This window comes from Garra rufa, chromosome 22, assembly GCF_049309525.1.
Source record: "Garra rufa chromosome 22, GarRuf1.0, whole genome shotgun sequence".
Lineage (NCBI taxonomy): Eukaryota > Metazoa > Chordata > Actinopteri > Cypriniformes > Cyprinidae > Garra > Garra rufa.
The window spans coordinates 551,683-695,861 of NC_133382.1; the positions used below are offsets into that span (position 1 = coordinate 551,683).

Sequence of the window (144,179 nt, forward strand, 5' to 3'; positions counted from 1 at the left end):
TGGGAACGTTATTTTATGGTGACAAAAATTAACATATAAAGAACGTTGTCCTAACGTTAGTATTTGGTTCTCAAAAAAATTACCAAACGGTAACCAAAACCTAAAGTAAGGGGAACATTCTGTGTTTGCTGGAAATGTGTAATAGAAGAAACCTACTCATCTACCAAAGCAAATACTGTGGTAATACCATGGTACTTTCATATTCAGCATTATACTCCAAAGTACAGTAGGAAAGAACGCGAAAATCACGGTATGAAGACAGATGTGTAGTACATACTCGTGTCATCCTCTGCTGTAGCATCTTTTAAGGCTTCACTTGTCTCCTGGCTTCCTTCTTTCTCCTTCTCTTCTTCTTTTCCTCTAGTTTTGTCCTCCTCACTGACTCCCAGAGACTCGACCCGCTCCACTAAAGAGGACTGCGCCTCCTCTACCGCCTGCATCACTGACAACCTGCAGAAAACAGCTAGTCAAACTCGTGTTTATGTGTTAATACATCAGTTCCTGACTAGTCTGGCGCCTGCACACAGACACGGTTCTCTGAGCATCATTCAGAAACATTCACTGATTATTTACATTGTGCAGAATGAAGGAGCGGATGCAGACTTACAGTTGTTTTCCCACTACTGTTGTAAACAGCCGCTCTGAATATTAAAACGCATCAATGTGCTATTATTTCTGCAGGAGTTCTCATGCTCATTGAGCGCTGTTGTTTATTTCGGCGCCTTGACGTCATGCGTCTCATGTCCCGGATGTGCAGCTCCGCCCACAGCGCCCCCGCGCGCTCGAATGACCGACAGACAATGAAGAGGCGCTGAGTGGGAGACTGGCGCTTTCCATGGATGATTAAAGGGGTCATCGGGTGCAAAACTAACTTTTACAAGTAGTTTGAACATTAAGGTGTGTTGGCAGTTTGTGAACACAACCACCCTACTATGATAAAAATACACCCAGTGGTATTTTGTTCATCTTTAAAAGTAATATCCCCTTTTTAAAATCAGTTCCTGTGATTGACATGAGCGCCTTACCTTAGCCCCGCCTTCACCGAGCTGAAACAGTCCCAATACGATCCTCACTGTGTGACTCAGGTGCAGAGGAAGACTCTAATTGAGCGATTGAGGTGTTCTGTTGTTGGATGTAATAATGAACACAGCAGCCGTCATTTACTCCTGACATCTGAGCCGCTGAAGACGCAGAGGAAAACGCTACTTTCATTTTTAAATTGAAAGCGCTGATCGCTATCTACATATGCATCTATGTTCGTGCGAATCATTCGTGATGCAGCTTCACCCACAGCAGAAGTGAGGATAAGGGTTTTTTATGCATCATTGCAAACAGGCTTTCTTAATAATGTGCTTGTTGGCAAGTTTCGCCAATAAATGCGGCTAAATGCAGCTAAAGTAAACATTACGGCTCATAATCCCTCAGTAGAGAGGGGCGGGGCGAGCAAAGCTCATTTGCATTTAAAGGACCCATGCGATAAAATGAGCTGAGATTTTGCAGAGCTGATTTTGACAAGGTAAAAGGGTGTTTTTTACACTACTATTGAGAATTTTTAACCAAAGTATATTAGAGACTTTTCATTAAGACCCTAAAGAATCATATGAACTTGTGGAAAATGGGCATCCCATGACTCCTTTAAAGAAAAAAGTGTTTTGTTGGTTTCACAACTTTTAAATCGAAATGTTTTTTTATTTTTAGAAAAATGTTTATTTCATATACCGGTATATGATGGTAATTAATGACATTCCCTCAGAACACAGGAAAGTTTTAGGTAATGGTCTAGATGAAAAACCAAATTGGAAGTTATAAATATAAAAGAAAAAATGTAAAAAATTATTATCTTAAAGATCTGCCAAATTTCCAGTGTTCCTTCAGCCATTGGTTTTTGGAGATCACAATTTCAAGATGTCCAATAGAAAGAGATCTTTAAGATTTTTGTGTCACAACTAAAATTAGAGCGGTATCATTTAAGATTGTTCATCGTATTTATCATGTGTTTTCTGAAAAATATAGTACTGTACATTTATTTTATGATTGTATTTTTACAAAATTATTTTGGTGTTTTATTTTTTTTATTAAAGTACTATTATTTGCAACTCAAAGAAAATTATCTTTTATTTTTTTATTAAAAATTATGTATTAGTTGGCTTCGAAATTTGGTATATTGTGAATTTACGTACTTGAAAGTTCTTTATTTACAAATATAAATGGGCAGTAAAAAAAACAATTTTACTCATTTTAAAATGAAAATAGGTCAGTATCTGTATACATTAATAAAACAATGTGAAAAAAACCAGTAAATTATTTAACATTTATTTTAAAGCCTTAAATCTATTCTTTGAATAATAATTTGTAATTATTTGTACATTTTGCTTTCCCTATTTTATTTATATATTTTTGTATTGTTTTTTTTTTTCAATATTGTATTTGGTTTGCCTTTGTATGTTCTAAAAACAGCATTTAAAATGAAAATAAGAAAATCCTGGTGCTTACTGTGCCAGAACTCTGAGGTATTTTCTGTGAGCTCAAAATGTCCAGGTTTTTTAATGTAAAATAAATGAATAAATAAATAAACAATAATAAATAAATACATAAATTGCATATGAAGTGTAATTAATTTTCATAGATGTCAAAACATACTATACTGACTATTCTTACTTCTCAAATAAAATGTGGCATGGGAGCACTTCTTAATAGTCTTAATAGTAAATGCATATGTTATTCTCATTTGTTTTTATTTATTTATTTTTGCTTGAAGAGGACCAAAATATAAAGTACACAACAATAAGAAAAATCTTAAGAAAAAAAAAAACAAGAATTCCAAATAGCAGCAAAAATAAGCAAAATAAACATAGACTAGAAAAAAAACTGAAATAAAATACAATACAATAGGCATAAGCACCCCCCCCCCCCCTCAATTTTTTTTAGATGTCAAAACATACTATACTGACTATTCTTATTTATCAGATAAAAAGTAGTATATGCATATTTTTTCTCATTTGTTTTTATTTATTTATGTATTTTTGCTTGAGAGAACACTAACAAAACAAGAGAACATACAAAATACCAAGTAAACAACAATAAGAAAAAACTTTTTAAAAATTCCAAGAATTCCAAATAGCAGGTTTATTATTTGTGAGTCGCTTTTGAGTCGCGATTGCGCATAAGACTTTTATTTTGGCGGGTGTTTCTCATGATTCCGGCGGCAGAGCGGAAGCAGCTTGACGCGGAGCCGCACATCAACAGAACTAGTACAAATCTGCGATGAGTTTTGAGTGGCCCTGGCAGTATAACTTTCCTCCATTTTTTACGTAAGTAGATCTGTTTTATCATCGATGTCAGTGGCTGCAGATGAACAGCGAGGTTGTGTCCGCAGTATTGTGTGTATAGTGTGAAATATAGACTTGTGTGGCGAATAAAGCTGCTGTTTGCATTGAGCTACGGAAGTAATCAGATCATCTGACACTTCATCCTCAGTCTTCAGTCAGAAAATAGATTCAGTTAACTAGAATTACGCTTACAGTTCTTACAGTTACAGTGTGTCAGATAGTATTTAACTGTAGTTTGGCATTAAATTCAACCGCGAGTGAAGGGAAGCTAGTGCGATCAGAACAACAACAATAACAATAATAATGATAATAATTGGTCAAAAAGTAAATATTCGCATTTATAAAGGCTGAAATAAAAAAATGTCCACTGGAACACCTAGAAATATTAGGACATTCAGCGATTTCAAAACAAAAAACTGTAAGAAGTGTTTTTAAAAGTCTAATTTCTAATGTATTTCTAGAGTTAGATTTGATAAACATGCATTAAAGCAGAAGTTCACTTTCAGAACAGAAATGTACAGATAATGTACTCAACCCCTGGTCATCCAAGATGTTCATGTCTCTCTTTCTTCAGTCGTAAAGAAATTATGTTTTTTGAGGAAAACATTTCAGGATTTCTCTCCATATAGTGGACTTCTATGGTGCCCTGAGTTTGAACTTCCAAAATGCAGCTTCAAAGGACTCTAAACGATCCCAGCCGAGGAAGAAGAGTCTTATCTAGCGAAACGATTTATATACTTTTTGAGAGAGGGCTGGCTCAAACTGCGGCATCGGCATCTCGCAGCGGCACTTCCGGCGGCATGTCGAGATGCCGCTGTATTTCTCCGGCAGGTGCCGCTACAGCGGCATCTCGCAGCGGCATCGGCATCTCACAGCGGCATCTAGCAGCGGCATCTCACGCCGGCATGTCCAGCAGGCGTACTTTCTTCTTATTAAAAAAAATATACATTTCAACAAAATAACATAATATACCACAGGACTGTCATTTCTTAAGTATTTATCATATAATGTGTTTATACTGATGCTGGATCAGAACGTGCGTGTGCGTGGCGCTGTGTGTGTGGCTGGCTGGCTGTGGCTGTGTGGCTATAGGCTATCTCCAGCAATAAGTATGTGTCAATATCACAGTTATGTTTCAGTGCCAACGAAGTTAGAAGATCACATTCCTTAATAAAATATATGATTTGTATTACATACAATGTCAAGCCGTTTTGAAATTTGAAATTACATCTTGAGATGAGTGTGCATTAATTGCATTACAGAGATTAAACTATCAGTTGATACATCTGCTTAAAATGAGAAGTAACTGTTGCATTACCCTTGAAGATTAGCTTTTATGGAAAATAGTGCATGTTTCAGGAAAGATCATTTGACACCAGTTACCACAGAATATGACCCAGATGGACTACACTACACTCCCAGAAAAAAAGGAACAAAACTATACCTTTTAGGGTACAAGTAGCTGTCACTGGGGTGTTACCAAGGGTACAATTTTTTGGGTACATAATTGTACAATAAGGACCCATTGTGTACCTTTAAAGGTACCTTTATATGTTTTGTTGACCAGGAACAAAATTGAACCTCTGCAGTACCTTTTTTTTTTTTTTTTTTTATTACTGTGTATCTATGGATGTCATATTTCATTCTTTATCAGATATTGTTTCTATGGCCTCTTTTACAGAACACATTTTCATATTTAACATTACTGAGTGCAAGATGTCATTTTTATGTTATCGCTTTTGGGCTTTTAATGAGTTAATGGCTATCCTGGTAAAAAAGAATGTATCAAGAATGTTGGTACACAAACTAACCCTGCTGAAAAAAAACATCTAAAACCAGCCTAGGCTGTTTGGCTGTTTTTGCCAGCCTGGTTTTAGCTGGTCATGCTGAGATTTATTTTATCAGTAAATTCCACATTACAGTATTTCAATGATACCACTGTGTCTGTACTGTTCTCAGTCTACAGTAAAAATAAAAATAAAAAATGAAACCTGTATCACATATTTTGTACAGCTATGATTGTACTTGCAAAAACACATTGAAACTATGGGTAACTCGTGTATGGGTGATCTAAAGTAATGTTCCTATACGATATTTCATTATAAATTCGTTTTTTGAAACAATGCTTCTGCTAATGCAAGGCTTCTTTAAAGATATGAATGCAATATGCAAAGTTTTGAACACTGGACAGCCTGTGTTACAAATAATGACTGTTTTGAGTTTTGTATCTAGAGTTTTGAAAAATGATATTACAGTTCTGTTATTAGTGCAAAAACGATTGTAAAAAAACTGTATTACTAACAATTCCAATTACAGAGCTCTCTAATTCAATTCGTAGTAGTAACAATTCCAGTTAGGGAGCTCTACAAATTAATTTCTACCATTCATATGTCTCCATTGTCTTCCATTCATTTTTAATTACAGAGCTCTACAATTTAATTATTACTAGTAACAATTCCAATTAGAGAGCTCTCTAAATCAATTTTTACTAGTAATAATTCCAATTGCAGAGCTCTCTAATTCAGTTTTTACTAGTTACAATTCCAATTTGAGAGCTCTCTAATTTAATTATTACTAATAAAAATGCAGTTACACAGCTCTACAATTCAATTTTTACCAGTAAAAAACACATTAAAGATATGTTTAATTGCAGAGCTCTGTAATTGAATTAAAGAGCTGTCTAATTAAGTTCTTACTAGTGACAATTGAATTCGAGAGCTCTCTAATAGGAATTCTTACTAGTAAAAACTGAATTAAAGAGCTATTGGAATTATTACTAGTAAACATTGATTTAAAGAGCTCTCTAATTGTAATTGTTACTAGTAGGAATTCAATTGTAGAGCTCTTTAACTGAAATTCTTACTAGTAGAAATTATGTTGTTAAGCTCTGTAATTAAAAATAAATGGAAGTCAATGGAGACATATGACTAGTAAAAATACATTTGTAGAACTCCCTAATGGGAATTGTTACTAGTAAGAATTAAATTAGAGAGCACTGTAATTGGAATTGTTACTAGTAAGAATTTAATTAGAGAGCTCTTTAATTGTAATTGTAAATAGTAAAATATAATTTAAAGAGCTCTTTGTTTGGAATTGTTACTAGTAGGAATTTAATTATAGAGCTCTCTAAATGAATTGTTACTAAATGCAATTACAACGAGTGACATTAAGTATATTTTAGGCTATAAGAGCTGCGATATCTGTTTTGTGCAGCATAACAAACTAATTTCTGTATTAACATTTTATATTCATAAGTAGTAACATTTCAAAGCAGTATTTGAAATAGACAAATACATTAAAAACACTGCATTTTTTTATTTATTATCGTTTGTGATCTACTAACTTTGTTGGCACTGAAACGAACTGAAAATGAAAAATTAATACACACTTACTGCTGGATCCTATACACACACACACACACATGCTCTGATCCAGCATCAGTATTACACATTATATGATAAATACTTAAGAAATGACAGTCCTGTAGTATATTATGTTATTTTGTTGAAATGTATTTTTTTTTTTTTAATAAGAAGAAAGTACGCCTGCTGGACATGCCGGCGTGAGATGCCGCTGCTAGATGCCGATGCCGCTGCTATGCCGCTGCTAGATGCCGCTGCGAGATGCCGATGCCGCTGCTATGCCGCTGCTAGATGCCGCTGCGAGATGCCGATGCCGCTGCTATGCCGCTGCTAGATGCCGCTGCGAGATGCCGATGCCGCTGCTATGCCGCTGCTAGATGCCGCTGCGAGATGCCGATGCCGCTGCTATGCCGCTGCTAGATGCCGCTGCGAGATGCCGATGCCGCTCTGGCATCTCGAGATGCCGCTGTAGCGGCACCTGCCGGAGAAAAACAGCGGCATCTCGACATGCCGCCGGAAGTGCCGCTGCGAGATGCCGATGCCGCAGTTTGAGCCAGCCCTTACTGTACTTTTTTAACCTCAAATGCTTGTCTTGTCTAGCTCTGAGTGTACTCTGTGTAGAGAATAAAAAGTATATAAATTGTAAATGTTTTTAGAAAACAACCAATCGTTTCACTAGATAAGGCTCTTCTTCCTCGGCTGGGATCGTTTAGAGTCCTTTGAAGCTGCATTTTGGAAGTTCAAACTCAGGGCACCATAGAAGTCCACTATATGGAGAGAAATCCTGAAATGTTTTCCTCAAAAAACATCATTTCTTTACGACTGAAGAAAGAAAGACATGAACATCTTGGATGACAAGGGGGTGAGTACATTATCTGTACATTTCTGTTCTGAAAGTGAACTACTCCTTTAATAATTTTATTGCAATATAATGGTTGCATAATTGTGCAGAAGGTCATTTTGTTGTGGTTTATCTGCATCAGTGTGAATGTCAGTCTTGTTCATTGGGCCTGAATTGTTAATAATGTTGTCTGATGTTTTAACTGTGTTTTGCAGATTGCAGCCAAACGTGGACACGAGACAGAAGCAGCTGGCGGCATGGTGTTCTCTGGTCCTGTCCTACTGCCGCCAGCGGAAGCTCTACACTCTGGACGTCCTGGAGGCGCAGGAGAGCCCCGTGTTCAACAACAAGAAAATCGAGAGTATCCTTTCACAGCCTTCATCTTTTTCTATTTGATAATTGGACACACTGTGGTGAAATCATGTTTTGTCCTGAATGTGTTTCCCGTAACTCCTGTTGCTCAGGAAAACTTTCAGTTGAAGCCATACAAGTAGTTTTTGAAGAACTGAGAAAAAAAGGTGGGGTGATGCACACATTGACAGAAGAGACTGTTTCCCAGAATGGAAGATGAATGTTGAGATTAATCTGATCTTTGCTTTGCCACAGGAAACCTGGAATGGTTGGATAAAAATAAATCACGATGTCTTATAATGTGGAGGAGACCAGAGGAGTGGGGAAAACTCATTTATCAATGGGTGAGAATGTACTCAAGCCTGTTTATTTATTTATTTATTTATTTATTGACTATCATTTAGAAGGTTGGAGTCAGTAGGTTTTTTAATGTTTGTGAAATATTATGAAACGTAATGCATCTCAAACTGCTGTTTTCTGTGCGAATAACTGTTCAACTGTAATTGATTTCTGTGATCAAAGCTGATTTTTCAAGCTTTTGGACAGCAAGATTTGTAATGTTTTTAAAGAAGTCTAATAAAGAAGTAAAATTTAGAAATATTTTTACTATTTAAAATAACTGTTTTCTATTTGAATATATTTTCAAATGTAATTTATTTCGGTGATCAAAGCTGAATTTTCAGCATCATTTCTTCAGTCTTTCGTATCACCTTCAGAAATCATTATAGTTTGCTGATTTGCTGCTCAACGAATTCAATTTCTGATTATTATCACAGTTGTGCTTCACAATATTTTTGTGGAAACCAAGATGCATTTTATTTTTCAGGATTCACAGATGAATAGAAAGTTCAAAAGTAAATAAAGAGTATTTATTTGAAACAGAAATCTTTTGTAACATTAGACATGTTTTTACTGTCACTTTTGACCAATTTAATGCGTCCTTGATGAAAAAGTTTTCATCCCCCTAACCCTAAGATGCCAAATGTTTGAATATATTAACACACACGCATATCATGTACAATCATAATTAAAGAAAGTCTAATGCTAGTGAGCAGTTGGGGGAAGGTGTTGTTTTAAATCCACTGTCTGCTTCTCTCATTCCGACCTGTAGGTTTCCAAAAACGGCATGGTCAACTCAGTGTTTACACTTTATGAACTCGCTAATGGAGACGACACAGAAAAAGAAGGTATGACAATATTTCATATTTCCATTGGACTTTGTACTGAATCAGTAAAACATTGTATGACTTGTCTGGTTGCAATTTACTGCGTACCTTGCCCAGCTCTCAGATAAATAAAAATGTGCTGAAAATGTGCTTTCTTCATCAGATTTGTATAAATGTGTCACTCCATCACTGTCTCCCCAGTGGATGTGAATGGGTGCCGTCAGAATGAGAGTCCAAACAGCTGATAAAAACATCACAATAATCCACAGCACTCCAGTCCATCAGTTAACATCTGGAGAAGACAAAAACTGAAACAAATCCATCATTAAGACATTTTTAACTCAAATACAAGTCCATAATCCATAATAACGCTTCCTCCAGTGAAAAAGTCCATCTCCTGTTGTCTTATACATCAAAATTCAGCCTTGATCTGCAGATTTCTCTCCTGATTCAGACCACAGCACTCCAGTCCATCAGTTCACATCTGGACAAGACAAAAGCTGAAACAAATCCAGCATTAAGACGTTTTAACTCAAATATAGTCCATAATCCATAATGATGCTTCCTCCAGTGAAAAAGTCACATCAAAATCCAGCCACATATTTATTTAGAGCTGTTTTGGCTTGTAAACAGTGTTTGGTCTGTGCAGATTTCTCTCCTAATTCAGACCAGACCACTTTTTCACTGGAGGAAGCGTTATATTGGATTATGGACTATATTTGAGTTAAAACGTCTTAATGCTGGATTTGTTTCATCTTTTGTCTTGTCCAGATGTGAACTGATGGACTGGAGTGCTGTGGATTATTGTGATGTTTTTATCAGCTGTTTGGACTCTCATTCTGACGGCACCCATTCACATCCACTGGTGAGACAGTGAGGGAGTGGCACATTCCTATAAATCTGATGAAGAAACAGACTCAGGGTAATGCTGTATGTCCTGAGTTTGAGCGGTGGCTCTAATGAAGTGTGTGTTTCAGAGTTTCATGGACTGGAGGACTGGATGTTGCTGCGTTCGCTGCAGGCGCTGCAGGCTGATGGGAAGGCAGAAATCATCACTGTGGATGATGGGAAAGGTGTCAAGTTCTTTTGAATCAGGCTTTCTGGAGTCAGACTTTGTGGAGGTGTTGGGTTTCTGTCAGCCCAGCGTCGTCTTTAGTCTCAGTCTCTTGGGATCTTTGTGGATCTATAGTACACTCCACTATTGAATCGAGTCATTATTATGAGCCCAAACTAAATTAAAGGGTCTTCCTTGTTGGAACAAGTTTAAATTGGTGGTTTTACACCTGATGTTTGAGCCGACTAAAGAAACCACATCTTTGTTCCTAAGCGTTATGCATACAGAGCGAAATGTCAGACCAAACTAAGGAATATCAGTATGTTAATGTAGACCCAGACTAAATCCTTCTTTGTGTACATACGTTTTTATTCCGCTCCTTTTATTGCTGTAAATCCTGACGGACTCTCGCTCTACTTGAATATCGTTCTGTGTAGAACCACAAAAGCAAAAACACATTTTTTGCGAGTCCTGCGATGCTTCCTGGCTAAGATGAAATGTTCTGGAGTAAATGTCTGGTTCCTGATGGCAGTGGAGCTCATATCAACATTTTGCTGAGGTCTGGTAGCATTCACTCCTTTCCCCGACTCTCACTGTATCTGATCACCTTTTATACCGATGTCTTACTGTACAAATAAACCAGGGAGACGTTTTCAGTTCTCTCCTGCAAACCCCTTCAAATGCTTTGCGTTTGGATTGACTGAAAACTCTTGTCTTGTCCTACATATTTGATTTTCATATTCTAATCTCATGCAAGTCATCTGCTTTATGCTTGTAAGAAGAGGTGACATACTGCAAGTTCAACATTTTTATTCTTATTATACTAATATATATATACACTGCCGCTCAAAAGTTTGCGATCAGTACAAATTTTAATGTTTTATTAAAAAACAAAGTCTCTTATGCTCATCAAAGTTCCATTTATTTGATCAAAAATACAGAAAAAAGTAATATTATGAAATATTTTTGCAATTCAAAATAACAGTTTTTTTTATATACTTTGAAATAAATTTTATTTCTGTGATGCAAAGCTGAATTTTCATCAGCTATTACTCCAGTCTTCAGTGTCACATGATCCTTCAGAAATCATTCTAATATACTGATTTACTACTTTTATTATCACTGTTGGAAACCGTTTCTGCTTCATTTTTTTTTTGGAACCTATGATACTTTTTTTCATGAATAAAACATTAAAAAGAACAGCATTCATTCAAAATAGAAATCTTTTCTAACCATGTAAGTCTTTACTATCACTTTTTATCAATTTAACACATCCTTGCTGAATAAAAGTATGAATTTATTTCAAAGAGAGAAAGAAAGAAAAAAATGACCCCAAACTTTGAACAAGATGTTTATTGTTGTGGCACTGAAGACTGCAGTAATGATGCTGAAAATTCATCTTTCAGCATCACAGGAATAAATTATATTTTAAAGTGTATTAAAATAGAAAACCACTATTTTAAATTGCATTAACATTTCTGTATTTTTAATCAAATAAACAGCCTTGATTAGCAGAAAAGTCTCCTTTGAAAAGCATTAAAAATCTTAGTGATCCAAACTTTTCAGCGGCAGTGTATATATATTTTTTTATTACAGTTCATATTTATTTTAGGTAATAAAATAGTTTTTATGGGTTACATTTTAGTTGATTATAGCCCTGTACAGTACACATTATAAATGTTTTTTTTTTTTGTTATTATTAGTAGTATTATTTAAATTAATGTTTTTAAGAATGTTGAAGTTTTTATTTTAAATAAATAAAAAAATCGTCATACTAATAATATTTCTTAAACCCTGAGCTTCATAAAGTGTAACTTTTGGATTTTGTATGATCTTGTTTTCACATGTGAGGGTCAGTAATATCGACAGGTGGCGCTCAGGTGCATTTCAGAGAGTCACGTGACAGCGCCCTCTGCTGAGCATCTATTTACTAAATTATGCAACACAGCTTGATTAATCATCCCTGAGGGCCGGTTTATTGTTGACCACACATGATGGAACACACAAACAGAGATGATAGACTACTTATGCTTATCTTTCTTAAAATAAATAGCACTCAGATTGATATCTGATCTAATGCAATAACAATAATGCATGTTTAAATGTGTCTTCAGTAGTTTAGCAGCTATAATGGAGTGCAGAGTACAGTAGATTATCAGGAGTACAGTAGAGAGGCTCAGATGTTCAGTGAATGGATCTCCTGTGGGATGAATGGAGCTTTGTGCTGTTAGCTGTGAGTTTGTGGCACACGAGAGGAAGCGGCGTGAGCTTGTGCTGCAGAACGTGAGCTGGACTCGATGTTCTGGACTCTTTCTGGTCTAGACGGGCTTGCATTCAATAACCCAGTCCAGTGTGTTTAGGCCAGATTACTCTCAGATTCAGGCGCTCGTAGAGAATATTTCCACTGTATTGCTATTGCTGTTTGGTTATGGATTAAATAGATTGGATGATGGTTAGATTAGATTAGATATGGAGCTCTGTGACATTTTAGTGTTTTACTTTGGCTCATTTTGTCAATCAGTGGTCATGAAATTATGAAATGTTTTGAAGCGGATCAAAACAGGTATTGTTTTGGTTTTAGGACATCTTTGATAAAAGGTATTGATCTACTTCAAATGTTGACTAGTGTAGACTCTCTTAGAGTGTTTTCTCCTTTCTGATGTGAACCAAATCATTCCAGACAAAAACATGACCCTTTTTAAATATATTTTTAGTAATATTTTTGGAAGCGTCGTTGATGGACCAATTTTTTATTAATTTCCTGAATCCAACATGAGAAAAGTCTAAAATAACCCACCCAGACGTTGTGGGAATGCGGTTATGGCCTTCAGCTCATTTCATAATGCCAGTTTGTTGTTTGTGAAAGATAATTAGATTTCCTGTGTATGAATAACGATGAAAGTCAAGGACAACTTTCACAGTAATTGAATAAAATCTCAAAACTTTTCCTAACTGGTTTATGATTGTCATTGTCAGTTGTTCTCAGGAAACATCAGATGGGTCGGGGTAAGTTGTCACATGTTTTACTATAGCTATACATAATATAAAGACATATGCATTAAAACTAGAGGAGTGGTGGTTGAACAAATGTTGATTTTGGATTAAAAAACCTGAGTTTCTCAAATCATAAATGTGACCATGTGCCACAAAACCAGTCATAAGGGTCCATATTTGTTTTTTGGAATTGAGATTTAAACATCATCTAAATAAATGAGTTTTCCATTGATGTATGGTTTGTTAGGATAGGACAATATCAAAACTATTTGAAAATCTAAAAATTTAGAAAATCCCCTTTTAAAGTTGTCCAAATGAAGTTCTTGGCAATGCATATTACTAATTAAAACATAGGTTTTTAAATATTTACGGTAGGAATATTTGGCCATAGATATTTATAATATTTGGCGACTATTTGAAAATCTGGAATCTGAGGGTGCAAAAAAAAATCTAATTTTAATACTGAGAAAACTACCTTTAAAGTTGTTCAAATGAAGTTTTAATGCATATTAGTAATCAAAAATTAAGTTTTCAGTATTAACATGAGTTGTTTCACATGAATGTTTTATTTACCACAAGCTTTTGAAGCTTGTTAATTCAATTTGAGTAACAGTTTTAAAATGCGAGTTATGTGCTGAATTGAGCATCATCTCTTAAAAATAAAGGTGCTTCACGATGACATTGAAGAACCTTTCTTGTTTAAAAAGTTCCATAAAGAACCTTTAACATCTGAAGAACCTTTCTGTTTCACAAAAGGTTCTTTGTGGCAAAATGTTCTTCAGATTATAAAAAGGTAAGAAACAGATGGTTCTTTAAAGAGCCTTTGACTGAATGGTTCTTTGTGAAACCAAAAATGGTTCTTCTATGACATCAGTGTTAAAAAACCTTTTAAAGCACCTTTATTTTTAAGTGTTTTTGTTTTGCACTTTGAATATCTGAAAATTTGCCTTCAATTGTTTTTAAATTATGTACCCGTCATATTTAATACAAACAGCAGTATCATTTATGTTGTATAAAGTATAAAACGTTTATTGTAACAAAAAAAAAAGTTTCATGATCTTAATAGCCTAATGATTTTTTTAAAAAATAAAATAAAAATCGATCATTTTGACCCATACAATGTATTGTTGGCTATTGCTACAAATACAAACTCGTGCTACTTAACACTGGTTTTGTGCTCCAGAGTCACATATTATCTCAGTAGCGGCCTCTTTGAAAAAATGACGTTGTGTATGAAGTAACAAATGTTTCTGTTTATAGACACATTGTAACTCGCCGATAATCAGCATATGGCACATGATGAACAGAATGACTTGTTTTTAAATTTGTTACAATTTAAAAGCAAAAACATACTGTTTTTTAAGGACTGCAACATTTTTCAGTCCAATGATGTTTTTATTGAGCGAATATGATTCAGATCAACATCGAACAGTTCCCGAGTCGCTCTATCACCAACACACAAGGTGTTCTGATGGATGGCACAGATAGCACTCCATAGTATGTAGGCACTGACGAACACAACCCTGCAGTGAAACCCTACGCCGCGGGACTCAGGTGAAGGAGGCGGAGCCAGGCGCGCACTCGCACTGAAGAGCTGTGGTGCAGGCGCGCCTCTGCAGAACACACAACAGCCGTGCACGCGCGAGGAGCGAATGTCATGAGCTGATGTTTCAATTCTGGAGTAACATTGAATAAGGTAAATATACGACCACGAGCGCGTTTCCTGAGGTTCTACTACTTGCTTTAATAGATAAAGAAATATAATGTAGTTGAGATCTTTTTTAATCTTATTTTATGCTATCCTTATAATCTGTCATGTTCGTAAAGGAAAACAGTAAAATGCGCGCTCTTGTGTTTTTGTGTCTTCGGTCCAGTTTGTGATGCTCTGAGCTCCTGATCATGTCTCACGCTGAAGTCGAGTTCGCTGGTCGTGGTTTTCCAGCGTTACCTGTTGATTTAGAGGAGGACTGTCTGTCTCGAGTGCCGATGCTGAGGACTCATTCTCTGAGCGCTCGGAGGAACTCATATGTGTTGCACAAACTCAGTGTGGACATCGACCCGCAGATATACAGCCAGACTCTCTCCAAAGCGCTGTCCTGGTCCACTGAGAACATACTGCTGTCAGAGAGAAGAGCTGCTGAAGACAAAACAGACCCTCCGTCTCCTAGATCTCCATCTCCAGTCTCCAGCCCAGAGTCCTCCACTCCCAGCACCAGCTCGGCTCCTGCGGAGGACTGGACCGGCTCCGTCCAAACGCCTCTGTCCCCCGGAGCCCAGGGCGCCAGCTCGGACTCAGACAATGAGGGCTCCAAAGTTGAGAGCGTGGCCCAACGGCGGGCGTTTTTGAGCAGACTGGAACAGGATGAGAAAGAGGACATCGAGACCAAAGCGGTGGCCACCTCGCCGGATGGAAGATACCTGAAGTTCAACATCGAAATCGGGAGAGGATCCTTCAAGACGGTCTACAAGGGTCTGGACACGGAGACCACGGTGGAGGTGGCCTGGTGTGAGCTACAGGTAGGAGTCCTTAAACCTTATGTCTTTGTTTATGTGGAAGAGTCCAGGTTTAGACATGGGTTTACCTTTTATGTTGGTGTTTATGAGGTAAATGCACTCATAATGAAGTTTTAAGCCTTTCCAGATGTTCCAGATGTGTGGTGCATGTGTTTGCCTTCTGAACGGATGCTTGGAAAAGTTTCAGCTTGCTTGGTTTTTGAAGTACTCCAATGTTTTTTTTTTTGTTGTTTTTTTAAATCAGAAATCAATAAATAAGCCATGAACCAACTCAACCTGCTCCAAGATGAATTGCAACATTATAACATTTGATTTGAAATGAACAGTAATTTAAATTCAGATGCAATATTTTATTGTATGACTGAAATAACTACTCATCATTTAATAAAGCATCGCAAATGCCATGATCAAAAAATTAAATCAAAGTTGTCCTAAGACAAGAACGGGTATTGTTTTGGTTTTAGGACATCTTTGATAAAAGGTATTGATCTACTTCAAATGTTGACTAGTGTAGACTCTCTTAGAGTGTTTTCTCCTTTCTGATGCGAACCAAATCATTTCAGACAAAAACATGACAAGCTTAATCCTTTTTAAATATATTTTTAGTTATATTTTGGAAGCGTCGTTGATGGACCAAATTTTTTTAATAATTGTGTCCTGAATCCAACATGAGTAAAGTCTAAAATAACCCACCCAGAAAACCCATTCAGGAAACACTTGACAGTAATGTTTCATTTGTTAACATTAACATAAACTTAGAATGACAATAGTGTTAATTTCATTCATTAATACATTATTAAAATCAAATGTTGCATCTGTTAATATTTAACTTGAGCTAACATAAACTAACAATAAACTGTTGTGTTTTATTATCTAAGATAGCACATGTTAATAAAGTGACTGGCATTAACTAATAGGACCTTATTGTTACATTTTCTCTTTTGCTGTGAGTTTTCCTTTTATAGTAACAGATCGATGGATTCTTAACTGGGAGTTTTTGAGAAAGTACGTTGAATTTTGGCTTGTACAGAAGTAGATATCACTAAATGATCTCAGAGCTTGAGAGATTTATTGTTTAAAATCATCTTGATTGAGAATCTGAATGAGAAGTGCAGATGTGTTGTGTCAGGATCAGTCAGATGTGTGTTGGTGAGATCAGGTGTATGTCTGTCCTGCTGAACCAGAGCACCGCTGCTCTAATCTGTGTGCAAACATAAAAATGTCAAAGATATAATGACATCATGTACCTGTGTGCAGTGTTGTCCAGGTGTGTCTGTTTGTGCTGTAGGGTTTGACCTTGATCAGCTCTGTGTGGAGCCGCCACATACTCTCTCTCTCTCTCTCACTCTCTCACTCTCTCTCTCTCTCTCTCTCTCTCTCTCTCTCTCTCACTCTCTCTCTCTCTCACTCTCTCTCTCTCTCTCTCTCTCACTCTCTCTCTCTCTCTCTCTCTCACTCTCTCTCTCTCTCTCTCTCTCTCTCTCTCTCTCTCTCTCTCTCTCACTCTCTCTCACACGCTGACTTTCCACACTTCAGTCTGTTATTACGTGTGTCCCTCCTCATGTCTGTTCAGTAAGTGAGGCGTACAGCAGGGGTTTCTCTCACGTACAGGAAGTGATTAACCCCTTTTCACAGTCATTAGGGTTTGCTAGGGTCTCGTTGAGTTTTATTTCAATATCAACTTTGTTTCAGATGTTTCCCTAAAGTACCTTAAAGGAGTGGTTCACTTTCAGAACAGAAATGTACAGATAATGTACTCACCTCCTTGTCATCCAAGATATTCATGTCTTTCTTCCTTCAGTCGTAAGGAAATTGTTTTTTCAGGAAAACCTTTCAGGATTTTTGTCATGTTAATTCAATGTGTTACATACTGTTTCTTTAAAACAATTTTCACTTAGAAATTGCTAGTAAATTTCACAAATAATGATAAAATAAATCCTACATCAAATTGGTTTTAAGTTAGTTTTCAGTGCATTTTTTAAAAGATATGTATACACCAGTCAAAAGTTTTTGAACAGTAAGATTTGTGATTTTTTTTTAAAGAAGTCTTTTCTGCTCACCAAGAAGAAACAGTAAAATTTTATAATATTTTTACTATTTAAAACAGCTGTTTTCTATTTGAATATCTTTTAAAATGTAATTTATTCCTGTTATCAAAGCTGCATTTTCAGCATCATTACTGCAGTCTTCAGTGTCACATGATCCTTCAGAAATCATTCTAATATACTGATTTACTGCTCAAGATTTTTTTTTTTAATTATTATGATCAATATTTGATACAGTTGAGTAATTTTTATTTGTATTTTTATTTTTTGGAGGGACAGAAATTAAAAATATCAATACTTTTTATTTAGCAAGGTGGCTTTAAATTGATCAAAAGTGATGATAAAGACATTTGTAACGTTACAAAAGATTTCTGTTTCAGATAAATGCTGTTCTTCTTCAAAAAAACTTTCTATTCATCAAAGAAACTTGAAAAAAATCTACTCAGCCATTTTCAACATAATAATAATATTTTTTTTGAGCGGCAAATCAGAAAATTAGAATGATTTCTGAAGGATCATGTGACTGGAGCTTTTTTTTAAAGGTAGACTTTTTTGGAAATGTTAAGCTGAATGAAGTGATATTATGATGTTCTTATGTACTTTTTGAAGCTTGAAAGTTGTGGTTCCATCCATTGAACTTTTAACAGTTGGACAAAAACAGTGAGAGAATATTAAATAAGACCAATGGGTTTGAGACAACATGAGGAGTTGTTGTGACCCGTCCCTTTAGCGGTTTGCATCCATTTAATACTCCGATGGCCTTTTCAAAACATGTTTTGTTTTGATAGGACTGATAAGAGCGGAACAAGCCTGAGTTGGCAAATTTGTGGCGTGGCCTCTGTTTCTCAGCAGAGTAAACACAGGATCAGATCAGATGTTCACGTGAGGACGATTCTTTCCACCTGTTGCTTTAGCATCATGCTGTTCTCCTGATGGGGCTTTCTCAGATTGATGAACAGGTGTGAATCAGGACAGGCTCATATGCAGGTGTCCTCAGTCAAAACACAGCTCATGCCTGAAGGTCACATTCCTGCAGTCATCTGAGGAAACCAGCCTTAATTACTGGAATATCAGCTTCAACTAAAGGGATGAAAGCCAGCTTTGGGCTAGACATCGGAGCACAGAACTGCTCTTTAAAGGGTTAGTTCAGTCAAAAATGAAAAATTATTTACTCGACCTATTGCATGTCATTCCAAACTTGTATTCAGTTCAGTTCACATTGTTGCACAGCTGCTTTACAGAAAAGGAAAGTTTCTACATTACATTTAAGAGTGGTTTATCAGTGCTGACTATGTCAAGATGATATTAATGACATATAATCATCTTTTTTATACTACAGCAAAAGTAAATAAAACTCAAATACAACCTAAAAGCATTAAAATAATCCATATCTCATGCTAGTTTTCTTTGAGTAAACAACTTAAAATTAATTTTTTACCTTTTTTTTTGTTTTTCTTTGTTATTAATTTTTATTTTTTACATTTATTTATTTATTTATTTATTTATTTATTTTTCAACTTAAGGGGAGACACTGCAAATAAAAACACTGTTTTTTCATGCACCTGTTAAGTTTGAGATTTTGGGCTTTTTGGTTTTTCACAAAGTGTTTTTTCAGACTAGTGGAAAGAAAAGACCCAAAAGACACTGTTAAGTCTTTCTTTTATAGCACTTTATCTATTTGTGTCAATAGATTTCAATTACAATCCATATTTTTAAAAGCCAAGAGTGTTTTCTTCTACACTGAGCCATAAATCTCCACTTCAGCAGCACTTACACACACTTTACATTTGTGTTCCTGTCTGTATATTGAAGGTTTTTACAGAGGGATTTATTCAGATAGAATTTGCTTGATTTTGTACATTTTATTCCCCCCAAAAATAGTAAAAATATATTGTTTTCTAAATGATAGAGTGACAAAATAAGACCCAAAATCTCCTCTGTAAAAACATTTGACTCTAATATGTCAAAAAAATTAAGAATTTTGAAACTGACTTCATCCAGTGTTTAGATTCTTGTACTAGAAATGTATGTTAACTAGTGCATATTTGCATATTTATGTCTCATTTGCATATTTAAATGTAACATTTTAGAAAACTTGTAATAAAAAAAAGTTTGCAATTATCAAAGTAATCAATCAACGGAGTAAGCAAGATGATAACTATTAGTTTGTTTTTGTTTTTTTACCCTATTCACCAAATGAAAATGAGAAATATTGCCTTGGCAACTAGTTTAAAATGTTACATTTTTTAAAAAACACTTCAGTTAATGTTTATTTTATTCCAAGCAATGAAAATGTTTTTGTTTTGTTTGAAGATAATAACCCTGCATAGCAACTAAAGTGATCAGAGTGAGCTTGAGGCCAAAGATTGAACCGCAACATGTTTGTGAAGACGTGCAATGCTCTCTCATGAATATGTGAATGCATTCTCAGTTAATTGTGAGCAACTGTTGCTTTTGAAGAGCAGGTTAATGTGCATCAGTGCTGGTGTGAGTGACTGGAGTCCCTCTGCAGGCCGTAATCATCTCTGGTGGGCTTTAGTGTAGCGCTGCTGTCGCTGGCGTCTGCTTGGTCACCGTGATCATCTGGAGACGACCGCCGGCAGCTGCCGCGCTGACCTTTACTAATCTGGCCTCGTGCAAACCTCCGATAGCTGTCCAGATCGCTGCTCCTCATGCGCTGTCCTCCACACCCAAAACAGCCCTGGCTTTCACTGCCGCTCAAGAGCGTTCTTCTTTATTGTTTAGCACTGATCAGAGTTTATGAGCTGCTTGAGGATTTCTAAGATCTTACAAAAACCCAAACCTAATCTAGGTTTGTATTTTGAAGAAAATGTGAGTAGTGTTACATACTCACTGCAAAAAAGAAGTGGACTTGATTGCTTGAAAAATGCTTTTCTGACTTTCTGACCTTGATGTACATTTCATTTCCGAACTGCAGTGATTCTTATAACAAACAGCATATTAAAACATTGGCAGATTCACGTTCATGAGTTCTGGATAAAGCTGAACATGCTTTTAGCTCTGCTCGGCAGATATTTTATTCCTGAACTGCTGCGATTCGTACAAATACCAGTGTAATATAATGTTGCCAGATTCACATTCTGGCACTTTCATTAAACTGACTGCCACTTGCTTGACATTTCATTTCTGAACTGCTGTTATTTGTGCGACAGCCAGTGTAATAAAACAACCAGATTTATAAAATACTTTATAAAATTTAATGCACTTTTAACGCCACTCAACAGACATTTCATTTCCAAACTGCTATGATATTTACAACATCCTACACTCTTAGAAATAAAGCTTCTGTTTTGGCATTAGGGATGCACCGTAATGAAAATTCTTGGCTGAAGCCGAATAAAATTAAACACTGAGCCAAAGGCTGATTACAGAACACGGATTTTCGTGTTTTTCCCTCCATGTATTTTGACAATTTTTTTCACCATTGCATAAATTAAATAGCCAAAATGTGCTTTTTATAGTTTTGTCTTGCTTTTCAGAGACAATTAATAAATTACAAAACAACAGTTTAAAAATGTAAAATTGTATAACCTACCAACAAAGCACAACTGAACTTAAAATGAATAAGTTAGTAAAATAATATTCTTTGGCCATTTTTAAGAGCCCCTTCTTGAATCAGGCATAAATGCAGCCTTGCTGAGCAAAGGAGAATGTTAGAATAAATGTATTAATAGAGCTGTTGGAATGATTGTTAGCATTATTTGCATTACTTTGACAGAAAAACAGTAAAATGACAATACTAACATTTCTGAATGTTGTCTTTTATTTTGTGGTAAACCCTGCAAAAATCTTTATTTTTAAGAGTGCAGTATTAACATGTTGCCAGATTGACATGCAAACTGAACACACTTTTATCGCCACTCATGGATGTTTCACTTTAAAAGTGTTGCGAAATGTGCATGAAACATCGTAATGCAGCTTTGCAGAAATATGCCACAGGTGTTTTTCCAGTGACGCTGAGTTAGGAGGACTACAGTCACTCACTGTATGAAGATCACCATATGAACACATCAGATGTGCACACATGACTTCAGCTGAAGTGGAAGCTGCATGACAGAGGAACAGAGTGACCCTGCAACAGCGTTCCTGTCAGAGCTTTGCCGAACAGGACAGACTATAGAGCGAACACATGGAGAATGACGTCAGTGAATGATGATCAGTGGCATTGCCAGCAGTGCCTAGTGGGACAGACGAGAAGAACATGTTCTTATTTTATTCCAAGCAAACAGAATATTCTCTTTGTGTGGTTTCTGAGCATCAGCAGAGAGAGGAGTGTAATTCTTGCAGTCTAGAGTGTGTGTCATCGCATCTTTCTCCTGTCTGGACGTCTGGACATTTCCAGTCAGCCGTCTCGTGTTGGGTTACCAGCGTTTGGACCTCAGCCGCTCACTTTCTGTGGGTCGAGGAAACGAATGCGAATGGAAAGAGAGAGAGAGAGAGAGAGAGAGAGAGAGAGAGAGAGAGAGAGAGAGAGAGAGAGAGAGAGAGAGAGAGAGAGAGAGAGAGAGAGAGAGAGAGAGAGAGAGAGAGAGAGAGAGAGAGAGAGAGAGAGAGAGAGAGAGAGAGAGAGAGAGTGTGTTTCTCATAATGCATGTGCATGTTTAATGAGCTCATGAAACCAGATCCTGAGATGCTTCATCAAACTCAACACAAATGCTGTCAGTATAGCTCAACTTGTATTGATCCTGGATCATTCCTTTAATGCTGTTTCTGGTTGCAGATCATGCTTAAGCGACCTTTTGTGATCCTTTATAAGAGTTAAAGAAATGCTTTCTCGATCAGTAATGTGTCGGTGTGCATGCGGTCATGTTCTCAGAGAGTTTGCAGCTTTAAATTGACGTTATCTAAAATGCCTTCATCAGTTGTCCATCTGCTGGATGATTGTGCTTGTGAATCTACTGCAGTGTCTATGTGTTACAAACAAACTGTTGAGTTTTCTCTAACCAGGAGAATCTGGCGCTAGTTAGAGAAGTGAAGTAGAAATGCAGTTAACCATAATGTGATGACAGGATTTATGAGTTGACATCTCTATTGAGACCTGATTTTGAAACACTTATGGGATGATTCTCATACATTGTGGTAGTATTTCTTCTACACTCTTAAAAATAAAGCTGCTTTAAAAGGTTCTTCACAGTGATGCAATAGAAGAACCATTCAGTCAAAGGTTCTTTAAAGAACCATCTCTTTCTTACCTTTTTATAATCTGAAGAACCTTCTTTTCCCATGAAGAACCTTCTGTGAAACAGATGTTAAAGGTTTAATTTATGCTTTTCAACATGGAAACGTAAATTGTAAACAATAAGAATGACTTGATGAATTATTTTTTTTAATTCTTAAAAGTAATTTCTATTTATGCAAATATTGAGACAGACATATACAAACACACACAGACGTTTAAGTTTGTGGTCAGTAAGATTTTTTAATGTTTTTTTAAATAAGTCTCTTCTGCTCATCAAGGCTGCATTTATTTGATAAAAAAAAAAAAACAGTAATATTGTGAAATATTATTATAATTTAGAATAACTGTTTTCTATTTGAATATCTATGAAAACGTAATTTGTTTCTGTGATCAGAACTGAATTTTAGCATTATTACATCAGTCTTCAGTGTCACATGATCTTTCAGAAATCATTCTAATATACTGATTTGCTGCTCAACAAACATTTATGATTATTATTAATGTTGGAAACAGTTGTGCTGCACAATATTTTTGTGGAAACTGTCATACATTTAAGTAAAAAACAACAGCATTTATTTGAAATACGCAAAAGAAAAAAGGAAAATAACTACTGACCCCTAACTTTTGAATAGTAGTGTATTTTTTTATTTTATATATTATTTAAATATTATTTATTAAGCATATTTTTATTATTATTATTATTTATTATTTTTATTTTTTACAAACAGTAAGATATGTATTAGGAAATGATGTAACTATAACCCAGGTAGCAATATGACTGGAGGCTTTGATCATTTTTAAAATGTATTTCAGGTCACATTATGACTTGTTCTGTCTTGTAGTTCTAGAACAGCTCTTAACATGTTCATCTTGACATCCATGTGAGCTCATGTCAAACACTATGTACTTTTTTGTGACTGATAAGAGGCTGCTGTTTATCTGACTTTCTCTTCTTGAGTTTTATGTCAGCAGGGTAAGAATTGGGCTCTTTCAGAAAAACTGCCAGCATCTTATCAGCATCTGCCTGCTGGACTCATATATATTCATTTGAGTGCAGAGAGAGTCTGCAGTGATGTTAAAGCGCCCGCACCCGTCACGTACGGCTCACGCGCTCATATGTAGAGATGATAGGTTCTGTGGCAGCTCATAGTGAGATTACAGATGATTCCAGTCAAATGCCACAAATAGTGCAAACGTGTGTGAGAACTGAACATTTCTGCACTGTTGATGCAGTGAGGTTATGCAACAAGTATATTCTACACGCAACACGTTTCTTACTGATGCTGAATGCAATGAAGCATTATTAACCCTTGTGCAACCTTATGGACCTTTTTGTCCATTTCAGTTTTGTTTTTTTGTTATAAGTGTGCCTGTGTTAATGCCAACTGCATACATTTTGGCTCAGGTGTTTATTTTTATTGAAATTTTAATATTTCACCCTCATTAACAAAAAATAAATTTTAAAATACTCATTAAACATTAAAGACAAAAATTTAAAGCCATTTTTTTAACCCAGGGCCATTTGACTATAAAATGATGCAATATGTGCTAATAGGCATTAATTCTATCAGCAAGGTTTCAAATTTGACATTTTTACCATTTTTTACCAGATTGTGCCATTTATTCAAATTTGGCATATACATTTTTTTTTTAAATCTAACACTATATAACAAATATAAAAGCCTCAAGATTAATGTTGTTGTTCTTCACTGACACACCCAAGAATCTAATAAGCAAAGAAAAAAATCCTCTTAGCATTTAGTATATGGAAATGAACTACTGTTTTTCATTTTTTCATAAAGAAACACCTGTGGCATTATGCAAACAAACCAGCATTTAGAGGGTTACAATTCTGAAAATGAATGAATGTTTGATGTCTATGGATAGAACAGATGCTGGTTAAGAAATCAACATCAGTGAAAGTGTTAATAAAATTATTATGAGTTTTGGGCATTTTTGTCCATTTTGCACCTATGTGTAACCTTTTTATTGCACACAAGGGTCAAAGATATAGTTGAAGTTCTACTGAATGCACTGACAAGCATTTATGATAAACTAAAATATACTCTAATGTCATTCCTGTTGAGACGTGTGTGTCTTGTATTTGCATTTATTTGAAATTGCACAATAATAATTAAAAGTGGCAATTTATTACATATTAGTTTTAATATCAAATAACACACTACAGTTAAATATATCATTAATACTTTAAGTGTACTTCAGTATATTAGTCAGCACATCAAAATAAGTGCACCTTATATGTTCTTTTGTTTAAATCATAAACGTGTACTTTATAGTAAAACCTTTAGTTTGATGTTATTATAAAGTTAACTTTTTTTAAGTGCACTTAAGAAACATTCATTAGTATTATGTGACCCTGGAGCACAAAACCAGTCTTAAGTAGGACGGCTATATTTGTAGCAATAGCCAACAATACATTGTATGGGTCAAAAAAAAACTTTTTTTTAATGCCAAAAATCATTAGGATATTAAGTAAAGATCATAGAGATTTCCTACCATAAATATATCAAAACTTAATTTTTGATTAGTAATATGCATTGCCAAGAACTTCATTTGGACAACTTTAAAGGCAATTTTCTCAATATTTAGATTTTTTTGCCCCCTCAGATTCCAGATTTTCAAATAGTTGTATCTCAGCCAAATATTGATCAATCCTAACAAACAATGCATCAATGGAAAGCTTTTTTATTCAACTTTTAGATCTCAAATTCAAAAAACGGACTCTTATGACTGGTTTTGTGGTCCAGGGTCACATATTGCACGCAAGTACAGTTGTTGTTGTTTTTTTGTTGTTTTTTTTTTAATACACTTTTAAGATCTAAAGTACACTGCAAGTGCACTTCTTTTTCACAAAGGAACCAAAAAGTGTTTGACCTACATCTGCTCAGCTGGTCATCATCGTCGTAACTATAAACCCGTATTGACGTTTTCGTTTGTATCTAGGATTTGCTGAATGTACAGGACTCTACACTTTCTGACGTCAGCCCAAAAATGATGACAGATATCTTGTGTTGTCTGTATTCTTTGTTAGAATCTGAGTTGTAAATGTTGTGAGTTTTACATCTTCAGTAGCACAGATATCTCATATATACGCTGTAGAACGGCCGACATCCGAAGACCTGACGCTGAGGTGGTTTGATAAAACAATTGATGTTTGTTGCCTCACATTTCCATCAGAATGACTCAGTCGGATTCGATCGGGAGGATGGAGAAAGTGCTCTAATGGAGGGAATGCTGTGATTTTTCCCTCACAGCAGATGTCAGTCAGAAAGGGAAAGAAGTGAGAGTATCAGAGCGTAACCTTCAGACAGAGAACAAAGAGCCAAGAGTTTCCAAACTCTGGCCGAACGCTGCCAGCCACCTAACTATCACTTCATTGTGCTTTTATGTCCTTCTCTCAGCTGGAGGAAAACATTGAGTCATTCTGACTAATGAAAACACCCTTACCCAGAAAATCAATAAATCTGAATGGAAATGGACCAAACAGATTGGCAAAAAAGCTGCAGTTTTTCCAGACCGCATAATATAGGCAAATAGCATGAATAAAAAAAAAACTGCTCTTATTCTGTATTTCCCCCTCGGGAAGAAATTTGTTCATTTTGGCAGTGTTTCTCGCTTGAAGCATTTTCACCGGTGGTCTCTCAGACTGTATGTCAGCGCTACACTGTAAAACAGAATGAAAGAACTGTTCACAATAAGTATTTAATCGGACTTATTGGGTTATGCCAAATAAATCTTTGAGTTAAGAGTTGCGTTTTACAAGAAAGGGCTATTTCAGTCTTTTAGCTTCAGAATTTCACATTTAATTCAGTGTTACTTGCTGTATCTTTGTAATTAAAGCAATAGTACACCCATAAATGACAATTTGCCATCAGTGTACCCCCCTCAGGTCATCCAAGATTAGGATGAGTTTGTTTCTTCATCAGATTTGTATAAATGTGTCACTCCATCACTGTCTCACCAATGGATGTGAATGGGTGCCGTCAGAATGAGAGTCCAAACAGCTGATAAAAACATCACAATAATCCATCAGTCCATCAGTTAACATCTTGACAAGACAAAAGCTCAAACAAATCCAGCATTAAGACGTTTTTAACTAAAATAACATTGAGTCCATAATCCATAATAACGCTTCCTCCAGTGAAAAAGTGCTGTGGTCTGAATCAGAAGAGAAATCTGCAGATCAAGGCTGAATTTTGATGTATAAGACAACAGGAGATGGACTTTTTCACTGGATGAAGCGTTATTATGGATTATGGACTTGTATTTGAGTTAAAAACATCTTAATGATGGATTTGTTTCAGTTTTTGTCTTCTCAAGATGTGAACTGATGGACTGGAGTGCTGTGGATTATTGTGATGTTTTTATCAGCTGTTTGGACTCTCATTCTGACGGCACCCATTCACATATATTGGTAAGGCAGTGATCATGTTTTGGAAAGATTTTTCCTCTAACTGTGGAATTTATTAGCAATGTCTGAGTTCTACACCATTGTTTATGATTTCACCAACAGGCAGAAGCAGTTAAACAAATGGAAATGCCTGTTTGACGTTCAAACTGTCGTTTGATTAAAATAGATTCCATATCAATGATTGAGAGAAGGCCGATTACCTGCATTAACAGTCTGTAACCTCATCTCAGCGATTGCAGCAGTTGTATTAATAGCTGTATATGGTTTAATGACAGTGAGAGAGATTGTCCCGTAATGATAAGGGGGTCGTTCACAAGAGCAGGTCAGGAGGTAAAACACAATCCCCAGCTGTGAAAACTCAGCCCATAACCCTAGACACATGAATCTGCGTTCATGACGTGTGTTACCTTTTGCTGCTCTGGCCTTTTTGAAATCACCTGCTATATTTAATGGCAAGTATTGACCCCAGGCTTGAGTGCATTGTGAGTTCTTGTGAACAGCATGTGAGCGCATGTTCTGAGGAGATTGGCTGAATGTGCAGTCCTGACCTTTTTTCCCAGCCTGGAGAAAGGAAATGTCAGAACAAACCATCCCACTTAAAGCAGACTCTGCTCAAGAACAAGCCTGTTGTATGTTGTGAAAGCTCCTCTGGAGCAGGTAACTGAGCCCCGGCGGGACGTCCTGTACTCGCTTTCAGGCTGGGGGACGTCAAACCCGCCGCTGTCCTGTTTCCGTCCGTCATCCTCATTCTGCTCCAGTCTCCTGTTCGTGAGCATTATTTGTTTGAAATCTTAGACGCTGCTGGAATGTGTTTCGAGGTCTGATGTGATATTTTGATTATTGGTCTGACTAATAATCCACTCCAGATGTTTCCTGATCATCTTTGGCTTTGACTCAGTGCTTTGTTTGCAACACTGAGACACATATACACACATACATATGAAATGAGCTCCAAACGTCTGAGATCTCTTGGGAAAATGCTTTCATTTGGCATCCAAGTTACTACAATATTGTTCATTACAAATAATATCATCAGGATAGGAATCTGAGTGAAGGGTTTACCTTCAAATTGTGTTAAACTCCATGTCATGATTTAAAATTATTATAAAGATTATACTGAATGATCAGCATTTCAGCTCACCAACGGATGTGAATGGGTGCCGTCAGAATGAGAGTCCAAACAGCTGATGAAAACATCACAATAATCCACACCACTCCAGTCCATCAGTTCACATCTGCACAAGACAAAAGCTCAAACAAATCCAGCATTAAGACGTTTTTCACTAAAATACATAAAAAGTCCATAATCCATAATAACGCTTCCTCCAGTGAAAAATGTCCATCTCCTGTTGTCTCTCACATTAAAATCCAGCTGTTTTGGCTTGTAAACGGTGCTTGATCTGTGCAGATTTCTCTTTTGATTCAGACCAGACCAATTTTTCATTGGAGGAAGCGTTACTATGGATTATGGACTCTTCAGTGTCACATGAGCCTTCAGAAATCATTCTAATATGCTGTTTTTTTTTAAATTTAAATATGCAAATGAGGCATTTAATGAAATATGCGCTAATTTGCATACATTTCTAGTGCAAAAATCTAAACACTGGATGAAGTCAGTTTCAAAATTATTTTTTTTAAACAAGGAAGCATTATTATGAATTATGAACTTGTGTTTTAGTGAAAAACATCTTAATGGATGGATTTGTTTCATCTTTTGTCTTCTCAAGATGTGAACTGATGGACTGGAGTGGTGTGGATTACTTGTGGATTATTGTGATGTTTTTATCAGCTGTTTGGACTCTCATTCTGACGGCACCCATTCACATCCATTGGTGAGACAGTGATGGAGTGACACATTTATACAAATCTGATGAAGAAACAAACTCATCCTAATCTTGGATGACCTGAGGGGGGTACACTGACAGCAAATTGTAATTTTTGCGTATACTATTCCTTTAATTACAAAGATACAGCAAGTAACACTGAATTAAATGTGAAATTCTGAAGCTGAAAGACGGAAATAGCCCTTTTTTGTAAAACGCAACTCTTAACTCAAAGATTTAGTTGTCATAACCTACTTATTGTGAGCAGTTCATTCATTCTGTTTTACAGTGTAGTGTTATTAAATAAAAAATACCTATTTGTATCTAATATTTGTGTTATTAGAGCTTAATCTGAAGTGAGTGGAGTCTCCAGTGAGATGAAGAGGTGTGTGGTCTGCAAAATCTGTAATTAGATGGAGTGTGGAAACAGATTTCTCAACTGGACTGCCATTGAAAGATTTGTTATGACACAGTTAATTAGAGTTGCACAGTTTGTTCAGTAAATCATGTTGCAGATAATTGAATAAACACTGCCATTATGACAACAGTATGATAATAAAAATCAAGGCTATCTTCAGCAGCGCTTCACAGTAGAGTTTGTTTTGCCATATGAGGTAACAGAGAATGGACTCCATAACTGGAACTGTCTGGAGGGAAATCAAGCTCAAAAAAATGACACAAAAGCGCCATAAAAGTGGTCTATAGGACAGCAAAACAAACTACAGCTAAAAAATGAATTTCAAGTTTAAACTGCAGTTTATGTTTCAGTGACTCAATCATGATTGTAACTTTGTTGTATTTTCAGTTTCTGAGTTTGTTTTTCTTTATAATTCATCTGAATGTCAAGCTTTCCTTGATGTACCCATGCAGAAACAGTGGCATACGAATGCTTATATCCATATTGTGTTAACCTCTATTCCGGTCATCTTCCTCTCGGTCTGTTCTTTCAGAGCCGTCGCTATCAGTTTCTCCTGCCGCTGTTTTTGAAATAGTAACACTATCAGCTCGTGTCTGAGAGCACAACGCCGCTCATTTGCCAATGAGTTTCCAGAACAAGATACAGTCATCAGAACTGCTGACAGGAGCTGTGGAACCAAATAGATGTTGCTCTTCTGACCATTATTTAATATTGTTGCTAGTGCTTAGTATCTCAATGCAAAAAATTAAAACCACTGGCCACAAGTTTAGAAATGTTAGTGTTTTTTTTTTCTGCTTACCAAAGCTGCAATAAAAACTGTAATATTCTGAAATATTATTACAAATTAAAATAACTGTTTTCTGTTTGAATATATTTTAAAACATAATTTATTTTTTGTGATCAAAGCTGAATTTTCAGCATCATTACTCCAGTCTTCAGTGTCACATGATCCTACAGAAATCATTCTAATATACCGATTTCAAATTGCATTAATCAGAAATCATTCTATTATACCGATATATTTTAAACTGCAATACTATATTACTGTTATTCTGAACTTTTGACCCATGTGTATATTGTTTTTATACTGAAGTTAATAGTTTCATTGCTGTACCATCATTTTTTAATTAGTTTACGCTTGTAATAGAGTAGTTGATTGGCTCTAATTGTAGAGTCTCGTGCCTTTGTTACTTCTCCCTACTTTAGCTTTGAATCAAAGTTTATAGTGTTGTGTTTCATCCAGCATCCAGTTGATTTGGTTCATGGCTTGGAAGTCTTTGTTGAGGAATGTTTGGAAATCCCTATAGAGAAAATGATTGGGGAAAACTACTTCCGGAATCAAGGTCACTGAAGTGTGTGGTCAGTGCTGTGCTCTTGTGAGGGTATAACCTTCATTTGAAGCCTCATGTGTCCCCTCCACACACAAAGATAAAAGGGGAACATTTTGTGCAGCCTAGATCCGCTGGATGAATACAGTCTAAATGCACTGAAACTTAACCCAACTGAAGGAGAAATAAACTCTATGATAGCTATAATAGGATGAGTATCAGGAAAACACACCTAGATCATGTTGCATCCTGAAATCAATAGGAAAACAATATGTATGCACTTAGATAATAATGCCTAACTAACAAACAATAACAATAACAGTAAGTGTGTGTGTACTGGTCTGTCATCACATTCATTTTCCTTGAAGATATTTTTTACATTTCCTACCACAAATATATAAAAACTTCCTTTTTCAATAGTAATGTGCATTGCTAAGAACTTCATTTGAACAATTTCAAAGATGATAGATTTTTGCACCCTCAGATTCCAGATTTTCAATAGTTGTATCTCGGCCAAATATTGTCCTATCCTGACAAACCACACATCAATGAAACGCTTATTTATTCAGCTTTTATTTATCCATGCGCTTAGTATTATTTCTAGCAATAGCCAAAAATACATTGTATGGGTCAAAATTATAGATTTTTCTTTGATGCCAAAAATCATTAGGATATTAAGATCATGCTCCATGAAGATATTTTGTAAATTTCCTACCGTAAATATATTAAAACGTGATTTCTGATTAGTAATATGCATTGCTAACTTCATTTGCACAACTTTATAGGTGATTTTCGCAATATTTTGATTATTTTGCAGCCTCAGATTTCCGATTTTCAAATAGTTGTATCCTAACAAACCATACATCAATAAAAAGCATATTTATTCAGCTTTCAGATTATATATAAATCTCAATTTGACCCTTATGACTGGTTTTGTGGTCCAGGGTCAGATAAAAAGTCACAATTACCATTTTTAAATAATTTAATATAATTATTTTTTTAAGACCAAACTAACTAAAGAAATGAGCTTCCACATCAAAGAAGGCGGAGCTCCAGAGCCACACCTACTTATTATGCAGTCGCATGGACCAATGAGAATTCAGAAGTGTTTACCAGCTGGAGCTGAAGTTTTTTGTAAAAGTTTCAAACTTTCAAAACAAACTCCAAATGAACATGGCTCTGGCCCAAGTTTGTTCAAAATGATGCTGCTCTTATTCAGCTTTCATTTATTCATGCACTAAGATAATAATGCAAAACTAACAAACAATACCGTTAACAGTAGTTGTGTATGTGTGTGCGTGCGTGCATGTGTGTGTGTGTGTGTGTGCGCGCGCAGCAGGGACGCAGTGAGATCGATATGAATGGAGGCTCAAACATGACTCAGCCTGTTGTTGCTGATATCCAAGCTGTCTTGAAGAACAAAGATAATGTTAACACACAATGAAGTACAAACACAGCTCCTGTCTCTCTTGCACAAAAGGTTATTCATTATCGCAGATCGAGATGACTTTTATAGTAAGCCGTGAGGCAGATGAGAAGTTGGGAAATATTTAACCTGTGATTGCGTTTTCTTTCACACCTGAGGCTGTGCTGCTGATAGTTCGCTGTTAGATATTCCTCATGGAAAAAGCTTCCTCCTCTATCTGCTCTATTGATTTTTACCAGATTAGAATGTTTTTCTGCCTGTAAGAAGTATCTGATCATATGATCATTGCAGCTCTCTGGTCCAGTCACCTCAGGTGTGTTTATATGCACTTGATACAATAGAAAACAGAATTCTGAGTTAAAATCTAGCAATTCAGTTTTTTTTTTTATCTTTCATGGAATAAAATTAAAACAAGTTAAATGTGATTTCTTGCAATTCTGACTTTTTTCTTGTAATTGCGAGTTTATACCTCAAAATTCTGCATTTATATCACACAATTTTAGTTTATATGTTGAAAAAAACCAGTCTTAAGTAGCACAGTTATATTTGTAGCAATAGCCAAAAATACATTGTATGGGTCAAAATTTAACTTTCTTTAATGCCAAAAATCATTAGGATATTAAGTAAAGATCAATATATGTAATATGCATTGCTAAGAACTTCATTTGGACAACTTTAAAGGTGATTTTCTCAATATTTCGATTTTTTTCCACCCTCAGATTCCAGATTATCAAATAGTTGTATCTCAGCCAAATATACTGACCCTTCCTAATAAACCATACATCAATGGAAACTTATTTATTCGCCTTTTAGATTATGTATAAATCTCAATTCCAAAAAATTGACTCTTATGACTGGTTTTGTGGTCCAGCATCACAACTGAGAGATAAAAAGTCACATTTACATATTTTAATTAATTTAATGTTATTATTTGTTAATCTTTTGGTGAAAACATGCATCTATATGTTTGACCTTGGCAGAACAAACTAAAGCAATGAGCTTCCACATCGAAGAAGGCGGAGCTCCAGAGCCACACCTACTTATTATGCAATCACATGGACCAATGAGAATTCAGAAGTGTTTACCAGCTGGAGCTGAAGTTTTCTGTAAAGGTTTGCTTGGGCTAGCTGTTTCAGACTTTCAATACAAACTCCAAATGAACATGACTCTGGCCCAAGTTTGTTGCTGCTCTAGTCTGTTTTTTTTCTGTTATTTTTCTCATAGTAGGCCAAAAATATAGAATCGTGGTGGTTGTTCCTGCATGGCTTGTGGTTGTTCTAATGAAGGTGCTGAGAGCTGGTTCCTCTCTGTGTGGGGCTCTATAACATCAGCGCTGCTTATGTAAGAGCATGTGGATCTGGGCCAAGAGCGTTTCAGCCTGGCTTTAATCAGACCCCAGCATGAGTTTCATTGAGTGTCGGACGAGCGCGGCTCCCAAAAGCGCGTGAGCGATGTCAGATCTGCCAGCTATGCGCTGCTGAATGCTTTCAGAGAGACACGACTACAAAAGCACCCTGACATCAGCGGATCCAGACATTTAGACATTTGATAAATGACCTTGCGAGGGCGTTCTATGTAATGATGGGTGTGCAAAAGATCTAGATAACAAGAGTTTTAGTGACGTCACACTCGTTTTTCATTAAGGCCACACAGCGGGTGAATAGGGTAAAAAATTAACTAATAGTTATCATGTTACTTATCCAGTTGATTGATTACTTTGATAATTGTAAAAAAAGTTTGTATTACAAGTTTTCTAAAATGTTACATTTAAATATGCAAATGAGCCATTATTTAATGAAATACGTGCTAATTTGCATACATTTCTAGTACAAAAATCTAAACACTGGATAAACACAAAATTCTTGTTTAATTATCAATAATTTTGACATATTAGAGTCAAATGTTTTTACAGAGGAAATTTTTGGTATCTCATTTCGTCACGACATAATTCAGAAAAAAACTGAACAGACAGGAAACACTATATTTTTGGACAGTTTTTGGGGGAATAAAATGTATAAAATCAAGCAAATTCTATATGAACAAATCTCTCTGTAAAAACCTTCAGGATATAGACAGGAATACAAGGGTAAAGTTTGGTGTAAGTGCTGCTGAAGTGGAGATTTATGACTCGGTGTAGGAGAAAAAAACTCTTGGCCTTTAAAAATCTGTATTGTAATTGAAATCTATTGACACAAATAGATAAAGTGCTATAAAAGAAAGACTTAACAGTGTCTTTTTGGTGTTTTCTTTCCACTGGTCTGAAAAAACACTTTATGAAAAAGCCCAAAATCCCAAACTTCCCTTAAAATGACAGCACTTCTATGATGAACATGTGCAAATTTTAATTCAGAAACATGTTTATTTAGGGGTTCGCAGTGTTTGTTATAAAAAGTGATGTAATGAATGTCCTGCAACATGTCAGAGCAAAGAACACCTGAACTCGTGGCAGTTTGAGGACGCCTGGGAAAGATTTCCCAACGGTGGTATTTATTATTTAGTATTTACATAACACTATTTAGTCTCATGTAAATACCTTTCAACAAATTTATAATGTTCAGTCCAACTCCAAATGTCAGGAAAATAAAGCGTGGTGTCCACTCAGTTGATTTTGTGCCATGTATTTCACGCAGGTTTAGTGTTGGATCGGTGTGAATGGAGCCTGGAGTGCTTTATATTCCTCTTCGTTATGATCTCTTTCCTTTCTACCAGCTCCAGACCTTCATCGTTTCTTCGTCTTCATCCAACTCTGTTTACTTCTCTGCTGGGATGAAAGAGCATCTGTTGATGTTTCCAATTTTTTTGGAACCAATGTTGTAATTTAAGTAAATGCCAAATGCCCTTCAGGTTTGAATATTTCTAAACTTTCATAATGAGAACTTCAGCAGGAGATTTTACGTAACTTGAGGTTTGTATGTCAAGGGACTCAAAAGAGTGCCGTTCATTGTCCGGTGTCATTTACTAACCTGATGCAATATGCATGTGTTTATGTCTGATGTGTTTATTCCATTGGCTGCTGGAGGCATGATGATGTTCAACTCATGTGTTTAATATCAGCTTGAGTCAGCGAGTTAGCTCATTAATTCATGCTGTTTCAAATCTGATTATTGCTTTCAGTGACTCAAACTATCATTAAGATTTTGTATTTTTCTGACGATCATCTGAGTCTGGTTTTAGTGGCTCGCCTACAATGCAAAAAATACCTTCTGACTTAGATTTTTTGTCTTGTTTCCAGCCCAAATATCTACAAATTCTTAAATCAAGAAGGATTTTCTAGATGAGTAAAAATGATTGTCTTGTTTTCAGAAAAAAACAAGTCAAAATGAAGTGAGTTTTTGCTCAGAACAAGCTAAATAATCTAATTTCAGACAGAAAACAAGATTATTTTTCTTACCGCATTGGCAGATTATTTAGCTTGTTTCAAGCAAAAATGCACTTCATTTTGACTTGTTTTTTTTCTGAAAACAAGACAATCATTTTTACTCATCTAGAAAATCCTTCTTGATTTAAGAATTTTTGGCTGGAAACGAGACAAAAAGTCTAAGTAAGGAAAGCATTTTTTTGGCTTTCCTTTTGTGAATGTCATCTAATAAGAGAGATTTTGGGATTTGAAGTTTGAAAAATGACAGTAATTTCCTTGCATACCGTCTCTAACTGTTTTTCTGATGTTAGATTGGATTTGTCACTGGCTTAGAGGACTCTGAAATGAATGGATGTGGTTTGGCATGGGTTCAGGAGTCTGGTCTGGGCGGTTTAGAGTTAACTAGCGCTGAAGCGTCTGGCCCGAACCGCTCTCGACCCCCAGCGGTGTGCTCACTCTGATTGAACACACATGTGTTCCTGTACATTCCTTCTTCCAAACATTCAGCCGTACAATAACACAATGAGGCAATGGATAAGAAAATGCTGTCCAAAAACTTGCATAACATATCTTTCTATAACAAACAGAAATAAAAACACCCAGGGAATGTGTAAAAACATTACACTTCAGCACATGATCTGCATGAATGCCAAAGGATTGGAAAAATGAAAATTTGATGAAAATGTGCTCATTTGTCATTCAAGATTAGGATGAGTCTGTTTCTTCATCAGATTTGTAGAAATGTGTCATTCCATCACTTGCTCACCTCTGGAGTGAATGGGTGCCATCAGAATGAGAGTCCAGACAGCTGATAAAAACATCACAATAATCCATAGTGGATGTGAATGGGTGCCGTCAGAATGAGAGTCCAGACAGCTGATAAAAACATCACAATAATCCATAGTGGATGTGAATGGGTGCCGCCAGAATGAGAGTCCAAACAGCTGATAAAAACATCACAATAATCCATAGTGGATGTGAATGGGTGCCGCCAGAATGAGAGTCCAGACAGCTGATAAAAACATCACAATAATCCATAGTGGATGTGAATGGGTGCCGTCAGAATGAGAGTCCAGACAGCTGATAAAAACATCACAATAATCCATAGTGGATGTGAATGGGTGCCGCCAGAATGAGAGTCCAAACAGCTGATAAAAACATCACAATAATCCATAGTGGATGTGAATGGGTGCCGTCAGAATGAGAGTCCAGACAGCTGATAAAAACATCACAATAATCCATAGTGGATGTGAATGGGTGCCGTCAGAATGAGAGTCCAAACAGTTGATAAAAACATCACAAGTAATAATCCACAAGTAATCCACACCACTCCAGTCCATCAGTTAACATCTGGAGAAGACAAAAGAATCTAATCCAGCATTAAGGCGGCACCCATTTACTGCAGATGATCCATTTCATTTTTTGTTGAACTGTTCCTGTAAGAATAAATATTTTATTTTCTAACTTTTTAAAACTTTCTAAAAAAATGAAGAATGTTTTGTATTCCCCAAAATACTTTTTAATATCGTTGTTAAGAATGTTCTATTCACTTTTTTAAATATTTTTTAAGCCAAACATATGAATTAAAATTCTTGACATGTACACTTACTAAAAATAAAGGTTCCAAAAGGGTGTTTTTGCAGTGTTGCCGTAGAATAAGCAATTTGGTTCCCCAAAGAACCTTTCAGTGAACAGTTCTTGAAAGAACCATTTCGAAGAACATTTGAAAAGTCTAAAGAACCACTTTTGACTATAAAGAACCTTCTCTGCATTTTAAACGTTCCACAAATGTTCAAGGTTCTTCATGAAAAAAAAAAAAATTAAAGAGTGTATGCACTTTTTCAAATAAGACTAATTCTTGTCTTTAAGAAAAAGATGTTTTTAAGAAAATATTTGAGAACTTAAAGAATTACACTTAGGAACATTCTTAAACTTATAAACTTGATAAACTGCAAATTGTAAAGTGAAAGAGACATGAAAATGAAGAATTCAAACTTACATTTCTATAATTCATGCACAAAAACATTTTGTAATGTGATTTTGATGCACATTTTCCATGTTAATGAACTGTCTGATTTTAAAATGGCTTTCAAAGGATGAATTTTGAGATTTTAAATTTTCAACTGATATATCATGTCTAATTTCTAAAGTGTGATAGAGAAAAAGGCAACAAGGAAGTCTGTGACAAAGATCAGAACTCCTATTATGAAGTAGATTTTTGAGGTGCACTCTTGTCTAATTAATTTTAAATATCTTTTTAGGAGCCTTTGACCTTTCCAACGATATATAGTTTGTCATGATAGATTAGGATTTATTTGTTGTTAGCTGTATATACGTATACGCTGTAGATTTTGTCCCACACAAACGTCAAGCACAAAAGCGCTACCATATGGCTGATATCCTGACAAGCCTTTAGGTTCCTTTCCTTCAATCATGAGAAGCCTGTGGAGGTTGTTATGTGTCATTTTGTAATTACCAGCTCTCTGTGCCGCCGGCTGTCCTGAACTCGAGCCGCTGTGTTCCTCTAGGCCGCCGTAATCCTCCAGGATTTCTTCTGTTTAGCCCACCATGTTTCAATCATGCAGTTCTAATGTGTTTTAACAGCGCCGGTCATAGGATGTTCAACTTAACCCTTTACTAGACCTCTACCCCTTCACTAAATCACTCAAATATAGTCCTGAAGCTGTTCAAATAAAGCAGTGAGCCTGTGTGGTTCACCACTGATTGAATTAAACCCTGTTAACCGTGGTATAATCACTGTAACACACAACACAGCCTGTAATTGCTTGATATATAAAATGCTGCAACAGTGAATACACCAATAAAAACACATGTTTTGAAGAGTTATATTTATTTAAGTGATTGAGTAATTATCTTTATTAATGAGTCATTGAATTATTCACTAGACCATTTCATTCAAAGCACAGATTCCAAAAAGTGTGAACTATATTGTATAAATGTAATCCACAAAAATATTTTTTGTTAGTGGAGCAAAAATTGACAAAGTAACCTGCAATATTGTGTCTAACACGTAAGTTACTCCATCATAGCTTCTTGTTTGTGTACTGATGGTTGAACTTGTCCAGTGCAAAAATTCATGATATTAAGTAGTATTTGATAAGTAGTTATTGAGTAATATGGGTCTTTTTGCATGCTTCAGTTAATGTGCACATACTACTCTTTTCACCTACTTTATAGTCAGAAAGTATGTATATTCAGATGTACCCAAAAATCTAATTCGTGAGTGAGTCATTAAATGATTCATTAAACTGATTCATTCAGAACATTCCTTGCACTACTGTGCATTACTCAGAGATGTTCCATGCTCCAATGAACTCTTTTCATTAGTAGAGCAAAGAAATGACAAAGTACCTGGCAATATTGCGTCTAAGATGCAAGTTACTCAATCTTGACCTCTTGTTTATTTACCAATGGTTGAACTCACAGCTTGTCAGATGGAAAATTTCATAAAACAGAGAGTACTTTGACAATTTTCTTTTGTCATTTTTAGTAGTTAAAAATGTATAAAAATGTTCAGAATCTTGCCAGAAATAGTAAGTAATCTGAGAACTTTTACATGCTGGTTTATAAATACTGTGAATGTGCACATACTTCTCTATGCATATCTAGATAAAGCCAAGTATTTGTCATTGAATGATTCACTCAACTGATTCTTTCAAAACACTGATTCATTGAAAGAACAGAAATGCCACTACAGTGCATTTTTTGAAGATTTGTTTCTCTGGCTTTATTTGACATTATTGTCATTATCTGAGCAAAAAATGACAAAGTATAAAGTGGTATTTAATAAGTAAGTACTAAAAGTAATCTGGGTACTTTTTGCATGCTGTTTTAGAAAATACTGTGAATGTGCACATTGTATTCTTTTCACAAATTACTGTATGCATACTCAGATACAGCCAAATATCTGTCTTTTTGAGTGAGCCATTGAATGATTCACCACACTGATTCCTTGAAGGAACTATTTTCGTTAGTAGAGCAAAAAACAAACTAAAAAGGTTACTCAATCTTAACCTCTTGTTTATGTACCAATGGTAGAAACTGTGGCTTGTCAAATAGAACATTTCAAATTATAGAGAGTCTTTTAACAGAAACCTTTTTGAAAAAAATCCTTCATGACAATTTTTTGTTGAAAATGTTTGTAAATGTTCAGAATCTCTTGAGAAATAGTAAGTAATCGGAGTACTTTTGCATGCTGGTTTACACAAATACTGTGAATGTCAACATAGTGTTCTTTTCACAAAGTATGCATATTTAGATGCAGCCAGTTATCTGAGTCACTGAATGATTCATTTATCTGATTCTTTCTAAACACCAATTCCTTGAATCAATGGTAACACCACTACGGTGTGTTATTTGAAGATTGTTTCTCTGGCTTCAGTTGAAATTATTTTCATTATCAGAGCAAAATTGATCAATGGTATGTCTAAAATGTGAGTTGCTCAATTGAACTTCTTGTTTATGCACCAATGGTTGTCTAAAATTTCGTATTATAGAGAGTACTTTGACAAAAAAAAACTTTTTATAATTAAAATATTTAATTTAAAATTATAATTATAATATAAAATAATATAATTATAATAAAATATTTCCCTCATGACATTTTTAGCGGTAATCAATTTAACCTTTTGTTAAAAATGTTCAGAATCTCTTCAGAAATAGTAAGTAATCTGAAACTCTTTTGCATGCTGGTTTATAAATACTGTGAATGTGCACAAAGTATGCATATCCAGCCAAGTATCTGTCTTTTTGAGTGAGTCATTGAATGATTCGCTGAACTGATTCATTCAAAACACTGATTGCTTGAAGGAACAGAAACACCACTACTGTGTGTTATTTGAATACTTCATGTGTCTGACTTCATTTGAAATTATTTTCATTATCAGAGCAAATGTGGTCAAACTAACTGGCAATGTTGTGTCTCAAATGTGAGTTGCTCAATCCTAACCTCTTGTTTGTGTAGCGGTGGTTGAACTTACAGCTCGACAAACACAGTATTTTAGTGTGAAACTCCTGTTTTAGTGTTGCTTACACAGGGAAAGAGTCTCTGCTTTTAGAAGGCGCTGGAAAGTCAAATGCATCTTTATGATATTTACATCCTGGAAAAGCTTCTGGTTACTAAATGCGTGTCGGTGCGCTTCATATAGGCTCCGCTGGTCACAGTGAGACCCAGTGGACAGCCTGCTCCTCCATCAGTTTGTTTTCTCAGCACAGATATAGTCCTGCAGAGTGTATTTGAGGAGATAATGACATTAGCTGTGCTCAAATCATCCTGTGTGTGTGAATATGAGAAGGTCTCGGTTGCATCACTAATATGGGGACAGTAGCTCAGTGTTGATTATACACATACTGGAGTCTGAAAGGCAATCTTGTGTTGACTGCAAATGCAAAAGTGATGTTTGGAGTCTGTATGTGTGATCATGTATGGCTGTGGTTTTACAGTAGTAGGTGGGTTGGTTGGGGTTAGTACTGTATCTCCGGTAGACTGACACATATAGCGTGAGTGAGTTGACTGAGAGCCTCAAAGAGTGCGCAAGACCAACAAAGCTTGTCAATCCGTGGCTGTCACAAAGCCTTGGGGCTGTATTGAGGGAAACTGCAGTTATGTTGGGTTGGGACACAAACGTGTTTGAACATGAATAATTCATTTTCCCAAGAGGGTGGAGTTGCTTCTTTAATCTATTTGTTTAACCCCCGCACAGGGAAGAACACAAGTCTGTCCTCTAGAGTTTCAGATGAGGTCTCAACAATGTTTTAAATTATGCTCAGATTTTTACAGTCTGCAAATAAACGTTTTTAATATGAACACGTTTCTTCTCAAATGATGTGCTATTTTAGTATAATATGATGCTGTTATAGTTTATATATACAGTACTACAGACCAAAAGTTTGGACACACCGTCTCATTCAGGTCTGTACTGTAGATATGAAGTCAACTGAAAAAACTTGTGAAAAAATATCTTTCAGGTGGTCAAATAGCAAATAGTGGAGCTCTGCAGTGAATTTTACATAAAAAAAGCAGTTTTTGTATAAAAACTAGTGGTGGGCCGTTATCGGCGTTAACGTGAGACTCTTATCGGGCGATAAAAAAATATCGCCGTTAATCTATTCTCAAAGTTGGGTTGGGAGCTGGGTCTAAACTACGTAAGCTATGATGACTTTCACCTTGATATTTTAGCGCGGATGACGTATACCTAGTCGAATTGCACTGTAGGGGGTGAGAACGAGTCTCCAACTTCTGTGAAATTACCACATCAAATGAGACGCGCAAACATGGATGCAGTTATGAAGCCGCTTCAGGGCAGGTGCGTTGCTAGACCCTTTTTACTGGGGCACGTGAGTTATAATTTACTTTGATAATCCCGAAATAAAGACATTAAACTATATGCAACAACTGAATTGACGCTTCTAAAAGCAACGCAGTTTAATGGAAGACTATGCACGCAGAAATCCATGTCTGTGCGCGTCTGTGTATTTAACGGCAACACGCATGTCGTGCAGCCTTTTGCGCAGAAGTACTTGGTTACACAAGTTTGTATAGGTAATTATGTTGTAAATGCAATTGTCAAGCAGTTTGTGATGCATTTTGGAAACAGGAGATGAGCGCCTGGACTAATGCGCCACCTGGCCCGTTCTCGAAGACTTACTTTTAGTCATTATTTGGGTAAAAACTTTAATAAACAGAAAAATATACAGAACAGACCAAAAGTTTGGACACAACTTCTCATTCATTTGAATGAGAATTTGGTCTGTACTATATATATATATATATATATATATATATATATATATATATATATATATATATATATATATTGTTTTCAGTTTTCTTAGTTAAATGTTTTGCATGGTAGCCCATTTCCACCACTGAATAAAAACAAAAAAAAATAGTTTTTGCGACTTATCTCACAATTATTTTTTTCTCAGAATTGTGAGATATAAACTTACAATTGCTTTATAATTCGCAATTGTGCATTTATATTTCACAGTTCTGAGAAAAAAAAGACAGAATTGTGAGATAAAAAGTCGCAATTATTTTTGAAAAAATTTTTATTCTGTGGTGGAAACGGGGCTACCATAGTTTTGTAATATTGTTGTGTTTTTGTCATAAATATCTTTACAGTTTTTATTCAGTTTTATTTTAGTTTTATTGTTAATGTGAAAAAAAGAGAGGATTTTTCTTGGCAACTAACTGAATTTTTTTTAAGAATAAATGTTTTATTTCAATATTTTGTTTAATGTGTGACTAAAATACACGTGTTATATAATGTTTTTTTTTTTTTTTAATTTGAGATTTATACATCAGCTAAAAAATCTGAATAAATAAGCTTTCCCTGGATGTCTGGTTTGTTAGGATAGGACAATATTTGGCCGAGATACAACTATCTGCAATCTGAGGGTGCAAAAAAATCTAAATATTGAGAAAATCGCTTTTAAAGTTGTCCAAATGAAGTTCTTAGCAATGCATATTACTAATCAAAAATTAAGTTTTGATATATTTACGGTAGGAAATTTACAAAATATCTTCATGGAACGTGACCTTAATATCCTAATGATTTTTGGCATAAAAGAAAAATGAATAATCTTGACCCATACAATATATTTTTGGCTATTGCTACAAATATACCTGCGCTACTTAAGGCTGGACAAAAACAAAAAAGAAATTTACATTAAAAAATGATGAAATAATTTTGTTTAAATATTATAAATATCGTCCATCAAATCAAGTCATGTGACAAAGCAAGGTTAGTTCAGGTTGTAAAATATCTCCTAAAAACTGACAAAATAATTACAAGATGGCATTTTTAGAGCAATTCAGTTTATTCTTTTGTTGAAAATGGTATAAAGGTTTCTCAAAACCAAACTGAACTGACATGAATACCTAGAGCAGATTTCTAAGAACTCATCATGTTTTAAACTAGGTTTATGAAGGAGTAGTTCTCTTCTTTATCTGTGTCACTCTCCATGTTGTGTCCATTGAGAAACATCTTTAGGCACAGCGTTAAATGCGGCGCTCGGCCTCGTTCTGTCCCTCTCCGTCACTCCAGACGTAAACACACACTAGTTTTCCCAGAACTCATTGAATGTGGGATTCATGGTTGTGGAGCCGCTGTCTCTGAGGAGTTTCCACCCTCCTCACACGTCCGAGAGGCCCTCGCTGCTAAATCAAGCCTTTCATTCCCACCAGAGGACAGAAATGGCCTTGTTGCCAGCTAATTGCTCGTCTGTAGTCCGCTCGCCAAAGCTTTTCCAAACCCTATGTTTAGAATGGGATGTAGTTATGAGACAGCGGAAAAATATGATTAGGTTAGGGCGTTTCATGTGCAGTAAATGGTCAAATTCTTGCGGTTGCTGCTGTTATGCAGGTTCTTATCTGTTTTAATGGTTTTTGAGGACTAATTGCGGGCTGTTGTCTGCCAGAGTAAGCAGTGAATCATGCTGGATGAGGGCGGATGGACGTCAACATTTACCACATTTAAAACACAAACGTAAGGCAAGACGCTACAGGTGAACATGGAGAAAGATCCAGATGATTAATTACATTAAGACATTAAGACAAGCATTTGTTTGTTTTTTTAATGTTATGATTAAATATGCAAATGAGGCATTAACTAATTAAATAAACACTCATTTGCATACATTTCCAGAACAGAAATGTGAACCTTGGACAAAGCCACAGAGTTTATGCAGAGACATATCTGTTGTTCACTGCAAAAAATGCTATTCTTACTTGGGTTTTTTGTCTTGTTTCCAGCCAAAACATCTACAAATTCTTAAATTAAGCAGGATTTTCTAGACAAGAAAAAATTATTGTCTTGTTTTCAGAAGAAAGTCAAAATTTAGTGCGTTTTTGCTTGAAACAAGAAAAATAATCTGCCAATTGGGTAAGCAAAACAAAATCTAATTTCAAACAGAAAACAAGATTAATTTTCTCACCTAATTGGCAGATTATTTCGCTTGTTTCAAGCAGAAATGCACTAAATTTGGACTTTTTTTTAAAAACAAGACAATAATTTTTACTCATCTAAAAAATCTTTCTTGATTTAAGAATTGCTTGATATTTCGGCTGGAAACAAGACAAAAAACTAAGTAAGCAAAGCATTTTTTGCAGTGTTATTTCTTCATAAATAAAAAAAAAACAGCTAGAAAACAAATTCCCACCTTGTTTTTTGGAATAAAATGTATATAAATGATAAATCATCCACATGTTATATGAACAAACCTCTTTATAGAAACCTTCAGAATGTAGATAGGAATGGTTTGGTGTACATGCACTGCAAAAAATGCTTTTCTAGCTTAGATTTTCTGTCTTGTTTCCAGCCAAAATATCTAAAAATTCTTAAATCAAGAAGGATTTTCTAGACAAGTAAAAAATAAATAAATTTTGATTTCAAAAAGTAAAAATTAAGTGATTAAAAAATAATCAAGACAATAATTTTTACTCGTCTAGAAAATCCTTCCTGATTTAAGAATTTTTAGATATTTTGACTGGAAACAAGACAGAAAATCTAAGCTAGAAAAGCATTTTTTGCAGTGTGTAATTACTGCTGAAGTGAAGATTTCAGTCTATTATATTGTAATTGAAGATGCAAACAGATCGCTTAAATGTGTATTTTGGATGTTTTCTTTCCGTTATGTGTTTGACAGGTGACACGTTATGTAAGCATAATAACCCAGAATAGCCCTAAATCTCCAAAATGACCAGTGTCTGTACAAGCAATGTTTTTATGTAGGAGCTCATTGTAGGTCATTGAAGCCTCTCAGTCATCCTTATTTCCAGCTTTCCGCATGTTGCGCATTCAGAATCTTCAAAGTCTTTCTTGTCTGCGTTTTTCCTCTTCAGACTCGCAAACTGACCAAAGTGGAGCGGCAGCGCTTCAGCGAAGAGGTTGATATGCTCAAGGGTCTTCAGCATCCGAACATTGTGCGCTTCTATGACTCCTGGAAGTCCACTGTGAAAGGACACAAGTGCATCCTGCTGGTCACTGAACTCATGACGTCCGGCACGCTCAAGACGTGAGTCTGACCCTCATCGCTGAATCCGTCATCATATAATCGCCCTCATGCCATTCCAAACCTGTATGAGTTGCTTTCTTCTTTTGTTTTGGGTCCCATTGACTTCAAGAGTAGTTTTAGCCAAAAACTTTTGGGGTTACAGTCAAAAGGACTAAAATTGTTAAAGAATTACTCCACTTCTAGAATACACATTTTTATGATAATTCACTCACCCCCTTGCCATCCAAGGTACTCATGTCTTTCTTTCTTTCTGTCGCAAAGAAATTAGGTTTTTGAGGATTTTTCTCCATATAGTGGACTTCTATGGATTGAAGGTTAAAAATGCAGTTTCAAAGGGCTCTAAACGATCTCAGCTGAGAAATAAGGGTCTTATCTAGCAAAAAGACCTGTCATTGTCTTAAATAAATGAATATTTATCAACTTTAACCACAAATGCTCATCTCGTCTAGCTCTGTGATGCACTTGCGTATTCTTTGTACTCCTGCTTATAACAGTTAGGGTATGTCGAAAATCTCATTTTCTCCTCCAACTTCAAAAATCGTCCTACATCGCTGCAGAAGTACCGACCCAGTGTCTACAAAGTGAAGATCAAATGCCCTTTACAAAAAAAGTAAAACAGTGATGTAGGATGATTTTGAAGTTGAAAATGAGACGGGAGTTTTTCGACATACCCTGTCTTCAACTGGAGGACACAGAGCTAGACAAGCATTTGAGGTAAAAAGGTATATAAATTGCAATTTTTTATTAGAAAATAACTGATCGTTTTGCTAAATAAGACCCTTATTCCTTGGCTGGGATCGTTTAGAGTCCTTTGAATCTGTATTTAAACTGCATTTTTAATCTTCAGTCATTTGAGCACCACTATATGGAGAAAAATCCTGGAATGTTAACCTCAAAAACCTAATTTATTTGCGACTGAAGAAAGAAAGACGTGACCATCTTGGATGACGAGGGGGTGAGTAGTTTGTAGGACATTTTTATTCTGGAAGTGGAGTGATCCTTTAAGTTAAGATTCGTTAGAATATCTTCATTCACATTTACACTCATGCAAGTTTGTAACAAGATGAAGGGTGAGTAAATATTGACACAATTTGGATTTTTTGGTGGAAATGATTTTAAACGTTGATATATCTCCCGATTTCTTAGCTATCTAAAGCGTTTTAAAGAGATGAAGCCGAAGCTCCTGCAGCGGTGGAGTCGTCAGATCCTCAAAGGGCTTCACTTCCTGCACACGCGCGCTCCTCCCATCATCCACAGGGACTTGAAGTGTGACAATATCTTCATCACGGGCCCCACGGGGAGCGTCAAGATCGGGGACCTTGGACTGGCCACGCTCAAGAGAGCCAGCTTTGCCAAGAGCGTAATCGGTGAGCCATTGCACACTCCTGGAACGTTTCATGCTGTAATGATTTATCTTCTGAGATCTTCAACCTGCATTTCAAGATTCAAATTAAACATTACATTTTACTTGTATTTGAAGTTTTCACCTTTAGAATTTTGGAAACCAGGGGTCCTTGAGGTCATGTCCCCATCCTGAAATAAAGTGTATATTGAAAGCATACTGACATATTGAAACTGTGGCACGTCCAAAAACACAGCATTACTGTGGTAACTTTTATTTTAATGGTATTGTCAAATGTCTTGTGTTTAACAGGAACGCCGGAGTTCATGGCTCCAGAAATGTATGAGGAGAAGTACGACGAGGCGGTGGACGTGTATGCGTTTGGCATGTGTATTTTGGAGATGACCACGTCAGAATATCCGTACTCAGAGTGCCAAAACGCAGCACAGATTTACAGAAAAGTCACCAGCGTGAGTTTCAATATGTCAATATGATTTTTAAAATGGTTTTATTTAGCAAGGAAGCATGAAATTGATCAAAAGTGAGAGTAATGACATTTATAACGTTTCAAAAAAGGTGCATTTAAGTCATTGCTTCATTATGTATGAAAACTATAATCATTTCTATTATTTTAAATGAATGAAAGTTAATTGGAACAAAATAAATAAAAAAGATTTTATTTTATCTAGTTGCTAAACAATTGTTATTCATATTTAGATACATAAATTCATTGTATTTAGTACTAAAATAACTCAAACTGAAATAAAAAATAATCAAAAATATTTAGGCATTTTAAATAATAAAAATGACAAGTTCAAATTAAAAATAAATAAAAGCAAAAACTAACTTAAAATATATTGCTGCAAACTATAAAAAAATATCTTAAAATGCTAAAATAACATAATAAAATACTAAAATATGAATCATTTATATAAAAAAAACTAAACCAAAAAGGTGCATTTAAGTCATTACATGTATGAGATCTATAATCGTTTTTATTATTTAAAATAAATAAAAGTTAACTGGAACAAAATAAATAAAAAAGATTTAATTTTAGCTAGTTGCTAATATATAGGCATTTTTAATAATAAAAATGGCAAAATAAAATGAAAATATAAAAGCAAAAACTTAATATATTACTACAAACTATAAAAATATCTTAAAATGCTAAAATAACATACTCAAGTACGAAAAACGTTCTATTCACCTGTGAATCCTGAAAAATAAACTGTATCACAGTTTCCACAAAAAATGTGCAGCACAACTGTTTTTAACTGTGATAATAATCAGAAATGTTTCTTGAGCAGCAAATCAGCATATTAGAATGATTTCTGGAGGATTTTATAACACTAATGATGCTGAGAATTCAGCTTTGATCACAGAAATCCTTTAGAGTTTAACAGATATTCACAATTCTAATAATATTTGAATTGTTGTACTGTATTTTTGATTTAATAACTGCAGCCTTGGTGAGCACACAAGACTCTTTCGAAAACCAAATCTGCAAGATTGCATCAAAAAAGGTCCTATTGTTGTGCATATGTTTTAAGTAAGCGTATGCTGGTCCATATGTCCTAACTGAAGTTCAGCCCAGCGTGGAAAGTGCCGTAAACATCTTCTTTCCATCCTTCTCTCGTTCTGTTCCTGCATGTGCTCATTTCCTCTTGCTGTGAGTGGTCTTTGAGCGGAGCTCAAAGGTTTGGGTTTGATTAGAGTTCCTATGCTGTTTGTAAAGAGTCCAGGCAGGGCTTGTTTTGATTCTGGGTCACATGTTGACAGAGGGATGCGGTATGTTCACTTATTTGTGCTTTATTGCATTTGGAAACTTCACTCTAAATGACATCAGCATGTGTTTACAGCATCTTCTTCAGATCTCCTCGATGTAAACCAATCAATCAATAGAAAGCTACTTTGAATAGGTTCTTTATACGTGAAAGAGCCTTCCTAGTATATCTGTTCAAAGGAAACACATTAAAGTACAAGATGGAGTATTTTTACCCACAGCAGCAGCAGTTCTGGTTGTTCAACATGAAGAGTGTTTTGGTTCTGCAGGTTTATGATGTTTTCAGACTAATAGCTGAAGTGGACTCAGAGTTTAGGTGGATGACGCCAGTGCTCTGGGTTTATGGGTTTGTTAAATGACGTGTCTGAATGAAGGAAACAAAGGCGGCTCTGAAAAGGTTGCTGAGTGTTAATGACAAAGCCAAGCGGCGCGAGTGTGAACGGGACGGCGCTCGTCCAAAACTCCCATCGACTCTGTGCTTTATGACGCTCGCGCTCCACAAATATTACACGAGACTAGAGGGAAAGAGAACCGCTCCAGCTGCAGTTCTGTCCAATCACAGCTCAACCTCACATCACTGAAGACCAATCACAGCTCAACCTCACTTCACTGAAGACCAATCGCAGATCGCAATATGAGAGAGAGCAACATGGAAGTGTATTTCAGAAGACTACCGTGTTCAACTAGATTAAAAGAAGTTCGTCAAGGCAAACTTTAAGTTGGCTGGAAAAAGCCTAATTAGAAAGTGCATGTGAAAAAGTTTAAAAAGTTTTAATAGTTTTAGAAATTGTAGAAATGTTATGGTTTTCAGTCCAAAAAAGACTGAAGTTTAAAGTAGTTTTAAAGCTGAAAGCTTGACTGTTTTGAAGGCAATAGTCTGTCTGTCTGTCTGGATGGATGGATAAATGGATGGATAGCATGTTTTAGCATGTTGCTAGCGTGTAGCTAGTATGTTTCTAGCATGATTAGCATGTTTGTAATGATTAACATGTCAATTGCATGTTGCTAGCATGTTGTTAGCATCATTAACATTTTGCTAGCATGTTTGTAGCATGTTTCTAGCATGATTAGCCTGTTACTAGCATGTTGTTTGCAACATTAGAATGTCACTAGCATGATGTTAACATTAGTAACCTGTTGTTAGCATGATTAAGAAGTTACTATATGTTTCTAACATGATTAGCCTGTTACTAGCATGTCGCTAGCATGGTGTTAGCATTAGTAGCCTGTTTCTAACATGATAAACAAGTTACTAGCATGTTTCTAGTCAGATTAGCATGTCAGTAACATGATTTTAGTTGCTAGGCCTAGATAGATAGATAGATAGATAATGTAAGTCTATGGGATTTCTTTCCCAGTTTTAATTGTCAGTTTTAGGAAAACCATTAAAAAAGAGCAGAATTATGATATAAACCCAGAATTACAAGAATTGCAGGATGAAAAGTTGCAGTCACCCATTTTATTTTTTCATCCTGTAGCTCTAGGATCTTGTATTTTGCTGAAGGTCTGCATCAGTAACGAATGAACCCTTAACAACATTGAACCGATACGCTCTAGTCGTACTCTAGGAACTGTGTGCTGTGATTAGATTATCTCTGAGGGAATCATCTCATTCACATTTGAACATTAGATTAATTGTGACATTATTAAAACATATTAAGCCTCTTTGTCTGATGTCTTTCCCAGACTTTGACATTTGTGTCCGTTTCTGCCGTTTTCAGGGAATAAAGCCCGACAGTTTCTCCAAAGTGAAAGTTCCAGAGTTGAAGGAAATCATTGAAGGCTGTATCCGCATGAACAAGGATGAAAGGTACTTTATTGATCTTCCTCTTAGATTTTCCACTTTGAAAATGTTTTTTGAAACGATCTGCTGTGGAACCAGTGATTGTTGTTATTATGCTGAATAATGGGATGCTTAGGATGCTGCAAAATATCAGCAAAAAATATCATGTCATGTTACAAAGCTACAGTTTTTAATTAAAAATAGATCGTAAATGATAAATAATAATTTATCCACAAATTTGTCCAAAAAAAAAAGGCATTTAGTCCACTTTCCAGCTACTAAACATGTAGCTTTGCCTTTGAATGCCTTTGATGATCATTACGGAATGTTTCAATATTTTACAAATTTTCAAATGTCTTTTTTTTATATGAATGAATGTTAGTATTATTGTCAATTGAAACTCATTAAACATTTTTGGGAAATTAAAGCTAGCTGAAATAAAATCACATAAATATTAGATGCAAAAATGTAAATGAAACAAAAATTAAAAATGTTGAAACAAATGTTGAAGCAATAAAATAACAAACTGGAAATAACTAAAACAAAAACAGTTAAAAACAGTAACTAAGTAATGTAATTAAGTTACTTTTAGTAATTAGTTACTTTTTAGTTAATTTTTTAAAGTAATGCAGTAACTAAGGAATGTAATTAGTTACTTTTTTATGGATAGTAATGCGTTACGTTACTTTGCGCTAAAAACAGTAACAAAATAACATAATTAGTTACTTTTTATAGAAAGTAATGCGATGTGTTACTTTTAAATTAAAAACTGTAACTATGTAATGTAATTAGTTACTTTTAGTAATTAGTTACATTTTAGTTACTTTTTAAGTAATGCAATGCGTTACTTTAACATTAAAAACATTAATGCGATACATTACTTTTGCATTAAAACAGTAACTAAGTAATGTAATTAAGTTACTTTTAGTAATTAGTTACTTTTTAGTTAATTTTTTTAAGTAATGCAGTAACTAAGTAACATAATTAGTTACTTTTTATGGAAAGTAATGCGATACGTTACTTTTGCTTAAAAACAGTAACTAAGTAACGTAATTAGTTACTTTTTAAAGAAAGTAATGCAATGTGTTACTTTTAAATTAAAAACTGTAACTAATGCAATTAGTTACTTTTAGTAATTAGTTTTTAGTTCATTTTTAAAGTAATGCAATGCGTTACTTTAACATTAAAAACATTAATGTGATACATTACTTTTGCATTAAAAACAGTAACAAAGTAACATAATTAGTTACTTTTTATGGAAAGTAATGCAATGTGTTACTTTTGCGTTAAAAACAGTAACTAAGTAATTTAATTAGTAACTTTTTTATGGAGTAACTCAATATTGTAATGCATGACTAAGTAAGTTTCCCCAACACTGTACATATCTGATACGTTTGTGTGTAGATACACCATCCAGGACCTGCTGGAGCACACGTTCTTCCAGGAGCACAACGGTGTTTACGTGGAGTTGGCGGAGGAGGACGACATGGTCAAATCCAGCCTGAAGCTCTGGCTCCGCATGGACGGCACCAAGAAGCTCCACGGGAAGTACAAAGACAACAACGCCATCGAGTTCCTGTTCGAGCTTTACAAAGACGTGCCGGAGGAGGTGGCGCAGGAGATGGTGAGCTTCACTCACACACACCACCGGATCTCACGTCCAGCTGTCAGCTTTTCATATGTGTTTCTGGAAGGGATTTAAGGTGTGGTTGCGTTTCTCATCTGCTCTGTCACTTTAAACACAGAAGCTGATATTCCCCTCAGGCATCAACAAAGTGTTTCACAGAGAAACAGAAATATGTGGCTTGAGTTTTCTGAAGCATTGATATTCAAACAGAACTATTAAAGAAATATGTGTAGCTTAGTAACCTACTTGTATTTACGTCTACGTGTTAGATGAAGCCTACAAAACATATCCAGATTACATTTCATATCTACTAATGAAGAAAAAAGGCTTTTCCATCGCATTATTATTTTTGTGACGGTTAAGCACATTGATTCTCACAAGGATAGTGTGTTTACATTACTGTAATTTACATTTACATTTACTCATTTAGCCGACGCTTTTATCCAAAGCGACTTACAATTGGGAATACAACAAGTGATTCATCCGAAGGAGGCAGATCAACATAGGAAGTGCTCAAAAATAATAATATTTTATAGAGTCACATAGTGGCGAAAAAGATGGGTTTTCAGCAGTCACTTGAAAGCTGTTAAGGAGTCTGCATTCCGGATAGGGGTGGGAAGATCATTCCACCAGGCAGGAACGTTGATCGAGAATGTTCTGGACAGTGATTTAATACCTCTCTGTGGTGGTACAATGAGGCGTGTTTCACTAGAGGATCTCAGACTGTAGTAGTGAATGGAGGTAGGCAGGTGATGAGCCGGTGGCTGTCCTATAGGCCAGCATCAGTGTCTTACAGCATCAGTGTAATACAGTATTTGTGACCCTGGAGCACAAAACCGGTCATAAGTGTCAAGTCTTCGGAATTGAGATTTATACATCATCTGAAAGCTGAATAAATAAGCTTTCCATGGTTAGGATAGAACAATATTTGGCTGAGATACAGCTATTTGAAAAGGCACTGAGGGTGCCAAAAATATTGAAAAAATCGCCTTTAAAGTTGTCCAAAAGAATTTCTTAGCAATGCATATTACTAATCAGAAATTAAGTTTTATATATTTACAGTAGGAAATTCACTAAATATTTTAATGGAACTTGATCTTAATATCCTAATGATTTTTAGCATAAAAGAAAAATCAATAATTTTGACCCATACAATGCTACAAATATACCCATGCTACTTAAGACTGGTTTTGTGCTCCAGGGTCACATTTTATTTTAAGAACTGGTAATAGGAAAGCTTTAAAAGCTTTATAAATTCAGTGTTCGTAAATAGTGTTGTCACAATACCAAAATTTTGCAGAAAATTTGGCAGGAAAAAATAGAAAAAACTATTCAAACATTTTTTATTTTAAATGTTTTTTTTAATCTATCTGAAAATAGAAATTATAAATAAATTAAATTGTAACAATATTGTAATTATTATAAAAAGTAAACAATACATTAAAACATAGTGTCCTTAAAAGTCTGAAAGAAGAAATGTTATGGAAGCTCAAATTGCTCAAAATCTCAAAAACAATAGTTTTGCAATATTATTTATAATTTTAATTATAATTTTCTTTGCTTTTTTTAAATTTTTATTTTGGGCTGTATGTAAAGCAGAAAAGTTCAAGCTTGTTTTTCTTAGTTTTTACTCTGACTCTCCAAGGTTTCCTGTGTGACCTTCACAGTGCTGTGATCTGTCCTCAGTCTGAGTAGATTACTGTCCTCTTCCTGTGTCAGTAATGTTTGAGAACTGAACTCTTGACCTTCCCAAACACAGTTTGAGTGTGTATCTACTGCTATCGTGGCACACGCGCCTCACCGATCGCCTCAGGCCGGGTGACCCTGCTGTGTGTTGCGTAACGCTTTCAAGGGCATAACTTTCTAATCATCGGGTGGAAATGTGAGAGCGGGGCCACATGAGGAAGAGGGTCACATGATTGATGATAGAACAGCTTTAAGAGCTTGTGTTGTGAAACTGGAGCCTTTCTCTTGTCCAGACCAGTCACACTTTTTATTAGGCCGGACCTTCACAATTCATCTTTTATCTCTCAACGCGTCTGCCTTTCATCAAGAACAAATTTATCGTCAGGACACATCGACGGAGGGTTATCACGTAATTTGACTAGCTGATGTGCTGATAGAGTCTTCAGGATAACATTGGCCTACATTGTTGCAGTGGAAACACACTGTTCCAGAGCTGGCTGAAAGCTTTCATAAACTTCATGTCAAGAAAAAAATTAGAGTTTGGTCACCTAAGAATGCAGAATATGTTGGGATCAATAACAACATGCTACAGTACATTAAAGGAGTAGTTCGCCCAAAATTAAAAAAAACTGATTCATCCTTAGGCCACCCAAGATTAGGATGAGTTTGTTTCTTCATCAGATTTGTAGAAATGTGTCATTCCATCACTTGCTCACCAATGGATGTGAATGGGTGCCGTCAGAATGAGAGTCCAAACAGCTGATAAAAACATCACAATAATCCACAAGTAATCCACAGCACTCCAGTCCATCAGTTCACATCTTGAGAAGACAAAAACTGAAACAAATCCATCATCAAGATGTTTTTAACTCAAATACAAGTCCATAATCCATAATAACGCTTCATCCAGTGAAAAGTCCATCTCCTGTTGTCTTATACATCAAAATTCAGCCTTGATCTGCAGATTTCTCTCCTGATTCAGACCAGACCACTTTTTCACTGGAAGAAGTGTTATTATGGATTATGGACTCAATGTATTAAATTTAATTTTAGTTAAAAACATCTTAATGCTGGATTTGTTTGAGCTTTTGTCTTCTCCAGATGTGAACTGATGGACTGGAGTGCTGTGGATTACTTGTGGATTATTGTGATGTTTTTATCAGCTGTTTGGACTCTCATTCTGACGGCACCCATTCACTGCAGTACATTTTATGGAGTCATGTAACAATTTGAAAACAGGCACCCAAGTCATGGTAGACACCATATGTGGCCCTGGACCACAAAACCCATTCATAAGGGTCAATTTTTTGGACAATATTTGGCCGAGATACAACTATTTGAAAATCTGGAATCTGAAGGTGCAAAAAATCCAAATATGCAGAAAATTGCCTTTAAAATTGTCCAAATAGAGTTATTAGGAATGCATTTACAAAATATCTTATGGAACTTGATCTTTAATTAATATCCCAATGATTTTTGGCATAAAAGAAAAATCAATAATAAAAAGTTTTTGAATTTGTTGTTTTTCAGGTGGTTCTGGGTTTTGTATGCGAGGCCGACTACAAGCTGGTGGCCAAGGCCATGCGAGACCGTGTGACGGCCATCAAGCGTCAGCGGGACAAACAGCGGCGTCTAGCGGAGGAGAAGAAGAAGGAGGAAGTTATGGAGGAAGAGCCCGATCTACTGTCACCCAGATCCAACATTCAAAAATACGAAAACCCCGCCCCTTCTCCCGTGCAGATCCCGCCCACTCCCGTCATCCCAGAACCCATGTGGTCTCCTGTCACCTGCTCCTCGGATTCCGGGATCAACGGCAGCTTCCCACCAGAGCCGGAGGAACCAGAAGCGGACCAGCACTTCCACATCCGCCACACCAGCTGCTCCTCAGCAACCTGTACGTATCAGATCTTCAGTTGATCATGTTCATGTGAATATAGTAACACTGTACAGTAGACATGAGTACTTTAGCTGTGTTTCTGCTCTCCTGCACGGGTTCAAGGTATCTAGTGAGTCTCACATAAACTAGATTGTGCAGTGCCCTAAATTTTCCTCAATGTCTCTTTCATGGCGTGTCAAATCCAGCAGCGCAGAACGGCACAGTCAACCCACGTCCACAAATAAACTCTTTTAATAGGCAGTGTGTGTGCGTATCAGGGAGGGTGAGGGTTCAACATACTCAAACTGAGTGGAAACTAGGAGAAGGACACTGTGATATGAAGAAGTAGATTTAATGCATTATTAACTGCAATATTTCTACATATGTGAATGTCTTCTGTCTGTTGGCATGTTATCAGTGAGTCAATGTTATTATAGTTAAAACTAATACCTAAAAAAACATACCATAAAATAAACGTTCACTGAAATAAAATATGCAATAAAATAGAAAGCTAGAAATATAACTGCAATATTTTAGTATCATTTTAGCATCATTGATTAATATTATTAACATTTTGAATGTTTATATTTTTATATATTTTATATTTTTTATAAAATTTGTCTGTTTCTCATTTTCATTTAGTTTTACCAGAGGGTTCAAAACATATTGCAAATGATGTCAAATTGCAAAATGGCAGACATATGGTTCAGCCAAACCTGGCAAGATTGATATCCTCAGATTCAGCATGAGCCAAGGAATTCACAAACACCAAGAACATAATTTTCTGACAAACACTTCGAAGTTATAAGCAAAAAAGTGCATTTTTAGTATCTCACGACCCATAGGTGGCGCTGTTCCCAACTTTGGCATAGATCCTCAGAGCATGGTTTTGATGAATCATACTAAGTTTCATTTCAATTGATCAAAGTTTGGCCAAGATACAGCCTCTGAACCTATTTTGGGTCTTTGTGACATCATAACTTTTGAACAAAGATGAATAAAAAACATTTGTCCAGTCATTTCTGTGCAGCTCAGTCCAAAGATCATATGAGCCAGTTTTGGGAAGAATATGATCAGTTTTAAAGGAGTAGTAGCAAAAAAACAGAATACAGTACTTTTTTGTAATTTTTACCATTTTAATGTTGAATTTTTGAACTAGTGGTGGCACTATAGAGTTGGTCCTAGAGATTCCAAAGTTGCCCAGATCACTATTCATGGCTATCACTACAAGTGTGACAAATTTCACCAATTTCCTATGTTCCCTTCATAGGGCTGCCATAGACTCCCATTGGACGAAAGTAATAAGAAAACATACTAATACAATAGGGATATAGCCCTTCGGGCTTGACCCCTAATTTTAGATTTTCAGTTTTCATTGTAATTTTAGTTCAACTTTAGTAATAATTCAAAAATTGTCTATTTATCATTTTCATTTAGTTTAACTAGATGAAAAAAAACTAAAACTAATAAAAATGTACTATAAATTTAACAATTCTTCTTTTTTGGTTAAACTTGATCTACTAAAATAACAAACTAAAAACTATACAGAAATTCAAAAAACCTAAAACTACTAAAAATCACAAAAACACAACAAAATTACTAAAACTGACTAAATTAGACTAAAAGTCTAAGGTGAAACGATGCTCCAATAGCACTTTGCCATGTTTTCAAGAAAGCAAGAATCCTTCTTGTGAACATAAGCGCTGGACATGGCATCCGCTTTAAGCTTTCAACCCAGATCGATCCTGTTTCGATCCATGAATTCTATCCTTTGGCTCCAAGTCCGCTGCTATGAGAGGCAGTCGTGCTATTTCTAAATGCTTAGAGACGGCAAGAAGAAATTGAACTTCTCTAACATAATGTGTTTATGAGTGAAACAGGATATCGCATGACAAAATCATCAGGTGCCACTTACTTTGATCCATTGGGGATTGCTGAAAAGAGACTTTTTAATGAAAGAATCCAACTCTAAACAGACTGTGTTTGTGTTTCTCCAGCTGACTGTGAGACAGATGAGTATCTCAGTCCCTCTGGATTTCAGGACGTTACTGAAGCTTCAAACGGCATCATCAGCTGCTCTCCACTCCTCCTCCCCCAACAGGCCACGCCCACCGAGACCACGCCCATCATCACTGCACCAATCCCGGCTCTGCGTTTCCCCTCTGTGAGTTTATAATTACAAAATTGGCCTCACTTAACGATGAGTTAAACACAGGAGAGCCATTTAAACTTCATTTTAAATGCGCAATTTACTCTGAATGTGTTTCTTTGATGTTTGTTGATTACGGCGTGTAGCTGAAGGCCTGTTCCTTAATTCTCCCTCAGAGTATTGCAGTGTCTACTAAAACCGACAGAGGACCGCTCAGCCCTTTCTCCTCACCTGTGGACAGGTAAAGACCTGCTTTCTCTCACATCTGTGCACTTTGAGGTCTTCAGTGGCAGATGTGCTCTCAGTAGGGCCTGTGTTTTCCTCTGGTCTTTCGTAACACAGCACATGTCCTATAGGATACTGTTTACACACCACAGGGCCGCTGGACGCCGTCCCTAGCAAACGCCTGCCATTACGGCATACTTTTCCACTCATAAGAACTTCACGTTGCTCAACAGGCAGAGATCTTTCAAAAAGAGCCAGCGTGTGCCAAGCGGTAGACTGGCTATAAACGTTTGTGGGCCTCGTAGGAAGCCCAGTGTTTGGATAAAACAGAGGCTTGTGTTGGTAAAAGACCTGGGAGACACAATTAGCTCAGAGAAACAAGCTCAGAATGGACTCCGCGTCCCTATGGACCCAACTCAAACACGAGCCCAAACTGCGTGTGGAACTTCGGCGAAGATAAAGCCAATTCAAATACGCCATCTGCCTGTTTTTTCTCTTTAGCTGTTAGATTGGATTTCCAGAAAACAGTGCAGTTAAAAATACATTTTGCTCTCCAGCTGTTCTTCCCTTGTGTAAAGAGAAGTACGCTTTATAAAACGAGTATGCATTAACGAAATTACAATAACACTTATAAAATAAAAGGCCACTTAAGTGTACTTACTTTCAAAGAGTCATTTCCATGACTATGTTTCTTAACACACTTTAGTACACTTTTAAAGGTGCACATTGTTATAATGTAAAGATTAGTTGTACTTTAAATTACGTTTTAAATGTTTGTCTTACTAAATTTCACTTATTTTGATGCATTGACTAACATTCTAAAACATGTAAAGTATTTAATATTACATTTAAAGAAAGTATTGCAAATTGTAAACACTTATTTACAATTAAATTGTATTAAATGCAATCAGTTGAACTTAAGTGAATCACTTAAGTATTGAGCATTTATGATAAACTAAAATATAATTTGTATGTCGTCTTTAGAGCTGCGAAACGATTAGTCGTGATTAAGTGATTCAAAATAAATATTTATGTTTACATACTATATGTGTGTGTACTGTGTAAATGTATTATGTATATAAATATACACACATACATGTATATATTAAGGAAAAATATGTTAGTTTTATATGTAAAACATATTTTTTAGGTCAAAGATGAAAAAGGGTTTAAGCATAAAAACAGTAAGTGTAATACTAAAAAAAAAAAAAAATGAAAACGTTTTCAGTTTAATTTAATTGCATTTTTGTTATTGTTTTTCTGAACAAAAAATAAATGTCATACTTTTTTCTCTAATTTACAGAATAATTTACACCCACTAAAATGCCATTCAGTGTAACAATCTTGTCAGGCATATGTACAACAAAAATCAATTCATGACATATTAAAATATTAATTACTTTCACCCCAAATACTAATTTGTTGTAATTCTACATTTTGTAAATGTGGCACGATCCTAGGTTTTGCCCATTTGTCAGTAAGAATTGTTTTACTCATTTAAAACACAATTAAATTTAATATGCTCCCTTATTCTTTTATATATTGTACAAGTCAGAATAAGCATGTTGTTTGAATTTTTACATAAATATTGTTACACTGAATGACAATCTAACATTATTTCAACCAAATTTTGACATTTTATTCTCCAAAAGCTTATTTGAAACCTTAAGTGACTCTTTGAAAGTAACTTAAGTGGCCTTTTATTTCAGTAATATTAGATTTAAAGTACGTGACAAGTGCACATTCAACACAATCAAGTACGCTTGTTTTTGACAGTGTTTCTGTGCGCTGGACATTACTGACGACGGAAAGCTGTGGGCTTGCAGGTCAACAACTAAAAGAAGGACATACACAAAGTTTGTTGAGCTTCTGCAGACTAGTAAAACGTAATAAGCAGGAACACAGCGCTCATTAAATGCAGCGTGTTCCCACAAAAACCCAATATTAAACAAATAAGAGTGTTGAGATGATGAGAGAGGGACATTCCTGAGTGGTTTGTGCTCATTGAACCGTTTTTATGGGCTGTGTTTAACTGCAGCTCTTCCAAACACACGTTTACTTAACATGATGTTCACATTTGCACTTTTAGAAGTTGACTAGGTTGTGCAATCTAGTCGTCTTGTTGATTTGATGGATGGCAGAACAAACTGGGTTTTTTCAAATGGTTTGGGATGAGTTTCACAGGCGTTTAATACTCAGTGTTGAGCATATGCTGATGATAATCAAGTATCTTGTTTTCCTGCAGTTTGTCATATCATGCAGACAGTATCCTTGTGTGCATAACTTGTCATTTATTTATCGTGACGATGTCTTTCTTCACAGCTATGCTTCAGATGCGATGTCAGGCCTGAGCGACGGCTATGAGGGTCTGTCAGACAGAGGCAGTAAGTTTGCCGGCAGACGTCCAGCAGCCAAACTCTTCAGGAGGAGAACACGCTCCCGTCTGCGCATCACAGGGGTGAGCAGCATTCAACATTCATCTAGTCACATCTACATCAAACTACGATGAACAACGACATTCTAATCATGCTAGCAACATGCTAGTAACAGGCTAATCATGTTAGAAACATGCTAACAACATGTTAATCAGGCTAGAAACATGTTAAGAACATGTTAATCATGATAGTAACTTGCTAATCATGCTAACATAATGCTAACATAATGCTAGTAACATTCAAATTATGCTAGCTACAAGCTAGTAACATGCTAATCATGTTAGAAACATGTAACAACATGCTAACAACATGTTGATCAGGCTAGAAACATGTTGAAAACATGTTAATCAAGATAGTAACTTGGTAATCATGCTAGAAATGCTAACACCATGTTAGCAACATTCTAATTATGCTAGCTACATGCTAGTAACATGCTAATCATGTTAAAAACATGCTAACAACATGTTAATCAGGCTAGAAACTTGCTAATCATGCTAACATAATGTTAACATAATGCTAGCAACATTCTAATTATGCTAGCTACATGCTAGTAACATGCTAATCATGTTAAAAACATGCTAACAACATGTTAATCAGGCTAGAAACTTGTTAATCATGCTAACATAATGTTAACATAATGCTAGCAACATTCAAATTATGCTAGCTACAAGCTAGTAACATGCTAATCATGTTAGAAACATGTAACAACATGTTAATCAGGCTAGAAACATGTTGAAAACATGTTAATCATGATAGTAACTTGGTAATCATGCTAGAAATGCTAACACCATGTTAGCAACATTCTAATTATGCTAGCTACATGCTAGTAACATGCTAATCATGTTAGAAACATGTAACAACATGCTAACAACATGTTAATCAGGCTAGAAACATGTTAAGAACATGTTAATCATGCTAGTAACTTGCTAATCATGCTAACATAATGCTAACATAATGCTAGCAACATTCAAATTATGCTAGCTACAAGGTAGTAACATGATAATCATGTTAGAAACATGTAACAACATGCTAACAACATGTTAATCAGGCTAGAAACATGTTGAGAACATGTTAATCATGATAGTAACTTGGTAATCATGCTAATAATGCTAACATCATGCTAGCAACATTCTAATCATGCTGGCTACATGCTAGTAACATGCTAATCATGTTAAAAACATGCTAACAACATGTTAATCAGGCTAGAAACATGTTAAGAACATGTTAATCATGATAGTAACTTGGTAATCATGCTAATAATGCTAACATCATGCTAGCGACATTCTAATCATGCTGGCTACATGCTAGTAACATGCTAATCATGTTAAAAACATGCTAACAACATGTTAATCAGGCTAGAAACTTGCTAATCATGCTAACATAATGTTAACATAATGCTAGCAACATTCTAATTATGCTAGCTACATGCTAGTAACATGCTAATCATGTTAAAAACATGCTAACAACATGTTAATCAGGCTAGAAACTTGCTAATCATGCTAACATAATGTTAACATAATGCTAGCAACATTCTAATTATGCTAGCTACATGCTAGTAACATGCTAATCATGTTAAAAACATGCTAACAACATGTTAATCAGGCTAGAAACTTGTTAATCATGCTAACATAATGTTAACATAATGCTAGCAACATTCAAATTATGCTAGCTACAAGCTAGTAACATGCTAATCATGTTAGAAACATGTAACAACATGTTAATCAGGCTAGAAACATGTTGAAAACATGTTAATCATGATAGTAACTTGGTAATCATGCTAGAAATGCTAACACCATGTTAGCAACATTCTAATTATGCTAGCTACATGCTAGTAACATGCTAATCATGTTAGAAACATGTAACAACATGCTAACAACATGTTAATCAGGCTAGAAACATGTTAAGAACATGTTAATCATGCTAGTAACTTGCTAATCATGCTAACATAATGCTAACATAATGCTAGCAACATTCAAATTATGCTAGCTACAAGGTAGTAACATGCTAATCATGTTAGAAACATGTAACAACATGCTAACAACATGTTAATCAGGCTAGAAACATGTTGAGAACATGTTAATCATGATAGTAACTTGGTAATCATGCTAATAATGCTAACATCATGCTAGCAACATTCTAATCATGCTGGCTACATGCTAGTAACATGCTAATCATGTTAAAAACATGCTAACAACATGTTAATCAGGCTAGAAACATGTTAAGAACATGTTAATCATGATAGTAACTTGGTAATCATGCTAATAATGCTAACATCATGCTAGCGACATTCTAATCATGCTGGCTACATGCTAGTAACATGCTAATCATGTTAAAAACATGCTAACAACATGTTAATCAGGCTAGAAACATGTTAAGAACATGTTAATCATGATAGTAACTTGGTAATCATGCTAATAATGCTAACATCATGCTAGCGACATTCTAATCATGCTGGCTACATGCTATTAACATGCTAATCATGTTAAAAACATGCTAACAACATGTTAATCAGGCTAGAAACATGTTAAGAACATGTTAATCATGATAGTAACTTGGTAATCATGCTAATAATGCTAACATCATGCTAGCGACATTCTAATCATGCTGGCTACATGCTAGTAACATGCTAATCATGTTAGAAACATGCTAACAACATGTTAATCAGGCTAGAAACATGTTAAGAACATGTTAATCATGCTAGTAACTTGGTAATCATGCAAACATAATGCTAACATAATGCTAGCAACATTCAAATTAATGCTAGCTACAAGCTAGTAACTTGCTAATCATGTTAGAAACATGTTAGAAACATGCCAGTCATGCTAGAAACATGTTAACAACATGTTAATCATGCTAGTAACTTGCTAATCATGCTAGTAATGCTAACATCATGTTAGCGACATTCTAATCATGCTAGTAACATGGTAATGATGCTAGCAACATGCTTTTAACATGTTAATCATGCTAAAAACATCATGCTAACAAAATGCTAATTATGTTAGAAACATGCTAACAGCATGCTAATCGTGCTAGAAAAACGCTAGCAACATGCCAGTAACTTATTAATCATGTTAAATAAGTTAGAAACATGCTAGCAACATTCTAAAACATGCTATCTATCCATATATCCATCCATCCATCCAGACAGACTATTGCCTTCAAAACATTCAAGCTTTCAGCTTTAAAACTACTTTAAACTTCAATCTTTTTCAGACTGAAAACCATAGAATTTCTACAATTTCTAAAACTTTTTAAAACTTTTGCACTTGAATTTTTTCACACTTTCTGATCAGGCTTTTTCAAAAAGTTTCTTGACAAACTTTTTTTATCTAGTTTTTTTTATCTAGTTTCCCCCTGGAAACAAGACTAAATATCTTGTCATTTGGCGTATCTAGTAAATGCATCTTACCCTGTAATTGAAGAATTTTTAGGTGTTTTGATTAGAAACTAGACAAAAATACCAAGTAAAATAAGGCTTTTTTTGCAGTGTGCTGCTTGACCGATATGCACTATTTAACGTCTCATGATGATACCGATAATCTTGGAGAGCAGGGCGGACGATAAGAATAAGAATATCATTTTGACAGTCCTTTGCGCAGTCAAAACTAATCTTCTGTTTCCTACAGTATTCAGCCAAACAAGACATAGTGCCTAATGCCAATAATTGCCAAATATCGGCATCTGCTAATATATGGTCCACAAAAATAAAACCTGAATTATATTAAGCTGAATATCAACACTGTTGACTTCAGTAGAGCTGCTTATTGGTAAATTGAACTTGTTTTATAATTCCTAGACATTATAAACAGTGTCAGATGTGCAAATGACAATAGTGTGGCATGATATCACATGAGAATTGAAGATGTTCAGCCGTTGTCCATGTGTGATCATTCTCTGTGTGGGTACTCTATGTCCTCAGTTGTTTGTTTCATTGGCTTGCATTGATTAGTGTTCAAAGAGCTGGAGACATAAACAATAAACACACACTCAAACACAATCAGCTCAGACACACACACACACACACACACACACACACACACACACACACACACACACACACACACACACACACACACACACACACACACCCTTAAGAGCATTTGACCACTTGTAACTAGTTTGTGAATGAGTTTTCATCTGATGGAGGATATGTGTGTGTTGTTCCTCACAGGTGTCTGATAAAGTGGATCGGGTGGTGGAGTGTCAGCTACAGACACATAATGATAAGATGGTCACCTTTAAATTTGACCTGGACGGAGACAACCCTGAAGACATCGCTGCTGTGATGGTAAGTGCATTGTGTTTTCTTTTCAAAATAGCTATTTAGGGGCAGACACTGCAGGCAGAACATTTTTTTCATGCACCTGTCAAATTTGAGATTTGACAGGTGGAAAGAAAACACCCAAAACACACTATTAAGTCTTTCTTTTATAGCACTTTATCTATTTGTGTCAATAGGTTTCAATCACAATACAGATTTTTAAAGGCCAAGAGTTGTTTCTCCTACACTGAGCCACAAATCTCCACTTCAGCGGCACTTACACACACCACACTTTACATTTTTACTCCTGTCTATATCCTGAAGGTTTTTAGGTTAGGTTAGGTTTTTCTTTGAGGTCTGTCCTCAAAAAATGGTAAAAAAAATATAGTGTTTCCTTTCTGTTCTTTCTGAATTATGTCGTGACGAAATGAGATACCCCAAATCCCCTCAGTAAAAACATTCGACTCTAATATGCCAAAATAAATTAATCAAGAATTTTGAAACGACTTCATCCAGTGTTTAGATTTTTGTACTAGAAATGTATGCAAATTAGTGCATATTTCATTAAATAATGGCTCATTTGCAAATTTCAATGTAACATTTTAGAAAACTTGTAATACAAAAAATGTTTGCAATTATCAGTGTCATCAATCAACTGGGTAAGTAAAGTTATAACTATTAGTTAATTTTTTTACCCTATTCACCTGCAGTGTCTCGCCTTAAGTTTCTTTATTAGAGTTAAGTCTATCAAATATTTGGAGTACATGAGGGTTGGGCTGTTAGTGTGCAGTAGTGGTCATGAGACACATGTGTTATCAGCTGGAGCAGAACTACACTAATGTCCCACTGCTGCCCTTATCAGGAAAACCCCACTAGTAAATGCTGTACTTCCTCTCCATCAGTCTGTGATACGCTCTTTTGAACGCCATTCAGTGAAAACCCTGTGAGGCACGTATCCACATCTTTTAGACTGGTTTAGATTGGATTAGAGATGGGAGATTGTCAGAGCCGTAGGCTAGTGTACATCTGTTCCGCTCTCTTCTTTATAGTCGTTTTCTGTCTCACTTAAATCTATCAAATAAAGCCAGAATCTCCAAAAAATGTACAAAGAATGGGAGATTTTTCTTAATTTTGGTTGATTTATATATTTTTTTGTTTCACTTTACAGTGAAGCCCCATCAGTTAACAATTATTCAGTGCATTCACTTATGTAAACTAACATTTGTTACAGAATTTGTTCATCTTTGTTACACTCCTAAAAATAAAGATGCTTTAAAATTGCATTTTTGGTTCCACAAAGAGCCATTCTCTTTCTTACCTTTTTATAATCTGAAGAACCTTCTTTTGTGAAACAGAAAGGTTCTTCAGATGTCAAAGGTTCTTTATGGATCCATTTAGATGAAAAAGGTTCTTCTACGGCATCGTGAACCACCTTTATTTTTTAAGAGTGTAACGTTGGTTAATAAAAATACAACTGTTTATTGTTAGATCACATTAGCTGAGGTCCATTAAATGGTATTAATAGATACAACTTTTGGTGTAAATTTATTAATAAATCTTGAAATTAATGTTAACAAAGATTAATAACTATTATAAACCATTTCTATTTTTTAATGATCCGTATCGGGCACAAGTCACACTGCAAAAAATGCTTTTCTGACTTAGATTTTTTTGTCTTGTTTCCAGCCAAAATATCTAAAAATTCTTAAATCAAGAAGGATTTTTTAGACAAGTAAAAATTTTCTTGTTTTCATAAAAAAACAAGTCAAAATTAAGTGCGTTTTTGCTTAGAACAAGATAAATAATCTGCCAATGGGGTAAAAAAAAAGATTGTTTTAATAAGATTTTTTTTTTTATCTCATTGGCATATTATTTTGCTTGCTCTAAGCAAAAAAGACATTTTTTTTTACTTGTCTAGAAAATCCTTCTTGATTAAAATTTTTTTTAGATATTTTGGCTGGAAACAAAAAAATCTGAGTAAGAAAAGCATTTTTTTGCAGTGCAGAAGACAACACAAACTTGAATTTTGATAGTGCTAAGAACTTTCAAAATTATGTCATAAGAATTGTCAAAATTAAATTATAATAACTTAGAAGTAATAAGTAACAAATAAGTAATTACAAGCACTATGCAAACACTCTTATGTTTATTTCACGTCTTTTTCCATGTTCAAAATATTTTTTCATGTAATTAATTTTTAAATGACTGCTATTAGTTAACATGAACTAACATTAAAATGCTTAGCTGTTAACAAACAAAACATTGTAACATGTTTTTCTGTTACATAGTACAGCACGATCCATTCTACACAAGCTCACACTGACATGTTTCTGTTACATATCTGTAACATTTGAGAGTTGTTATGTCATAATGAGACAAGCTCGTGCCCCAGATCACCCACTGTTTCTGACATCTGCTTCTATTTGTCCCTCATTATAAGACGCAGGAGAGCAGTTGCATTTCTGTTTTTTTTTTCCTTCATTTTCTGATTGATGTGGTCTGATGCATGGTGTCCTCCAGATGGCCGAATCCTAAAATGCCATAAACTAAACCTGGCACAAATTTATCATGGTTGACAATAGTGAAGCACCAAGTTCCCAAAATCTAGACAAGTGATGAAAAGTTCCGTAGAATGTATGTGAGCATAGAAAGTTGCCCGAGATACTGATATAACACTGTTTTACAGTAGTTTACTCTAAAATGACATAAAACATCCCTTTACACTTTACAAAAGTTGTCACAGTATCTTTTGAACAAGGTACAATTTAAATACTAATATCTACATTTTAGGTATTAATATGTATCTTTACGTTGCTTATATGCACACTATAAATGATAAAAAGGTACAAAGGTGTTTTTAAAAGAACCTTCCCAGTGACAGCTTTTGTACCTTTTTTTCTGAGAATATAGATCTGGTACAGTTTTTTACCATATAGAAAAAAAACCAACAGGTTTTCACACAGTGGTCTGTTACCATTAAAGTAATGATCGTTTTTACAGTGTAACTGGATTTTAAAATGTGTAGTATTTTAATGTGTAATCTAATTATAAGTACTTACTGTTTTCAGTGTTGGGGAAAGTTACTTTTAAAAGTAATGCATTACAATATTGAGTTACTCCCTAAAAAAGTAACTAATTACGTTACTTAGTTACTTTTTATGAAAAGTAATGCGTTACTTTACTTTTACGTTACTTTTGCATTACTTTTTAAATCTGAACAGACTCGCTTGTTTGTCTTGATATAAAAAGTTTGATTTTTAGCAAATGAAAAAGCCCTTTCACACCAAAATGTGAAATGAACAAGCCTAAGGCGGAAGAAATAATGCATTCATGAACAACTCTCTTCAGCAATGAAAAAAATAAAGCACAAATGTTAGTTAATCTAAAGTAAGTTTTGCTTATTAGTATGGTGGAATTGGATCAACAAAGGTCAGCAGCAAAAACAGTGGTTAATAAAAAGGAAACAAAAAGTAACTGGTGTCACTTTTTTAAAGAAGTATCTCAGATATTTTCTTTACTTTGTTACTTTACTAGATACTTGAAAAAGTAATGTTATTACGTTACTTGCAATGCATTATTTTTGTACTCTAGATGCTAGAATGTAATCAGCATTGAAGAAGGAGCACCAAGGCGTTCCCATTAAAAAAATTGAGAAGAGAAGATGAATACAATCTCCAAACAATAATACAATTGTGGCTTTACCAGTTCATGTCAAAGGATAAATGCAATATGCAGTAACCGCTGTCATTCAAGACTGATGGATGTCTATTGTCAGTATGACTGTCTGCATTTATTGGGCTCTATAAGTGTGTGTGTGTGTGTGTGTGTGTGTGTGTGTGTGTTTGTGTGTGTGTGTTTAGATGACTGTTGAGCTGGTTCTCTCGCACACAGAAGCTCTTTGTTTGCTCTGGGAGTCTGGCAGCGTGGAGTCGCTCCTGCAGTGTTATTGGTGGAAGCGTGAACACCCACTGCTATTAGTGCTGTGTAAAAGCTCAGCTTGTGGACAAACTTAATTAAAGCTGTCTTGAATTAATAGAGTGTCCGCAAGCGTGCACATGCTCAATTTCAGCACGTTTGACTTTAAGTAGTGGAGGGCTAGTTTGCATAGCACAGAGAGCCCCCTTGATCCCCGCTTGGCCTACGTGCGCTACGTGTGCCGCTGGCGCTCAGGACCGATCGTGGCTTGCTGATTTGATTTTGTGTATTTCTGTTTCTCTCGCCCCCCTCAAGGTGCATAATGAGTTCATCTTGCCCTCCGAGAAGGAAGGCTTCATTCACCGCATCGGTGACATCATTAAGCGAGCGGAGTCCATGATGAGGAAGGACTCGCAGGGTCTTCATGAGAGTTACGGAGTCGCCCGGCCCTCCTACATAAATGCTGTCAACTCACTCTCTGCTTCTCAGGTGAAGAAACCGTCCAGTTCACTCACTTTCGTTATCCACTGCATTTTTTTCTATTATTTATAATAATTTTTCATAATAATCATAATTATTATAATTTAATAATATAATTAAATGCAATTTACACTACCAGAACCATTTTGAAAGAAGTCTCTCCCGCTCATTTATTTAATCAAAAATACAGTAAAAATTGTTAAAATGTCAAATATTATTACAATTTCAAATATCCACTTTTTATGTCAATATCTGTTCAAATGGAATTTATTTTCGTGCTCAAAGCTGGATTTTCAGCATCATTACTGCAGTCTTCAGTGTCACATGATGCTTTCATTCTAATATTCTGATTTGCTGCTCAAGAAACATTTCTGATTTTTATGTTGAAAAGTTGTGCTGGCCAATATCACATCAGATTATTTTGCTTGTTTCAAGCAAAAACACACTTTATTTTTACTTGTTTTTTCTGAAAACAAAAAAATTATTTTTACTCGTCTAGAAAATCCTTCTTGATTTAAGAATTTTTAGATATTTTGACTGGAAACAAGACAAAAAAATCAAAGTAAGAAAAGCATTTTTTGCAGTATATAGGTAGTGTATATATGACAATTAATCAATCAAATAATCATTTAAATATATAATTTGTATAATACAGACTTAGTAAAAATGCATTTATTTTATACTAAGTATAGTTCAAGGGTATTAACATATTTACTCATATATCATTTCTTAATATTTAAGCCTAAAATATGTTTTAATGTCACTATTGATGAGGATGGTGTGAGCTTTAAATAATATCGGTCTTTAAATGCTAAATATTTCAAGTGTACCTAAAGTATACTTGCAACTTTATCACAATCAAATATGCTTAAGTATATCTTTAGTTGGACTTCTGCAGAATTAAAGTGCATTAAGTACAAAAATAGTTGTTCCAGTTTAGCAGATTTTGAATATACCAGTTTTATATACTCAAAGTACAATTGCAGGGTATTTTTATTAAGTACATAATATGTAAAGGTATTTGTAGTATGCTTATACATATATTTTAAATACATTTTAGTATATTTATGTTTCACTAGGGAAGTATGATAATTATTATAAGTACTTTTCCCATAAAATCCATCATTTCTTCTGTAAACATGCTATCAGTTCCCGCTTTGATTACAGAGACAGTAATTGCAGATGATTTATTGAGAGCTGTGTGCGTTATTGTGGTTGTAGATGAATGATTCTAGCTGAAGGTGAGGGTGTGTGCTCTGATCAAGAGTTTACTCAACCAGTATCTACAGTTCTTTGTTGTTGTTGTGTTTGTTTGAAAATCATGGGTTTCGGGTTCAGCTCGTGATCTTGAGGCGTGTTCTGTACCACCGTGTCCTGTTCTGGGCACCACAAAAGAGGACAGGAAACAATGAGCAGCTGCTTTAGATCTGTGTGCACCTTGTGCTTTTCACTGTCCTCACATTTACTCTGCTATTTACCGTGTAAATGATCCTCTAAGAGAACCTGCGTAATCACTCATCTTTTCTCCAAAACCACCTCATTAGAAAAAATTAAGTTGTCAGTAATGTTACTTTGACATGACAATGAAGATTTTTTTCTTTGTAAATTGTTATCATTTATAATATATCAGTTATAAATCTATATCTCTTTTTAAAACAAAAACTATATATATATATATATATATATATATATATATACACACACAAAATTGTTATACACAGTATATATGTACAATTTTTTGCGCTATTCTCACTTTTCTTCATAAATTGTTATTGTTTATAATATATATTGGATATCAGTTATACACACACACAAACAGTATATATGTCAAATTTTTTACCTATGTTCTCATTTTTCTTCATAAAATCTTAACATTTATAATATATCGGATATTGGTTCTATACATACACACAAACAGTATATATGTCAAAGTTTTACCAGCACTCTCACTTTTCTTCATACATTGTTAATGTTTACAATATATCGGATATCGGTTCTTTACACACACAAACACATAACCAGTATATATGTCAAATTTTTACCGATATTCTCATTTTTCTTCATAAATTGTTACCGTTTACAATATATCAGATATCGGTTCTATATACATTCACACACACACACACACACACACACACACACACACACACACAAACAGCACACAGTATACGTCAAATTTTTACCGATATTCTTACTTTTTTCATAAATTCTTAACATTTATAATAAATCGGATATCGGTTCTATACACACACACACAGACACACACACACACACACACACACACACACACACACACACACACACACACACACACACACACAAACAGTATATATGTCAAAGTTTTACCAATATTTTCACTTTTCTTTATAAATTCTTAACATTTATAATATATTGGATATCAGTTTTATACACACACACACAAACATGATATTTGTCAAAGTTTTACCGATATTTTATATATATATATATATATATACACACACACACACACACACACACACACACACACACACACACACACACACACACACACACACACAGTACAGACCAAAAGTTTGGACACACAAGTTTGGACACACCTGAATGAGAAGTTGTGTCCAAACTTTTGGTCTGTGCTGTATATATATATTATTCATAAATTGTTAACATTTATAATATAACAGATATCGGTTCTATACACACACACACACACACACACACACACACACACAAGTTCTATATACACACACAAACAGTATATATGTACAACTTTTTACAGATATTCTCATTTTTCTTCATAAATTGTTATAGTTTTTAACATATCGTATATTGGTTCTATACACACATGCAAACAGTATATATGTCACATTTTTTACCTATATTCTCACTTTTCTTTATACATTATATTGCTATCAGTTCTATATATTATAACCGATAATAATAATCCATTCTGTTATCAGACACATACAAATAATCTTTATCATAGCTGTCATGAAAATGCAATATCGGCCACATTTTTGCACACCAGAAGCTCTATCATCTAGCTGACACTTTATGAATTTGCTTAATAAAATAGAACAACATTTTGACCTTTTTTTGTAAAAAGTGGTATATAAATATTGGTGACTTGACCTTAGCTAGTCACAGTTTAATAACAGCACTTGTGGTTGTGCTAAATATATCGTATTACTCAAGGGTTTAGTGTAGTTATACTGCTATCTGCCATATATGTGAGATACAGTAACGTGAACACAGTGGTATTTTTAGCAGCTCTCTGCATTAAAATCCTCACATCGTGTCCAAATCCTGCAGAACAAAACTCCGTCTCTGTTTACTCCAGCCGCCAGTCAACTGATCTAGAGATATGTCTTAATTAGTGCAGAGAAGCAGAACAATGGCTGTTTTATTTGGGTTTGGATCTCTGCAACACTCATGCGTGGTGCTCTGTGGTTGCGTAAGCTCCTCTCCAGAGCCGCCGCTGGACGCAGACCAGCTCCTGATTACAAGCAGCCCGCATCCCAGACCTCCTCCCTGCAGGAGTCTTCAGCATCATTAGCCGCGTCTCTAGAGTCTCCTGCGTCCTTCACTCAACACGCTCAAACACTGAGGAGATGACAGAATGTAACCCGCGTGCCCAAACCACAGGCCTGTTTCCCAATAAGCAGCGCAGCTGTGGAGTGTCTGCAGAAGAAGTGTCGTTTATGTGCGCATGAGCTGCTTCGTCCACAGAGAGCGCTTGTCATGTTAATTATGTGCGGAATGACTGTTCCTGTGCGTGTGACTGAAGTGAAGTTGCTGTGAGCGTCAACCGCTCTTAACCTTCATTAAACATAAGCTCTCTGTCATTAAAGAATATTAGACCGATAAATAAAGCGCAGTCTGATGTCAGTACTGTTACTCTCCATTAGCCTCTGCTGCCTTCAAAACATTCGCTTCTCAATATCGAGTGTTTAAATAAATTTAAGTAGCTTTTCTTTTATGCCAAAAATCATTAGGATATTAAGTAAAGGTCATGTTCCAAGAAAGATATTTTGTAAACTTACTGTAAAACTGAATTTTTGATTAGTAATATGCTGAGAACTTCATTTGGACAACTTTAAAGGCGATTTTCTCCGTATTTAGATTTTTATTGCACCCTCAGATTCCAGATTTTAAATAGTTGTATCTCAACCAAATATTTCCCTATCCTAACAACCTACACATCAATCGAAAGCTTCTTTATTCATACTTATGATGTATAAATAAAAAAATCTAAAAGTTGACCTGTATGACTGGTTTTGTGGTCCAGGGTCACATATGATTAAACCATTTATAATGTATATTGGATATCAGTTATACACACACACAAACAGTATATATGTCAAATGTTTACCTATGTTCTCATTTTTCTTCATAAAATCTTAACATTTATAATATATCAGATATCGGTTCTATATGCACACACACACAAACAGTATATATGTCAAGGTTTTACCAGTACTCCCACTTTCCTTCATACATTGTTAATGTTTACAATATATCGGATATCGGTTCTTTACACACACAAACACATAACCAGTATATATGTCAAATTTTTACCGATATTCTCATTTTTCTTCATAAATTGTTAATGTTTATAAACCATACATCAATCGAAAGCTTACTTATTCATACATATGATGTATAAATTTAAAAAAAAAATCTAAAAGTTGACCTGTATGACTGGTTTTGTGGCCCAGGGTCACATATGATTAAACCGAAACCATTGGTTTTATTTTTTATTTTTTGGTTCTAAAATATGGATCAGAAATACAGAAAAAACTGCAAAATTGTGAAATATTATTGCAATGTAAAATAGCCATTTTCTATGTGAATACATTGTAAAATGTAATTTATTTCTGTGGTCAGCTACATTTTCAGCATCATTACTCCAGTTTTCAGTGTCACATGATCCTTCAGAAATAACTTTAATACGCTGATTTGCTGCTCAGGAAACATTTACTATTATTATCAATGTTGAAAACACTGCTGGCCACGTTTTTTTATTTTTCACGATTCACAGATTAATAGAAAGAATGAAGATGAATTTGAAATAGAATGTGAGCATTTAGTCAGCATTTTAGTATGATTTCTGATGAATCACGTGACACTGAAGAGAGCAATGATGCTGAAAATCCAGTTTCGATCACGGAAATAAATTCATAAATGAACAGATATTCACACAGAAAACGGTTGTTTTAAATGCTAATAATATTACAAATTTTTACTGCATTTTTGATTAAGCAACTACAGCTTTGGTGAGCAAGAGAGAGCCTTCTTTCAAAAGCATGTAAATGAAGCAGGACTTGAAAGCACATTCATAATAAATGACAAACTGTTTTTCCTTTCAGCCAAACCTACACAGTCTGGCTCGAGCTCATTCCTCTTCCTCTCTACCAGGTAAGCGTGCAGAAACCTTGCCATTGAGTATGAGTGATGTCAAAGTGAAGCAGCACTAGGCTCACACGTATACATGTGGGTTTCTCAGCAGAGTTTGGTCTGAGCGCCGGGGCGAGAGCTTCTCCTCCGGGAGCCGCTGGAGACATTACCTCATCCACACGTCCTCTCTTACGCTCACAGTCTTTCCATAATGCCCCAGGTGAGTGAGCACTTCTCTCCGCTTGATTCCTGTGAGTGGGAGCGAGCGCTGGCCGCTCTGTAAATGTCATCGGCTGCAGCCGGCGCCTTCTGCTTATAGAGAGACTCAAAGGTGCAGTCTGTGTTCGCCCGGCTCTGGGGACACACCAGTAATTGCTTTAGCTGAAGGCAGCTTGTTTGTGGGCTGAGAATGCTGTCAGAATAATGAAAGTTACGTTAGCCGTGACAGCATTTCAAACATGAACACACGTCACTTTGACAGATAAACAATAATTCAGTTACTCCACAGTTACTTAAAACAGTCAGATAAAAATAAAGAGTTTATTTGCGTTGATAGCATCTTTTCTTCCACAAAGAAGCTTTCAGTAGTCACTTTTTCTTAGAGTGAAGATTTTTTTAAATAACTCACTATCAAAAGAAATGGAAAGGATCTTCTTGGAAACATAGATGCCAATAAACAACCTTTATTGTTAAGATATTACACTGCAAAAATTATTTTCTTACTTACATTTTTTGTCTTGTTTCCAGCCAAAATATCTAAAAGTTCTTAAATCAAGAAGGATTTTTGAGTAAAACAAGTTAAAATTAAGTGCATTTTAGCTTGAAACAAGCTAAATAATCTGCCAATGAGGTAAAAGAAATAATCTTGTTTTCTGATTGGCAGATTATTTTGCTTGTTTTAAGCAACAACTCACTTAATTTTGACTTGTTTTTTTCTGAAAACAAGAAAATAATTTTTACTTGTCTAGAAAATCCTTTTTGATTTAAGAATTTTTTGATATTTTGGCTGGAAACAGGACAAAAAATCTAAGAAGAATTTTTTTTTGCAGTGTATAAATAGAGAAATGTTTTTACGTTTTAAAATGTCCCTGTGAAAATGGAGATGGAGAGAGATTTGAGAAGATGAATTATATTTAAAATATATATATTTCAAACTAAGTATAGTTAAAACCTACTAACATATTTACTGACATATCGTTTGAGACTTACTAAAATAAAAATTGTAATTAAACTGTATTTGAAATACTACTTGAGCATAATGCACATTTCTTAATTTTAAGCCGAAAATTTGTTTTAATTTCACTTTTGATGAGGATTGCATGATCTTTGAATAATATTTCAAGTGCACCTGCAATAGTTCCATTTTAGCACAATTAAAGTGCATTAAGCACAAAATTAGTTTACTAAACTTTAAGTATATCAGTTTAGTATACCAAAAGTACATAAGAATCTAAATTTATTTTTAGTATACTTAGGATGAAGTAAATGTATCTTAAGTACATTTTAGTATATTTATTTTTCACTAGGGAACTCATTTGATATTATTTAATAAATCACGTGACAGCCCATTGGTTATCGACGGAAGCTTATTTTTGCTATGCAGTAAACAACAAAAAAGATAATTGTTGCTTTATTCGAGTTTATATGTCATAATTCTGACTTTTTTGCACAATTCGGAAAAAAACAAGATGTAAACTTAAGTTTCTGTGAGGAAACGTATGAATGGTGATATTAAATCCCAATTGTAAGTTCAGAATTTTGCCAGCTTGTTTGTGGAAAACTCAAAATAAAAAAGATATTAAATATGGCTTTTGACTTAGAATTTTGACTTGTTTTCCTCACTTTTGCAAGTTTATATCTCGCAATTCTGTCCATTCTGACTAGGTTGCAAATACCTTTTTCTTTTTTTATTCTGTGGCAGAAACAAGCTTCTATAATTATCTTTTTCATATTTTGAAAGCAAAAAAAAAAAAAAAGCCAAAATTGTACCACTTAGTAAGAATAGACAAAGACTAAACAAACTCTTGCTGTGAAATCAGCGTTACGTAACGAAAAGCTAAATGTTACACTATTGGACTGAACAATGACATGCAGTGCTTTCACATTTTGACTTTTTAAATTAAATCAGAATGTTGTTGTGATCAAATTAGCATATTGAACTTTTTGAGGATCATACTGGAGTTTTACCAAAGTTAGGGCCTGTTCACATTTAGAATGATAACTATAACCTCAAGTCACCTTTATTTATACAGCGCTTTTAACAATACGGATTGTATCAAAGCAGCTTTACAGTATTAAATAGGAAAAAGCATCAATAGTGCAAAAGGACAATAGTAAACACTCCATTGTCAGTGTTTAAAACTATATTAGCAGTGGATAATATCATTCTGTTTATCATAAGGTCAATGCAGTTTTGTCATCTGTCTCTTTAAATGCTCGAGCTCTTTAAAATCAGAGAGATTCTAATGGGCTGTCAATGTTTTTGTTGTTCATTAGGCTGAAAAAAATTGTTCTGGAAATGATTCTTTGTTGTTGTTGTTATAGTTGTGGTATGATTTATTCTCAAAGAACTCGAACGATTTTCAAACTCGTCATTTTTATTACTGGACATGGTAATATTGGCTATATCAAGACAAAATCTAAATATAGAATTGGAATTATGTTTACTTTCATGTTAACATGTTTCTAACCTAATTAACATGTGGTTAACATGCTTGTATCATGATTAGCATGTTTTTAACATGTTTCTAGTTTCTAGAAATATAGCACATAGAAGGGCAGTTTGATTGAGTCTCAAGGGATTGTGGGAGTTTGAACAGTCTTGGCTCATTTGAACATTCCCTCAATGTAAGTCTATGGGATTTTTCCCAGTTTTAGGAAAACCGTAAGTCGGATCAGTTAGAAAAGATGCAGCAGCTGGAGTCAGATCAGTCTGAAGATCTGGCCTGAGTTTGGAGTTTGTAGAGTTAAAGCTCGAGGAGGAAGAATAACTGTAAGTTTAAATAGCTTTCAGTACTTTCAGACTTTCTCAATCACTTCTAGATTCTGTGAAAAAAGACAGAGTGTAAAGTTAAGAACCCAGTGGATCAGAGTAAGAAATAAAGGCTTGTGTAGCTCATCTTGAGTTGTTGTGTTCTCCTCGATGGAGGATCAGGGGTAAATTAAAGCTCCTGCCAGACCCCCAGCGTTGTCTCTCTCCGCTGCTCTTCTGTCTCATCTACAGAACATTTTGTTCTGCTGCCTTCTGGCTCCATGCCTCCGTCATACATCTCTCGCTCACTTAGTGGAAAAGAATCCTCAGATAGACCCGAGAGCCACTGTTCTGATGTCTGCGGTAGTTATGTTCAGCCTCCGCTACAATGCAGCTTTAGGAGCCAGTGCTGCGCAGCTGGGTTTTATTTTCCTTAATGTCAGGCTCTCTGGCTTCACCCACGCTCAGATTCAGAGCCGATCGTTGGTTGACGTAATGGACCGTCAGATACGGTGTTGGACAACACTCTGTGCATCACTATGGAGATCTAACCGTGTGAAAGCGCTATTGTACAGGCATTGACAGACGCACAATGAGAGCCGATGGGTCGAGCCGCAGGTGTGTGAGATAGAGCTAAAGCAGAGACGGGAGGAACCTGTTACGCTCATTTATCAGAGCCTGTGTTCACACGCGTGTCGCAATCATTGTGAATGTGAGTGTGAGCTGCAACAGTAGGTTTTGTTGACTTTTCATCCAAACTAGGTCAGATCTTAACAGCATTCATCAACAGTTCATCAGTTAGTAGGCATCCCTAATACTAAACCACATATGTGACCCTGAACCACAAAACCAGTCATAAGAGTCGATTTTCTGAAATTGAGATTCAATCTGAGTGTGCAAGTCTAAATATTGAGAAAATCACCTTTAATGTTGTCCAAATGAAGTTCTTAGCAAATGCATATCACTAATCAAACATTAGGTTTACACATATACCTGTGCTACTTAAGACTTTTAAGGTTTTGTGCTCCAGCGTCACATTTTTGTGCTGCAGAAATAATGCAATGAATGGACAATGTTAAAGCTATTTAGACTAAATAAATTTGAAATGAAAAACTAAAAAAGATCAAATCATTCACTTTAAATTCTACTAGTGCCTTTATCAAAACATTATATTGTACAGCATGAAAAATATCTAAGTAATTTAGAAAATGTTAATTTAGGTGATTTAACACAATGGTGTTAAATAATAACAAGTGTTTAAAAAATTGACTTTTAATTGTAAAAATTAGGAAAAGGAGGATTAATAATTAAATATATATATATATCAGTTTAAAACAAATGTAGCACCAATATATTTTACATTTGCATGTATTCATTTAGCAAACACAATATATTTAAAATGTAAAATGTTACATTTCTTACTTCAAATTTTATATTTGCAATTGTAACTTTTTTGTAATTCAAAAAGCAAACAAACAAACCAACAAAAACCTAATGATAAGCCACACAGCAGTGCTATTTTTGTATCAGTGAGATACTGTTATAGTTTTTCATTATTTTAGTTTTATTTTTTTTTATAGTTTAACATTAACATTTAAAATGTTGACCCTGGACCAGAAAGTCTTAAGTAGCACAGATATATTTGTAGCAATATCTAACAATACATCAAATGGGTCACAATCATTAGGATATTAAGCAAAGATCATGTTCCATGAAGATATTTGTTACATTTCCTACCGTAAAGATATCAAAACTTAATTGTTGAGTAATATGCATGGCTAAGAACTTCATTTGGACAACTTTAAAGGCGATTTTCTCAATATTTAGATTTTTTTTTTATTAAATAGTTGTATCTCAACCAAATATTGTCCCATCCTAACAAACCATACATCAACAGGCAGCAGATGATGTGTAAATCTCAATTTAAAAAAAAATGAACCTTTATGACTGGTTTTGTGATTTCTGATGTTGTTGTGTTTTTGTCTATTTTTGTTAGTTAATAGTTAGCTTTTTGTTTTTGTTTGTTAAATTGTATAACTTGTATGAATTTATATGTCCGTTTTAATTTGAGTTGATGATGTTATTTTTGTTCGTATAATATCTCCACCACACAGCAGCAACAGCAGCTTGATTTTCAAAATCTCACTCTAATCCAGTCTAATGTCTCCTGTTCTTCATCATTTCCCAGGTTCTCCTCGTCCTCATCACATCCCGCCAGCGTCAGTCTATCCTCCTGATCCCAGGATGCCTCATTCCAAACTACCTCAGGTGCAGCAGTACGTCCCCTCATACGTGAACACGGGCACACACTTCCCCTTCCCGTACCCGCCTCACCCGTCCTCCCCCAAACCCGCCCACACACCCCTGTCCCGCATCCACAGCCACCCCACCTACTCCCACTCCACCCCTTCATCTGTTCCGGGCTCCCCGAGTCCCCTCAGCTCGGACGTCTCCAGTCCCGGTTCGGACATGAACCTGCTGTCCCCCGCTCCGGCCATGTGGCCTCCTCACACACAGCCGCTGTTCTCTCTGGCCAATGTTCTGTCTATGGCCATGAGCATGGCTCAGTCCTTCATGCCCGCGCCCACTCTGGTTCAGGCCATGCCGGGGTACCAGACCGCTTATCCTCCCATGTACGCGCCTCAGTATCCCGCACCTGTCCCGCCGGAGGCGGCGTATAACCCCGGGATGGCCGAGTATTACCAGAGCGTGGATTCCCAGTTTCGGGAGACGCTCATGTCTCCTCCTTCCAGAGCGACTCCAACATCTGCTTCCAGCAGCAGCGTCTCCTCATCCGGCCAACACACGCCATCTGCGCTTTCTCAAGAGGGAATGCTGTCCTCCAAGGAATATCCTCACGGATACAGACCGGCTTTCCCCAGACACCTACTAGAGCAGCGGAGCAGCCCCGGCTCTTCATCGGGACAGTCGTCTTCCTCACGAGCGAGTCCTGATATCAGAGTAAGCTTCACTTTGTGCCCATCGTTGGTTTTAATTTTAGGGCTGCGTGATTCTTGGAAATAAAACCAATTAGGGATGCACCGAATGTTTGGCAACGAAAATTATTTGGTCAAAAATAGCAAAAAAAGCAAAAACTAGGACTGAGCTCTTCGTGTGGGTTTACCACTAAATAAAAGACAACATTCAGAAATGTTAGTATTGTCATTTTACTGTGGTTCTGTGTAATAAAATAAAAAAGTTAGAGAAAAATAATGCTAACAATCATTCAACAGCTCTATTAATACATTTATTCTAATATTCTCCTTTGCTCAGCAAGGCTGCATTTATTTGTGCATTAAAACACATGCCTGATTCAAGAAGGGGCTCTTAAAAATGGCCAAAGAATATCATTTTGTTATTTAACTTATTAATTTTAATTTAAATTGTGGTTTGTTGGTAGGCTATAATGTCTACTAGAATGTTACAAATGTTTAGTGTAAAAATAAATATTTTTAAATTGTTGTTTTGTAATTGATTTTTGTCTTTGAAAAGCAAGACGAAACTCTAAAAAGCAAATATTGGCTATTTAATTTATGCAATGATGAAAAAAAAAAAGAGAAAAACACGAAAAAATGTGTCCGGTAATCCGCCTTCGGCTTTCGACCCAGTGTTTATTTTTAGTCAGCTTCGGCCAAGACTTTTCATTTCGGTGCATCCCTAAAACCAATGTAAATTGGCAAAGAGTGAATTGGTTAAACAGATATAGGTGTGTTTCTAAGTGAAGCGCAACACTGTGTTCTTTTGCACGTGAGCAGCTCGTGATCTAGTTTTCAGCTGTTCGGAGGGGTTTGGTTTGGTTTGCAATAAATGCTTCTCCAGACTCCGCAACTCTGCATCTGTTCTGCGTTTGGGTCAATTTAATGTGCATTTGGGAACGCTGCATGTGTCAATCATCTCCTAAACATGTAATGAGCAGAGCTTCTAAACCAGCTTTTGTCAACAAGAGAGAAGCTACAAGTGCTCCCTGTGGTTTTCTGCCTAAAATAAAAGATTGATGGTTTACAATTTGAAATTGAAGATTTATTAAGAATTATTCTGAATGAAATGAATTGTTATAATTATTGCATGGTCATATTTATATATTCGGTTACTTTATATACTTTTTCTGGCCACATCGTGCAGCCCTATAAACAAGCTGAGCAAACTTTGATTTTTTTTCTTCACATTTTAAATCACGTCGGAAAAATCGCAATTAAATATTTACCTCCAAATCATGCAGCCTTATTTCCTTCCCAAAAACAGTCTGAGCAATCACTGCTACCAAAGTAACTTTAAAGTTTCAAGGATAGGCATGTTGTATGGCGTGAAAAAAAATAAGCAATCCACATTTCAGGAAAATGCATATTATATTTTGAATGGCAATACTTTGTAAAAGTATAAAAAATTAGTAAAACAATAATAATATTTATATTAAATATTAATAAACATGACCCAAGACCACAAAAAAGTCTAAATATTGAGAAAATTGCCTTTAAAGTTACGTTTTGATATATTTACGGTAGGAAATTTACAAAATATCTTCATGGAACACAATCTTTACTTAATATCCTAATGATTTTGGCATAAAAGAAAAAATATGATGTATTTTTGGCTTTTGCTACAAATATAAGACTGGTTTTGTGCTCCAGGGTCATGAATAATAAGCATTTATCTTTTTTCTTTGTTTTTTCTTAAACAATGCATTTATGATATTTAATTTAAATTTAATTGAAATGTTATTTTTTATTTAATCATAAAAAATAATTAAATATTTTTAATATCCTAGTTTCCTAAAATATTTATTTATAAATAATCACTTTATATTTTATAAAGTTATTACTCCATCATTTCCAGCAAACTGTGATATATGTGACCCTGGAGCACAAAACCAGGCTTAAGTAGCACGGGTATATTAGTATCAGTAGCCAAAAATACATTGCTTTTTTTTTTTTTTTTAGGATATTAAGATCATGTTCCATGAAGATATTTAGTAAATTACCTACAGTAAATATATCAAAACTCAGTTTTGATTAGTAATATGCATTGCTAAGAACATTTAAACAACTATAAGGTGATTTTCTCAATATTTCGATTTTTTTGCACCCTCAGATTTTAGATTGTCAAATAGTTGTATCTCAGCCAAATATTGTCCTATCCTAACAAACCATACACCAATAGAAAGCAGATGGTGTGTCATCTTTTGTGGACCAGGGTCACATATAATGCATTTTTTATTAAATATAGAATCACAAAAGTGTGTGTACATGATAAATGATTCCCAGCCGTCATGGAACCAGTGATGCGCCCAGACCTAAATCATGATATGATACTGGTGACATGGAATAAATGTTTAGCCTTGCAGTGTTCTGTGTTTGTTTCCATTGCATTGGCAGTTGTTCTGAATGTGTTTTATGTGCCTGAATGTCAACGGCTGACACTGAATGTGCTCATCCTCGGTTATGAAAACCAGATGTGGAAGTATGGTTGAATTAAACGCTCTTGTGTTCTCTCTAAGCTGTCGTCATCCAGTCCTCGATCATCGTCCCCCCTGGCCGCGCTAGAGACTACCAGAGCGTCACGGTGCCAAGAAAACTCCTCAGCATCTGGTAAGATATTGACCCCAAAACACAGAGACACATTTACACGCGCTTATGCAACCTACACTTACGCACTACCTGCCTCTCGTCTTACATAATCTGCTTTTATAATGGAGCGCCACTAAAGCTTTGCGGACACCTATTAAACATTCTGTGGAGGTCTTGCACAACCAAACACTTCTTGTTCCATGCTACACAGATTTTATGTGTCCCTGAAAGCGGAGCAATGCTGGCTGTGTTCAGAGTGGAATAGTAAAAGATGTATAGCGTATAACTAGGGATGTGAGGAGATCTCGCCAGATCCAGTGTGTCTCGCAGTGTTTACATTAGAGCTGCTCAATTAATCGTTAAAATATGGAAATCTGCATGTAAACACCCATTCAATCTTATTCCTGAATGACATCGGTTCACATGGCGCTGCTCACGCTCCACTGACGCTTACATGTGAAACAGTCTTTTCAAGCACATTATGATATTATTTCTGTGTTAGATACATTTAAATAACAGAAGTACTGGGATAAAAGTTTATAGTTCAGTATAAACACTTATTGTCTTCAGTAGCGATCAAAACTAAAGTATCTTAACACTTGTAATATATTGTAACGCTTATTCTCTTCTGCCAGGAGCTGGCAAACCGCACATTTAAAAAAGTATTTATCATTGAATCATTCATTCAGGAGATTCCAGTAGTGAAAATAAGTCTTTATTAATTGAGACACTGACTCCATCATTTTTTAAAAATTTGGTTTGAATTTATTTTTAAAAGATGTTTAAATTACGTTATTTTGTTTAGATTTCTAGTCTTTTTTTCTTCAGAATCATGAGAGAATCGTGGTCTCCAATTTACTTTAAAAAACTGCTTTTCAATTTATCCAGAATCATGCAGCTTTAGTTTACACATTTATTACAGCATATAATTCATTAAAATAGAAGTTTAATTTAATAAAATACAATTTTATATTAAAATGCACATGCATTTTGTGTTTTTTAATTGAATAAAATACTATTTTTCTCTACACTGCAAAAATTAAGATGCATTTACTAGATGACATAAGATTTTTAGTCTTGTTTCCAGAGGGAAAAACTAAACTAAGTGCATTTTGCTTAAAACTAGTCAAATGATCTGCCAGTGGGGTTAGTAAAATACTCTTGTAATGAATGAATATTTTACTTACCCCACTGGCAGATATTTTTTCTTGTTTCGTGCATTTCGTCAAGTGCATTTTGCATAAAACAAGACTAAATATCTTACATCATTTTGCTTATCTAGTAAATGCATCTTAATTTCAGAAATTGCAGATATTTTGACTAGAAACAAAACTACTATGTGAGATAAGCCATTTTTTTCAGTGTATATATTTGTCTCACCCCTAGTGTACACTAAATACTGCCTGCTGTCTGTGTACAAACACATTCAAGAGTATTATGATGCTTGATGTCAATTGTTTCATTTTCAGATTTACATGAATGTTCACTCTTCACCTTTTCTGTGTCTCAGAGCCAAAGTCTACAGTAACTGTGGGCCGTTTTCAAGTTTCCCCCAGTAAAGAGATTCCTGAAAACACACCTGCTCAAACTCCACCTGCCATCCCTCCGGATAATCACATCAAAACACTGGATCAGAATCCAGCGGAAAACCGACAAAACCTCTCGGTTCTTCCTTCCCGTGAGGATTTATTGAGTTCTGCTGATCGGCCCGAGACACAGAACGATCAGGAAGAAGACCGACAGGGACAGATCGATGAGCAGGATGTTGATGATGATGATGATGAAGAAGAAGAGACCCCCGTGGAAAAAAAGTACCGGAGGAAGAAGGGACGCAGAGCGGATTGCGGGCCGACTCTCATGGGGACATCGGTGGACAGTGGGTTTTCTGTGGACGTGGAGGGAAGGGTGCGGGAAGGAAACACAAGCAGCCCTCCGTTCGCCACTCCGCTGCATAACCTCTGGATGACCTACACACGCAGCTCCTCCTACCTGAGCAGCGACGAATCAGAGAGCGAGGATGAGGAGATGTGGGGGGAGCTACAGGAGCTGAGAGAGAAGTAAGACACCTCCAGAGCTCTTCTGCACTCCATTAGCATCAGTAGTTCAATAAACAAACCTTAAGATCTATAGAACATTAAACTCCACACTAAACTCTCACTCAGAAAAAAAAGGTCCAAAGACTAGGAGCTAAGGGTCCCCTTTTAAAAAATACTAATGTGAACCATTTAGGTATTACAATACACTATTGGTACTAATGTGTACACTGTAAAAAACAATTTGTTGAGTCAACTTAAAATAATTAGTTGCCTTATAATTTTAAGTTCAGTCAACACAAATAAGTTTAGTCAACTTGAAATGTTAAGTTGTACTAAGTGACAACTTAAATATTTGAGTTGATTCAACTTAAAATTTTTAGGCAGAACTGTAAAAAAGTTATTGAGTAAACTTAAAATAATTAGTTGCCTTATAATTTAAGTTCAGTCAACTCAAATGAGTTTAGTCAACTTAAAATGTTAAGTCGTACTTAGACATTCGAGTTGACTTAACAAACAATTAGGTTTGTTAAACTTGAAAGTGGTATTTGTTACCCGGCTGCCTTAGATATTTGAGTTCAATTAAAAAAAAGAAGTTGTCTCTTAGTAAAACTTAACATTTCAAGTTGACTAAACTTTTTTTTAGCTGTCTAAACTTACAATTTTAAGGCAGCTTGGTAACAAATTAATTTAACTTGACTCAACAAATTGTTTTTTTAAAGTGTACCTTTAGGGTGGTAACATGCAGCTTTAGTGCTTAATAAGGTATGGAAGTATATTATTTGACAACTTTTGTACTTGTTTTCTGAGAGTGTGAGAAAAAGATGGTTCTTTTTGAAACTTTTCATTAAAAGATTCCTCAAGGAACCAAAAATGGTTGTTCCACAATCTTGAAAATAAAGGTCTTTGTTGGCATTGATGGTTGCATGAAGGACCTTGAATCTTTCCATTGCACTATTTTTTTTTAATTAAAAGTAAGATTTTTTATTTGTTTAGTAAGTATTTTAATGCATTAATTATGTGTTTTATTGCACCTTATAATGCATTTTATGATCTCAAGGAATCTAGAAATATAATACATTTTGATTACAGTTATTTATAAAAAGATATAATGCTTTGCAACATCATTTATGAAGACCTTTATAATGCTTGATGTTGCCAATGGTTCTTTTAAAGACCTGTTCAGTTAAAGGTTATTTGATGAACATCGCTCTAGAAGCTGTATTTTTAAGAGTGTGAAAAGTGTTAAACTCTTAAAAGTTTTAAGAGTGCGAGTAAGAAAGTGCACTGTATTTTATTGTATTTCTCACCAAATCAGGGTTGCCAAGTCTGTGGTTTTCCTGCAGGCACCTGCTGAGGGTTAATGGTTTGACCGTCATTTTGCATATAAAAGATGGTTGCATATAAAACCATCATTTTATATGTAACCAGTGATAAAGTTTTTTCGAGGGAGAAGCACCTTTATGAAAACAACTGTGTTTATGATTACAACTATATAGCTGAAATTAAGTATAATGCATAGGAAAACTCCATGGACCACAAAACCAATCATAAGGGTAAAATTGAGATTTATACATCATCTGAAAGCTGAATAAATAAGTTGTATAAAATGCATGGTTTGTTGGGATAGGACAATATTTGGCTGAGAAACAATTATTTGAAAATCTGGAATCTGAGGGTGCAGTATTGAGAAAATAGCCTTTAAAGTTGTCCAAAAGATGTTCTTAGCAATGCATATTACTAATCAAACATTTAATTTTGATGTATTTAGGGTATTTGGGAAATTCAAAAATATCTTCATGGAACATGATCTTAATATCCTAAGGATTTTTGGCATAATAAAAATGATAGCTGTGCTACTTAAGACTGGTTTTGTGTGTAGTTTTGGTCTATTTGTGATTTGTCATGGGTGTAGTTTAGTTTGTCAGATCTGGCAACCCTGCTCAACTCTGTTTGTTTGTTGTGTCTCTGTCAGGCATCTGTGTGAGGTTCAGTCTCTGCAGGCGCTGCAGAAGCAGGAGATCGAGGAGCTGTACTCCAGAATGGGGAAGGTTCCTCCTCCCTGTATCGTGTCTCCAGCCGCAATGCTCTCCAGTCGCCAGCGCCGGCTGTCTAAAGGAGGAAACTTCCCGTCGTCTCGCAGAAACAGCCTGCAGAGAGTCGACATTCTGCCTTTAACAGGTTAAACTGAGTTTTATGTTTCCAGATTTATGAACCATAATCAGCATATCTAGTGGACTTCCTAGCTGTCTGCCACCTACACAGGCAGCTTTTAGCCTTTTATTAGCAGTCAGTTTAATCACATCGCCTACCTTTTGGAGCAGCTTTTATGCCTATGATCCTTCAGATGTCGCCTTTATGTTCAGCACATTAACCCACTTCAGTACAGAGCCATAGACGTGGTTTCAGATGAGGCTGAATACACAATTTAATCATTAAATGCTGTGCTGTGATTGGTCCACAGGGATCATGAGGAAAAACTCCCTGAGCGGCGACAGTAGCAGCAGTTCCCAGGACAGTTCACGGCCCACGAAAGGAGTGACTTTCGCTGCTGATTTCACCAGAATGGTACGATTCTTCTGCTTTTACTAGGCATTACATTCAGCACCAGGTTTAACAGTGTTTTTGCTGTTGAAGCTTAAATCTGAGATATTAAATCAGACCTGTCTAAAAGGATCACTACAGTTCCAGAATAAAAAATTCCTGATAATTTACTCACTCGCACGTCATCCAAGATGTTCATGTCTTTCTTTCTTTAGTCGCAAAGAAATTACGTTTTTTTTAGGAAAACATTTCGGGATTTTTCTCCATATAGTGGATTTCAATGGTGCTCAACGGATTGAAGGTTAAAAAAGCAGCTTCAAAGATCTCTAAACGATCTCAGACGAAGAAGAAGGGTCTTATCTAGCGAAACGATTGCTTATTTTCTAAAAAAAGTACAATTTATCTACTTTTTAATCTCAAATACTTTATTTGACATAAAAAAGCCTCAAATCTCAAAGTTGACAGGTGCATGAACAAACTGTGTTAAATCAGATCAATGCATGAATCGGCTGTTGCATTCAGACGTTTCTCTCTTGTGTTTCCCCATCAGTAAGAATCCAGAGGCTGGTTGTTTGGGACTGTGTTCATCATCAGACTACCTCATCTGTTCATGACTGCTCTGACCGCACCAAAGCCTCCACAACAGACACAGACCCACAGCCTGAGCGTTGTAATATAATGTACAGTTTCCTAACAATGCGCTGCTCTCACGAGGCGTTTCTGAATTAAATCAGCTTGATTCTGTGAAGAGCCAATGGTTTGGCAGGACTCTGCTGTTTGTTTGATGATGCTGTGACGTTCTCTCCGAGTCTCTTTGCACTTTCTGAAAACCGCCTGGACCTGCTGAACATCTGAAATAACAGTCCGCAACTGGACGTCAGATGTCCTGCTGTTTCTGTTCTGCGCTGTACAAACTCCAGATCATCACCAACTCTGAAGACTTTCTTTTATAGTCCAAATGTGAATAAAAACAATGATGCACAGATTTTGGGTGGGTGGGATAAATATATTATTTTTGCATTGATTATGCCAGCTTTGAGATTTTCATCTGTCGAGGTGCAAACCTTAAAGTCTATGTATGTACATTTAAATATATATATATATTATTGTCTTTTATCAGTCTGACTCCATATGGAAATGTTAAAGGAATAGATCACCCAACAATGTGCTGAAAATGTGCTCATCCATGATTAGGATGAGGTTGTTTCTTCATCAGATTTGTAGAAATGTCTCACTCCATCACTGTCTCACCAATGAATCCTCTGGAGTGAATGGGTGCCGTCAGAATAAGACAATAATCCACACCACTCCAGTCCATCAGTTAACATCTTGAGACGAAAAAGATGAAACAAATGTATCAAGATGTTTCTATCAAGTCCATAATGTATAATAACGCTTCCTCCAGAAGAGTCTGATGGCCTGAGGGTGAATGAACTATTTCTTGAATGTATTAATTGCACCAAAGGTCAAAGCGAGTATTAGCCATAAAGTTGAAGACGGACGTAAACGCACACTGCACTTTGACATGAGGCTCAAAGCCCTCTGGGACAGTATATCTGTCATTAATAAATGATAGATTGCTGATGTTTACAGAGGGCAGTCAATAAAAGTGCATTTATTATCTCCATCGCAATATAACAGAATGTTCTGCTTTTTCTCAAATATCAACATGTATGCTTTCTGTAATTTTTTTTTGTGGTGAAATCACTGTTTATTTTCTAATTAACTTATGAGACACACCAACCTGCATGACGTTAAAGAGGGATTCAGAATATGAGCGAGCAGGAATAATGTTGTATAAATGGGTTTCTTTCCTGATGTATTGCATCTTCCCATCGTTTCAAATCTTTAATATGACAACCCTAGAACTTCCATTCATGGTTTGTTATAAACTGTGAAGAATCGTATGAATGCTGTTATATGTGCAGACACAAACACAGCCGACGTGTTTTAGATTGATTTTTATTCTGATCGCTTTGATGTTCAATGCAACACTTCCATGTTGTGCCTTCTCTCTCTCTCTCTCTCTCTCTCATGATGACTATGTAGTATGCTCTAAATCAGATTTGTACATTAAAGACTATATATATATATATATATACATACATACAGATGACCGAGTTGAGAAATCATTTTGGACACTGCAGCATTATTCACACTTTTTTATTGTTCATAAAAAACAAACAAACATAAACCATCTTGAAATACAGATTATGTATCTTGAAACTCTGATTATATATTTGCACTCAAAGCAAGATGTAGCAGGTATTCATAGTATAAGAGGGACTATTATGACATTCAGCTTCCATGACTCCACTGATGTTTTTATAGTAATCATGTAGAGCTGCTCTTGGCAAACCAAGTATTTCTTCTGGTCTTGGTTAAACCTGGAGTCTCTGGTTGTTTGAATGGATGTGGCGCCATCTACTGGAGTCATGTTCCTGTCAGTGCAGACACTTCCTGAAGATAAAGTTCAGTCTGTTCAATTGGCTCCAGTCTTTGGAGTCTGTAGTTTCACAGCTTTGGCCTCTTCATCGATTTCATCCATGATTCTCTCTTGGGATACGGAGTAGAAAGTGTAGCCATCTGTGGACGACTGGTGAAGGCAAATAATGTCAACATATCTTTACAGCATGAGGAGAATTCACACTCAAACATTCTGTCATGCAAAACACAAAAGATATTTTGAAGAACGTTGCTGGTAGACAATATTTTTCCCAATACTATGGAAGTCAATGGCTACCAGCAACTGTCTTAAAAAACATCTTTGTGTTCAACAGAAGGAAGAAAGCAACTCATACAGGTTTGGAACAACTTGAGAAAGAGCACATGACATTTTTAATGTCTCTTTAATTCTGCTTTGACATATACCTGGTTATTCATATTTGGGTATTCCATGTCTCAATTTTTTTTTTTGGATTTTGCTAATATATCTTTTGAAGAAAGATAGATGTGTATAGTGATGAAAGCCAAAATATTAAATGTCATGGATGAATATTTACTGAGTAATCCACTATTTTGTAGAGGGAGGTCAAAAGGAAAATGTTCAGCTGGGATTCAGAATCAAGTTACAGGGGGGTGAAAATGATGCACTATCACAATGTTATTTGTACACAGAGATTGGTAGTTCTACTAGTAAACTCTGGCGCTTTATGTGCCAATGCTGAACATTCAAAAATGGCGAAACAGCACTTTTTCACCAAGGTTTGCATGCCTGCAGCTCGAGAAGTATTAAAGATATCTTAATGTCCTTTCAGATTTTGGGTCTCAACAAACTTTACTTTTGGCATCTTTATTTTTAACGCCCAATGAGATTCAGCTCCAGAGATACTGGAATTCGAATATGGCTCCAAGAGTAAATTGTTAAGATGTACACTTTTTCATTGGTCAAAAACTAAATGTGGGTCAGTTTGAAAAAAATATGATACCTATTTAATTTTAAAGAGGAACATCCGAAGAACAAATAATGTTAAAACTAGAGATGTTTCTCATTTCTTTCTGTCAAAACAACTGCATTGAACACACCAGTCTGAGTGACATAAATATTCTTTTTCCAAAGTTTGCGTAAATATAACTCAAGAAGGATTAACGATATCATAATGTCCCTTTAGATTTAGGGTCTCAACAAACTTTACTTTTGGCATCTTTATTTTTAACGCCCAATGAGATTCAGCTCCAGAGATATTGGAATTCAAATATGGCTCCAGGAGTAAATCGTTAAAATGTACACTTTCATTGGTCAAAAAGTAAATGTGGCTCAGTTTGAAAAAATGTGATACTACTTTTACTTTAAAAAGGAATGTCTGCAAAAATGCCTTAAGATAATCTAACATTGATTTTCTTTTTTTATTCCTGAAGAGTTGTCATTTGTTGTTCTGCGGTCTACTGTACAGACGTCAGTCTACTTTTCTCTAAGCCTGAGGTGTTTGCTGTGAAAAGGTTTTTACATTTGACAAAAATACTACTTTTTATATTAAAACCACACACGAAAGCCCTGCCCAGATTTAAAAAGTAACGCAAAAGTAACAAAACGCATTACTTTGCATAAAAAGTAACAAAGTAACTTTTTCGGGGAGTAACTCAATATTGTGACGCTATCAATTGAAAAAGACTGGTTTTTGTAGTCCAATGTCAGAAATATTCTGAAAACAAGCAAACAAAAGTATATTAATTTCTGTTATCCTCCTAATTCTGTGACAGGTGTTGATCAGTCATCATGACATCAGCACTTTAGCTGATCGTGTAATAACGCCATATATCTCAGTATAAATGCTCATATCTGCGCAGATCATCATCAGTCAGCTCCTCAGATGAATAAGTCTTACTCTAAATGTTATATTTGTGTGTGAGAGCTGGAAAGGATACAGATTCCGAGAACCACAGCTCCTATCGCGAGTCCTGTCGCCACGTTTCTTCCCCTGAGTTTGGCTGATTTCTTCTTCCACTGCGCCAGCTCCACTTGTCGGATGAACTGCAGCTGTTCTCTGGTCAGCTCTGCTTTTGCGGGGTCTATTCTCTTTGCAAACTGAGCCTCAGGTTTGGGCTCTCCTTGACTCCTCTTGTCCGCCATCTTTGAACCGCTGTTTTCGTGACGCAACGCGACCTTACTTTGCGAACCAACGCTGCGTCGCTGATGCGCAGCTCGTCCCTCTTTGGTTTGATAAGGCTTTAGTCCAAGGTCAGAGTCGAGAGATGTACAGTAGAATAATCTGATGACAGGTTACATCTAGCTTTATTTATTGTTTGTTTATTTGTACTATAGATTTCACATTTGCATCTAATATACGTGTACATAGTAAATAGTTTATTTTGAATATTGTGTCTTGCTACATTGCACTTTGTCTATTTTGTATATTTGTATATTATTATTAGTGTATTATCTGAGTGTTGTCTTGTGACTGTCATTCTGTTGCACTGAGGAGCTTCAGTCACTACAACTAATTCCTCACCTGACAATAAAGCTCATTCTCTTTCTGAAATACATTTAAATAGTTAGAAAAATGATAACTTAAATTCATGTAGCATTATTTATTTATTTATTGTATTTTGCTATAAATACATTTAAAGAGCTGTGCACATTTTAACTTAATTTCATATAGCTTTATTGATTGATTGATTTATTTCTATTTCTATTTATATAAATACATTTAAATAGTTAGAAAAATGATAACTTAAATTCATGCATCATTATTTATTTATATATTTATTGTATTTTGCTATAAATACATTTAAAAAGTTGTACAAATTACAACTAAATTTCATGTAGCTTTATTATTTATTTATTGTATTTTACCATAAATACATTTCAAAAGTTATAAAAATTATAACTTAAATTCATGTAGCATTATTTATATATTTATTGTATTTTGCTATAAATACATTTAAAAAGTTGTACAAATTACAACTACATTTCGTGTAGCTTTATTTAATTATTTTTTGTGTATTTTGCTATAAATACATTTAAAGAGCTGTACAAATTTTAACTTAATTTCATAAAGCTTTATTTATTGATTGATTTATTTATATTTCTATTTATATAAATACATTTAAAAAGTTATAAAAATGATAACTTAAATTCATGTATCATTATTTATTTATTTAATGTATTTTGCTATAAATACATTTAAATACTTATACAAATTTTAACTTAATTTCATGTAGCTTTATTTATTTACTTATTTATTTATATTGTGTATTTATATAAATACATTTCAAAATGTTATAAAAATGATAACTTAAATTCATGTAGCATTATTTATTTATTTATTGTATTTTGCTATAAATACATTTAAAGAGTTATACAAAATTATAACTAAATTTCATGTAGCTGTATTGTTTATTTAGTGTATTTTACCATAAATACATTTAAAGAGTTATACAAATTTTAATGTAATTTCATGTAACTTTATTATTTATTGGCATGGTGCATTTATATAAATACATTTAAAGAGTTATACAAATGTATAAGCTTTATAATTATTTTTGTGTATTTCACTATAGATCCTTAAAAAATGGTCAGCAAGTGTTTAATTGTTTAAAAATATTGATATAAAATAATGTAGTATGATAATTTCTTTTTAAAAAATTAAGTTAATTGAAAAATGAAAGTAGCCATTTAACTTGCATTCACACTTTTATCAATTTAATTTGATTTGTTTTGTCTTTGACCCATATATATATATATATTTAAGTCTTTACATGTAAACAATAATGTTTTGACAAAAACAATTGAGTAAAATTATTTTAATTTCATGTAGCTTTATTGTTTATTTAGTGTATTTGACTATAAATACATTTAAAGACTTGAAATAATTACAGCTAAAGTTGATGTAGCTTTATGATTTATTTACTGTATTTGACTCTAAGCAGAAATGTTTTTCATTTGAATAATGTTTAATTGATCTGGACCCATTGATCGTGATCATTATGTAGATCACTGCGGCCATCTGCTGGTCATTTCGATCAATTACATAGAAATACAATAAATTGAATAACTTCAGTTGATGGGGTGATGTTGTAGTTCTTGTATTCTAGTATGTTGTATTTGGAGGTCTATAGCCACAACTCTGAAAAAAAAATGTATTTAGAAAAAATATGCAGCACAACAGTTTTTTTTTCTTTTCTTTTTTTTTTCTTTATTATAGAACATGTAAACAACATAGTTTCAGAAAACAGGCATCAAAAACAGAGGCTCCAAAGATGGTTAAAGAACGAAAACAAAAACATAATAAAAGACTTTCACAAGACGCCAAATACAGATTCATAATATTTTAGGTATTATTTAGGTAGAGACTTCATTAAAAGAGTGAGTTCGTCAGAGAAAACCTTATATGAAGGAGGAGATTTGGACAATCTACACTTATGAATGAAAAATTTGCCATTCAAGATGATAAAATGTACAAAATTGTGAACATTTTCACAATTCATTCTCAAAATAACAAATAATTTCTTTCATATTCAGTGTTATCGTTAGATTAATTTTGATTGAAAAAAACAAAACAAAACAAAACAAAACAGAAAAGCAATCTTTCCAAAATGATTCACTCTGGCAATCAACAAACAGATGACATAAAGACTCCTCACAGCTGTTACAAAAAGAACATTCTCTTCCAATATCCATAAAGTCAGAGAACAACATACTGGTTGGATATATTTGGTGTAAAATCTTCAGGTGAATTTCTCTTACTTTGATTGAAAAACAAAATTTGTAAGGAAGCAGCCAAGCTTTTCTCCAATTAAAATCCCTTAGGATGGAATTCCAATCAAATTTGCCTCTTGTCATGAAAGACTTGTCTTATATCATTGTTAGTACATTTTTGATCAAATACACTTATACCATTTATAAGGAAAATACAATCTTTATTATCAACTTTATAAGAAGTCTGCACATTAAATTAACAAGACCAGAGGGAATGGCTTTGATTACAACAGAAAACTCTTTACATTTCATGGGGAAGTTGAATTTAGATAAAAAAGAGTCATAAGAGTAAATTCTTAAAGATGAATCAAATAAATGAGTCGAGTAGATTAACCCGTGATCCATCCATTTCTCAAAAAATAAACTTGTGCATTTAACTGTGATCAATTCATTATTCCACATCTTCATTCTGTGAGGAGAGAAAATATGCACAAAGCACAGTTTCCATGCCAAGAGTGTTTGCTCATGGAATTTAGACAACTTTATGGGCAATTTAGAGGGCAAAAAGTTACAAGTCCAAAGAAAATCTAGACCACCCACCGTCTTTAAAATATTATGTGGAATGAAAAACCATATTGACTCAGGATCCATCACACACTTTTTGATCCAATTAATCTTGAAAGTATTATTCATATCTACATAATCCAGCATTTCAAAACCTCCTTCAGATTTCTTTCCAGCTAACAAATTACTTTTTAAATTGTGGTGTTTATTTTTCCAACACAAACTAACCAATAATCTATTCATTTCTTTGCAAGTAGAATCCTGAACAAACAAGGAAAGACCAGGAAAAATGAATCTGGATAAACCTTAAACCTTGGTCAGTAAGATTCTGACTAAAATAGATAAATCCCTTCTCAACCAATTGTCCAAAATCATTTATGTTTTCTTAATCTTGCTTTTTTTTTAAATATTAAACAATTATGTACACATTAATACAAATACATCTCACAACAGAATAGAAAAAAAGGGTATACAGATATACAAAAATACAAAATTGCATAAAATGGATATTCAATTAATTAAATTAAAACGACATCACAGTGCATCATAGGTTTTCTCAGCTTTTCCAAATTGTTTAATTTCTTTAATAAACTGTTCACAATTCGGCTTAGCTTTAGCCCATTTCTTAATATGAATATGATATTTTCCAAGTAAAATAAATAATTGCGTAAGAAATGAAATTATACTTTTAGAATCAATAGTATCTTGCATTAAAAAAAACCCCAAAAAACATCATACATTTCTATATGTATTAAAGAACCAAACATCCGAGAAAGAAAGTTAGAAACATCTTTCCAAAATAATCTTGAATACATACATTGAAAGAAAAGATGAGTCACAGAGTCTTTAACAACACCACAAAATTCACAAGAGTTTTCCAGATCCTGTTTGAAACGTTCAAATAATTCTTTAACAGGATAAATTCTGCTTAATCTTGTTATTTAAATCGCAGCACAACAGGTTGATGACGTTGTCACGCTCATGTTACGTTCTCTCAGAATGGACCAATCACAGTCGTTGTTGTGGAGCTTGATTAAGAAATTTAGTGAAAAAAAATTCAGTGACATTTCTAAAAGTTATATATTGGGATATAAATGTTTCAGTTATACCAAAACATGAAATTAAACTAAAAATAAAACGTGCCGAGATTGAAGGAGCTTCTTGGGTGCCCCTGAGGAAAACGATCTTTCCAGACAGAACTCGCTGATTAATCTGAACTATTGACTAATGTCAGGCAGGACTGTGTTCTCATTGGCCACCGGGGAACAGATGAAGCCGAGGTTTGGAGAGGTGTCTTTAGACATTTTAACCGACATTCTGTCCAACCTCAACAACAGAAACAAATCCAACTTGGAGAATGTGTCTGATCTCTGTGGATGTCTGAAGGAGAGCAGGATAGTGGGTGAGACTAGCTGCTAGCTACTGTCATATTATACCACAGTAATGTCATGCAGACTGCAATATGATTTAAATGTTGTTAACATGACTTTGTGGTCGACTGATATATCGCCAGATATTTTCAAATAATCTATCGACAGATCACTTGTGTGACTTTTATTTTGAAATAACGATGCTAGTACAATACTGTAAATACTGAGTTTTAGTAAACATTGACTATTATAATTAGTATACTTATCTAGATAAAGCACGTAATAACTGCTGTAGAGACACATACAAAATAAAAAAATAGTTTTTTCTAAACATTGTTAGGCACAGTTGTGACCGATTAAATGTTTTACAAAATAAAAGTCAGACTTGAAATATAAATGAAATGTATTTAACGCAATCATTTTACATTTACCAAATTTAATAATAGTGTTTTACTATGCTTTCTAAAGCTTGTCTAACATTGAAGAATATTAAAATAATTGGAATCTTCAGCTTAAATTTGTATTTTGCTAATATTTTTTTCCAAAGAAAATTAACATGAATAGAGATGAAAGCCAAAATATTAAATGTCATCAGTATTTACGGAGTAATCCACTATTTTGTAGAGGGGGGTCAAAATTGGCAATGTTAAAAGTATAAATGAGTCCAGAAAGATGGTTATTTTTACACAGAGATTAGTAGCTCTATTAGTCAAATCTGTTGACTTTAGCAATCTTTCTTGCATTATGTGCCAATGCTGACCATTCAAAAATGGGGAAAAAGTCTTATCTCATTTAGTATTTTCATCTTGTTTCTAGACAAAATATCTCAAACTTAAGATGCTTTTAATAGAGAAGTAGAATGATATAATATAATTAATCTAGTTTTAAGCAAATTGCACTTAATTTACCCCCCGGAAACTAAATATCTGAATTTTGCTTATCTAGTAAATGCATCCTAATTTAAGAATTTTTAGATCTTTCAAGACAAAACTACTAAGTAAGATAAACCTTTTTTAGAGGTGCATTGTGAATCTCTAGTTAAAATTGGCATTTGGACAAAATAGTGCATTACTCAGTAAATATATTCATCCGTGACATTTAATATTTTGGCTTTCATCAATACACATGTCTGTCTTTCTTCAGAAAGAAAATATGAGCAAGATTAAAAATCGTTGCCAGGGATGTTTATGAAGTTTGGTTGATTTGACACAGATTGACCCTATTAGAAATAAATAACTAATAATGCATTTAAATCTACTATAAATCAATCAAAGAACTGAGATATGAACTGTGATGTAGCCTGAACATACAGTAACAGTACTATTGTGTTGATATGTTTGTGTGTTGTGTGTAGAGTGTGTGTTTGATGTGTGTGAGGAGCTGGGACTGAACCCTGCGGTCGGATATCAGGCCATCGAAATACTGGAGCGGTAATGTCAAGAATCCTGAAGGAACATTATTGACTGACTGTGAACCTGTTTCAGACTCCTTCACTCCTTCACTGTAGGTTTATGGCCAAATATCTTGAAGATCTAATCCGCAGTCAGGAGGGTCGAGGAGCATCATCTGAGGACACAGAGAGACACCAGGAGCTCATCTTCCAAACACTCCAGCACAAGTTCTTTCTCTTGGTCTTCTCAAGTGTTCAGATAGCCAGCAAACTGGACCTGTATTCCAATGTATGTTTATCTCACAACTCTGACCCTGGACCACAAAGCCAGTCATAAGGGGCAATTTTTGGAAATTGAGAGGGTTTGTTAGGATAGGACAATATCTGGCTGAGAAACAACTATTTGAAAATCTGGAATCTGAGGGGGCAAAAAAATCTAAATATTGAGGAAATCACCTTTAAAGTTGTCCAAATGAAGTTCTTAGCAATGCATATTACTAATCACAAATTAAGATTTGATATATTTACAGTAGGAAATTTACAAAATGTCTTCATGGAACATGATCTTTAATAATATCCTAATGATTTTTGGCATAAAAGACTAATTTTGACCCATACAACCCGTTCTACCTCAGACTGGTTTAGTGCTCCAGGGTCAGAAAGGAGCCCAATATTCCATGTGTTCTGATGTGATGGGCTGTGTTTGTGTTCATCTAGGTGGTTAATAACGATATAGCGATGAGGTTTCTGCAGGCAGCTGGTTATCCGTCCTCCAAAAAGCAGCTGTTGGACTCTGAGATTCTCATTTTAAAAACTCTCCACTTTAATCTGAACGTCCCAAATCCTCTAACGTACGTGGAGACCCTGCTGGAGGTGCTGGGTAAGATTCTCTTCAGTGGTAACATCTGTGAGTTCAGATCAGACGTAATCAGGGTTGGATGTTTTCACGCAGGTCATAATGAGGTGTGGGTCCCTGTGTCTGATCTTCATCATCTGTGTGTTCGTGTGCTGCAGTTCATTTACCTGCAGAGGAAGACCATCTACAGCTCACTGCTCATCTCTGCCACCGGATGCTCCAGTCCTTCACAAGAGCAAAGGTGCAGGCTTTTCCCTAATTTACTCACTCTATTAATGTTCTTAAAGGGGAAGTGTGTCATTTAGGTAGGGAATTATTTGAATAAGCGAAAAGGCCCAGTAAATGATAGCGAGCAGTGAGGTGATCAAACAGAGGTGCACTAATGATCAAACATGTGTTCAGTGTGGAAGTGTTTAAAACTGTCTGAGAAAGACACAAAACTCATTCCCAGCAGCGACAGCGAGAGACTGTTTAGAAGCGCATCGCATGTCTTCATGAGGAGAGAAAGGTTACTGTATGATGACTGAAATCATCCATTAGTCAATCAACTCCAGAACGTTCTGTTGTCTAATACACCAGACACCAATTGTGTTTATTCTGACAGCAGCTCCTTAGCCAGGGTTCAAAGACCAAAGATGACACTCATTCACAAATCTGCTGCTGTCAGCAAAAACTAGGACTGAGCTCTTCTTGTGGGTTTACCACTAAATAAAAGACAACATTCAGAAATGTTAGTATTGGCATTTTACTGCTGTTCTGGAAAATAAAATAAAGACAGAAATACTGCTAACAATCATTTCAACTCTATTAATACATTTATTCTAACATTGAAAATGCATTTATTTGTACATTGAAAACACATGCCTGATTCAAGAAAGGGTTCTTAAAAATGGCCAAAAAAATAATATATATTTTTTTATTTCTAGCTTATTAATTTTAAGTTAAATTGTCATTTGTTGGTAGGCTATAATGTCTACTAGAATGTTAAAACTGTTTAGAGTTAAGTAAATATTTTTAAATTGTTATTTTGTAATTGGGTTTTTTTTAAAGCAAGAAAAAAACTGTAAAAAGCACATTTTGGCTATTTAATTTATGCAATGGTGAAAAAATACTTGGGGGAAAAAACACGAAAAACCGTGTTTGGTTATCAGCCTTCAGCTCAATTATTAATTTTGTTTTGCTTGTTTTGCTTTGGCCAAGAATATTCATTTCGGTTCACCCCTAGTCAAAAATGTTCTTTCAGCTGCCTTTCCAAATGTTGTGACAGCAGCTGTATTTTCTTGTCTTATAAATGTGTTAAATGCATGATTTTATTGGTAACAATCTCCTAATCTTGAGCAGAAGTGTTCAGAATGATGCTCTTGTGTTTTCGGCTGTTTGCTGCAGATGTCACACTTTCAGGTTCATGTGCTCCAGAATAATCCCTGAACTCTGAATCAAACCCTTGCTGAACCTGATCTGAACTGGTTTGAAACTCAGTGTTTTGTATAACAGACCATTGAAAAGTGCAAACACTGTCACTTGAAAATATTTCTTAGCCGTCCAACTCTTGGTTCAACCAATTTAATGAGTTCCATGTGAGCAGCCGCCTAGCAAAATAAAAAAATACCTCCTAAACCCCTTCAGGAATTGTAGATCTAGTGAATATATAGCCGTTTGGTGATGGTGAATGACACACTTCAGCTTCAACAAGGTCCTAACTCATTCTGAGGTAAACGTGAGGCTGGTTTAGGGCTGAAGCGGAGGAATATGAAGGATGTCTTGTGTTTGTCACAGAGCCAAGTTTGTGTCGGTGAGCGAGGACTTCATGCTGCTGGGAGTCGGAGTCATTGCTGTGTCCGCCTTCATTCATCACAGCTCCTCATGGGAGAAGGTAGACAACACAAACACTACAATATTTATTGCTTTATTCAAACGTGAGTCTGAGGGATTGGAGTGAGTTGGGCTGATGTGTGCTGCAGGTGGTGGAGGAGCTGACAGGAATAACAGGCATCTCAGGCCAGAGCATCATGGAGTTTGCGTGTGTCACCCTCATGCACATCACCGAGAACACATCCCAGTGATGCTGAAGATAGAAATATGACCTGATCACAGCTAGAAGACCACCGCTGATGATAACTCTATTCACAGCATTAAAATCTGTTCTGTTTATTTAGATTTCTCTTAAAATTCTGTTGTGAAAGTATGATGTAAAAATAAAACATTAAAAAATGAAAGTGGAACTCGCATTTACATTTCATTATGCAACAGCTTCTAATAGAAATTAATGAATGCACTGCAAAAAAAAAGCTTTTCTTACTTACATTTTTTTGTCTTGTTTCCAGCCAAAATATCAAAAAATTCTTAAATCAAGGAGGAGAAATTATTGTCATTTTGACAGAAAAATCAAGTCAAAATGAAGTAAGTTTTGGCTTAGAACAAGCAAAAAAAAAACAAAAAAAAAAACTTATTTCAAACAGAAATTATTATAAAAAAAATTCACTTAATTTTTTACTTATTATTATTATTATTTTTGTTTTCTGAAAACAAGACAGTAATTTCTACTCGTCTAGAAATTCCTTCTTTAATTAAGAATTTTCAGATATTTTGGCTGGAAACAAGACAAAAAATCTAAGTAAGAAAAGCATTTTTTGCAGAGTTAATATGGGAGGAGACCAAAAACTAATAATCTCTACATTTTTGTCTAAATTTTACTATCTAGTGAAACATGTCATTAAAAGGATAGTTCACAGAAGAAAAAAAAAATAAAAATCTGTCATTAATTATGTAATTACTCATGTTGGTCCAGACCTGTAAGACCTTTGTTCATCTTTAGAACACAAATTAAGATATTTCTGATTAAATCTAAGAGCTTTCTGACCCTGAATAGACAGCAACACAACTGAAACATTCCAGAAGGACCAGAAAGGTAGTAAGAACATGGTGATTCAACCATAATGCTATGAAGCTACGAGAATAGTTAACAAAAATACCTTCATTTAAAAATGTCTCTGCCACACATTCACAAGAGTACCGCGACATATCATTTCATGCTGACTTTATCATTTAATGTCGGCTCATTGATGTGAGTTTAGGGTGAGCGGTGAGAGAGGAGTGTGCTTGAAACCTGTTTGAAAACAGTCATTATTTGTGCATTTGTGTTTGTTGTCTCCACACTTCATCTTCAAATATAACCTACAGAGACAACAGTGGCAATTATCATACTAGAGCAGGTTTTAGAGGAATCATGTCTATACAGATATTCCTTTTACTCGTCTTTCTTTGGTTCCGGAGAGATCACATATCAAGCAAATGAGGGAAGACAGCGAGTCTCTGGCTAAAACCTGTCTTCTCTGATGACCCACAGCTTTAATTATGTGAACTAAAACTTTGTATGTTTTCTAAATAATCAACTTGCTTTGAAATTGTTCCTATGTGACTGCAGCTGTTCTGGGTGAAGATGCTTCAGATATCTCCATTATTCATGTTTGAGTCCACAGACAAAATATAACTGTAACCAGTGAAAGATTTTTACTCAACATCAGTATTGGCTTTTAGTTACTTTTTCAAATAAATAACACCAGTTACTTTCCCCCCATTTAATATTTAAAAGCTCTTCTGTCTCCATGTTGAGTGAAATTGTGAGTAAGATGTTACTTTAGTTCTAGAATAAATGTGAACATGCATTAATTCATCTCACTCACTAAAAAAACAGATACAGTGTTCTTCAAAATGAATAAAAACAGTCAAATTTAACTCAGAATATGACGCAAACCTGCAATAATTAAATATGCTAAATAATATCCTTTAGTGTATTTAATCCCGTTTTATTAACCGATGTCTTTGCTGCCGACCTTCGATGATCCAATTCATCCAAACTAATAAGCAGAAATGACTCAAGATAATCTAACATTTGTTTTGCTTTTTTATTGCTGAAGAGTTGACTTTTGTTCTTCTGCAGTCTACTGTACAGACATCAGTTTACTTTTCTCTAAGCCTGAGGCTTTTGCTGTGAAAAGGCTTTTACATTTGACAAAAATACAACTTTTTATATTAAAAACAAACAAGCAAGCCCTGCTTAGATTAAAAAAGTAACGCAAAAGTAACGTAACACATTACTTTCCATAAAAAGTAACTGAGTAAGGTAATTAGTTACTTTTTTAGGGAGTAACTCAATATTGTAACGCATTACTTTTAAAAGTAACTTTCCCCAACACTGGTAATAACAATAAATGTGAACAATAATAATAAATTATAGAAATTGATATTTACAGTGCCAATGGGAAAGTGTTCATACCCTTAACTCAGTTCTTAGTTGAAGCACCTTTACAGCCTCAAGTCTTTTTGGGGTATGATGCAACCAGATTACCTTTGGCCATTATCTGCCATTCTTCTCCTCACCTCTTCACCTCTCAAACACTGTCAGCTTGGACGGGGCAGACGGACATTTTCAAGTTTTTCCAGGAATGTTTGATTGGGTTCAAGCCCAGTTTCTGGTTGGGCCACTCAAGGACGTTTGTCTATAAGCCACTCTTGTGGTGTGCTTAGGGTCATTGTCCTGTTGGAAGATGAACCTTCTGCTCAGTCTGAGGTTCTGAATGCTCTGGACTGCGTTTCCCAAAAGCATTGTAAACCTAAGTTTCTTAGTAAACCTAAGAAACGCAGCCATGGACTGGGTTTTCATTAAGGCTATCTCAATATTTTAGGATGGTCCTCTGCAGGTGATGAGCAGTGCCTGGTTTCCTCCTAACATGATGCTTAGAATTGAAGTTCATCAGACCAGAGAATCTTGTTTGTCAAGTCAAGTCAAGTCACCTTTATTTATATAGCGCCTTTTACAATACAGATTGTGTCAAAGCAACTGCACAGTATTTAAACAGCACAATAGTGTGTAAGTAACGCATTATTGTAACAATCAATTTTCAGTTAAAGGCAGTTCATCAATGAATTCAGTGATATCATCGTCAGTTCAGTTCAAATAGTATACGATATCGCTGGAAAGTTTGTCACAGTCTGAGGGTCCTTTAGGTGTCTTCATGTGTCTTCACTGAGGATTGAGTCTTGCCACACCGCCATAAAGCCCATTGTCAAGTCGTACAAATACATTTGTACTGTACTGTACGTTAATGCTCATTTCAGATCAATAAGTAAAACAATTTAAAATAGTTAATGTTCAGGGAATACATTTGTTAATTAAATTAGTTATTTTCATTATTAATTAGTTAAAATGTAAGTTTGATCAATTTTTTTTATATGTATTCATATTTGAAAGTTTAATTCATTTATTAAAAAAATGCTTATAGTGCATACTAATTATAGGCTGAAATTTAGACTCTGATGAAGTGACATTATCTTGCATTGCATGTGCCACGTATCTAATAAATAACAGTTTAGTTTTTCAATGCCTACTTGAGAAAGTGTCTCCATATTATGTGATGAGTCCCTACATTTTTGACTGCCCTATTATTTTTTTTACAAGTTATAAATGAAAAAGTAAGCATATTCCTGTACAGAAAAAAAACTTCAGCCAATGAATGTATTTATATTCTCAAAACATGGTCATGTAAAGTACTTTCCATGTTTTTCCTGGACTGGACCGCAGAGCTAATGTTAGTCATCTGGGTGTATTTTTGAGCAGCTCTGCTGTGCTCTGCTCTTTATCTATCTTTATACATTTCTTCTTCGATCCACAACATTAACCAGCTGGTAAGAGCTAGGTAGATTACTTACAAATTGTAGTCTGTTACTGATTCTAAATTACAGGACAGAAATTGTAGTTAGTAATGTAATCCATTATATTACACATTTTAGGTAATATAATGTAGTTTTAGTTTTAGATTACTTTTGACCTAACATTGATCTAAATAGAATAATATTGATATTAAAAAAGGGAAAATATATTCCACTCATTGTTATTGACAGCATGAAGTGCATTAAACATTGCATTACATTATCAAACTGGGGTTTGCAAAGGAACTGCAGAGCTTTTGTGAATTTAATGCAAAGCAAATAATTAAAACATTTAATGTAAAATTAAAATAGTTTTAAAATAACAACAAACATCAAAAATAAAATAAAGATATTCTTTAAAGTAAATTATATATATATGCCTCTTTTTGAGGCAAATAAATAAAGTAAAAAAACAAAAACAAAACATAAATCCCTCCAAAACTGCTAAACTAAAATGTGAGCAATATATTGACATTAGGAGTTACAGAAGGTGTACTACAACTGTTGCTTTTTACTGTGGTATGGAAAAAATGGGATTGAATCTTTGTCACTTTTTTCATTCCAACACACATGTGGAAAGTTGTCTGTTAGTGTTAGAGAATAGAATACACAAGAATGACAAACACTGATCTATTACTATTGTTCCTCTAGTTGCTGCTCCTCATTCTGCTCTTACAGACACTCCTGTTTTACACACGACACTCAAACACAGAACCAGGAAACAGGAATCACATGATTTCAGGGAAAGAGAAAGTGAAAGTGTGGTTGAGCTGTTGTGTGTTTGTGTCTCTGTGTTCATGCAGTAAAATGGCAGAAGCCAGATTTTCAGTGGATGAGTTCACATGTTCAGTGTGTCTGGATCTCCTGAAGGATCCAGTGGCCATTCCCTGTGGACACAGTTACTGTAAGAGCTGTATTACAGACTGCTGGGATCAGGAGGATCAGATGAGAGTCTACAGCTGTCCTCAGTGCAGACAGACCTTCAGTCCAAGACCTGCTTTAGCTAGAAACACCATCTTGGCTGAAATGGTGGAGAAACTGAAGAAGACCAAACTTACTGCTGACTGTTACGCTGGAGCTGGAGATGTGGAGTGTGACGTCTGTACTGGAAGAAAATACAAAGCTGTCAAGTCCTGTCTGATGTGTCTGGAGTCTTACTGTCAAACTCATTTTGAGCGTCATGAGGAGTTTCATTCACGTAAACCACACAATTTGACTGAAGCCACTGGACGACTGCAGGAGATGATCTGCCAGAAACACCAGAAGATCCTTGAGGTTTTCTGTCGCACTGATCAGAAATGTGTATGTCTGCTGTGTTTGATAGATGAACATAAAAACCACGACACTGTATCAGCTGCAGCACAGAGGACAGAGAAACAGGTATTTAACACTAGACACTGATCAAATATTGATGACACTGGTTTCATATGTGTTTATATCGGCACCATATTAACAGCTTACAGCTTTATTAAACAGAATAAAATAATAGAGTAAACTATTCAGCTGTACTTTGATAAAATATATACTTCAATCAGTCAAAATGCAAGTTAAATGCAGTGACAGACGACTTTCTGTAGATCTGACAGAATCCAGATGATTTCAGTCATTTATAGCTTCACTTTGGAGTTTGGCTTTGGTTCTGTGTAGATTAATTATCATTTTTCAATGCAACTGTGATGATCATCTTTATGTAAATCAGTTTTCATGATGATCTGGTTAATACTCAATGTACTGATCCAATAGTCTGTTTATTTTCAGTGTAGAGCCGCAGCTTATTTATAGAGAAACACAGAAACACTGTCAGTGTGAAGATCTACATTTATGTCAGTTTCACTTTTATAATACTTACACTTGTGCTCTGAAACAGACCTTTTGCTTGATGTTAATTCATGTATAATGATCACTGATCATCCTTTCTGGAGTTTGAACCTACAGCCGTTAGTTACCAGATCAGGTAAATAACCTTTTCTAAACCTTTCTGTCTTGCAGAAGCAGCTGAAGGAGACGCAGAAGACGTTCCAGCAGAGAATCCAGCAGAGAGAGAAAGATGTTCAGCAGCTGAGAGAGACTGTGGAGTCTCATAAGGTGAGTCTGGAGAAGAAGAGAAGTTTGTCTCAGTCTCAGTTCAGACTCTCTTGTCTCTTTCAGTCCCACTGAAGCCTGAATCACTGTGTGTCCTAACAGCGCTCTGCACAGACAGCAGTGGAGGACAGTGAGAGGATCTTTACTGAGCTCATCCGCTCCATTGAGAGAAGCCGCTCTGAGCTGATACGGCTGATCAGAGATCAGGAAAAGACTGCAGTGAGTCGAGCTGAAGGACGACTGGAGCGACTGGAGCAGGAGATCAATGATCTGAGGAGGAGAGATGCTGAGCTGGAGCAGCTTTCACACACACAGAATCACATCCAGTTCCTGCAGGTAACACAGATCTAGAACAACACCATCATAGTGGACTTGAGACACATCCTGCTCTGACACCAGACTCACAGAGAAACATTTCATCAGTGTCTTATTATATAATCATCAGTCAGACTCTCATCTGATCATCTTCTGAAGAAAGAGACGGCGCTTACAAATGGCTTTCAGCTCTGGAAATCTCTTAGGAATCATTTCATAATTTCATAATTTAACTGGATCAGATGATCCTTTTTATTTGCATGTATTAGCAATGCTTCAGTGTATTGAAACCAAACCAAACCTGATTGTGTCTTAATGGTCTTTGTGAAGTTTCAGTGTCTCTAACCGCTCTAAAGTTATAAACAATGGTCAATCTAATCGTAGCTCCATTGATGAGCTTGAGCTGTTAGATGGACATTTATGTTCTTAGCAGATGTTACGCATATCATCTATTTAGTGGGCGCTGGTATTCTGGATATAGCCTACGAGCGTATTAGGTAACATTCAGGGGTGGACTTTAAAATTCGTGGTTGTTTGTAGCCCATATTGTGCTTTTCGTTTGACCACTTTAGATATTCGCTACTTGGTAGCTTTGTTGCAGTTAAACTGCTTTGGTAAGTGTTTGCTTATTAGCTTATTTAATTATTGTTTTGTACTTGATTTTGGTGCATGCTTTAACCGTCATATAGTGTTAAAATGGCAACAGAGGAAGCATTTATTGAAGAACCCTCTAATGAGTTATTTTTTAAATTTTCGAAAGAGCAGTTGCTGAATTTAGCCGTAACTTATAAAGTTGAGCTCACTTCGGCTGAAAAACGCACCAAAGACACAATCAGGGCTGCCTTACAAGCTGCTTTGGTTAGTCAGGGCATTTTGCCTGTAGAGAAACAATCTCCCGTGTCTACAGAAGTATTACAGCTGCAGATTCGATTGAGAGAGTTAAGTATCAAAGAGAAAGAAATTGAGTTTGAGCGTGAGCGTATGCAAGCTCAGGCCCGTGGGAATGAACTTGAAAACCAATTGGCATTAAGAAAGTTAGAAATCGAGGCCCAGAGGGAAGATGTCGCCCCTTCTGACCCTAATTCATTTGATGTCACTCGCCACATCCGACTTGTGCCACCTTTTGTGGAAAAAGATGTGGAAAAATATTTTCCACACTTTGAGCGTGTCGCAACCAATTTAAATTAGCCAAAAACTGCATGGGCATTCCTCCTGCAATGCGTTTTAGTGGGAAGGGCGCAGGAGGTTTACTCGTCGCTAACAGTGGAGCAGAGCGGTGACTATGATATGGTGAAAGCGTCAATTCTGAGGTGCTATCAGCTGATCCCTGAAGCATATCGTCAGAAGTTTAGGAACTTAAAAAAAACGGAGCGTCAAACTTTTGTTGAATTCGGTCGAGATAAAGCGGCTCTGTTTGATCGTTGGTGCTCATCACAGCAGGTTGATAGTCAGGAGAAATTACGTGAACTAATTCTCTTAGAAGAATTTAAGAACTGTCTGCCAACCGCTGTGGCAACCTATTTAGCTGAGCAGAAGGCCGAGTCAATTTCTGAAGCTGCTATACTTGCTGACGAATATGTTTTAACACATAACATTGCCAAAGAACGTTTTCGTTTAAGAAGTAATCCCTCTACGTCCACTGATGTTGACACGAAAAAGACTGCAGTAAAACAAGACAGACACTGTTTTTATTGTAAAAAGCCTGGGCATGTTATAGCAGACTGCTTAATATTGAAAAAAAAAACAGTCCACAAAACCAATGGGTCTTGTTAGTTCTTCTTCAATGAATATATCGCCACTCCTTCATGCAGAGATGAAGCCAGAGAAAACCCAGTCCATGTACGAGCCCTTCCTGACGAATGGGACCGTATCTGTGCCTGGTGAGGAGGCTGTCGCTGTGCGCATCTTGCGAGATACGGGCGCTGCGCAGTCTTTCCTCCTCCGTGGCTTGTTGCCATTGTCTGAAAAGACTGCAACCGGTAGTAGTGTTCTTGTTAGAGGAATTGAGATGGGTTTTCTCGATGTTCCCTTACATAATGTGCATCTTGATTCAGATTTGGTGTGTGGTGATGTGGTTGTTGGCGTTCAGGACTCGTTACCAATCCCTGGAGTCACGTTTCTCCTTGGCAATGACCTAGCCGGTAGAAACGTGTGGAGCCGTGGCGATGTTCCACCTGAGGTTGTTTCGGTGCCACTCTTTCGAGAAGGTCCCGATGAGTGTGCACAGAAATTCCCTGAGGTTTTTCCCACTAATGTCGTCACTAGGTCGCAGACTCAGAGGTTAAAGGAGGCAGTACCTCCCAATGACGTCGACCTGGGTGACAGCTTCATTGCTCACCCTGCTGAATGTGAGAGGCTCTTCGAGCCCGCTTTTACTCAATGCCGCAGTAGTCCTGTGCCTGTAGTGAACGATGAGGTAAGAGGAAAAAAACAAGTAGATGTCTCATTGTCATTAGAGAAACTTATTAATGCTCAACAACAAGACCCCACTCTTGTTTCATGTTTTAAAGCAGTTCGATCTTTTTCAGACCGTGCAACTGAGAGTCCGACCTTTTTCATCAGAGATGGCTTACTTGTGCGGAGGTGGAGACCTCAGAAAAGTAATGAATGGAACGACATCAAGCAAATTGTAATGCCATCTGAAAACAGACGCGCTATTCTAAGTGTTGCGCATGATGGTGTTTCTGGTCATTTAGGTGTGACTAAAACATTCAACCGTGTTCTTCGTCACTTTTTCTGGCCTGGCCTGAAGCGGGATGTGCGGCGGTATTGTAAAACGTGCCATGTTTGTCAGGTTAGTGGTAAACCGAACCAGACAATTCCACCTGCACCGTTGTACCCCATACCCGCTATCGGTGAGCCTTTTGAAAAGGTAATAATTGACTGCGTCGGTCCTCTTCCACGGTCAAAAAGTGGATATCAGTATCTGTTAACGATTATGTGTACCGCTACTCGCTTCCCCGAGGCGGTGCCTCTGAGGAAGATCACTGCTAAAGTCGTGTGCAGGGCTTTGTTAAAATTCTTTTCTTTTGTGGGACTACCAAAAGTCGTTCAAAGTGACCAAGGAACAAATTTTACTTCTCGTGTTTTTTCTCAAATCCTAAAGTTGCTCCAAATTAAGCACCGCATTTCTAGCGCGTTCCATCCAGAAAGTCAAGGCGCTCTTGAACGTTACCATCAGACGCTTAAATCTATGCTGCGTGCCTATTGTTTGGAGGTGGGTACAGACTGGGAAGAGGCAATTCCTTGGATGCTTATGGCCTCTAGGGAAGTCGTGCAAGAGTCAATTGGTTTCAGCCCTGCAGAGCTAGTGTTTGCTCACAACGTTCGCACACCATTGAGCGTCATTAAAGATCAGTGGCTGAGCAAACATACTTCTCGTAACACGTTGCAGTTCATAAGCGATGTTCGCAGCCGACTACACAGAGCGCGTGAACTCGCTAGAGAGAATTTAGAAAAGACTCAAACTAACATGAAAACATGGTATGATAAAAAAACAAGAGCCCGTTCGTTTAAATCAGGAGACCAAGTGTTGGTTCTTTTTCCCGTGCCCGGCTCTGTATTTCAGGCACGGTTTAGAGGGCCATATACGGTGGAAAAGAAAATATCTGATCTGGATTATGTAATTTTAACTCCAGATAAGCGACGGCACTCTCGCGTCTGCCATGTAAATATGCTCAAGCCATATTATCAGCGTGAATGTGTTAAAACTGACTTGTGCAATTTTAACTTCCCCAGTCCAGTCGAGTCTGTGATGCTCTCTTCACTCGTGGAGGATGATGACGCGGTGACTCCTCCGTCGCGATGCGTGATTGAGGGTCGACTAAATAACTCTGCTATGCTGGGGGTCATTGCGAACCATTTGCCACATTTAACTCCCTCTCAAACAGCTGACATATTGTCTGTGCTGGGTGACTTCCCTGAGTTATTCGGGGATGTTCCAACCGTAACTTCAGTCCTGGAACATGACATAGACGTGGGTGATAAAGGCCCGATTAAACAGCACCCATATAGGGTAAATCCGGAAAAGCGAGCTATCCTGCAGCGGGAGGTTGAGTACATGTTAAAGAATGATATTGCTGAGCCTAGCTTTAGCCCTTGGAGCTCCCCGTGCCTTTTAGTTGGCAAACCTGACGGCACTCACAGGTTTTGTACGGACTACAGGCGTGTTAATGCCATCACTCTGCCAGACTGTTTTCCGTTACCACGGATGGATGACTGTGTAGACCGTGTGGGCTCGGCCACGTTTGTCACTAAAATCGACCTCCTAAAAGGTTACTGGCAAGTGCCTCTTACACCTAGGGCAAAACAAATATCAGCTTTTGTGACCCCAGATGCATTTATGCATTATAAAGTCATGGCTTTCGGGATGAGAAACGCTCCTGCCTCGTTTGGTAAATATTGTTTTAGCTGGAATGTCAAATTGCGAAGCGTATTTGGACGACATAGTCCTATATAGTACACACTGGTCCGAACACATAATACAACTTCGAGAGCTTTTCCGTAGACTATCCAATGCAAATCTCACAATTAATCTAGCAAAATGTGAGTTCGGAAAAGCCACTGTCACTTACTTGTGGCGGGTAGTTGGCGGAGGACATGCTTTTCCAGTGATGGCTAAAGTAGCTGCTATTCAGGAATTTCCTGTGCCTTGCGATCGGAGAGCGTTACGCCGATTCTTAGGAATGGTAGGCTACTATCGTAGTTTTTGTAAGAACTTTTCGACTGTAGTATGTCCCCTCACCAACCTATTGAGCCCCAAAACTAAATTTGATTGGACGGAGTCCTGTAATAGAGCATTTGAAAACGTCAAAGCTCTCTTGTTGACTGCTCCCGTGCTTGCTGCTCCAGACTTCAACAAGCCGTTTCAGCTTGCTATAGACGCCAGCAATGTAGGCGTCGGTGCCGTACTTTTACAATCAGGCGCTGATAACGTAAACCATCCCGTGAGTTTCTTTTCTAAGAAATTAAATTCTGCCCAGCGAATGTATTCCACTATCGAACAAGAGACTTTGGCTTTAGTCCTAGCCATTCAGCACTTTGAAGTGTATTTAGGCTCTACAGTACATCCAATTAAGGTCTATACTGACCATGACCCACTCAAATTCCTAAATCGCATGTACAATTCAAACCGTAGGTTAATGCGCTGGAGTTTATTGCTTCAACCGTTTAACCTCCAAATTGTACATGTCCGGGGAATAGACAATATTATCGCAGATGCGCTGTCTAGGGTGGATGTTTAATATTAAGATGTAGATTTTTTTTTTGTGTGTGCCTTCTAAAAAAAAAAAAAAGATTTTGTTTATTATGAAGAATTTGCATATGTCCTTATTGATAAAAAATTCCTAACAATTTTTTTTTCTCCTAGGTGGCCTATATCTAGATTATAGTTAATCATAATGTCTCTTGTAATTCTGAGTATCTTCACATGCAGGTACGCCTGGTTCGGAGGTACTGATTATTTGTAGCTGGAACTCTATTTTCTCGGTTGGTTCGAACAATGAGCTGAACACCGAACAAAAAGAGTTTTCATATTCAATGTATGGCGACAGGTCACCATTTTGGGGTGGGGGTGTTACGATCCCCAGCTCTGGTGTTTGTTGCTACACGTGTTTGGGTGTCATGTTTCTTTCCCTCTTGATTGCAGATGAGCCACACCTGATCGAAGCCAGTATTTATGCTACAAAAGGCTTCCTGGATCTTTTCTGAGCGCGCACCCCGAGAGTCTGCATAGCCGTGCTTGTTGGCTGTGAAAATTGCCGTTCAGCGGTCCACCCGGCAGTAGAAAACGTTCCGCGTTTGTAGTTATTGTTTTGTTTTATTTTTGCTGATTGTTAAACGATCCTTCCCATACCCATTCTGTTTAATAAAAACCCCTACGTTATTGTTGATACGAGCTGTTCGTGTGCGTCTCTCCTTTATGTTAAGGGTGGTGTCCGACCGCCCGTAACACTGTGAAAGTGCTGGATTGAGTTACTAAAGATCAGTCAAATCTGATGTTGGTGCAGGTTATTGGGTGAAGTGTGGAGCTGATGAGTTTTGATTTCTGTTTTCTGTAGAGTTTCCAGTCTCTCTCAGCACCTCCTGAATCTACAGACGGAAATGACCATCTCTTCAGTTCTCTCGTCTCTTTTGATGATCTGAGAGAATCTGTCCATCAGCTGAGAGACAAACTGGAGGATTTCTGCAAAGAGGAGCTGAAGAAGATCTCAGACAGAGGTAAAGTCCTGGAGATTGATCATCATCTCATATCATGGAGAACATCATATTAGAAATGAGTTAGGAATGGATGCAGGATCATGAGAATCACACTGTTCATGTCTGTTGATTTCCACAGTCACATCCACCAACATTGATCCCAGGACCAGGAAGGACTTCCTACAATGTAAGTCAGTAAGAAAACAAGCAGAAAAACTCACTGAGTGTGTTCATGTTCTTCCTGTAGAAGGTGAAAGAAGAGTTTTCTAATTGATGATGTAAATGATGATTTGCACAGGATATCTGCTCATCTGTACTGAGACACTGATGATACACTGAACATGAAGAGTTCAGCTACATGAAAAGATCAAACAGATTCATAATTCCTGATTCTGATGTGTTTTATCTCCATCAGATTCCCATCAGCTCACTCTGGATCTGAACACTGTCAATAAACACCTTCATCTGTCTGAGAGAAACAGAGTGATTACATTCACTGACACAGTCCAGCCGTATCCTGATCATCCAGACAGATTTGATCGATGGCAACAGGTGTTGTGTAGAGAGAGTGTGTGTGGACGCTGTTACTGGGAGCTGGAGTGGAGTGCTGGTCAATCTAGTTCTGTGTTTATATCAGTGTCATATAAGAGCATCAGCAGGAAGGGAGGTTATGAGTGTCTGTTTGGAGCTAATGATCAGTCCTGGAGTTTGATCTGTTTTCCCTCCAGATACTCATTCAGACACAATAACATAGACACTGATCTCCCTGTAGAGTCCATCAGCAGTAGAATAGGAGTGTTTGTGGATCACAGTGCAGGAACTCTGTCCTTCTACAGCGTCTCTGACACAATGAGCCTCATCCACACAGTCCACACCACATTCACTCAGCCGCTCTATCCTGGGTTTAATGTTGTTGGATCATCAGTGAAACTGTGTTGATGAATCAGAATAGACTGTAGAGTATATGTGTGTGTTCTGGTATATATGGTTTATGAGGACACAAATGTGTATAATGACATGGATACTACATCTGAACATGTATTTACAATCTCCTCCTCTTCTAGTATATAATCAATACGGCCAAATCAAATATGTGCTGATATACGGCCATATCATACAGCTACTCATGTGATATTGCACATGGTCTTCAGAATTACCTGAACGCTACATTCTTAAAAAGAAAGGTTCTTTATTGGCATCAATGGTTCCATGAAGAACTTCCAAAAAAAAAATGTTTCTTCTATGGCATCACTGCAAAAACACCCCTTTGGAGGCTTTTTTTCCCTTCCTTCCTTTCTTCCTTCCTTCCTTCCTTTATTTCTAGGAGTGTACAGACAGGAGCACTGGAGCAGACAGGAGTGAAACTGTCCAGGACTGTGTGCTGCTCATCTGCTGTATCTGTTCTCTGTTTGAGGCTGGTTTAGTGGTCTTTTGGCATCTCCATGTGGTCATCTTTGGTATTGCACCTTGACTTGTAGTGATTAATATTTTATCTTACGTTTTGTGAATCATTCTCAAACCTAATCAATATTTTAATAAACATTAATTTTTATTAAAATATTTTTTTCCTACTGTTTGTAACCTTACTGGAAGTAACCTTTCCCAATTTGATTTGACTTACTCATGAAATCATACTGTAAAACAAATATTACTTCAAATAAAGGTGTTAAGAAATGGAAGAAAGAAGATCCTCAGAGCAGGAGAATCTCTTGGAGTCTTTACCTGTGTTGCCTACTTATGTTCAGGGAAACTTACTAATTTGACTTTAACAACTTTAACTTTAACAATTTGTTGCTAAATTGTGCTAAATGATGTTGTGATGTCTCTGCACAATGACATCATTATTTAATCACAATGCAAAACTGCATAGAATAATAGAGCATAAAATTATATTGTATGTATTTGCATTCTGAACAATTATATTCTTGAGCAGTGTATTGGTAGGTATATGCTACACTTTTAAGAAAAGTCGGTAAATTAGGGCACAATGCAGTGTTCATTTGAAGAAATTTTATGCATTGATTTTTTTTTTACCTGAATTTGAAATTAGGCCACACATTGTATTTTGTGTTACAACTTTAAATTACCAGTGCTTTTTCCATTTTTCTACATATTTTTAAACTTATCAACAAGTGCAGTTACAAACTAATAATAAGGTGTCATCATAAATGAAGAATTATTATTGAATTGTTGCAACTTGATTGACGTGATATGTGTTCTGCTAGACATCTTTGATTTCCAATGTTTGTGTAATTTAGAGGGAAAATGTGTGCCTTTCTATCATTTGATTCACAGCTGCTAAAGTTGCCAAATACATTTTTAAAATAGCTAAATTTGTTGCTAGGTGCTTTTTGAATAAAATGTCGCTAGGGTAGTCTGAAAGGTTGCTAAATCTAGAAACAAAATTGCTAAATTGTCAACATGTGAAATATTACAGTAATGCCAGGCAAACATTACGTACAACACCATTTATATCTAGAAAATTTTCTTTTTCTAAGTAATTCTTATATTTTAGGCAAGAATTAAGAAGTATGTTTTGTTTTTTAATTTTGTATTATTTAATCTAGGATATAAACCATTTTCATTTTGTAATGAGAATTATGTACTTTTATAAATTTTCTAACAATCCAGAATATAAACAATTCATTGTTTTCTATTAAGTAATTCAGTATTATAAATGCTTAAGTAAGAATTATGATATGATATAATTTATTAATTATTAATTCAGAATATAAACAATTCTTATTTCTTAGTAAGAAGTGCTTTTATTTATTTTAATAATTTATAATAATTTAACAAAACTCATAACAGACATAATTCTTTTTAAGAAGTACTAAAGAAGTATTTTTATAATTGTTTTAATAATTCCAGAATTTAAAAAATATTTGCTTTTTAAGTAAAAATTATTAATTTTCTTTTTCTAAACAATTCTTATATTTTAGGCCAGAATTAAGAAGTATGTTTTTTTTTTTCTATTATTATTATTATTTTTTTTAACCATTTTCATTTTGTAATGAGAATCATGTCTAATAATTAATCCAGATTACAAACAATTCATTTTTTTCTAATAAGTAATCCAGAATATTATAAATGGTTATTTAAGTAAGAATTATGAAGTACATTTATTTCTTTATTACTAATTAATTCAGAATATAATCAATTCTTATTTTTTAGTTAGAAGTGCTTTTATTTATTTTTAAGTAGGAAAGAAGTACTTTTTTAATGATTGCAGAATATAAAAAAGTTTCGTTTTTTTCAACAATTAAGAAGTGCTTTTGTTTATTTGATTCATTTGTAATAGCTTAACAAATTTTATAATTTATACTTTTTTCAACCAAAATGGGAAAAATGTAAATTTTTTACAGTTGTCATCTGAGACACATAACACTACAGGATCAGCAGCTTTTGTTTGAAGGAAAGAAAGAGTAGCTGTCTCGATGTATGTTACTACAGTTAGTTCCGGTGTTTCAAGCCGCATGTTGTGTCTGTTGTGATCCTGGATGATGGGATGGAAGCACATGCCAGAGCTCCATCACTTCCATGAGGTCACCATAGCAACTACAGTCTTTCAGCAGTCACTGGGGAATTCCACTGTTGCGCGTCTCACTCGCCAAATAAGCAGATCAGTCCTTTCACGTCTCTTTAGCAACCAGTTGCTATGCAGCTACTGTTGCTGTGTTTGTGTGGAGGATTTATGGGACTGTGATCGTCCTCCTCCCCAAACTCACTCTGAAATGGTGTGATCTATGGGGAGAACTGCTCTGGATCACATCACTCATAACGCTCACATTCAGTCTGAGCAGTGTGTGTTTATAGCAGCATCAATAAGAGTATAACTGTGTGGGTTTCCTCCCACAGTCTGATGATACGCTGATTTCCGGCATCAGAGTCATTTCCCAGACTCTCAGAGTCCTTGAGAGAGAGAATAAGTCAAAATAATGACAGATCTGCACAAAGCAGCGTTATGTAATGAGACGTGATGCTCGTGTCTTTCTGTAACTGAATGATCAAATTCACACTCTTCAAAATAAGGGCGCTTTAAAGGGATAGTTCACCCAAAAATTAAAATGTGATGTTTATCTGCTTACCCCCAGGGCATCCAGAATGTAGGTGACTTTGTTTCTTCAGCAGAACACAAACCAAGATTTTTAACTCAAACCGGTGCAGTCTGTCAGTCATATAATGGCATTCAATGGGCACCAAACCTTTGAAAGTAACAAAAACATGCACAGACAAATCTAAATTACACCCTGCGGCTCGTAACTATACATTGATGTCCACGAAACGATTGGGTTTTGGGAGAAACTGAACAGTATTTATATCATTTTTTACTTCTGATATGTCCAACTGTCCTGAGCATGTGCTCAGCTTCTGACATTGCTGTGTATCAAAGGTAAAAAATGATATAAATACTGTTCAGTTTCTCCCAAAACCCGATCGTTTCATGGACATCAATGTATCGTCACGAGCCGCAGGGTGTAATTTAGATTTGTCTGTGCATGTTTTTTTTTTTTTTACTTTCAAAGGTTTGGTGCCCATCCACTGCCATTATTTGACTGACAGACTGCACCGGTTTGAGTTAAAAATCTTGGTTTGTGTTCTACTAAAGAAACAAAGTCACCTACATCTTGGATGCCCTGGGGTAAGCAGATAAACATCACATTTTCATTTTTGGGTGAACTATCCATTAACAGCGATGCCATAGAAGAATAATTTTTGGTTCCACAAAGAACCATTCAGTCAGAGGTTTTTTTTAAAGAACCATCTCTTTCTTACCATTTTATAATCTGAAGAACCTTCTTTCACCACAAAGAACCTTTTCTGAAACAGAAAGGTTCTTAAGCTGTTAAAGGTTCATTATGGAACCATTTAGACAAATAAGGTTCTTCCATGGCATCGTAAAGCACCAAATTTTTAAGAGTGCAGATATTGGATTTAAAGGATCTTCTTTGATGAAAGAATTTAACAGAATTTAACTGTTTTATCATTTTCTTTATGAATCAATCAGGACATAAACAATTGTACATGGATTTTTTAAAATAAGAATTAAGTATTTAATAAGCTGTTTAGCAAAATAAATCTATAACTGTCACTGACTTGGACTTTTTTTGTTGTGTTTTTTTCCCCATTGTGCTCCGTGACCTAGTTTTCCCTTGTGTCTGATTATGTCATTTGGTTCAGGTGTGTCTCGTGTGTCATTCTCACTTCCCCATGTACTTAAGTACAATATCTGTTCTGTGTTTGGTTGTCTGATATTGTGAATGTTGTCCCTAAATTTGTCCCCTGCCTGCCTTCTGTGAATTACCCTTCTGTGGATTCATTAAAGGGGTCATCGGATGGCCATTTTCCACAAGTTCATATGATTCTTTAGGGTCTTAATGAAAAGTCTCTAATATACTTTGGTTAAAAATTCTCAATAGTAGTGTAAAAAAACAGTTTACCTTGTCAAAATCAGCTCTGCAAAAACTCAGCTCATTTTATCGCATGGTCCTTTAAAATGAGCTCTGATGAGGGATTATGAGCTGTAATGTTTACTTTAACCGCATTTAGCAGCGAAACTTGCCAACAAGCACATTATTAAGAAAGGCCATTTGCAAAGATGCATAAAAACCCTTATCCTCACTTCTGCTGTGGGTGAAGCTGCATCACGAATGATTTGCACAATCATAGACGCATATGTAGATCGGGATCAGTGCCTTAAAAACGAAAGTAACGTTATCCTCTGCGTCTTCAGCGGCTCAGATGTCGGGAGTAAATGACAACTGCTGCATTCATTATTACATCTAACAAAAGAAAACACCTCAATCTCTCAATCTGAGACATTCGTGTCTTCCTCTCGGAGTCGGACTGTTTCAGCTCGGTGAGGGCGGGGCTAAGGTAAGGCGCTCATGTCAATCAACTATCATGGGAGGGGCCTCTGTCTGTGTGTCGTCACACCCACAAGAAACTGAGAAGGACCTGATTTTAAAAAGGGGATATTACTTTTAAAGATTAACAAAAAAAAAAACACTGGGTGTATTTTTATCATTGTAGGGTGGTTTTGTTCAAAAACTGCCAACACATATTAATGTTCAAACAACATGGAAAAGTGAGTTTTGCATCCGATGACCCCTTTAAAGACTATTTGATTTCATCTTCATCTTTGTGCGTGTTTTAAAGACCTCATTACATGAGAATTATGTATTCTTTTTTCCATTTTCTTTTTTTCTTTAGCAAAATGAGAGAAGATTTCAAGTTTTACAGTTGTTGTCACTATAAGATCAACAGCGTTCACTTAGGAAAGTAGGGCAAGGCAAGGCAAGTTTATTTATATAGCACATTTCATACACAATGGTAATTCAAAGTGCTCTACATAAAAAGGAATTAAAATCACAATAGCATAAAAATCATAAAAATTTAAAATAATAATCACAACAATAAAAACAAAATTAAGAACATTTAAGATGATTTAAAAAAAAAAGAAAATGATTTCAAATTAATTAATACAGTAAAATGATTATACATAAAATAATGCAATCTGTTCGTATGTAGCACAGTGCTCATTCAGTAGAGGTATCTCTTAGTGGTGCTCTGTGCGACTCCGATGGAACTCACATATTTGCTTTTTAGCTTCCTCTCTTGTGCAAGATGTCTGTTTTGTAAATGGATAATATGCCCTAAAATGCTCTTTAGAAAATGAAAGGGGGTGGGATGTTTTCTGAAGGGTCTGAGAGGCGGCCTGACTCAGTCTTGAGTTTATCAGAAGAGGTTTGTGGGCCGCTGGATCTCTGAATCTGGCAGAGCTCTTCTGAAGTCACTCACTAAAGAGCAGGATATTCCTGTTTCGTGTCCGTGGACAGTGTTGTTTTAGTATAACTGATGAATTAATATATATATATTTAAAAATATCTTGAATTAGATTTTATTCTTGCATTTACTGTTTTCACTTTTTTAGTTAGGGTTAGTTTTAGAGGTTTGGTTGAGTTTTACTTTTTTTTCTTTTTACTTTAAATATTTAATTTGAAAGAATAGTTCGCTTCCAGAACACAAATTTACAGATAATGTACTCACTGCCTTGTCATCCAAGATTCATCGTTCATGTCTTTTTTTTTTTTCAGTCATGAAGAAATTATATTTATTGAGGATTTCTCTCCATATAGTGGACTTCTTTGGTAACATGCAGTTTCGAATGACTCTAAACGATCCCAGTCGAGGAATAAGGGTCATATCTAGCGAAAAGATTGGCTATTTTCTAAAAAATGTAAAACAAAAAAAAAAATCTAAAAATGTATATATACTTTTTAACCTCAAATGCTGGTCTTGTCTAGCTCTGTGTTGCGTACTATGTGTCTATCCCGTGTATGTGTAAGTATTATTTATATATATATATATTTGTTTTTTATTTATTTATCATTTTTCTATATAAGACCCTTCTTCCTTGACTGGGATCGTTTAGAGCCCTTTAATATTTGTCTCAAGTAACATTTATGGTTATAGTTTTAGTTAAAGTGTTAAAGTGTTAGTTCACCCCAAAATAAAAATTGGCCCATTATTTACTCACCCTCCAGGCATCCAAGTGTATATGACTTCCTTCTTTCAGATGAATCCAATCTGAGTTATATTCAAAATTATCCTGGTTTACCCGATCTCAATCATGGCAGTGAGTGGGTGTTTTTCTTCATCAGTCCAAAACAAGTCCAGTAAAATGCATCCATCCAGAATAAAAAAGTGCCTCACAAAAGAAGAATAAAACGAGGATTTGTGAAGAAAAATTACAGAGGATTTCTATATAAACCAAGAAGGGACTGGTTTTCCTTTGCTAAATAAGGAAACTTTCCTTTTCCTCCTGTAAACAAACTCCTGTTTTCACAAGACTCTACATCATCCGATGTATTAAAGCGATTATTACGTTTTAAATATGGATATTTTTCTTACACAAACATGTTAGGCACTTTTAATTAAGGATGGATGCATTTTAGTGGACTTGTTTTGGACTGATGAAGAGAAACACCTGCTCATTGCCATAACAAAGCTTAGGAAAGCCAGGATAATTTTGAATATAACTCAGATTGGATTCATCTGAAAGAAGGAAGTCATATACACCTAGGATGCCTGGAGGGTGAGTAAATAATGAGCTAATTTTCTTTTTTGGGTGAACTAACCCTTTAACACCCTTTTTCAAGATCATGATTTTAAAATGTTTATGAGTGTAAGTGAATCATTGCTCTATTTTAATATTTTCACCTCCACTAGTGAACAAATGAGCTTTTAATATTTCAAATATTACATGTAGGGTCTCAATTAAGATGATTTGATAAAAGATGCACGCATAGTAATAATTAGCAAAATGTTTTAGTTTTAGAGAGAGCATGTCAACTTGCCAAAAAGTATTCTACTTGAACTCTCCTCCTGCCTGTTCACAACCCAAATGACTAAAACCTTTGCAAATGTTAAATGTTATTCAGTCTTTTGTGTTTTGCTATTTTTTTTTCTTTTGCATTATGCTTGCAATATAGAAGCGTCATTTTAATAGATCATTCTGTGCGGAGCAGATTCTTTGTTAGGGTCCATTATCCTCCTCTGGAGATGAAAATATATGTTTTAGAAAAGTGCTTCTTTTTGAGGCCAGATGACAATTACGTCTGAATATGACGGCTCTGTTGTTCATTTCTGCTCTTGAATACCTACAGTAATAGTGGTGATAAAGCCATTCTGATCTTACAAATGTTTGCTGTGGTTTAGATTTTTACTGTCTTCAGCTTTATTCAACTTTATTTACAATTATTTTACTTTTTTGTATTTTACAATACATTTTGTTCGTCACTAGTTAGACCTTAGTTAATATGTGTTAAAATAGTTAAAAATGTGAAAAAAGTAAACTCAAAATGTGTTTTTTAAGTGAATGTGTGAATATCTCTGCATCGTATATTTTTATTTAATCTTTTTCTTCAAGCAAAACTTTCAACAAAAAGATATTTGTTAGGGTTAAGCAAATGTAAGCTTTTACAACTTTTTACACTTTAATTTTTAAATGCTTTAAATGCCATGTTCTGCTGAATGTCATCTTTAAAAAGACATTTAAGTTCTTACGTGTGACTTGCCACTGCAAAAAATTCTTACTTAGATTTTTTGTCTTGTTTCAAGCCATAATATCTAAAAATTCTTGAATCAGGAAAGACAAGTAAAAATTATTATCTTGTTTTAAGTAATAACAAGTCAAAATGAAGTGAGTTTTTGCTTAAAACAAGCTAAATAATCTGCCAGTGGGGTAAGAAAAATAATCTTATTTCAATAGAAAACTAGATTTTTTTTTTTTTTTACCTGATTTGCGGATTATTTTGCTTGTTTCAAGCAAAAATGCATTTAATTTTGACTTGTTCTTCCTGATTCTAGAATTTTTAGATATTATGGCTGGAAACCAGACAAAAAATCTAAGTAAGAAAAGCATTTTTTGCAGTGGCAAGTCACACTTATACTTAAATGTCTTTTTAAAGATGCCGTTCAGCTGAACATTTTTTTCTGAAAACAAGACAAAAAATCTAAGTAAGAAAAGCACTTTTACAGTGTCCAAATACATATCTTCTTGAACTCAGTAGCATTTCTTGATAATACATAGTAAATTGCTAATGATGTTGAGAATCTGTCTGTGTTCAGTATCTGTCTGATAGCATTATTCTGAACAGACACAGACTCCTGGTCAGTGACAAACAGCGGATCACCTTATTTGCTCCCAGTAAAGTGAGGATTTCATTGGGACTCCCTGGACAACGAGGGTGAAAATGAAAGCAGTATTTAATGAGAGCGGTGTAATGATTTGGGCCACGAGAGGGACTGAAAGAACAGATGGACTGAATGAATAATGCATTTTATAATCTTCTCTAAGTCAAGCATGCAGTTTGTGTGACGGCTGATATCATTTAAACTTCAGTCCTCCTATAGTCTGAGAGAATCTGAAGGAGCAGGAACAGAGAGGTGAGAGTGAAGTGAACTCAGACAGTGACAGACTTATAAATGCACACTATGAATGACAGAGTTCAGAAAAATGCATGAGGGTCAGCAGTGTGAATATAAAATGCAGTTTATACAATGTGACCAGAATACAGCTTTTGAATGATTTAATTTTTCAATTTAAACCAAAACATGTCTACACTCTTAAAAATAAAGATGCTTCACAACGCCATAGTAGAACCTTTTTTGTCTAAATGGTTCCATAAAGAACCTTCAACATCTGAAGAACCTTTCTGTTTCACAAAAGGTTCTTCGGATTATAAAGAGGTAAGAAAGAGATGGTTCTTTAAAGAACCTTTGACTGAATGGTTCCTTATGGAACCAAAAATGGTTCTTCTATGGCATGGCAACCTATTAAAGCACCTTTATTTTTAAGAGTGTTTGAGAAATTGTCTGTAGCCTGGAAAAAAGAATGTTGGAGTAGTTTATAGCATCATCTTTTATTATTATTTTTCAAAGAATAAGCAGTGAAGCAGTTTTGTTTTAAAATGAAACCAAAGTCAATGTGGCATGAAGTTATTTTGTTGTCATATGAGAATTTTGTGTGTGTTTTTGTCTTTATTTAGGAACCATTCTATTGCTGCAAAATTTTTGTATTTATTTTGTTAATGTTCTCATTAAATTATAAAAACGTTGTTTCAGAATGTTCTCTGAACACTCAATAAATTTCTTGTTTTTTTTCCTCGTTACGTAAATGTTATGGGCGTATTCCATCTGATCATTCTTCAAACATAGGAATGCAACTTTTAAATGTTAATTTAAAATGTTCTGAAACAAGTAACAGTTAAACAGTAGCATTAAAAAAGCAACATTTAAAAAAAATGTTACACAGATGTCCAATACAAATGTATCAATTTGTAAAGTATCAATAAAATGTATCCAATGTAAACATTTATGACCATACTAGATGTCAGATATTGAACATACAGTGATTTGAGTTGACTACACTCTTAAAAATAAAGGTGCTTCACAATGCCATAGAAGAACCTGTTTTGTCTAAATGGTTCCATAAAGAACCTTAAACATCTGAAGAACCTTTCTGTTTCACAAAAGTTTCTTTGTGGTGAAAGAAGGTTCTTCAGATTATAAAAAGGTAAGAAAGAGATGCTTCTTTGTGGAACCAAAAATGGTTCTTCTATGGCATCGCTGTGAACAACCATTTAAAGCACCTTGGTGAGTTTAACAGTAGGCTACTCTGAAATGATGTTTTATTAGCGTTGACCTTGCGCCACCACTCGCATGAAAACGAGTCTCTCGGACGGTAGAGTCCCTCCCATGGTTATGAATAATACATGACATTACAGTTGGTCAGGGCAGAGTATATGTGTGTTTGTGCAACGCGGAGCGCCACATTGACGCCTGCGATCAGCCGGTCACGTCGCGTCGCGTTCACACTGCAGTGGCGCATCGCTTTCATTTGACTCTCGCAGCGGCTCAGTGACGGATACAGACAAACACTGGCGCTGCTGACATGTAGAGCGGAGAAACCGGCCAGTGCTCAGCCCGAGAGTCCGCGGAAGGGAACGGAAGCCGTATACAGTGGCTGGTGGAGGGCTGTCATGAGAAAAAGCACGCGAAGGAAACATCACTGAGGTTACACCGGTGCCGACGCGAACGGAGGAAGGTGGGACGGAAAGTAGAAGATAAGGAAGGTACGTGTGTGTGTGTGTGTGTGTGTGTCACTAACCACAGTGTTGCCAGAGCGAGGCCAGAAGGTAAATAGTAACCCAGTGTAGAGCCTGTCCTGTACCTGATTTCACATTGACGGCTGATATTTGACAAACATATGGTTGACTTGTCAGCTTTTACGAAAATTACCATGGTAACAGTTTCCGCAAATACCAGTTTGTACAGTAGTTGTTGTTGCTAATGAATAAATCAGTGGGTCTGGTTGCAGACTCTGGTCACGAATACCAACTTTCCAATTGAACTTGGTATTTTGGTAGCCTATATTGGTGGAAAAAGACTTTTTATTATTGGTTAGTAAGGAATTTGTTAAGTTTGAGTGTGGGGTGTATTGAAGAAGTAGTTCACTTCCAGAAAATAAATGTTTTGAGGAAAACATTTTAGGATTTTTCTCCATATAGTGGACTTATATGATGCCCCTGTGTTTGAACTTCCAAAATGCATTTTTTTAATGCAGATTCAAAGGGCTCTCCAACTTCAGAATCATCCTACATCACTGTTTTATTGTTTGATCTTCTTTGCGCATTCACTTTGTAAACACTGGGTCTGTACTTCTGCAGAGATGTAGGATGATTTTGAAGTTGGAGGAGAAAATGAGATGGGAGTTTTTCAGCATACCCTAACTGTATTGAACCAGAGTGCACAGAGTATGCATGCGCATCACAGAGCTAGACAAGTATTTTAAAGTATATGCATTTTTTTTTTTTTAAGAAAATGACTAATCGAGATTAGATTAGACCCTTCTTCCTCGGCTGGGGTCGTTTAGAGTCCTTTGAAGCTGCATTTAAACTGCATTTTGGAAGTTCAAACTCGCAGGCACCATAAAAGTTCACCATAAGTCCACATAAACAAGTGTTTGTACCAATTAATGATGTTCAGTGCACTTCCAGTTGTTGAAGTTAGTGCATCTGTGAACTCCTGATCATTCTGTGCATATATCAGGGTTTTTTACATGATTAATTGCCTGTTGATGAATTTCAATTACATGTGCTTGTGTTAGTGTGAATCATGCAGCATCCTAAATACTGCAAGTCTTTATATAACTGTCATTTTTAGGTCAGTTTCAAGTTTTTTACGATCTGGCTGTCTATGTTTGGTAATGGTTGATACAGATGATTTTTTATCCCTGTAAATTAGGTTACAAGTTGGCATGAAGTCTTTTCAAAAATGCATGATATATCTTATAAATAATGAATAATTAATTTGTCTGCTTTTTTAACCTCCATATCAATGAGCCATTTCTGATGTTTCTGCACTTCTAACTAAAGATATTTTATCCTGAGCTTTAATAAACTCAATCAAATGTGGTGCAGGTATAGTATAGTTTCAAGATTTCTGTAATTAAAGGATTACTCCACTTCCAAAATAAAAAATTCCTGATGACTTACTCACCCCATGTCATCCAAGATGTTCATGTCTTTTTTTCTTCAGTCGTAAAGAAATAATTTTTTTTGAGGAATACATTACATGATTTATCTCCATATAGTGGACTTCAATGGTGCTCAAGGAATTGAAGGTTAAAAATGCAGTTTCATTGCAGCTTCAAAGGGCTCTAAATGATCCCAGCCGAGGAATAAGGGTCTTATCTATTGAAAAAAGGCGATTTTGAAGTTGGAGGAGAAAGATGGGAGTTTTTTTGACATACACTAACTTTCTTGAACCAGAATTCACAGAGTATGCATGTGCATCACAGAGCTAGACAAGACCAGCATTTGAGGTTAAAAATATATAAATTGTAAACTTTTTAATAAAATAACCAATCGTTTCGCTAGATAAGACCCTTATGAACCTTCAATTCCTTGAGCACCATTGAAGTCCACTATATGGAGAGAAATCCTGCAATGTATTCCTCAAAAAACGTAATTTCTTTGCGACTGAAGAAAAAAAGACATGAACATCTTGGATGACATGGGGGTGAGTAAATTATCAGGAATTTTTTTTTTTGGAAGTGGAGTAATCCTTTAATCCTGAGCTTTAATAAACTCGATCAAATGCAGCGCAGGTATAGTATAGTTTGAAGATTTGTGTAATTAAGGCTAATGTTATTTTATCATGCTTGCTCTGGTTTCTATTAGCGTGGCCGGACGTCACACTGTGAGTTGAACAGGAACTCAACAGGAGCTGGTGTGCTGAGATAAAGTCCACATGTCCTGCTCTTTTTAGATGAGACATGTGGACATGTGTGACTTGTAATCTCTTGCTTGGGTTTTATAGGTAGCAGTGTAAAGTTTGTGGCATGTTTTTCCACATATCTCTTCTAATGGTATTAATCAAGAGTTTAGAAGGTTTGTTTTTAAGTGATGCTTAGGGACCCATTTCAGTCTGTCATGCCTGACCAGTAAAACTGATTCACCAATGCATCACAATTCTCCCTCAGACAATACTGGATTGATCCACAGAGAAATGTTTTTAGAATGTTCAGTAAATTATTAAGAACTCTGTTAACTGAAATACATAAGCTGAAGAAAATATAATATTTTTTGAATGGGTTTATTGAACCTTTAGAGAAAATATAAAAGAAGCTCTATGGAGAATATGGAGATCAAAAAACACCTCAATTTTATTGGCACAAAATGTATTTGTTTATTTATTATGCATATGTTTATTTGGCAAAAAAGTTAAAATTCTAAGAGCTAGTAAATCAATAATAGTTTTATAACAGAAAAACAGACTGTTTACAAAAAATGCATGTTAATATGTTAGTATTTTAGTAATATAATTTTTAAATGCTTAGCGTTTTGAACAAAGCTCTGTAGTTTCAAAACATAAAATGCAATGCAACAATGATGATTGAGAGATTAAGAAATAAATGTTCCTCAAAAGCCTGATGATCATATTTGATACTGACATGATCAAAAATAAGAAAAAAAGGATGCATGGATAATCAAGTTAACTTGCTTCAGTCCAGTAAATGTTCATCCTGAAAGATTACTAACAATATCAAAGTTGCTTTTACATTTACTTTATAAAAATCAGTAAAGATTTGAGAGCGAAAAGACATGTGAAGCAAAAGGCCCTTTGCTTGAAAAGTATGAATTATCAATCAGACGACGAAGGTGTGGAGAAGATTGTGTGCAACAGGTTTAACAGCAAAGTTTCTCAACACAGTAGTGGTTCATTTGCACCATCCACAGTGTTTATATATGTTTATAGCCAAGAACTAAATTGCTCTTCACATATGCTGAATTGTTTTGGTGTTGTATTGTCACTCCCTGAATGGAAATCAGATTGTGATTTGCACTCCTAGTCTTCTCGCTTATACGTCGTTCTTACCTTCTGCTTGGTTCTTTAGTGCACTAGCTTGTGCTATTATGTAGCAAGTGCTTCTAGCTTGTTCTGCTTGCTCTCACTCCCCGTGGTTTCTGGCTCATTTGCTGTTACGAGGGCAGAAACGCTCCTAATGTGCCGGAAGTAGAGGCAGAGGTGGGTTTCAGTCCTGTGGGCTTCTGCTGAGTCATCTTCTCTGGGTGATGAGGAAAATGGAGCCAATCGGAGAGGCAGAACCACAGCGCTGTAGGCCGGGAATGCACTTGGCTGTGGGATACGAGAAACCTGATTTTCACAGCAGGCATGAGAGTGTTCAGATGTGAGTGGTAATGTTCAATTTGTAACACAAAGAGAGAAAGGGAGAATGTATACTGTTTACTCCATCTCAGAATGTTTGCAAATTGCTGGTTTGGGTGTTTTTGGGCTGTAATGAAGCATCAATGACGTACAATTCATTGCAGCAATTTTTTGCTTCTTTTACACACAAATTATGATTACAGGTAGATTACCGATTAATAAAGACTGATTTTCAAACTGTTCCTTGGACAATGCTATGTTATAACCTCAAAACATTTGTAAACTATTTTATTTTCGCATTTGTATTGCATAACCAGATTCATATGTGACCCTGGAGCACAAAACCAGTTGTAAGTAGCACAGGTATGTTTGTGGCAATAGCCAACAATACATAGTATAGGTCAAAATTATTGATTTTGCTTTTATGCCCCAAATCATTAGGATATTAAGTAAATATCATGTTTCATTTTGTAAATTTCCTACCTTAAATACATCAAAACTTAATTTATTAATTAGTAATATGCATTGATAAGAACTTCATTTGGACAACTTTAAGAAATTTTCTCAATATTTAAAAATTTGTTGCACCCTCAGATTCCAGATTTTCAAATATTGTCCTATCCTAACAAACCATACATTAATGAAAGCTTATCTATTCGGCTTGTATGTATACATCTAAAAAAATGACCCTTATGATGTTTTTGTGTTCCAGTGTCACATATATTTGGCTTTTCTGATGTAGTAAACTTGCTCGGTAGCGGACCCGGTACAGCATTTACTTGTGATGTGAAGAGATCAGCTGTGAGTCCTGTCAGACACTAGTCGTGATAAAAGAGCAGAAGCTAATTAAAATAGCTTTGTTGCTTCAGAAAATGTGTTTTTATCTCACATTTGTTTTAGTTAACACTGTCATTTAGGTTTAGGCTTGGGTTTAGGGTTATTTTTAAGCATTAAGAACAGTTTAGTATGGAAGCCTATTTCCGCCACTGCATAAAAAATAAAAAATTGTAAATGCACAATTGCGAGAAATTAAGTCAGAATTGCGATATATAGACTTTTTTCTCACAATTGCGACTTTGTGTCTAGCAGTTCTGACCTTTTTTTCCCAATTGGGAGTTTGTATCTCACAATTCTGATTTTGTGGGAAATAAACTTGCAATTGCAAGTTATAAAGTCCTATTCTGAGGAGAAAAAGAAGACTGATATGTTCTCAGAATTGCGAGTTTATATCTCGGAATTCTGACTTTATAAGTTGCAATTGCGAGTTTATATCTTAGAATTCTGACGTTTTTTCTCGCAATTGCAACTTTGTAGCTCACAATTGTGACTTTTTTTCTCAGAATTGTGAGATATAAAGTTACGAGTTATAAAGTCAGTTACAAAGAAAAAAAAGACTGATATATTCACAGAGTTGCAAGTTTATATCTTGGAATTCTAACTTTATAAGTTGCAATTGCGAATTCACATCATGCAATTTATAACACGCAATTGTGAGTTTATATCTCACAGTTCTGAGAAAAAAGTCAAAATTGTGAGATAAATTATAAAATGTAATAAAATGTTGACATTTTACTTTGAAAGTTGTGTAAAGCACAAGAAGAAATGTAATTTCGTTTTGCAGGAATGTTGCCACATGTTTTATTCTCACTGTATAATGGAATCTGCTCCGTTCTTATAGATTTATTGTTTCTGAAATGACAGTGAAGTTGGGTAAGGTCAACTAAGTTTCAAAAAGTCATGAAGTTGAACTAGTTTACTCTGATTTGATCTGCTTTGTTTATAGTGAGTTTTATTTTATTTTATTTTATTATATTTATGTTATTATATAGCCTAATTTTACCCATTAACAGTACATTTGTTAAATGTATAAAACTGTATAAATATGGACATTACAGTGGGTCACGATCTCTGGATGTGTTATGAAACCTATTAAAAACAAGATTTTTGTTGACGTTTGTTGATCAGATTTTTATGTTTCATCAGATACTTACACCATTTACTGATTGTACCTAGAAAGTAGGCTAAATCCATAACAAAGGTGCACCATGCAGTGTATTGAGAAATTTAGTTAAGGTATTCAACGAAGGTCAAAACAGTAGAGGAGAAACGTTATGATGCAAAAACATACAAGAGTCACAATCACAGACGTTCCCATCCGGACAGGATTAGATTCTCAGAGGACACCTGAATTATTCAACAACAATAGGTAATTTGCTCCATCATTTTTGCATCGCCTGTGTGAGAAAAAAAAACAGATGTGTTTGATTCAGGTGGGATTAAAATCACAAAGTACATCTGTGAAACACAAATGCACCTGACCTCCTCTGGGAAAACTAGCTCTGAATAGGGCTAGAGCTGCCGCTGAATAGAATTTTGTGCTCTTTTTCTTTCAGATATTCAGTTATATGAAGACATGCATGTATGCTTGCCCTTACAAACAAGTTGATTCAAGTGTGCTATTAGTATACTTCTTTTAAAATAAAAAATAGGAAAGTATACTTTCAGTATACTATTTATGAACTTCTTAGAAGTGTGCTTTATATACTTCTCAGAAATATACTTAAAATGACATTAGAAAAAGTCTAAGTATATTTGAGCTGTACTTGTGCTCTGAGAATCTGTGTTTTGATTGTTATCCGCTAGGAGCTCTGTTACACATCTTCTGAACCGAATTTACAAAACACAAGTGAAGAAGAAACTGAAACAACAGATGCTTCCACATGTAATCGAACACAATCATCAGACAGAAAACAGCATCAAAACCATAGATATGGAAAACTGTGGAACGTTATGGAATAAAATGTCCACCCATGAAGAGGAAATAATGACTGTCAAGCTTTGGGCTGTTGATCAACTCCATCTACGTTTGATTATCATCAATAGACTTTTAGCTTTTTGTTCAAAATGTTGTTTATTTATTTATTTATTTATGAAACATACCCACATTCAAGTGTTTATAAAAAAAAAACTAATGCATGAAGCTAGACCTGGCTACCCTGTTCTTTCTTTTGATGGTTTGTATGTTCAGATATTCATATCACAAAATATATACAAATTAATACCTTAATAGGGACATGATGTAAAGTTCACTTAAAGAAAACTTATGAGTATACTTGCAGTATAAAACTACTGAACTAGTAGTTTACTGACACTATACTTTACATTTTTAAGTGCACTAAAATGCGTGAAAAGGTATTTAATTAGTAAACTATCAGTATATCTATAAGTTCACTTTTAGTATACCTGTAGTACAAACTGAAAACATAGATGTAAACTAGTTGTGTACTCAAAGTTTACTACTGTTATACTACAGTTTAAAGTATCTTTTAAATACTAGAAAGTGGGCCAATTTAGTCCCAGGGAGTACTGAAATAGTACACTTAAAAGTATACTACTAGTGCACTGATATTTGTATACTTAATTGTAAACTATACTTGAACTTTACTTAAGTATGCTTAATAAAATTAACTTGAAGTATACTTGTGTTTGGTAAGGGTGTGTATGTTTCTGTCAGGAAGTGTGCAGTAAATGCTGAGCAAATCCCTGCGGCGCTTAACCTCTACAACGGCTGCTTCTTAACCAATTAGCCAGCTGCCGCTGTTGTCCCAGCAGATAATTAAGGGTAAATATGGTCATGTGTGTGCGTTTGTGTGTCAGACTAGCTCAATCTGTGTGATTCATTAGTTTGTAACAATTATGGTCAGCTGTGCTCTGAAGGATGTCATTGTCACAGTCCAGATCTGTTAAAAATGCCATTTCTGACATGTATGTTTTTGACTTTATAATTGATTTGGACTACTTAAGTGAATTTAAAGTTTACTAAACTATTATATTTCCAACATGTATGGTTATTTTGTATATATTTGATAATAGTTATATAATATATATTTGAGTAGTTTAAATGTGTGTAGTGATTCAGTCTGTGGTGTTTGGGCAGGTTAAGCCGTTCTCAAGAACACTCTTAGACTGGAGTGCCTATGGAGGTCTAAAAATACACACACCTGCCTATAAAACACTCAAGCACATTCCCCATCTGTCTGTGCATTATGAATAAATCCTGTAATTTTGTCCGCTGGAGATTGTTCTGTAATAGCCAATCCGCGTAATTGAATTCCCTGTGCGTGTCCAATCCATTTCTCTGGTCAGGGTGGTTATTTGCCTCTGATATTTCTATGATAAGTCGTACCGCTTTTTCTCATGCATCACATTAGTCTGATTTGTTTTCTAACCAGTGTAATATTTCCTTTATGTAAGGTTGACGTGAGCCGCAATCCCTGCGAGAGCACATTTCCCCTCGAAATCTCGACAATTCACTTCTGCACAGGCATTTGTTCAGAGTTTTAATTTCCTCTGTATTGCTCAGATTTTATTATTTAATTTTGAGAGTCTCTGATTGTTTTAAATGGTTTTATTCAGCTTTTTATTTCTGATCTTTTTTTTTTTAGCTCTTTGTGATCATATCCCAGAGAGGGCATTCATTTCAGCTTGGATAAATAACTATTTATGTATTTGCTCTAATTGTGTTTTTTTAGAGGGATTTTCATTTTAACAAAAACACCATTATAACCAAAAATCTAGTTGAAAATAATCAGATATGTTTCACAATTTTATCAAATAAACACAAGGAAGAATTATATTTAATTATTGTGAGTTAAAACAGTTAACAGCAATATTTGGCTACATGTATTATTATAAAATACTATATATTGCACATACCTGTATATTCATATACACCATTTTTGATGTACATTAAAAATGGTGACACAAATGAATCATTTAATATTTGAATCAAATGTTTGAATTGTTTAATTAAAACAACCAGTTTGATCTGATTCACTGAAATGAAGTCAATCTAATTATGAGTCATCTGTTTTTGTGGATCAAACTTCATACAGTAGATTGGACAGAATCTTCTTTTGAGGGCAGTTGGAAGCATTGGAAAAGGGACTTTGGAGTGATTTGTCAGGATGAAGGGATCCAGCCAATAGAAAAGCTTCAAAAGTATTTCCTCTCAATGCTTAATGGGCTCCCAGTTCATTTCTTGATCAAATGTGTCGCTGGCAAGGAAAAAGACGCAAATATTTTATTCAGCTATGCCGATTTTGCCATATGCTGCCTACGTTCCATATGCTTCCTTTTGAATCCATACTGAAGAGTTTATATTTAGACCCTGAGCGTATGAATGGATTCTATGCACTGTTACATATGTTTGTGGAAAATACATGAATGCATGTATAGAGTCAGTTAATGTTATCTGACATTTTTTTCACATATGTGATGTTTTTGACTATATAAGTGATTTTAACCAAAATCTAATTTACTAAATGTTGACATTATCAACATCTAAATGGATTCAAATCTATTAAACTATATGATATTTTTGACATGTACCATATAATACAATTTAGAAAATAGAATAAATCGATATATATATACCATATAATTGATCATTTTGACTGTATAAGTGATCTTAACCCAAATCTAATCTACTGAAATTACATTTTTTACATTTGAATGGATTAAGTGCATGATAATACAACATTTATAGAGAATAAAGCCATTTATCCAGCTTTATCATCAACTTGGAAGTAAGCCTACACTCTTAAAAATAAAGGTGCTTCACGATGCCATGGAAGAACCTTATTTGTCTAAATGGTTGCATAAAGAACCTTTAACATCTGAAGAACCTTTCTGTTTCACAAAAGGTTCTTTATGGCAAAAGAAGGTTCTTCAGATTATGAAAAGGTAAGAAAGAGATGGTCCTTTAAAGAACTTTTGACTGACAACATGCAGTAAACAGTAACGGGTTTGCACTACAAATCAATGTGTTCATAATTACGATAATACATTAAAATAGTGCAACTAAAAATAGCTGGATGAGAACAGAAACCAAACCCACATAATTTACAAATGGCCACAGCCACTCTCACATGAAGATAAAGGTTGATACAACAATTCTTTATAGTCCCTGAATCTGTTTGGCTGAGAGAAGTGTGATATTCTGGTGATACTGGAGCTCTAATCGTTTCACTGTTTGTATCACTCCGCTTGTGGTATTTCTTACAGCGAGTGTGGATGCTCAAATCTGCTATAATCTTGTAAATTATATGATGTTTTATTAACAAGGTTTGGGAGGAGCATGATCAGATAATCAACCTGGCCCAGGTGGAGCTCATCAGCCAATCACCTTAACCTCTGTTCCATGACGGTTTTCTAGCATCCCGCCCCCACCCCAACGCCTCACTCTCTATTTAAGTCATCCCAGTTCGGGATGGGGGGAGTTCTCTGGTTCGGGCTCCATCCCGAGCTCGGAGCCCTCCCTCAGGACAGCACGCCAAATATGCTTATTAAATTGCCTTATCACATTATATGAAAGTGCGAACTCGTGAAACTATTTTTGTGTCATGGAATGTAGTTTTAAGAGTCTTTTAGGTGGAAATGTACTTGTTTAGACTTAAACTGTATGCTGTATATCAGAGCACTGCCTTTGTACTTTTGACCGAATTGCCTAGCAACTTTTTATTAAATATTATTTTTCAATAAATATTGTGAATATGAGATTGAACTGAAGAATGATTGCTGTATCAGATGCAAGTAATCACACTCGCTTAGTCAGTCTCTCTCTCACAATACTCTACATAATACAGTAAGCTTTTAAAACAGTAATATAGTACATTTTCAATGAAGCAACTTAATATTTCCTTGTTACAAGTTCTAAAGTCAAGTTTTGGAATTAGTAACAGAGGCTTAGGCTCAGCTGTGGCAGAAGGAAAAGAGGGTTTTAAAGACACTCTATTGTTGTTTCTTATGTATTTACACACTCGTGCCATCAAACTGTTGTATAAATGCAATATCACACTTGTAGCCATGCAGTATGGCTGTATATTGGCACGCTGTGCTGATTATATACAGACATATCGCACTGCGACTTGTGTGATATTTTTTTTCCTTCTTTGTATTTGAGTATGGTTGTATTACAATGATGTTTTGAGTTTATGCCCCAAAAGTATTAAAGATAAGAGACTAAAAGCATGGTGTATTATTATTTTTTTTAATATATTTTGGACTAAATGAACAGAACTGTGCAAAAAATGAGCAACATGTAGCTGACCCACAGTCATTTTCCTAAAATAAACCCAGGTTTGTCTGCTGGGTCATGAACCACCCTGAGGATGAAAATAAATAAGTAAAAAAAGACCAATTGTAAGATAGTGTAATATTACTCAGTAATTACTAATGCAATCAGTGTTTGTTCCTTACGCACTTACAAAATTGAACGTTTCTGATGAATCGAAAGAAGAAAAGAAATAGTTTGAAATATTCATTGAAGCTGTCTGATAATAAAATCTTTTGATGGATGAAGTCATCTTTTGAAGGCAGTGGAAATGTGAAGAATATCAAGCAGTTAGACATTAATTGCAGATTGCTGTGGTTTGTTGTGTTTGTGTGGTGATCACGATGCTTCTCTCTCGTGTCGTAACATCTCCTCCAGAGGCGTTTATGAGCTAATGAACACGCAGGGCTTGAGCTCAGCCGGGTCTCCCTCAGGTAGCAGCTCTGATTCATACATATTTAATGTGTGAATTTACTCATTTTCATCAGCGGCTGACTATCTGTCTCCACGTTTGCTATCTAGTTAATGACACCAATTTAAAGGCGCTCGTCAGATTTTGATGGGCAAATGCAGCGCTTGTCTGTGTGATGGTGCGATTACAGTCTGGCCTGTGTTTGTACACTGATGACGGCTGGAGAAACAGTCAACGAGAGCGGATGTGTAAAACAGAGATGAGCGTTTGAGGAGGTAACAGTCATTTTCAGGTTATCGCCGGTCCACCTACAGACCTGCCTTCATCTCTGAAGAACTGATGAGCTTTGAATCACTTCATGAGTCACTCAGGCTCGGAGGAACAGACCCCGATGCCCCGTAAAACAGCTTCAAACGTAACCCAGTCTGTGATTAAAAGCCTCGTTGGGGCTCGTTAGAGTTGACGTGGTCTCGTTTCAGTCCAGGATTGATTGCATGATGAACAAGCCGCTGGAAAACCATTTTACTTCTGTAATATGATGGGTTTGCTTGTGAAACACGATAAGTGGAGACAACGTTTCTATGCTTTTTTTTTGTTTTTGCATTGTGCATCGTTACATTGGATTTTAGTATTATAATAACACAGCATTTATTCAAACTAAGTAAGTTGCATAATAATAATTCTATAGCAAATTGCATTTATATTTGCAGTTATGTATTTGGAAGGTGGTTTTATCCAAAGTGACTTGATTTGCTTTCGAAGTATACTTGAATAAGTTCAAATAATAATATAGTAAAATCATAGTTCATTTTAAAATGTTAATGTATTTGGTTAATACTATCAATAATCACCTTTTCAAATCATTAGTCAACAAAAACTGATCTCATTTTTGCTTTGTTTGTTTGTTTGTTTATTGACTGATTTATTTATTTATTTACTTTCTTGAGGAAGGAGATGATTTTATTCATAAAATTTGTGATGTGATTTGTGATGTTTTGATGAAATATGATAAGAAATTATAACGAAATTTAAATTATTCTTATTAACTTTTGTTAATAAAAGCAATATTATTAAAATAAATAATTAAATAAATACTGAAAATATACAATTAAATGCTAATTCAAAATGTAAATATTATGGCTGTAATTAGACAATACTACAATAACACTGATGGATTGATTATATATATAATATCATTATCAAAAAAAATTTTTTCATTTAATTTATTTATTAATCTATATTTTTTTCTCAGCATTGTTTGTTTGTTTGTTTATTTATTGATCAATCGATTGATTGATTTATTTTCTTACTTTTTGAGGAAGGAGATGGTTTTATCCATAAAACAGGGATTTGCGATGTTTTGATGAAATATGATAAGGAATTATAACAAAATTGAAATTATTCATAATTTTCGTTATTAAAAAATAAAAAAATAGAAAGTTTAAAATAAATTGTAAGTACCAAAATTACTCAAAAATGAAATAAATGTAAACTGAAGCTACACCATGGCAAAATTATTAAAATAAATAATTAAATAAACAAATGCTAATTAATAAATGCTAATTCAAAATATAAGTAATATGGCTGTATTTAGACAATACTACAATAACACTGATGGATTGATTAAATATATAATATCAATAAATATTTAGCTATTTATGAATCTATTTTTTTTTCTCCGTGTTGTTTGGCTGTTGTTCCTCCAAAAAAAGTCTTTATTCTCTATTTCCCTGGACTGTAAAAGAAGTGAATAAAGCGGGTGACATTATTTATTGATTGATCAAATTAATTATTTATTTACTTTTTTGAGAAAGGAGATGATTTTATCCATAAAGCAGTTTTTGTGATTTGTGATGTTTTGATGAAATATGATGAGAAATTATAACAAAATTAAAAATATTCTTATTATCTTTTAAGTAAAAAAAAAAACTTTGTTTTAAGTAAATTTAAAAAAATAAATAAATTTTAAAGTACTCAAAAATGAAATAAATGTAACTGAAGCTATACAAAAAACCCACCTCATAGCAAAATTATTAAAATAAATATAAATAAATAAAAAATACTGAAAATATACAATTAAATGCTAATTCAAAATACAAATAATATGGCTTTATTTAGACAGTACTACTGTAAACATGATTAGATGTACTGATGAATTGATTATATAATATAATTAACAAAATTTGTTTTTAAATTAATTTAATTATTGATGAAAGCAAGTTTAGCTTCTTTCTCTCTTTCTTTCTTTCTTTCTTTCTTTCTTTCTTTTAATACTGTTTCAAGGAAGGAGATGATTTTATCCATAATATAAAATTAAATATAAGAAATAACAAAATTGAAATTATTCTTATTCATTTTCTTTAATTAAAAAATAGTGCTAATTAAATGCTAATATACAATATTATATATGTATATCTATATAAAACCTTTCTTTCTTTTATTGCTGTTTCCATGTTTTTCTCAGTGTTGTCATATGTTGTGTGTATATGAATATACATGCATTTTGGGATCTTACATATTTCCGGTCAACAATCTCTCTGCTGTGCTTATTTGCAGCACCCTTTTGTCAGCAAACCCGGTGAGATTTGTCTGATTTAGATTGAAAATTGACTGAATATTCAGAGGGGATTGGAATATGAAGATACAGAGTCTAGCAGAGCCTGTTGTTTGGCTGATGTTCCTCCCCAAAAATGTCTTTATTTCCCAGGAGAGTGAAAGATGTGAATAAAGCAGGTGACAGCACAGGACGTGTGATATTGCATCAGTCGGAGAGAGATTGAGGTTACGCTGAGGTAATTGTGTTTTTTTATGAAGCTGCTTGTCTGCTTGACTCTTCATTTTACTGTGAGGTATTGCTATTGTTCTGGTTTGTGTTTGAAAGTGTGGAGTCTAATTTCGAGTGGCACAGTATTCCCTCCGTATAATAGAAATGTGCTTAGCGGATTATATTTTACAATGCAGCACTTGGCACCAGACACTTTCCCTTGTCAAGGAAGAGCCTCATTGTTTCTCTGCAGATGCATGAGGCTCTGACTGATGGATGCGGCTTTACGAGACGCCACGGATACAGCTAGGCCTATAACACAACAATTAGAGGCCTGTCACCTTTGACCTTTAACCCTGACCTGATTAAATGTGTAATAAAATTAACTAGTAAATGGATTAACTGCATCTGGTGGTCTGTGGTAAGCGACAGACTAAGGATTGTCAAACCACACTCGAGATTTAAACATTTTTTATAAAAGTTTTGGTATTTTAAAAACATGGATAACACTTTTTCATAAGGTTCTCTTTTAGTAACATTAGTTAAAAGCAAGCATGCACTAACAGTAAATAATATATGTCTTACGGCTTTTATTAAACTTTGTTAATGTTGCTTAATAACAAAATATCTGTTCATTGTTTGTTCATGTTAGCTCACAGTGCATTAACTAACATTAAATATAAAATGTAGAAAAATCTATAAAATATGTGACCCTGGAAAACAAAACCAGTCTAAAGTAGCACAGGTATATTTATAGAAATAGCCAACAATATATTGCATGGGTCAAAATGATCTATTTTTGGGATATTAAGTAAAGATCATGTTCCATGAAGATGTTTTGTAAATTTTCTACCATAAATATATCAAAACTTAATTTTTGATTAGTAATATGCATTGCTGAGAACTTCATTTGGACAACTTTAAATGCGATTTTCTCGATATTTGGATTGTTTTGCACCCTCAGATTGTAGATTTTCAAATAGTTGTATCTAACAAACCATACATCAATGAAAAACTTATTTAGTCTGCTTTCATATGATGCATACATCTCGATTGAAAAAATAAATAAAAAATAGCATTATGACTGGTTTTGTTGTCCAGGGTCACAAATATGAGAAATATATAAGAATAAAATTTCAGGTAGTTCCCAAAACATCATTTATCATTTTGATTTAGTTTAACTTGATGTGCTAAAAACTAAAACTAGAACAAAATTAGTACAAATGTAAAGATATATTAGAATTAAAAAGTAATACAAATTACAAAAACTTACATTTAATGAAAACAAAAAAATATATATTAATTTATAAAATTAATAAAAACTAGTCTTGGTATTAAAATAATGCTGGTCAACAATTAGTGTAAATGAGTGAATGATAAATTTACCTAAGATTACTAAATGCTGTCTAAGTATTGTTCATTGTTAGATCATGTTAACTAATGTAGTTACTTAATGTTAACCAAACAAAACCTTTTATGCATTAGGAAATTCTCAAAATACTTAGCCTTTCACTCAAATTATTATACTGAATATACAATTTGTCATTATACATTTGTTCAAGTTTTAAAATCAAAATTTAAATCAGGATGAAAATTCTTGTTTGATTTTGTTGTCATATTAGAGTTAAAGATTTTACAGAGGGGATTTTGGATTTCGCTTTTCATCACTGCATAAATCAGAAAATAAAAAAGTAAAATGTAACTGTTTTAAGGAATAAAATGTAAAAATATAAGGTGAATGACATATAGATTAGGCCCTCTGTCCTACCTTCAGAACCTTCAATAGATAAATAAAAGGATTAAAACCAGGAAAAACTGTTGCAGAAGTGCAGAAAAGCTAATTTAGGGAAAAATGGCCTTTAAAATATGCATTATAAATGAAATCTACAGTCACATACTGTATGTGACCCTGGACCACAAAACCAGTCATAAGTAGTATGGGTATACCGTAAATATCAAAACTTAAATAATATGCATTGCTAAGAACTTCATTTGGACAACTTTATAATTTTCTCAATATTTAGATTTTTTGGCACCCCCAGATTGCAGATTTTCAAATGATATGTCGGCCCAAATATTGTCCGATCCTAACAAACCATACACCATTGGAAAGCCTATTTATTAAGCTTTCAGATGATGTATAAACCTCAGTTTAAAAAATACCCTTATGACTGGCGTTGTGGTCCAGGGTCACATATAGATAAAGTGTTACAAAATAAACACTTCAATGTGAATTGAAGATGACAACATGTTATAGAAGCAAAATCTCAAAACTGACCAGTGCTTGAAAAAGCATTGGTTTTGCTCTTAGTGCCTAGTTTTAATTAAATGATAATGAAAAGCAGATTTGGAGCATGTTTGTCTTTGATTGTTTGGTTGATGTTGCACAAAAACACATTCATGTAAAACAATGCACCACTGAAATCCTCTCATGCATGTGATTGTCAAAAAGATGTCCATTTATGGGAATGACAGCGGCGCTGAGCACTGCATCTAGAGAGAGGAGAGCGGATGTGAATATCTGCAGTATCACTCACTCCAGAATCAGATAATAAGCCAGCTTTAGCAGATCACACCTCTCTCAAACACCGCACTGTCCTCACTTCACCCCCATACACTAACCTCTGCGTACAGCTGGAGACAGCAGCTGACAGATGTATAGGCCTGATTATGAGTCAAAAATAGATATTTTATAAGTTAGAATGAAAGACCTGTTTAGATTGAATCTGATGCCACTATAAAGAACAACATAGGATTCATCATTTTTGGCACCAACACTTTTCAAACTTAGTTTGTTGCCCAATTTTACTCATTTCCTGAAGAACGTTTGAATTCTTGAGTCATTTTTTTTTTTAAATTTGGACAATTGAGGATCTTTAATGTAACATTTTAACTTGACTGGTTTGACTGTTTTCTAATGTTTGGGTGTGTTGTCAAAAATGTAGGATGTTTGTGATGCAGCTACTTCTTTTAGCTTACATTACAAGCTATCAGAATTTCCTCAGAAATTGCTAGAGAATTTCACAAAAAATTACAATAACACGTTGAATTAAACGTGAAATTTTGAAGTAGAAAGACTGATATTATTTTTTCTTGTAAAACATACTCAAACTTTACAACTTAATGCATTGATTTTAGTATACTTACTGCTTAAAATATGCATGCAAAATGCACTTTTATTACAAATGTAAGTTTATTTATATTTTAATTAATGTATTTATTAATTTTGAGAAAGAGAGTTGCATTATTGATGCATGCAATGAATGTAACAATTTCCATTGAGTTCATGATTTCAGTTTTGCTTAATACTAGCTTCCTAAATACAACCATAATGCCCTAGTAAAACAAAAACCTGTTCCATGATTTATTTAAAATCCATTTATTTCATACTAAGTGCACTTCAAATCCATTAACATATTTATGGACATATCACTGATGTAAAATTATTTACTTTATTTGGAGTATATCTTTATTGCATAATGCATTTTTTAATATTATGTCTGAAAATGTGTTTTAATATCAGTGTTATTATGGATTTCATGATCTCTGTATGATATCAATATTTAAATGCAAGATAGTTAAAGGGTAGCTGCTTAAATTAAAATTTGTAAATATATATCTGGTAAAGGTTTATTTTCTTGTAGGATGATTAAGGGAACACTTGATATAGGCAAACTCAATATAGAAAACCTCAAAGCTGTCACAAAACTCTGATTTGGATTTCATTAAGTCTATATTTATTAAAAATTCAGACCACAACTAACACAGAGATCCGGCCAGTCTTCATTTATTCTCACTGAGCATTTTTCTCAACTCGTCGAGCTTGACGTTAAAACTTTCCAGGCCTCAGGCTCGTGTCACATAAGCCTCGTCCGCAAAGACAAAAGCGTTTGAAATGGAAAGTCCCTCTGGAAGCCACAAACAAAGCAGCGCAGTAAAGTCTGTGTTGCATGACTGAGTAGACGTTAATAGTGGCCTTTTTAATGCGAAGCGTTTGAGTGAGTTTGAAGGATCCTTTTGTGCGACGGTGGCGATCTGTCATCTGGGTTTTTTGGTCAGTGCGCTGGCATTTGCAGTGGCTGACAGTCTAAACACTGAGAGAAAAGTGGTCCGGATAGAGCGGCGCAGACCGGCGAGTTGAGAAAGAGATGAATGGCGTTTCACATGACTAGAAAGAATAAAGGGCTTTGATGCAGATGAGGATTTATAAAGGAGTTGTTTGAAACAGACACTGTGATGTCAGACGTTCAGAACTCGATGACAAATGATGTCATTTCCTTGTAAGCGCTGTGAAGACAGAATCAGTGCCATGTACAGTCATTCAGTCTGACGCTGTCTGGGTGTTTCTCATATTACCCTTACGAAAAAGAAGATTTTTCAAGTGTGCTATTAGTATACTTTCTTTAAACTTAAAATATAGGAAAGTATACTTTCAGTCTACTCTTTATGTACTTATCAGAAATGTGCTTTATATACTTTTCAGAAATATACTTAAAATGACATTTATACTTGACTTATACTTAGAAAAAGTCTAAGTATATTTGAGCTCTGCTTGTGCTCTGAGAATCTGTGTTTTGATTGTTATCCGCTAGGGGCGCTGTTACACATCTTCTGAACAGAATTTCCAAAACACAAGTGAAGAAGAAACTGAAACAACAGATGCTTCCACATGTAATCTAACACAATCATCAGACAGAAAACAGCATCAAAACCATAGATATGGAAAACTGTGGAACGTTATGGAATAAAATGTCCACCCATGAAGAGGAAATAATGACTGTCAAGCTTTGGGCTGTTGATCAACTCCATCTACGTTTGATTATCATCAATAGTCTTTTTTAGCTTTTTGATCAAAATGTTGTTTATTTATGAAATTTACCCACATTCAAGTGTTTGTATAAAAGAATGCATGAAGCTAGAATCAAATGTTTTTGTTCACAAGCAGATCTTTTGATGTTTTGTATGTTCAGATATTCAACTAAATTAAATCAATCAAATTAATACCTAAATAGGAACATAGTAGTATACTTAAAGTGTGATGTAAAGTTACGAGTATACTTGCAGTACAAAACTACTAAACTAGTAGTTTACTGAGACTATACTTCAAAGTGCACTAAAAATGCATAAAAATTATTTAATTAGTAAACTATCAGTATATCTATAAGTTCACTTTTAGTATACCTGTAGTACAAACTGAAAACATAGATGTAAACTTTTATACTAGATATTATATAGATTTTAATACTTTTATTATAATAAAAAGTAGGCCAATTTAGTCCCAAGGAGTATTGAAATAGTACA

At 35.2% G+C, this 144,179-nt stretch overlaps 5 protein-coding genes and 1 pseudogene across 6 annotated transcripts in view; 4 read left to right on the top strand and 2 right to left on the bottom strand.

The window, feature by feature from the left end:
• pagr1 (PAXIP1 associated glutamate-rich protein 1) overlaps positions 1–740 on the bottom strand; it is a 3,208-nt gene extending 2,468 nt beyond the window's left edge. Inside the window, exons 1-2 of the mRNA XM_073828901.1 lie at positions 608–740; positions 278–450 (exon numbers count right to left, since the gene is read on the bottom strand). Of these exons, the coding sequence (XP_073685002.1) occupies positions 278–440 (163 nt within the window). The 5' untranslated portion in view covers positions 441–450; positions 608–740. The remainder of the gene's footprint in view (positions 1–277; positions 451–607) is intronic.
• A 2,461-nt stretch (positions 741–3,201) lies between these two features.
• Positions 3,202–10,784, top strand: vps25 (vacuolar protein sorting 25 homolog). Its single transcript, XM_073828351.1, has 6 exons — positions 3,202–3,311; positions 7,748–7,893; positions 7,997–8,050; positions 8,139–8,227; positions 8,995–9,070; positions 10,027–10,784. Exons 1-6 carry the CDS (start codon positions 3,265–3,267, stop codon positions 10,137–10,139), a joined length of 525 nt encoding a protein of 174 aa, XP_073684452.1. The 5' UTR covers positions 3,202–3,264; the 3' UTR covers positions 10,140–10,784.
• A 3,928-nt stretch (positions 10,785–14,712) lies between these two features.
• On the top strand, positions 14,713–89,321 carry wnk4a (WNK lysine deficient protein kinase 4a). 2 transcript variants are annotated; one of them, XM_073828310.1, is made up of 21 exons: positions 14,713–14,793; positions 14,972–15,614; positions 45,507–45,679; positions 46,826–47,046; positions 47,334–47,491; positions 50,526–50,614; positions 51,992–52,211; positions 55,431–55,794; positions 57,774–57,940; positions 58,102–58,166; positions 60,473–60,608; positions 64,757–64,873; positions 69,077–69,250; positions 74,590–74,638; positions 74,727–74,837; positions 79,777–80,549; positions 83,083–83,173; positions 84,663–85,209; positions 87,161–87,366; positions 87,650–87,753; positions 88,280–89,321. In XM_073828310.1, the coding sequence occupies exons 2-21, from the start codon at positions 14,997–14,999 to the stop codon at positions 88,280–88,282; spliced, it is 4,386 nt and encodes a 1,461-aa protein (XP_073684411.1). In that variant the 5' UTR covers positions 14,713–14,793; positions 14,972–14,996; the 3' UTR covers positions 88,283–89,321. The 2 variants fall into 2 exon arrangements, with proteins under 2 accessions (XP_073684411.1, XP_073684412.1); XM_073828311.1 differs by having other exon boundaries at positions 74,730–74,837.
• A 555-nt stretch (positions 89,322–89,876) lies between these two features.
• coa3a (cytochrome C oxidase assembly factor 3a) lies at positions 89,877–92,329 on the bottom strand. The gene is made up of 2 exons (XM_073828312.1): positions 92,095–92,329; positions 89,877–90,315 (listed from the first exon to the last, which is right to left on the bottom strand). Exons 1-2 carry the CDS (start codon positions 92,297–92,299, stop codon positions 90,212–90,214), a joined length of 309 nt encoding a protein of 102 aa, XP_073684413.1. The 5' UTR covers positions 92,300–92,329; the 3' UTR covers positions 89,877–90,211.
• A 4,220-nt stretch (positions 92,330–96,549) lies between these two features.
• cntd1 (cyclin N-terminal domain containing 1) lies at positions 96,550–101,263 on the top strand. Its single transcript, XM_073828981.1, has 7 exons — positions 96,550–96,833; positions 98,156–98,231; positions 98,309–98,480; positions 98,909–99,071; positions 99,144–99,288; positions 100,824–100,920; positions 101,009–101,263. The coding sequence occupies exons 1-7, from the start codon at positions 96,659–96,661 to the stop codon at positions 101,108–101,110; spliced, it is 930 nt and encodes a 309-aa protein (XP_073685082.1). The 5' UTR covers positions 96,550–96,658; the 3' UTR covers positions 101,111–101,263.
• Positions 101,264–104,197: 2,934 nt separating this feature from the next.
• On the top strand, positions 104,198–114,310 carry LOC141298297 (tripartite motif-containing protein 16-like; annotated as a pseudogene).
• The last annotated feature ends 29,869 nt before the right edge of the window (positions 114,311–144,179 follow it).

Coding starts and splice junctions, on each gene's coding strand:
- coa3a (XM_073828312.1), bottom strand. CDS start 92,299: ATGGCGGACAAGAGGAGTCAAGGAGAGCCCAAACCTGAGGCTCAGTTT. Junction 90,316..92,094: donor AGCTGTGGTTCTCGGAATCT/GTATCCTTTCCA, acceptor AGTCGTCCACAG/ATGGCTACACTTTCTACTCC.
- wnk4a (XM_073828310.1), top strand. CDS start 14,997: ATGTCTCACGCTGAAGTCGAGTTCGCTGGTCGTGGTTTTCCAGCGTTA. Junction 45,680..46,825: donor ACGTCCGGCACGCTCAAGAC/GTGAGTCTGACC, acceptor CCGATTTCTTAG/CTATCTAAAGCGTTTTAAAG. Junction 50,615..51,991: donor CGCATGAACAAGGATGAAAG/GTACTTTATTGA, acceptor GTTTGTGTGTAG/ATACACCATCCAGGACCTGC.
- cntd1 (XM_073828981.1), top strand. CDS start 96,659: ATGTCAGGCAGGACTGTGTTCTCATTGGCCACCGGGGAACAGATGAAG. Junction 98,481..98,908: donor AACTGGACCTGTATTCCAAT/GTATGTTTATCT, acceptor GTGTTCATCTAG/GTGGTTAATAACGATATAGC. Junction 100,921..101,008: donor ACAGCTCCTCATGGGAGAAG/GTAGACAACACA, acceptor TGTGTGCTGCAG/GTGGTGGAGGAGCTGACAGG.
- vps25 (XM_073828351.1), top strand. CDS start 3,265: ATGAGTTTTGAGTGGCCCTGGCAGTATAACTTTCCTCCATTTTTTAC. Junction 3,312..7,747: donor AACTTTCCTCCATTTTTTAC/GTAAGTAGATCT, acceptor TGTGTTTTGCAG/ATTGCAGCCAAACGTGGACA. Junction 8,051..8,138: donor TGAAGAACTGAGAAAAAAAG/GTGGGGTGATGC, acceptor GCTTTGCCACAG/GAAACCTGGAATGGTTGGAT.